General features: G+C 38.5%; 11 protein-coding genes and 2 long non-coding RNA genes across 23 annotated transcripts in view; 9 read left to right on the plus strand and 4 right to left on the minus strand.

Moving 5' to 3' along the window:
- Positions 1-13,974: 13,974 nt before the first annotated feature.
- On the plus strand, positions 13,975-15,917 carry LOC110868498 (protein VAPYRIN). The gene has a single exon (XM_022117669.2). The coding sequence runs from the start codon at positions 14,127-14,129 to the stop codon at positions 15,714-15,716; it is 1,590 nt and encodes a 529-aa protein (XP_021973361.1). The 5' UTR covers positions 13,975-14,126; the 3' UTR covers positions 15,717-15,917.
- A 5,137-nt stretch (positions 15,918-21,054) lies between these two features.
- Positions 21,055-24,623, plus strand: LOC110868497. 5 transcript variants are annotated; one of them, XR_002552493.2, is made up of 8 exons: positions 21,055-21,437; positions 21,739-21,795; positions 21,893-22,772; positions 22,847-22,899; positions 23,252-23,399; positions 23,887-23,955; positions 24,197-24,337; positions 24,427-24,623. It is a non-coding gene; the product is annotated as an uncharacterized LOC110868497 (long non-coding RNA). The 5 variants fall into 5 exon arrangements; XR_002552492.2 differs by having other exon boundaries at positions 21,057-21,437; positions 21,893-22,255; positions 22,430-22,899; XR_004862589.1 differs by having other exon boundaries at positions 21,060-21,437; positions 21,893-21,999; positions 22,430-22,899.
- Positions 24,624-31,650: 7,027 nt separating this feature from the next.
- LOC110868496 (5-methyltetrahydropteroyltriglutamate--homocysteine methyltransferase) lies at positions 31,651-38,299 on the plus strand. The gene is made up of 11 exons (XM_022117668.2): positions 31,651-31,797; positions 33,056-33,409; positions 33,493-33,580; positions 34,221-34,348; positions 34,422-34,813; positions 35,528-35,691; positions 35,779-35,859; positions 35,937-36,103; positions 36,624-36,729; positions 36,808-37,058; positions 37,474-38,299. Exons 2-11 carry the CDS (start codon positions 33,060-33,062, stop codon positions 38,042-38,044), a joined length of 2,298 nt encoding a protein of 765 aa, XP_021973360.1. The 5' UTR covers positions 31,651-31,797; positions 33,056-33,059; the 3' UTR covers positions 38,045-38,299.
- A 6,851-nt stretch (positions 38,300-45,150) lies between these two features.
- On the plus strand, positions 45,151-48,979 carry LOC110868495 (binding partner of ACD11 1). Of its 2 annotated transcripts, none has more exons than XM_035975236.1 (8): positions 45,151-45,325; positions 45,422-45,525; positions 45,619-45,694; positions 47,030-47,101; positions 47,181-47,258; positions 47,351-47,688; positions 47,763-47,886; positions 48,655-48,979. In XM_035975236.1, exons 1-8 carry the CDS (start codon positions 45,320-45,322, stop codon positions 48,673-48,675), a joined length of 819 nt encoding a protein of 272 aa, XP_035831129.1. In that variant the 5' UTR covers positions 45,151-45,319; the 3' UTR covers positions 48,676-48,979. The 2 variants fall into 2 exon arrangements, with proteins under 2 accessions (XP_035831129.1, XP_021973358.1); XM_022117666.2 differs by having other exon boundaries at positions 45,152-45,325; positions 47,196-47,258.
- Positions 48,980-56,391: 7,412 nt separating this feature from the next.
- LOC110866884 (receptor kinase-like protein Xa21) lies at positions 56,392-58,992 on the plus strand. Its single transcript, XM_022116028.2, has 2 exons — positions 56,392-58,534; positions 58,619-58,992. The coding sequence occupies exons 1-2, from the start codon at positions 56,392-56,394 to the stop codon at positions 58,990-58,992; spliced, it is 2,517 nt and encodes an 838-aa protein (XP_021971720.2).
- A 13,092-nt stretch (positions 58,993-72,084) lies between these two features.
- Positions 72,085-73,098, minus strand: LOC110866883. Its single transcript, XM_022116026.1, has one exon. It carries the CDS (start codon positions 73,096-73,098, stop codon positions 72,085-72,087), a length of 1,014 nt encoding a protein of 337 aa, XP_021971718.1.
- A 7,039-nt stretch (positions 73,099-80,137) lies between these two features.
- Positions 80,138-83,730, plus strand: LOC110868494 (probable LRR receptor-like serine/threonine-protein kinase At3g47570). 2 transcript variants are annotated; one of them, XM_035975237.1, is made up of 3 exons: positions 80,138-82,972; positions 83,044-83,111; positions 83,232-83,730. In XM_035975237.1, the coding sequence occupies exons 1-3, from the start codon at positions 80,248-80,250 to the stop codon at positions 83,451-83,453; spliced, it is 3,015 nt and encodes a 1,004-aa protein (XP_035831130.1). In that variant the 5' UTR covers positions 80,138-80,247; the 3' UTR covers positions 83,454-83,730. The 2 variants fall into 2 exon arrangements, with proteins under 2 accessions (XP_035831130.1, XP_021973357.1); XM_022117665.2 differs by having other exon boundaries at positions 83,044-83,708.
- A 6,612-nt stretch (positions 83,731-90,342) lies between these two features.
- Positions 90,343-93,527, plus strand: LOC110866882. Its single transcript, XM_022116025.1, has 2 exons — positions 90,343-92,404; positions 92,461-93,527. The coding sequence occupies exons 1-2, from the start codon at positions 90,343-90,345 to the stop codon at positions 93,525-93,527; spliced, it is 3,129 nt and encodes a 1,042-aa protein (XP_021971717.1).
- A 5,560-nt stretch (positions 93,528-99,087) lies between these two features.
- Positions 99,088-103,214, plus strand: LOC110868493 (beta-glucosidase BoGH3B). Its single transcript, XM_022117664.2, has 9 exons — positions 99,088-99,328; positions 99,408-99,612; positions 100,760-100,850; positions 100,937-101,082; positions 101,207-101,450; positions 101,548-101,652; positions 102,077-102,259; positions 102,325-102,526; positions 102,614-103,214. The coding sequence occupies exons 1-9, from the start codon at positions 99,124-99,126 to the stop codon at positions 103,099-103,101; spliced, it is 1,869 nt and encodes a 622-aa protein (XP_021973356.1). The 5' UTR covers positions 99,088-99,123; the 3' UTR covers positions 103,102-103,214.
- Positions 103,215-103,461: 247 nt separating this feature from the next.
- Positions 103,462-105,466, minus strand: LOC110868491. Of its 5 annotated transcripts, none has more exons than XR_002552489.2 (4): positions 105,263-105,466; positions 104,699-105,163; positions 103,735-104,146; positions 103,462-103,662 (listed from the first exon to the last, which is right to left on the minus strand). It is a non-coding gene; the product is annotated as an uncharacterized LOC110868491 (long non-coding RNA). The 5 variants fall into 5 exon arrangements; XR_004862593.1 differs by having other exon boundaries at positions 103,462-104,146; positions 104,699-104,798; positions 104,868-105,163; positions 105,263-105,462; XR_004862592.1 differs by having other exon boundaries at positions 103,462-104,146; positions 104,699-104,779; positions 104,857-105,163; positions 105,263-105,461.
- A 23,006-nt stretch (positions 105,467-128,472) lies between these two features.
- LOC110868490 (beta-glucosidase BoGH3B) lies at positions 128,473-132,369 on the plus strand. Its single transcript, XM_022117663.2, has 10 exons — positions 128,473-128,535; positions 129,054-129,330; positions 129,419-129,623; positions 129,702-129,792; positions 129,867-130,012; positions 130,734-130,977; positions 131,078-131,182; positions 131,257-131,439; positions 131,512-131,713; positions 131,805-132,369. Exons 2-10 carry the CDS (start codon positions 129,102-129,104, stop codon positions 132,290-132,292), a joined length of 1,893 nt encoding a protein of 630 aa, XP_021973355.1. The 5' UTR covers positions 128,473-128,535; positions 129,054-129,101; the 3' UTR covers positions 132,293-132,369.
- Positions 132,370-140,120: 7,751 nt separating this feature from the next.
- On the minus strand, positions 140,121-141,753 carry LOC110868489 (probable glycosyltransferase At5g11130). Its single transcript, XM_022117662.2, has 2 exons — positions 141,569-141,753; positions 140,121-140,654 (listed from the first exon to the last, which is right to left on the minus strand). The coding sequence occupies exons 1-2, from the start codon at positions 141,718-141,720 to the stop codon at positions 140,162-140,164; spliced, it is 645 nt and encodes a 214-aa protein (XP_021973354.2). The 5' UTR covers positions 141,721-141,753; the 3' UTR covers positions 140,121-140,161.
- Positions 141,754-142,491: 738 nt separating this feature from the next.
- LOC118480262 (probable glycosyltransferase At3g07620) overlaps positions 142,492-144,179 on the minus strand; it is a 2,690-nt gene continuing 1,002 nt past the window's right edge. Inside the window, exon 2 of the mRNA XM_035975013.1 lies at positions 142,492-142,937. Within this exon, the coding sequence (XP_035830906.1) occupies positions 142,492-142,937 (446 nt within the window). The remainder of the gene's footprint in view (positions 142,938-144,179) is intronic.

The following is a 144,179-nucleotide window of genomic DNA, read 5'->3' on the forward strand; positions in this document are numbered from 1 at the left end:
GCTTCTGACAAACCTTACACAAGGGCTTATCGCCTGACTGTCGGTCATTCTTCTTGTTCTCTGACCCCTTCTTGTGGTCACGATTCCCCCGGTGCTTCTTGTTAGATCTTCGCGAATCATCCTCTTCACGTTTTCTTTTCTCACTATTAGCATTTCTTAACGATCTCTGCCTCACTGCATCCAGTGTGAGAGACAGAGATATATCTGCCACGGATCTGAAGGTAGCAGGCCTAGAAGCCTTCACGCTAGCTTTTATCTCTGGGGACAAACCCCCAATGAAACGCGCGATCCGTTTGGGTTCCGGTGTTACAAGGTACGGAACCAATCTCGACAGAGTGTTGAAACTTGTGAGATATGCCTGGCAATCCAGGTTCTTCATGACCAGCGATAGGAAATCAGACTCTATCTTCTCAACCTCGTGCTGAGGGCAGCAGTTTTCTTTAATGAGAGCAATAAATTCCTCCCATGACATACTATACAAAACAGCCTTCCCTGAGGCTTGAACCAATGATCTCCACCAAGCTAGGGCTTCACCCTTAAACGACTGCGATACAAACTTCACCACATCTCTCTCAGCACAACCACTTATGTCCACAACTGTGTCCATTTCGTCTAACCAGGTCATACAATCCACCGCGCCCTTTTCCCCAGTAAAATCTCGGGGTTTGCAAGAAACGAAATACTTATACGTGCAACCCCTGGCGCGAGGTGCGTCATCGACCACTTTCTTCTTAGGATGGACACTATTCTCATTTGATGAGTGCCGATCGTCATCCTTCTTAGGCTTAGACGGGGTCGAGGGTGGTTTGCTGTGAGATTTAGAATGGGTTCTTGGCTTTGAGTGTGGTGTAGATAAGGTCTTGCTTCGAGATTCGCTGTAATCTTCATATTGCTGATCTAAGGCCGTCTTCACAGCGTTGTCTACCAAAGCTTTCAATTCAGCGCTCGTTATATGAATTTGGGCGTTATCGTTGTCATCCTCCTTCGAATGACTATTAACTTCATTTGGGTCAGCCATTTTGAGATCTTGATCTGCTACAAGGAATTTGACAGAATTCTATTTAGGAGTTTATTATGGAATTGTCTTTTATGGCAATTCATTAACCATGGTAAACATAGACCATATTTGGTTAATTTGTTACTCACTTTTATTTAGGATTTGAACATAACTTATCCTAATTACAAATAATATTGTTAGTGGCACAAAAGCCTAGTCACAAGGACGTCTTATATATTATTAGCCAGGATTTCAGAGAATCAAGGCATGAAGGTTTGAACCATAGTTCTTTTACCTTTTCTGACAGGGAGTCATAGACTACAACTGTCTTTTGTCTTATATGACAATAAGTATGGCCCGTAGGCACTACATTACTAATGGATGTCTGACAAGTGATCATCTTAAATGACGATTTAAACCCATGATTCAAAAATCATTAATTTAGGTCTTGGAATCTTTTGGAAGATTCTTATAAGAATGACGCGTGTGATTTTTAACGAATCACATTTGCCAAGAATGTTAACATGTTACAGAGGTTAACAGGGAAACTGAATCTTTTATTCAGGTCTTACCATCTTGGCCAGGCCTTATAGTGACACAAGGCTAGGTTTCACCATCAAGATTCTTTATTTAGGCAGACTTATTTAAAAGGAATAGTTTCTAGTTTATTTCATATAATAATGTATTAAAATGACAAAAATGAAATTTATAAACTTGACATTCCATTAATCATAATAATGATTACACACTGCCCTAAACGGGACTTTCAAAAGACAAATACCTACGCAGAGGTTTACAGATAATAAGTCCACGCAGGGACCAAATACAAGGATAGATGTCCGCACAGGGACAAAAAGATAAGTCCACATAGGGACTGAAAGGCAATTGTCCACGCAGGGACTAAACATAATAAATGTCCACACAGGGACTAAAACAAACAGATGTCCACACAGGGACTTGATCGAAATAAGAACTACAATAGAACATATAAAGACTAATGATCTCGTTTCTTCTTCCCTTTTAGCAGGTTTGCAAGGCCTTTAAGAAATCCACGATTGTTCTTACGTTCTTGCTCAAAGTCTCGTTCCACACGATTTAAACGGTGGAGGATTTCTTCCTGTTCTGGTGGGGAAAAACGTGGCTGCTGCGTTACTTGCTGAGCCGGAGTTCTAGTGGGTGCTGGATACCCATGAGCTGCGTATCCTAATCCCCAAGGATCCCCATAAGGTCTTTCGGGATGGAGGGTGTTGTAATTGGCCGCTACCACGTATGGGTCGGCATCCGCATAATTATAGTTGTAGCGCGTGTGAGTTGGCTGCTCAAACGGGTTGTTCGCTGCGGAACCGGCGTACGCAGGTATAGGGTTATCATACCCGAATGGTGGTGGAGGTGGTGCAACTGGTGCAGAATTCACCTCTGCAGGGTGGCTCGAAGGTTCACCCATTTGTGGTTCTTCAGGCAATGGCGGAAAGTGACTTGCACTTGAGTGGCGAGGAGTGCTAAAGTGGAATTCCTCTCCTCGGGTAGACATCCGCGCGCCTGATCTCCTACGCCTTGGCGGATTAGGAGGTGCTTGTTGAACTGGTGGCGGTGGAGGCGGTGGCGTAACTGCCACGAAACGCGAATCCTCGGAGGGATCCTGCTGCTGCTCATGAGGCAAGAAGTGGTGAGACGGTGTGAAGTACCAATCACACTGGTTAAACCTCGCCTGGTAACTGTCGGGACCTTGATAGGGTGTCCCATGAAAGGATAACCCATCAGAGATCTCGATAGGGTGGTTGGGAGTACCTCGTGAAGGTTCTATGGGATTCGTGTCTTCGTCCATATCTACCGCATTATCTTCGGAGAAATGGTCTTCGGGTCCTAAAGGGTTATAACCTATTGGTTCTTGGACATAATCAGCCGGGTTGAACTGGCCTTGGAAGAAAGGAGTGGGATCGCCATAGGAACGGTGCGAAACAGAACGCTGGAGAGGTATAAACGAAGGTTGAGGGTTACTGGGATCGTTCTCCGAATTTGGTCCAAAAGAGTGACGGTATGAAGGTGTCGAACTGTGTGAGGTGGACCGTCTTGCTGGCTCAAAGAGGTTCCTCCTACGCCTCTGAGGTTCTTCACTCCTTGTACTAGAAGGAGCTCGCATGTTTCAAGGTCCGACCTCGTGATCATTATGAGTAGTGATCGACCCTTTGCCTCTTCCTCCTCTTCTAATTGCTGGTGGCATATTTCCTGCTTAACAAACTTTTAAATCACAATAAACAATAAAAGACAAACTGGAATAACAAATTCGAATTTGTCCTATGTTCTTGTCTCGACTCGAGTATGTGCAATTGTGTCATTGAGATTAAACACATAAGGATAGTGTTTAATTCACTCAACGTTGGCTCTGATACCAACCTGTCACACCCCGATTTCCACGTGTTTCACCGGTGGGCCCGGTGGGGGATTACCGTGACGTAGTTGGCAACAATATAGTCAAACCACAATATTTAAATGCACAGCGGAAGCATAAAGATAGATTATATTTCAACCATCAAATGTAATATCCAAGTATCACAAGTAGTTGAAACGAATCCACAGGGGATCAAAATGAAAATATAAATATTGTTCAACAGATATGGCATCCCAAGCTTGCGAGACTCTAATGATGCTTAAGGAGTGGCCAGCCTATTTCGTACAGAACCTGCATTTAATCTTTTTGAGGAAAATACGTCAGTTTACACTGGTAAATACATTCAACCGACACTTTTGTAAAATGTTTAATAAAATTGATTTGAATGCACAAGGCACAAACTCTTTATAACTTGGGATAATTTATCAATTAAATCTTGTAAAAGAATTACATGTTCACTATGCGTTCGGTCGCCCGGGTCGTGCCGGGTTTAAGGTTAATAGACACGCCACAAAGCCACAAAGCATAAAGCCGTGGCGGGAAAACCAACGGTTATACCTTTAATTAATATAGACACATTGCCGGGTGTACGCCTACACCCGCGTGTCGAGGTCGTGGCCATTTCGTAAAATGATGCCAAGGATATCCGGGACATGGTCATTAAGCTCCCAAAGGCGTAAAGCCAACAAAACCAATTTTTAAATGGGACACATTGATAATACCCAACTACTAATGAGTTGGGGTCAATTGCCCGACCAAGCGGTATTTTAATACCGTAACCCAAGCCCGTATAACGGAAAATAAGTTAAAAGTATTTACCTGAGCAAGTAATAACCTCAATCAAACAAATGCAAGTATCTTTTACTGGTATCCTATTAAGAGTCCTATGCACGACCAGGGATGAGCAATGAAGACACTTGAGCTCCAGAAGTGATCAAGAAGGCAAATTTGAGGTGTGAAGAACTTGTTACAACAATGTGGCCTTTTATAGCAATCATAAGCCCTTAGATCATTGACAACAAGTGCTACAAGTGATCTTGGATGATCACCAAGTGTCCCTGAGTGCTAGGGGTCGTTTAGGGGGCGCCCATGCTCTCATAATTGCTCAGAAAGTCGGTTAAAACAGCAAACAGTGCTCCTGTCCGACTTTTCTGTAACTGGGGGGCTGACGCGGCCCGCGTAAGAGATCGCTTAACTCTTACGCGGGTCGCCTGAATCCTTCTGACAAGCCCATATCTTCTACTGACCATGCGGCCCGCGTAAGATCGCTTGGTTCGCTAACGCGGCCCGCCTAAGACCAATTTTTCAAGATTTTCAAATCTTTTGTAATTATTGCCCTGGCCTTTCGGTTTCGAAGGGGTAACTTTGCGTTTTGGGCCTCGTTTATTTACGAATAAGGGCCTCGGAACTTTTACCCAACTTATTAACCCTTGGTTAATTTATTATTACCCGGAAAGTCATAACTTTCAATGTTTGACGCTTTTAACCCTTCGCATACGATTTTGATCATAACTTTCTCGTTTTAAAACGGAACTTCACGAAATTTATATCGTGCATTCTAGTGAGTATAATTTATCTTTACAAAGCCTCGGGTATGCCCAAAGGTCACTTAGAGGTATAACTTAAACATGTTGACACATTTGGCCCCTGTAGTTTGTAATTCCTCACTTTCTTCCACAATTCATTCCGTACGGTCCATGATTCATTCGTTTGAAGGTACGAGCATCACTTAGGGTTACTGTACAGTATATTTATCCCTTGTTGACATTTTTAACCCTCGAATTTGCATACTTTCAATGTTTGTCAACTTTAGTCCTTTACTTAGCATTTAACACCACGTGTAAACCTAAGACACGTGTCAATACATTATTGGACGCAAAAATTTCGAGGTGTTACAGCTACCCATGAACGTGGCCACCCTATGCAAGAAATAGGCCCGTCGCGCCACGCGAAGGAGACAGGTCTCGCTGTCGCGCCACGCGAGAGAACCAAAATTCCAGCATAAATAGGGGGGTTGGCACTTGAATTCTGGTGTTCGTTCGACGTTCAAATTCCAATTATACGCTGAGATATCACTTAATTACTACAAACACACACAAATCACTAAACGTTGCCGCGATAAACAGGGTAATAACTCGATCGCTATTACGATTCAATGTCCGATCGATTGAAACTATCCAACGAATGTTTAAGTGCTGCTCAAATTAGGGTCTATACTTTGTCATTCGTCATTAATTCGATGGATGTTTAAGTATCGCACTTTGTCATTTGTTGTGAGGGTTTAATCTCGTGAATTGTCGCAAATGCTGTATTGGTTACTAACCCAGTTCGTGTGCATTGTTATTTAAATTAGGTTAACAGGCTAATCAGTAAGCTAAACTCTGCCCGCATAAATCTGCAATGTGAGTCATTCTCTTTTTATCAAACTTGCTTTCAAAATCATGTTGTTTTCAAAGTTATAATTACAGGGATTATGTCTTTGTAGTCTTCATTACAACCGGTATGTGGGGTTTTGTATACATTACTTGTTATCCGTCACCATTGGACAACGGGTTAGCCAAGGGGTGATATGACCATAGTCACAGACACCATTGGACAACGAGATAGCCAATGGGTGGTCGAGTGACAAATACTGTGGGTATATGGTTGACATGTATAAACATTGTAATCGCTCTTAATACTGTAAATTATAACAAAAATATCGTTTTAGACAAAAAGAATGATTCACTCAGTATTTCCTCGCTGACAAAACCTTTTTCAAACATGTTTCAGGTGATCTGTTGTGATCCAGGAAAAAGTGTCGTGAAGCACTACAAGCTTAAGGAAGTGGCTCAATATAAATAAATAAAGAAACATGTTTTGTAAAAATAAAGATTTCCCAGTAATATCACTTTATTGTAAATTACAGGGTTTATCCCTAATTATGTAATAAATTAAACGGGCATTTCAAGTTTAAAAAGATCCTGATAACGTCTTCCGCTGTCACATTAATTAATACCACGGGATTCCTGTCCCCCGACTCTTGACCGGGTCAAATCGGGGTTTGGGCCGTGATAGGAAAAGGTGGTATCAGAGCCACTGATTTAAGCCAATTAAGTATTCAGCAAAATACTTAATTTTACTGATTGCCATTTTGTGATTATATGTTTTATTATTTGAATATTTGTTTACAGTATGGGTAAACAAAGACTTTCGGACATCTATCGTCAATTAGATAGTACACCAAAAGATAAGGGATCATCATCCTCAAAACACTCCATAGATACTTGGGAAGGAATATTTGTCCGTAAAGCACAGTTTGAGAAGCCACTTTCTCCCAATAAAAGAAGTTTGATTATTAGGAAAAGTTAGGAGAAAGGAAAGAAATCACAACCAAAAGAAGTGAGGGCTAATCAGGAAACCCAGAAAATAGGCAATAATCCACCATGGGAAGATAAATTAGATGAAAAATGGGCAGATCTTTATATGTTAGCCACAGTAGCAGTAAATACCAACCTTTAAAAACTATCAGTACCCTGACCCAGTATTAGCACCTATATTACCTACAAGCTAGAAGCTCTAAAGAAAAGTTTACCCAGTAAATAAATAAATAAACCCTAGTATGTTTTAATTTTCAGTTGTCCTTTGTATTAAATTAGTCATACGGTACGCAATAATACTTAAATGTTTATCTGTGAAATTTTATTATAAAATTTTAACTTAGCATTTTGTGTGCATTTTGCATATATGCTAAACAGCATGGATGAGTTATCTGAAGCCCTTCAGAATCTCAATCTCTATCCTGTACCAATAGAAGTTTCCAATGACTTTACTGGTTACATTGCTGATGTGGAGGAACCTATGGAATTTCAAGCTCCACCACCGGAGAAATCAAAGCCTAAGAAAAGAAGAAGATATGTAGGATGGAGGAAAGTACGCAGGAGGAAACCAGCAACTAGGAAAGTTCCCAAAATAGAAAATCCTATGGATAAAGGAAAAGGGATCGAGATCGGAGAAAGTTCTAGGCCAGCAGGGATAGAAATCGGGGAAAATTCTAGGCCAGCAGGAATAGAAATTGGGGAAAGTTCTAGCAAACTGAAGAATTTCCATTTCAGGAGGAATTAGATCATCTACTAGCAAGCTGTGATATCATTAGACCTATCACCAACAATCTCTACCCTTATCCTGCTGAAACCCAACTTCCAATAAATTTGGAACCAGCTATTCCAGACCCTCTAATCCACACCCAGCCTTTAGGAGAAATGGACGAGTGGTGGACTAACGACTGGCAGTTTCAAAACCTTCTTAATAACCCTTATACCTTTTTCCTCAGTTCGACCCAGAACCTATACCAAACCCACCGATGAGTAATGAAAATTTATCTGAACTCCGCCATTTTGGCGAGGAACTGATAGGTGCAGGGAATAGGATCCGGGAGGTGGGAGAGCAAATCTCCTGGAAGTACGACGAGAGGGAATGTCGCTTCTAAAAAAATGCCAGCTGACAAAGGAATACTGTGATTGGGAGGCTGTGTTTGTATAATAATAGTTGTGTAATAATAACATAACTCTGTAAAATAGCTTAAAAATAAAACTTTTATAAAATAACAGCTTGTACGGATGCCTAATATAATCTATAAAAATGGAAGTCGAGAAATCGACAATTTTGGCTATATGTGTGTTATAAAAGTGGGTGTGATTATGTGCAATTGTTTTGCTATATTTTTATTATCAATTATTTGACACTAATAATTTACACATATAATAATTACCAGATGGAAAACGCTGGTAATGAACCCGTTAATGAAGTGAATCAATCTGAGCAAAATTAGGAAAATCAATTTATGACCAGGCAAGATATCAAGAATATTGTTGCTCAAGGGATAGCCAATGCTATTCCAGCAATCCTGGCTGCTGCCCAGAAACCTCTTGAACCTCAACAAATTATTCCTAGTAAACGTACTCAAGAAGATAACTGCAGTAATAGCATAAACGGAGGCGGCAACCATACCAATCATTATAATGATCTACAGCAGGCCCCACTCCCTAAGAAAATAAAAGCTGCAACGCCTGGTTGCACTTACAAAGAATTTCTTGCTTGTAAACCAGCTGAATTTGCAAGCAATGAAGGGGCGACTGCGACACTACGTTGGTTAGAGAAAACCGAAGCAGTAATTATGATAAGTAAATGTGCTGAAGAAGACAAGGTTATGTATGCTTCGCATCTTTTTAAAGAAGGGGCGCTAGAATGGTGGAATACGATACTTCAAGCCAAAGGAAGAAATATGGCCTATGCCATGAGTTGGGAAGAATTTAAGCAGCTAATGGAAAGAAAATTTTGTCCCGAATATGAAAAGGAATAAATGGCAAATAAGTTCCTGAGCCATCGTATGGTGGGTGTAGACTGTCGAGGATATACTTCAACATTCTTCGAGTATGCGAGAGTGGTACCAACCCTGGCTTCGCCAGAACCGGTGCTTATTTCCCGTTATATTTGGGGATTGATTGGCGAAATCCGTAATATCGTTAAAGCTGCGAGACCTCACACTATAGACGATGCGGTAGAACTAGCTAACACCCTAACTGACGAACTGGTACATACAAGAGAAGAAAACCGGAAGAAGGAATTGGCTCAGAAAATTACCCAAGGATTTCGTATGGGTAATAATAGCAAGTTCAAGAAGAAGGGAACTGGGCAATCTTCCACTCCGCCTTTCTGCAAGAATTGCAGAAAGAAACATTTTGGAAAATGCAACGAAACCTGCAGCTTTTGCAAAGCTATAGGACATCGTGAGGAAGATTGTAGGAAAAAGACCAGGATCTGCTATAACTGTGGGAAAACCGGGCATTTCAGAACCGAATGTCCCAAACTGTTCAAACCAACAGACAACAAAGCTAAGACGACCGACGGAACTACTAAAAAGAATGCTAGAGCATTCCAACTGACCACTCAAGAAGCAGAACTATTTCCCAATGTGATAGCTGGTACGTTCCTAGTTCACAACGTATATGCAAAAGTATTATTTGACTCTGGTGCAAACCAAAGTTTTATCAATACTTCATTCTGCCAAGCTCTTAATTTACCATTGACCAATCTTAAGCAGATTTTTACAGTCAAAACGGCAGAGGGAAATTCTGTTAACATAGATAAGGTTTTGCGAGAAGGAAAAATAGAACTATGAGGACATAAATTTTCCGCAAACCTATTACCTATGAAATTAGCCGGATTCGATGTGGTGTTAGGAATGGATTGGTTAGTAGCCAATCATGCTAAAATTCTCCGTGATAGAAATTCTGTAGAAATCCATACACCTACAGGAGAAGTAATTTCAATCACAGGAGATAAACCTCGAAAGCCACTGAAATTCATTTCAGTAATGAAGTTGGCTAGTTATTCAAGAAAACAAGAAGTAGTGTACATGATTTCAGTAATCATTAACACAAAAAGTAAGGAACTTAAGGAAATCCCAGTAGTTAGGGCTGTAAACGAACCGAACGAACACGAACAAGGCCTTGTTCGTGTTCGTTCGTCAAGGAACTAAATGGTGTTCACGAACAGTTCATGAACACTTACCGAACGAGATGTTATGTTCGTGTTCGTTCATTAAGGAAATGAGTGTGTTCGCGAACGGTTCACGAACACAAATAAATTTGGCGAACGCGACGAAGGATAAAGGTAGATGGCCCAGAGAGTATCACTGGAACTTGAATCCCTTATTGTGGAATAGAGGTCAATCGTATTCGCCGATATAAATAATGAGAAAAGAAAGGGAAATGATGTATAAACAATGTGAAAGAGGGTTTCCTAGTTTAATTGTTAGGGTAATAAAATAAATAAAAGTTTAATACTATAAAAAGTATAGATAAAATATATGAAAGTACAAAAATCTTTAATTAAAACACAAACATACGAACATAAACGAACGCATATGAACGAATGTTCACGAACATCTTACCGAACGTTCACGAACACAATCGAACGAATGAGACCTCTGTTCATGTCCGTTCATTTAACTAATCGAACGAAATTTCTTGTTCATGTTCGTTCGTTTATTAAACGAACAAACATAAACGAACTTTCCGCCGAACGGTTCACGAACTGTTCGCTGAACCCCTACCAGTAGTCTCAGAATACCCCGATGTATTCCCAGAAGAATTACCTGGATTACCACCTGATAGGGAAGTAGAGTTTAGGATTCATCTAATTCCTGGAACTACACCAATAGCCAAAGCACCTTACCGGCTAGCACCCACTGAAATGCTAGAATTGAAAAAGCAGTTAGATGAATTACTAAGCAAAGGATTTATACAACCTAGTTCATCCTCTTGGGGAGCACCAGTGTTGTTTGTGAAAAAGAAAGATGGGTCAATGAGAATGTGTATTGATTATAGAGAATTAAATAAGGTTACAATTAAGAATCGATACCCATTACCTAGAATTGACGATCTTTTTTATCAACTCCAGGGAGCTAGGTATTTTTCTAAGATAGACTTACGCTCCGGATACCATCAGTTGAAAGTACAAGAGGAAGACATACCTAAAACTGCTTTCAGAACTAGGTATGGTCATTATGAGTTTACAGTCATGCCCTTCGGACTAACAAATGCTCCTACAGCATTCATGGACATGGTGAATCGGATTTGTAACCTATACTTGGATAAATTTGTAATTGTCTTCATCAACGATATACTTATTTATTCCAAAAGTCAGGAAGAACATTGTTTAAAGCTAAAATGAGTATTAACTTCTGATCAGACTAATCTAATACTCATGATAAATGATTACTCGGCTAAGTGGGAGAATGTAAGATTAAATATAATTATTATGTTATATTTAACTGTGTAGCCATTATAATCATTTATATTATTTGGATCAAAATATATTAAACCTACAATATAATTAGTTGATGGGCCGATTTACCCTAATTAACTAATTGGGTTTCCCCTTGGGTGTATATAAGGAGATTACTAGAGAGGGATTAGGGTTAGACTTTCATAACATCATCACTAAAATCGTCTCCTCTCTCTCTCTCCATTACTACGAGTTCTTCAACCCTAAAGAACTCGGTACTACCATCAAGAAGATACATCCTAAAGGGGAACCAGACCATTCTGACGAACATGACGTCTACTTCCCTCTCTGGTGTGGTGACTGGCTAATCAGGTACACACGTCTTATCTTATTGTTCATGATTGAATTTACATCATCAGGGTTTATGTTTTTACCCATGTATTTATGATATAATCAACATATTATTGTATTTATCATCGTTTTTTTATTGTTGTATAATTGTACGGTAAAAAAATTGAGATAGCCCTGATTTTAAGGGCTAGCTCTGCCGCTGATGTACGGGGCGAGGAATGACAAATTTGCAACTCATTAATTGTTTATCTTTTTCTTTAATTTCAAATAATAAATATAAATTTTATTCTTGAGTGAATTCAAACTCGCAAAACATATAATGAATTAAAAGTTCATTTGATATTGTTTAATCAACCATATATTTATTGGTTCCAACCTAGCAAATCTTAATATTCTATCATTCTTCTTGTGTTGCTTGTTGGAGAAAGGGAAAAGAAATGTTTATTAGCATTGTCATCACAATAACGATGTTTTAACAACTTCAACCAAAATATAAACAAATAAGTTTAAGTGATAAGTGATTTATATTAAATATGTCCCAAAAGCCTTTTTTTAGCTATCTGTTAAATCCGTATGTCGGGTCAATAAATGCACTTGAGCTGAAGTAGGTTATCTTAGAAAAAACAAATAAGTATCAAAACGAATTCACGCAATGTATTTTTTATGACGACTTAGCAGGTGTTTATTATTTGTTGGCTATTATATACCAAGGAAGTTGGTGCTTGAGTTGGTTTCGAGTGTGAGGAAAATAATCATGGATTTTACCAACGGTTAATACTGGCACCACAACAATAGTCGTCTGATCCAATGGCCTTTTAACGATGACATAGGACCACACATTGTCGGTACAACTTTACTGGCGACATGCTCGTCACCACAGTTTCAACGCTAGAGGCCAAAAAGTTTGGTCGCAAAAGATGTCTATAGCGGGCCGACTTTTTACACTCACTTGTAATACGATTATTTATGTTATAGTAATAAAGATGTACTTTTAAAATATACACAAATAATTAAGATGTTACATAGTTACCTCACAATCAACAACCACCTATATGGACCACCAAGAAGCTGTGTATAATTTGTATCCGGATGATCCAACACCCACTTTACAAGATGACAGCCAGAATTGATATCTGACTATTAACTAAACTAAACAGATGACATCTTGATCCAACTAACATGCTTACCTCATACAATCATATATATAATAGTAGGGGACTAGGGGTATCATGGAATATATGGAAACACAACAAGGTATATATATTGGAATATGTCTTATAAGATGAGTATGTTGATGTCTTATAATAATAAATCTTATATATTTTTTTTGAAAGAAATGCATGTCTTACATAATAAAAGGTTTATATTGTATCAAACTTATTTTTTGAGTTAACATTTAACAAGGATGTGTGTTTTTATACTTATTTGTTTTACTTTAAAATATATAAAAATTGTTTAAATGACTTCAACTACGCCCTTAAAAATCCAAAATCACAAAATAAAAAGTTAAATGTGATTTTAGTCCCTGTGGTTAGAGTCATTTTGCCAGTTTAATCTAAAGGTTTCATTTTTTACCTATGGGTCCAAAAAGGTTTCACTGTTGCCATTTTAGTCCACTGGGTTAACTTCATCCATTTTTTCTCTTAACAAGAAGGGCAATTCGATCATTTTATATGGCCGAATTGTCCTTCTAGTTAACAGAATTACATATAAAATGACCGAATTGGCCTTCTTGTTAACAGAAAAAATGGATGAAGTTAACCCAGTGGACTAAAATGGCAACGGTGAAACCTTTTTGGACCCACGGGTGAAAAAAAAACCTTTGGACTAAACTGGCAAAATGACCCGAACCATAGGAACTAAATTGGTATTTAACTCCAAAATAAATTAATGGTGTCCCTCTTCTTTGAGCTACTTACAAATTTAAGATATTTCTTAGACTGATGTATTTGGCTGTTATTGAAATAGTATCACACTATTACAATTGTCTCGCCATCATACCATACTAACTCCATTTTTTATATAACAAAGCACTGTCATCCAGCAATATTTTTTCTCTCCCTCTCTATATAGGCTGTGGTTCTCTTAAAAACTCCAAAAATATTTAATAACTTCATGAACTAATTAGTATTTTTATCGTTTATTAAAAAAAGTCAAATGACTATTTTGTAATTTCAAAAGGCCTGGTTTATTTTGTTAATATCCTAGATTAAAACTGATATTTTCAAGATTTTCTCACAAAAGAAACTACCAATTATTTTTTATAAAAAGCATCTTCAATTGGAAATCGGTTTGTGGGTACAACAAATAACAAACACAATGTTGCCAAATGTGGTTTCTAAATCCTATGTAGTGTAAATTGTATGGTTTCAAGACACAAACACCCATGATAGTGACATGCAACAACAAGTACAAACTAACAACTTTGTTATCTTTGAAGTTATACAACTTATCACGATTAAAATAGACTTGGTCCCCATAGTTATTCACACCACCAATTGGCAAACCTTTGTAATCGCCGGCAATCTACTATAAAAACCACAATCCAACACTATTTGTCACCAATGGTTCAACTCATCTTGTTAATGGATCTTGTTTTTTTGTAGAAAACAATAGATCATGGATAGATTGATAAGTTTGGAACCATCTAATGTTGTTGTCATAAGAATTGAACATGGTCAAAAGTGTTGTGGTGAGTTAACTTTGAAGAATGTTATGTACACCATGCCGGTGGCTTTCCGGCTGCAGCCGGTGAACAAGGAGCGATACACGGTTCGACCGCAGTCGGGGATTATATCTCCTTTGACTACTTTGAGGGTAGAGATTAGTTATGACTTCCATCAAAGTGGTCTACCAAGGTCAGTTCCTTATTGTGATGACTCTTTCTTGTTGCATAGTGTGGTGGTTCCTGGTGCCGCGGTTAAGAACCCGTCGTCGACCCATGATTCGGTCCCGAATGATTGGTTTACTGCAAGGAAGAAGCAAGTGTTTGTGGATAGTGGGATTAAGGTTATGTTTGTTGGGTCAGTGGTGATGGCTAGTCTTATGAAGAATGGATCCATGGATGAAATAAGAGACGTGTTGGAAAAAGGCGATCCTAGTTGGCGAGCGGTTGACTCTGTTGACGATGAAGGTCAAACATTGCTTCATTTGGCGATTAGTCAAAGTCGAGCCGACCTGGTTCAGTTACTGCTCGAGTTTGAACCAGATATAGAGGCTCGTAACCGGTTAGGTATGAGCCCACTCGAGGCTGCTTCAGCCTCGGGTGAAGGTTTGATTGTGGAGCTCTTACTGGCTCATAGAGCCAGTACAGAGAGGTCAGAGTCATCCACATGGGGCCCAGTTCACCTAGCGGCTCATGGGGGCCATGTGGATGTTCTGAGGCTCCTTTTACTTAAAGGAGCCGACGTGAACATGCTTAGTAAAGACGGGGACACCGCTTTACACATGTCGGTGGAGGAGCAGAGACGCGACTGCTGCCGCCTGCTCTTGGCTAGTGGCGCACAGACGGACATCCGTAACTCCCATGACCTTGACACTCCATTGCATATAGCCGCGGCTCTCGGAGACGATTACATGGTCAAACTTCTGCTCCAAAAGGGTGCTTACAAAGAAATCCGAAACCGATCCGGCAAAACCGCATATGATATCGCGGTCGAGCGGGGACACACGAAGCTTTTCGACGCACTCGGGCTCGGCGACAAGTTATGCATAGCTTCAAGAAAAGGTGAAGTGAGAACCATTAGAAAGATTCTCGAAAGCGGAGGCGTGGTCAACGGGCTGGACCAACACGGATGGACCGCTTTGCATCGGGCCTCATTCAAGGGCCGGGCCGAGGTGGTCAAATTCCTGATTGAAAAAGGAGTTGACATTAATGCAAGAGATGAAGATGGTTACACAGCCTTGCATTGTGCTGTTGAATCTGGACATGTAGATGTGTTAGAACTATTGGTCAAGAAGGGTGCTGACGTGGAAGCACGGACCAATAAGGGTGCGACACCTATGCAGATCGCGGAGTCGTTGAACTACTCAGGGATCAAAAGGGTTCTTGTTCAAGGTGGTGCTAGCAAGGATGAGTTGACTCAGATCAGTAAAAAAATACCAGCATTTGCAAATAAAAGTGGTGGTAGATTAGACAAGAAGAAGACTAGAGCAAAAGCACTTCGTGCTAGTTTTGATCAATCTTCTGGACAATTGGTTGCAATTTAAAAAACTCTAAAACATTTGAATTTCTGATGATTATGTTTTGTTATATAGGGTGGTAGAAGAAACTCATAAAATGTTAATTCTTATATGAATCTAAAGATTTATGATTGTTTTGTGGTAAGATTCTTGAGCTTTGTTTGTAATATGGGGAACTAAAATCACCCTGAACACTTTTGTTTGGAGCATGTATACACATTATGTACTTTTGTTTGGGCTATGTGATGATGGTTAAAGATAATATCTTGAAATGCATATATGGTAAAGAACATATAACAAACGGCAAGGTGGATCGCATATATGAGTTTGCGTTCACGGTTTGGTTCGACTGGTTTTGATGAAAAATATGGGTGGAACTGTTTAGTATGGTTTCAAGAAAGGTAAAGCCAGACCGGCTATATCGATTTGGTTTTGTGGTTTGAATCGTTTTTTTTTTTATATTTCTTTTCAAAATCATTAGTTGTATCAAATTTTTAAATTTATAAAGATGGTTTATAAATACTATATGTACGGGTAATTACATATTTCAAAAATAATAAGAATAAAGGTAAACAATAAGTTTGGTTTATACGATCGGAATCAAGTTCCAAACTGTTAGGTATCAAATAGTAGAGGGGGGTCAAATGTAATAATAGCATAGTATGAGGGTTGAAGGTGTAGCTAGTCAATTGTATTAGTTGTTAATAAGCGAATTGGTTACAGGAATGAGATTAGCGAATGATTTTGAGACTTTCTTCCTCTCTTGATTCTTTCTCTTCTATCTCTCGCTCACACTCTTGATCACCATTTTTACACGTAACAATGGTATCAGAGCTTTCTTTCCTCTCGACCTTGGGTTAGGGTTTGAATTGGGTTCGAATTTCTACGGCAACAATCAAAGTTAGGGCAACAAAAGGCTTGCTTGCAGCAACACTTTGAAGCAACAGTCAAGATATACTGGTGATTGGTATCAACAACAATTCACCGAAGATTCAAGAACAAAAGATAATTCAGCAATTTATTTGAGAGACAGCAGTAACAAAAAAATCAACACATCAACTATTCAAGAACGGGGTTCATTCAGTTGAATTAGAATTTGGTGATTCAATCAATTGAACAAGACAACGGGCATTGATCAGATTTCATGATTCAGAGTAGCAGCAACAAATTGACGATGGAATTAGCAGCGGAAGAGATTATGGCACTAAGGCAAGAAGGTACGGTTAAGAACTATTGTGAGGAATTCGAATCTTTGTTAAATCAGGTTAAATATTCTGAAGAAATTAGTGAATGTTATGCTATATACCTCTTTATGGATGGTCTTGAACCAGAAATTAAAGATGTTTTCATAACATGGCATCAATATAGTTTTAACAATGTGAAAGACTACATTTCTTTAGCTTTGAAATTGGATGCAAATGAATTGAAAGATTCATTATCTCCTTATGATCCAAATTCTTCTTTCTACGATGCTTTCAAGGTGTTTGATGTTAATGATTCAACGGGAAATGGTAGGGTTATTAGTAATGATGTTTCAAGTGAAAATGGGAATGATAATAAAACTGCAACTAAGGTGTTTGATGAAATGCCAGAAAGGTTTGGGAAAGAGATTCAAGAACTGATTGATGGTGATGATGCAAAGGAAAATGAAGAAGATAGTAAAAAAGATCAGATTCATATTAATCTTCGTGATGATGGTAAGGAAATGAATAGAGATCATGAAAAGGAACGAGAAAATCAGTCAAGAATCAACAATTGGTCAGTTTCTTTGGTCATGTTTGATGATAAAAGTAGGAACGGGGGCTGCGAATTTCAGCATATAAATAACACAAAAATGAGAGATGAATTTGCTTCTATGGTTTTTTTAGATCATACATGTATGAGTGCCAAGATTGAAGTGATTCACCTAGAGATGATGCAGTTGAAGCCCGATTCCTTATTTGCGTCTGATGTAACATACATGGATGAAGAAATACAACTAAGTCTCAGATTTTGGTTTTGGACAGATACTGGTTGGGTTTGTAAAGATGGATGGAAGAAGCGATTAGGTTGGATAGATATCAGGTGGAGACGGATTGAAAATTGGGGTACGAATGATAAGGGTTTTCAGGTTGTGGGTAAAAAGAACATACGGGTCAAAAATGTTCCTTCTAATCAAACTGGTGTTTCTAATTCGAGAGCTTCCTGTCAAAAGTTGGGTGTGGCTGGTTATGTTCCTGTTCATAGTTCAAAGGCTAGTTGTAATCAGCCTAATAATAGTAGAACAAGTGTGTTTAAAAGGTTACAGGAGTATGTTGGTACTTTACTGAATGGCGCTAAAGATGAACAAGATGAACATGAAAGTAATGACAGCAATGTGGTTGCATGGTCATTTGTTTCTAATTCCATAACTCAAAGCCAGCAGTCTTTCATTTGTATTCTGTCTCGGGTAAAAGATGCAGTTGAGATATCTTTCAAGGGCAATGACATCATGGTCAGTGTTATTTTCAGGATGTCAATTTTAGCTATTGTTAAATTTGGAAAAAATAAGCCTTTTGTAAAGACTAAAATAGTGAAAGTTGGAGTTATTGGAAGCATACTCTCAGAAGCACCTGATTTTCTAAGTCTTACTTTTACCAAAGTACTCAGAATATTGACTAATGCTGCAATAACAAAGGGGCATCATGAAGTAAAGGTAGATTCTACACAACGACAAATGATTGGTCCATTTATGCGAGTTTTTTGTTCGAGCACTCTAATTTTGCAGAAACTGACCCTAAAGAGTTCTGTTAGCATTGTTTTAAGTTGGCTTAATGAACCTGCAAATGAAGTTTCCAGTTCAGTTCTGAGTGAGTTCTACAAGTTGCATTTGATGATAATTCGAAGATTTGGATACAAATTCTTTTTAGAAGTTGCAAAGGTGCCAGATTTTATCACAATATATTCTGCTGAAGTTAATGGTAATGTGAAAGAAATTTCTTTTGATGCTGCACATGTGAGCACAAAGACCATACAAGAGCTTATGCATCATTCTTCTCAAGTGGACTTCATTTGGGGTCATGGAAAAAATGAATCACCAGCTATCATGTTTAAACAAACAAATTCAAGTTCAAAGGAAAAGGAAAAGGAAAAGCACTTTGCTTTTGATACTTGTGATTAACAATATTTTTTTTTTCATTTTTTTTACGATGTGTGAGATAGCTACTTACATTTGTTCCCCTTATTCTGATTTTTGGGGACAAAAATCTTTTAAGGGGGGAGTAATGTTAGGTATCAAATAGTAGAGGGGGGTCAAATGTAATAATAGCATAGTATGAGGGTTGAAGGTGTAGCTAGTCAATTGTATTAGTTGTTAATAAGCGAATTGGTTACATGAATGAGATTAGCGAATGATTTTGAGACTTTCTTCCTCTTTTGATTCTTTCTCTTCTATCTCTCGCTCACACTCTTGATCACCATTTTTACACGTAACACAAACCGAAGTGTTAAACCCGGATTTTCAAATCGTAAGTCGCGGACTAAAGAGTATAGATCCCAAACCAACCATCTACTTTGGTTTCGGCGATTCATTAATTTCGATGGTTCATGAATACCCCTATTTTATCGAATGGGTAACCTTAGAATTGCAGGATTTAAATGATTTATGATCATGAGATTCTAGGTTTGTTAATTTTCCATTATTCATAATCAATTTTGAAAGTTGATTGTTTAACCTTAAAACAGTTAGAATGATAATCAGTCTCATTAAAAAGTTTTATTTTTATTAAAAAAAATTGTAGACAACTTGTAAGTTATGAGATTCTAGTCAGGTTTGAACCTTTTTTTAGAACGCCTTACACATCCTTTACACCTAATCTCAAGTCTCAAATCTACACCAATGTTCACAATGCAACTAGTATCCTCGATCACACTTTTCTTACACATCATGATACGACTAGGCTACAAGTCTTTAGTATAACTTGGTAAACGTCCTTCCCATATTAAGAGGCTTAATTTAAGTGAGTTTTAAACTCCAAGTATGAATTTTGGGGATCTACTCTGATGCTTACTCGAGATAGACTCCTATGCCAAGTTAACTATCTTTGTTTGGTTCTGTTTGTTATGTTGTGTTTAGTTGTTTGGCTGGTCTATGTGTGTGTAAGCTTCCTATTGGATGTACTCCCAATGTAACAAAATGCTTGTAGTGCTGGAATAAAAAAAATCTGCTTTGTTCTAGTTCATTCTCATTCCTTGTTTTGTGCAGAAAAATATCTTATTTTAATTCTTTTTTAAATATCCTTTATTTTCTTATTCATTTTTCACATATCAAGCTAAAACTATAGCTAACAGGGTGGAAGCTGTGTGTTCACGGTATAAATTCTCTAAGAGCGTGGCAGATAGGTTCCATGCCCACCTGTCAAGAGTATTCAAGCCGCATGTATGACATCCAATATAAATTTTACAAGAGGTTTATGCTTATGTTTGAGACGTTTACTCGAAAGTGGGATAAATTGTTACAAATTCAAATATAACAATACGTTTACTCACCTAACACGAGCATGTGATACTGTTAAGACTTAGGCTTGAATCCACAGCAATCAGAATCAAGATGTATCGTGCATTTGTAACCAAAAAAAAAAAAAAAGATAATGATGTAAGTAAGCGTAAAGGTAGGTAGGTAGTCACGTAAGTCGTGCGAAAAAAATCTATACTATATAATAAAAAAAACCTGTTTTGGGACACTTGTCATTTTCTCATTTAATTGATTAAAATTATTAATAATACTAAAATAATAATATTTAATCTAAATTAATACAAATTCTTATTATTAATAATATTTAATCAAATCTAAAATCTAATCTAATACAAATTTTTATTATCAATAATATTTATTTAAATCTAATAAAAATTCATATATCCTTTAAAATATTAACTATAAATTAATATAACACGAAAAAAAAATCCTTTATTATAAATATGTATTGATATAACGATTTATTAAATGATTAGGCCATTTATAACCCCGTGTAATATTTATATTTAGTTATATTTAATATTATAATGAATTAATTAACATATTAATATTATTTAATCTAACCTATACATGTAATTTAAAAGATTAAATAAATGAATTAATAAATTAATTAGAAACCTAATAAATGTTATCATAATTTAATTAATTAATATATTATTATTTAATATATTTAAATACAAAATTATATTAGATAATATTAATATGTTGAATAAATTATATTTAATATTATTTAGGATATAAAATTTAATTATAATGTTTAACGATATTTAATATTATCTATAATATTATAAAAAGGAGAAGTAATGTACAAAAATGTAATTTGAGTAGGGGTACACATTTTTAAGAAGCATGTACAAGTGACTGTAAGCAGGTAGAAGTGGAAGTTCATCAGACTTTTAAGACGCTCCATGGGTAGGCTAGGAATTTCACCCATGAACCCTAATATCCGATTATATAGCATGCAAATGAATCGTCTTGCAATTGCAATTGAGACGTGAAGATCGAAAGATTGAATGCGAATAATGGTGGGAGTCTCCAGGTTGCAGATGAAGCATCGTATGTTTCAATTTCATCTCAAGTTCATCATGGTTAAACACACAAGACACATCTCACCAATTTTGAATGCCGGAGCAACACAAAGTTTCGACAACAACACTGATTTAGACTCTTATTTGTTTGATTTCTTCAATTTCATCTCATCAATCCGACCACCTGCTTAGGTTTTCCTCAAAAGTACATCATGGCGATGGAATCAGGTACGCTATTTCGAATTCCGTTCTCAAATCCCTTTACTCTAACATGTATCCTTCATAAATTGATTTGTTTAATATCATTTATTGTTTGAATTAGCTCGTTATGCTATAGTTAGGGCTATATTTACGGTCCCTTGTGTTACCTGAACTGTGGATTATCTGTGTAAGGTTAAACTTAAAGGATATATGATATAGAGAGGGGTTATATATATGTGATTGAATAATTTGTGAGTTATTGTGAATGAGTGCTTACATCGTTGATTTTTCGGGTGGACGGTAACTTTTTAATGCTGATATATTGTAGGCAAAAGCAGGTGTCAAGTTTCAGACTCCGGCATCGAACTCAACGTTGAACATGGGAGTGAGTTTTAGTTTTTTTAACAGCCCCATAAAGTTTCATTGTGAAGTTATTTTTTAGTGCGCGAGTTGATTCTGAATTTGATGTACTTTTGTTGCAGGTTGATCCTGTTTTAGCTGGGTTTCGCTTGACAAAGAATTCGTTGTTTGTTCATTGGATCTTCTTTCTGGACTGACTGAAGGTTATGGTAGCGGAATAGAGAGTCTGGTATTCACTTTTTATTATCTATTATCCCCATTTACTATCTAAAACAATTAATTCGAAGTGGTTAAATAAGTTTAATGATTGGTGCGATACAAGGGTCGATGAAGATATTTTTGAGAGAATAATTGGTGCTTTATATATATATATATACAATATTTGCTTAATGACCTGAAGGATCAGAATAGACATGAAGGCGTAAGTGTCAAATTGGTTGATAATCTACATAACAAGACCTTTATCTGATGCTGACCGGGTGAAGGTTAGCCTTTTATCAACTGTAAACGAGCTGAACCGAGACCGAGGTCGCCTAAGCTCGAGTTTGGCTATTTTTTATATATTGATCATTTTTTTAATTTATTTATATACATTTAAAATTACTATTACTATTTTGATACATTATGTATATTTCATTGATGCGTTGGTGACCGAACAGGATTTGAACTCTCAGATCGGCGCGACTCTCTGTTTAGCTGCGGCTTCGATGGCGCGCCGGATCCCGATCCGGTTTATTTGAGGATGGTGGTGAGGACTGAGGATTGAGAAGTTGTTGAAGGTTGACGATTTTAAGGCGAAAGCTGCTTTGTTGACGGTTTTAGGTAGTGTGATTGGTGTCGGTGGTGTTCTTTCGAGTTCGGTTATTGTGAAGAGTTTGGTGAGTGTTTTGGTTGGGTTTGTGGTGAAGAGTGAGGATTGGAGTGTGAGGAAAGCGGCCGCTGAGGCGTTAGAGAAGTTGGCGGTTGTAGAGAGGGATTTGTTGTTGGAGTTTAGGAGTGAAGGTTTGATAACATCTGAGGCGAAAAAGTTTGGTGCAAGTCAATTATTATTAACAATTTGTTTGTCAATATTGCAGGTCAATGCTTTGGAGGTCATTTTCTAGCTTGTACACTATACTCGATAATACATGTGAGTTATTGATTTGAAGGGCAAATTGGTACTTAGTGTTATTTCTTTTTTACATGCACATACACCATACTTGATATTTATATTTTCTTGACCAAGTTAACGGGTCAAAAGGGTATTTTGTACACTGATCGAAATGGGTCGGATTGCTCGTGTATATCGAGTATAGTGTACAAGCCAGAAAGCGACCTGGTTTGAAACCCTAAACTCTTTATAGCGGCGCATTTTTCCATCCTCCCTCTGGTTTGAAAACCCATCATCGTCTTATTTATCATCTTTCGATTCATCTATTAACTGGCTGACACGAAAGGAAGGATGAAAAATCAGTTGGTTTTGATAGATATTGCTTTTGCAGAACTGAAGCGGGCCTCAAAGACGATGTCTTCATCATTTGTGGGTTCGCTAAAGCGATTTGGGGTAGGTGTAATGGAAGAGGCCCCCACTATAGTCTGCAGGCCCATCATCTCTCATATCCCTTGCATCAACACAAGAGACTACTACGGGTACTTGTTTACTAAATACACTTTTGACTCTTTCAATATGCATAAATTAAATATTTTGTTTTGTTTTTCATCCAGGCAGCAAATTTTTGTTTACATGTCAAAATCTCGTACTAATTGTCATCTTCCTCCCTAATGGTTACTATGGGTCCCGGTTAACAACTGTTACGTCTGAGGATAATTCATTGCAATAGCCATTCAAATGTTATAATCCAAAAGTCTTAATTTTTAGGACTCCTCATTTTTAACTAATATGCAATTTGCGTACCTAAGTAAAAAGGATATCTTGAGTATATTGGATTTTTCCTATTTAGGAAACAGTATATTTACTTGATTATCGATTACTCGATGTCTAGAACTGAGATTTACAATACTGAGTAAGAATGAACACTTTATTATCTCATATTATCAACATAAGACACTACACTTAATACCTTTCTTTCATGATTTTATTATCACACTAAATTTGGATATGTTATTGTGATGGTAGGTGACAGAGCTACTCTTGGTCGTATTAGTAATGTTACTGAAGTGCCTGTCAATCATAGGGGCGAAATCAGTAAGTCTTTTTTTCACATTGAATAGCAACAACCTTATCTTTTTTAACTTGTTTCTACTTTTAACCGAGACCGATCACTATTTGCCTATTCATGGAGGAGCACATGCTTTTGTTGAACAAGAATCTGAACAATAGATCCTTGTCATTTGTATAATTCATGAATGGAGATGTACACACGACATTTATATATTGTCACACTATTTTGAGTTATAAATTATAATAAACTTTTGTGATGTTTTAGGTGGTGGATCTTCTTGCACCTTGAGGAGGAAATATTGGTTTTTTTAGTGGTCCTGGTGTCGAAAAAACTATTATTATCGTGGAGCTTATTAACAGTGTTTCCAAGGCCCATGGTACACGTTTTATCACCATAATTTGCTTGGTACTTAGATTTTATATTTTATTGATAAGTTTCATCACCAAAATTTGCTTAACATTTCTTATATAGCATTATTTATTTTTGATTACTAGGTGGTTTCTCAGTAGTATTTGCTGGAGTTGGATAATGAACCCATGAGGGTAATCAATTCTACAAAGAAATGTTGGAGAATGGTGTCAATAAGCTAGGTGACAAGCAGGTATGTGTAGTAGAGGCTTATGTTATATGTAATGTGTTGACTACTTTTGGCTATTTATCTAATAGTTGTACCTTATTGTTTGGAGGTGAATCTTTGTTCTTTATTCATATTTATTGTTAATTTGTATTTTAAAGCATACTAAAAACATATGAAATTTTTTTATGTTTTTTAAAGTATTGAAATTGTGGGAAGCGGGTTTAGGGGATGTTGATGGTTATGGATCAATTCACTTTTATAATTGCTCTATAATATCTGAGTTTTAGAAAATTTTTGGTTTCAAGAATGAGCTGCAGAGGAAGTCAACGAGGATACAGGGTTTAGATATTCTTGCAAATATGAATGCACTTTGATTTTCCAATCGCTCAACTTTGTTTTCTTGAAAGATTTTAGTTACTTAGTAAGGACATCATAATTGAGTATGATATTAGTCGGGACACCCGCCGCAACGCGCGGGCTTTCCCACTAGTAATGAATAAAAAGGAATTAAACGATAGAACTAGAGATGTACAAAAAACCGGTTTTAGAACCGAAACCGGGAAATTTTATAACCGGTTTTAGAACCGAACCAAACCACCAGTTGTAGACCGGTTAGGAATATTCATCTTCGAAACCGGTTTTAAAAACCGGTAGGACCGGTTATTGTTTTGAGTAAAAAAACTGTTAGTAACCGAAACCGGTTATAAAAAATCGGTTTTTGTTTTTGATGAAAAACCGGTTCGGTTAATAACCGGAACCGGTTTTTGAAAAAATCGATTTGTACACCTCTAGATAGAACTATTTAAAAAATGTTTATACGGGGTAAACAAAAATATTAGTCAATGTTTATTGGTTTTATACTTTTATTTTTGTGTTCAACTCTCAACTCAAATACGGTAATCACTATGTTTACGTGACATTTATAAGAACTATCACCGCAATCACCTCATCCATAATATAGCGAGTATATCCGTTAGTTTTTTTTTAAAGATATACATTTTTATTAAATTCATTCAACCCGTGTGATAAACATTTTCTTAAAGATATAACGTTTTTATTTTTTACTATACCAAATTAAATTTATGCAACTCGTGTAATACACAGGGCTTTTAAAAATATAACTTTTTTATTATGGAGTATATAAAATTAGATTTATTCAATCCATATAATACATAGAGTTTATAAAGATATAACTTTTTATTGTTTGTTATATAAAATTACATGTGCTCAACCCGTATAACACATGAGTTTCTTAAAAGTGTAACTTTTTTCATTAGTTAATATATAAAATTAAATTTACTCAACCCGTACAATACACGAGTTTCTTAAAAATACAACATTTTTATTATTTAATATATAAAATTACATTTATTCAACACGTGTAATAAACGAAATTTCTAAAGATGTATATTTTTTTATGTTATTTGGTATATAAAGTTACATTTATTCAACCCGTGTAATACACGGGGTTCTAACCTAGTAGAGTTTTATATAGATTTTCGGTGTATCACAATTAGTCTAACACTAACTATGTAGATAAGAATAAAATATAGTAAAAGGTCTAACAAAATTAAAAAAAAAAACATTTATTTTTAAGCCAAATCAAATAAACTAGTAAAGTAAAAGAGTAAACTGACATTTTGGTCCATGTGGTTTGGGCACTTTTGGCATTTTAGTTCAAATCTCAAACTTTTTAAATCTGGGTCCATGTGGTTTCAGTTTTATTGTCATTTTAGTTCAAAATTCAAAAACCCCCTTTTTTTACTGTTGCAACTGTCTATTTTGTCCTTTTCTGAGGGCATTTTGGTCATTTTACCCACCTGCCCAACTACCCACCCCACCCCCACCCCCACCCCTACCCTTTTTCTTCTTTCCCCCCTTCTGCCGCTGGTGATTTGTTTCTCTCTCTCCCTCTCTATAAACACACACACAAAATTCTTTCCCCCCACCTGCCCAACTACCCACCCCACCACCACCCCTTGCAACCCATCCACCACCGCAACCAACAATCCCCTGCAACCACCGCCCCCTGCAACCACTGGCCCTTTCAACCACCCCCCCCCTGCAACCCAAAACCCACTAGGAATCTCCGCCAATGGAAACTCCAAACAAACACCTCTGATTCTCTCCAAACAACGCTCGTGGTCACCGGACATCCACTGGCGGAGCAAGAGCATCGACGCTCCTTCTACTGACGTTGACATCATCGATGATCGGAAGAGAGAAAGTAATCGGAAGAGAGAGAGAGTGACGGTGACCGTGACGTTGTTGTTCTGTGACGTTGTTGTTCTGTGACGGTGACCATACGAATTTAGGGTTTTGATTTTGGGTGGATTTGGTTGATAAAGGGTTGTGGATTTGGGTGGATTTGGCTGTGATGAGAAGGGGGTGGTGGTCGCGGCTATGGTGAGAAGGAGGGAGGAGGAGGTGGTGGTGGCGCCTGTGGTGAGAAGGGGGGGGGGGAGGTGGCGGTGGTGGAGTTGAAGACTTGGAGGTGGACGTCTGGTGACCATAATTCCAGTGGATGAAACTGTTGTGGTTTCATCATCTGCAATCATCTTTATATAATATAATTTCAAATAACCAAAATGCCCCTGAGGAAAAGAACAAAAACTAGGTTTTTCTTTTAGAAATCAGACCTGATTTCACTTTTGGACTAAAATGGCAATAAAAGTGAAACCACAGGGACCCATATCTAAAAGGTTTGAGATTTGGACTAAAGTGGCAAAACTGACCAAATCATAGGGACCAAAATGGTAGTTTACTCAAAGTAAAAATTAATAAAACTTAATTAAAATAAAAGACTTGCTTCATGTTTTTATTTCGATTATTATTTTTAACAAGGAAAGCAATATATGCTTTAACACCATACGGAGTGGGGCGTGGTTTTTGGCGTGAAGGCCTCAATCATGCCACTACACCACCCCGTTGTTGGCGTTTTGGCTGGCGTGGAGGGAAGGGCGGCATGTTTTTTACGGGCGTGGAGGTTGGGTGATGTATGATGTGAAGGCTTTCATTGGGTGGTGGGTTTTTCTATTGATTTTCTTTGTTTTCTTAAATTTAAAATAATTGTAAAAAGTGTATGTCATGTGTACCATCACGTCACCCTTCTACGCCCCATCTCACCCTGCGTATTTTGGTAACACGCCACTTTTCTGACGCATGCTTACATGTCATCTATGATCTATGTATCATGCCCTATTTTCAACCCCTTCACACTGTGTATTCTAAACAACCTTTCTCCAGACAATCGCTTCAACTTAAAAAGAGGCTGAAGATTGAGCTATGCGATTGACGGTCTAAAAGTACTTTCTATGATATCATTGGTGCATATGTTAACCTTGGGATTAAGTGGGATAAAAAAAAAACCCATGGTGTGGCCATGTGCTATGATACTTTCTTGGAGGAAAAAAATAATAAAAAAAAATAGGTTTTGTAAGGGAAATATCGGAAAAAAATTAATTTATTTTCTGGTTTTTCTTAAAAAGCAATCGGAAAAAAATTAATTTATTTTATGGTTTTTCTTACAAAACAAAATAGAATTCATAAGGGAAATATCGGAAAAAAATTAACTTAGAATAAATTACAAGTCCTTTAAGTATAACTAGAATTATGAAACGTGCCATTTAAAAGATTTAGAGGTTGTTTGGTAGCCTCTGAATGATCATTAAGAGGCTACCTCTTAATGGAACCATTATGAATTTTACCAATGAGAAGGTAGAAGAATGTGACATGTGATGATTTACCATTCAGAGATTAACTCTTAACCATTCAGACTTGAGGTTACCTCTTATTCATTCAGAGGTTTTAAACCATTAAGAGGTAGCATCTGAATGGTCATTAAGAGGCTACCAAACAGCCCCTTAATTTCGGTTTATGTCTAAAATCGCATGCTATGTAATAGTTTATATCATTTTCACCTAACTGAGTTAATTCTCTCAGTTAGGTTAAATTAATGTCAGGGGCAATATTGGTAATACACAAATAATGAATGGCACTATAGGTATTTTACAGAACCCTAAATAACACCCAATCTTTTCATCCATCACCTTCCCCAAATCAGATTAGGGTTTTTAACATCACAAACAAAAAAATGGTATTTCAATCTTTTTCTATACGATTTAAACAAGGACAATAATTGTTCTTTCTCTACTCTTTACTCTCTAACAAAATAGTAAGACACAATCGATGAAATTGAAGAGGGTTTTCCGGTAGTTACCGTTGAATTGTTTAAGGGCTTTGATGGATCGGCGTTGAAAGGAGACGTATTTGGCGGAGAATTTGTGGTTGGTGATGGGGTGACAATGGGCAGCTTCACGGATGGATACGTAGGCGGGACGTCAGGGTTTGGTTGCGGGGGTTGTGGTGGTTTAAGTGGGTTTGTTGGAGGAGATGGTGGCTTTGATTATTGGTAATTTTGGGGCATAGTGAGAGGATGCAGGTGGTGTTTAGTCGGGCTTGTAACACCCCGAAAATTCCGTCCAATTATGTGACGACACGTGTCCAATTCTCCAACTAATCCCCTCTACGCGGAGGGAGAAACCTCTGACTAATCCCGACTATGTGGAAGGAGGAAGGACCTACACTGAACGTTAACTGAAACGTGTTTTTCTAAATCTCCAACTAATCCCGAATATGGGAAGGAGAAAGATAATATTATTTTTATATACATGTCGGCATAGATTCAACTTAATTTACGTTTCAATGCATTTTTCCCTTTTTTTGTGAACTTAGTAGGGTCAAATTCTATACTTTTCTTGCTTATTTTTATGTACGTTTTTATTTGGTCTACGTTTTAACATAAATTTTGTTAAAAAAACGAGTTGATCCAACTATAATACGTTTTCATTAGACGACATAAATTCGAGTTACTTTACGTTTAGACGCCAGTGTAACGCGCAATACGATTCTCTAACTTAAAAACTTAAATAAATTACGTGTTTATTTTTTTATGTAAGTGTCAATGTAAATTCAAATTGGTTAACGTTTTGACGTAAATTTATTTCGTGAATAAGTTGGGTCAAATATAATACGTTTTCGTGCTTATTTTTATGTACGTTTTCAGTTGCTCTACGTTTTGATGTAAATTTTGTTCAGAGTGTCAAATGTAATACGTTTTCATTACATGGTATAAATTCGAGTTAATTTACATTTCGATAACGCCGCAACGCGCAGAAAAATATACTTGTTCTATACATTTTTCTTTGGTATATTAAAGTTCATCTATTTGGTAATTTTGAACCTAGTTGCGAGTTTTATATAGAAAATAATTAATTACAAATTAGGTCATGGCTATTGATACAGTATATATTTTTACTTTTTTTATAATCCCTATCTCATTATTAAAAAAAAAATAAAAAAAAAAAACAGAAAGAATGAATTAAATAAAAAGTGTTTACCATCAAATACTTGCTACATACACTGATACACGTAGTATTAAAGTAATTATTAAAACATAAAAGAGGTTACCATCATGCAAACATGTGGTATCATCCTTGAGGAACGTCGCTAGTAACTTCGTCATTCGTCACCAACTCCTTCCCCACCAACAATCCTCTACTCATATTTTATATTAACAAAGGTTTCTTACTATTATTCTTATGCTCTTTTGAATACTTTATACGTGGAATCTTGTTACTATTTTGTGATTAGTTGTTTCAAGCTAAATTAAAATGTAATAGTTATATTAACAGGAGGTGGTAGTCATGTTGAGGATCACAATCATGTCATGTTGGCGGGTTAATATATGCAACCCATATCCAACCCATATCATTATTCTAATCAAAGATTTCAATCATAACCCACACACATGAATTTGAGTTAAGCCGAACACGACCTGTTTAACCTTTTTTAAATGAGTCATACGTGTTAACGAGTTATTATGACTGTCCAAAAAACTCGCGACTCGCTCGAATTTAACTTAGAAAAAGATCGCTCGATATGGTTGATTTGAAACGTAGCCAAGCCAGCTTGGCTCGGTTAGAAATCGAGCCTAGCTCGGCTCGCTTGTTAACTCATCTCGGTTTAGCTTGGATTATTTACTTTTAATATATTTTATTTTTATATAATATATTACAAAAATTGGTTATTACTGGCAACTGTGTAGGAGTGTAGTTAGATATCTATGATATATTTTGGGGTTTATTGTGATGCTAATAAACTTATATTGTATTTTGTTGAAATTTATTTTTATTTTTATTTTTTGTATTTGATTGAGCTTGATTTTAGCTGGTAATATATTATCTTGAACTTATAATATACAAGTTCTTTTGAATTATTTAATGATATTTAGACTATTGAATTTTAAAGCTATGTATTAATTTTTTCTTACATATTCAAGTCTAACCAAGTCGAGCCGAGCTAACTCGGTTAAAACTCAAGCCAAGCTCGAGCTTAGATTTTCAGCTAGGTTTCTAATCTAATCCAAGTCGAGCCTGCTCAGTTTATAATCGAGCTGAGCCCAAGCTTGCCCTAACTCGGCTCATATCAGCTCGTGAACAACCCTAATGATGAGTATCAGTAACATGATTAATGATGAGAGTATGAATTTAACAAGTAAATAACATGGTTTGACAATACTAATATTATTATGACCAACGATGTAAAACGGAAAACCCCAAAAACCAAAAACAAAATTATAAAAGTTTCTTCTCTAAATACTTGAACAAGTTAACAAATCAACTCGAGCAAAACCCATTTTCTAAATGGATTATATAGGCTGACTCAAAACCTGTTTTTAATGTTGTAATCTGATCGTGTGAAGAACCATCACCCCTGAATCTGCCAATAATCTTTAGATCAATTGGTGGAAGGTTTGCATTTCTCTTGAGAGATGCAAGTTCAACTTTCACTTGGTGCAGAGTGAGACATTGGTGGACAATGATAGGAGACTTAGGGAAACTTGAGTTCGATCCTTGAGCCAAACGGTTTTTACTGGTAATTTAACCGTCGTGCCTATGGGCAGGTGGGTTACCGGGTTTTTCCTGAAATTGGTGATGGGCTCGGGTTACTCTCGGAGTACTCCGTTCGGTTCAGTGGGTGTCCTAAGAATGTTCAGGATTGATTTTGTTGGCCGATAAAAAAACAAAAAAAAAATAAATAAAAAGAAAAAGAAAAAGAAAACCTGGTAGGCCCGTGAGTACAGTGTGAGATAGATTGGTAGATCTGATCTCACCAACCACACTCTTATCAATCCTCTATATATATAATCCCACTCTCCACCTTCACCAATTCGTGTCAACCATTCTTCTCCCACTCTCTCACTTCCATTTCTACCCATTTTTAACAGGTACGCCCCTGTCGGCTGCTATGGACTAATTGATATGATGTTATATGTGAATCTAAATTCAATTCTGAAAATTTTAAGTAATATAGTTAGATCTGAATGTAAGCGTCCGTGATCTGCTTCCATGTTTCCTTGTGTACGTGGATTAGGTATCACATATGCATGTAGACGATCACATTTGTTTTTATGCATTGTAGTTCTAGTTAGGGTTTTTATAAGTTTTGTGAGATTTTAGGTTTAGTAAATGGATTATTAAGACCTCCGGATGTCCGGATCCTTTGATCTCTAACGGATTTTTATACTTAGATGGATTGATAATGGGATAAGATCTGGTGATCTATGGTTTCGAGAGCTATGGATCGATAACTGGATCTTGATTTTACATATAATGTTAAATCAGTTTGTATATGAAATGATTTGTTATGTTCTGTTATGTTCTGTTCACATTTTGTGTTGCTGCAAATCGAACAAGTTTTCATCTGCCTCGGTTTCGTAAAGTAGATCGAAATATTAGGTGTGACATGATAACTGCATGTTATTATACACACAGAGGTTTTTTTTACTGTGATCATGATTAGTGCGAGTGTGCGACGCAAGTAATGTTTTATTTTTACATTTGAGTATGTCTATACTGTTTCAAAACATGAGGTAGTGTATTACTGTATTAGTGTATGTATATGAGTAGTTGTATAGCCGAGAGTGTCGGTTACCTTTCGGTTAGTCTGTTAGTGATTCGGTTAGGTAGCTCCATTGTAGTTCGTTCTCCTATCTATAGAATAGAGCTTCTCATCGTACATCTTGATTGATTCGCTTTCATATGAGATAGATGAGTTCTTGGTGACTTTAAGTGTAACGAAATCCGGAGAGTAGCAGTGTAGGACAACCTTTAAAGCAGTGGCGGATCCAATGTTTTTCGTTACGAGGGCCAAAAACAGGTCGTGTAAATAAGGGCCGGTTCAAAGAAGACTAGATTATTTAATCTAGTCTTCTTTGAACCGACCCTTATTTATACGACCTGTTTTTGCCCCCCTGTTTGCTGAACTACAAAGTTACTTTCAACAATTTCAGTAACTATTTTTAAAGAAAGTAATCATGTATTAGGTGCTCGTCACTATAGCATGGTTATATTAGGATCAGTTTCGGTTTATACTACTTTACTATTCAATGATGATGATGATTTAGTATGTAGATTTACAGCTTGATGTTAACACGTGGTAGTCTTTCTTTGTTTCCTTAAATTAGTTAACTTGTGGTGGAACAGGACAATGGCATCTCACATTGTTGGATATCCCCGTATGGGCCCCAAGAGAGAGCTGAAATTCGCTCTCGAATCGTTCTGGGACGGCAAGAGCACCGCTGAAGATTTGCAAAAGGTGGCTGCTGATCTCAGATCATCCATCTGGAAACAGATGTCCGATGCTGGCATTAAGTACATCCCTAGCAACACATTTTCGTACTACGATCAAGTTCTCGACACCACCGCCATGCTTGGTGCCGTCCCCGCAAGATACAACTGGAACGGCGGTGAAATTGGTTTCGACACTTACTTCTCCATGGCTAGAGGAAACGCCTCGGTTCCCGCTATGGAAATGACCAAGTGGTTTGACACCAACTAGTAAGTTCCGTAATCACACCGAGGTTTTCGTATGTTGATTTGCACCATAATTTGATTGTTATACTGATGTTTTTGATGAACAGCCATTTCATTGTACCGGAGTTGGGCCCTGATGTGAAATTCTCGTATGCGTCTCACAAGGCTGTGACTGAATACAAGGAGGCTAAAGCGGTATGTGTTCTGATGTGTTTTCAGTAGGGCTGCAAACGAACCGAACGAACACGAAGAAGACCTTGTCCGTGTTCGTCTGTTAAGGAAATATATGTGTTCATGAACACTTACCGAACGAGGTTTTATGTTTGTGTTCGTTTGTTAAGGAAATGAACGTGTTCGTTTGCTAATTTTAAGCAATTAACGCAAATGAACGTTCATGGACACAAATGGAAACAAACGAACACAAACAAGCGTTCATACACACAATACATTTATTATACTTATATTTATTATATATTTTGTTTGCCGGAGTTTTGAAGTATTTAAAGAAAATATAAAAACTAAAATACAATCGACCACAATCGAACATAAACACGAATGAACTATCGAACACAATCAAACATTACCGAACGTCCACGAACATAAACGAACCAACACGGCCTCTGTTCACATTCATTCAATTAATTAAACGAATGGAATTTCCTGTTCGTGTTCGTTTGTTTAATAAACAAACAAACACAAACGAACTTCCCACCGAACAGTTCACGAATTGTTCGCTGGACGTTTGGCTCGTTTGCAGCCCTAGTTTTCAAGGTTTTTTCTGGATGTGATTTAGTTATCTCGTTGTTAATATGTTTATTGATTCTTTATCGTGCAGCTCGGAGTCGATACGGTTCCGGTCTTCGTTGGCCCCGTCAGCTACTTATTGCTATCGAAACCTGCAAAGGGTGTTGAGAAAACCTTCGATCTGTTATCCCTTCTTGATAAAATCCTTCCGATCTACAAGTATGCCTTTTTCTTACTCATTTTCGTTATTTTCGTTTATATGTTCATATTGTAACAAGAACGACTCCTGCAGGGAAGTTATCGCTGAGTTGAAGGAAGCAGGTGCTACGTGGATCCAATTTGACGAGGCTACCCTCGTGAAGGATCTCGAGCCCTACCAGTTGGAAGCTTTCACTAAGGCGTACTCTGCGCTAGAATCGGCTTGTTCGGGTCTTAACGTTATCGTTGCAACCTACTTTGCCGATGTTCCAGCTGAAGCATTCAAAACACTAACTTCCTTGCCTGGCGTTAGCGGTTACACTTTTGATTTGGTCCGTGGTGAAAAGACTCTCGGTTTGATTAAAAGCAGCTTCCCGTCAGGCAAATACCTGTTTGCAGGAGTTGTTGACGGAAGAAACATTTGGGCTAATGATCTTGCTGGATCGCTTACTGTCCTTAAGTCACTCGAGGGTATTGTGGGAAAAGGTAGTTTTCTTTCTTACTTTATACGGTAGGGGTGAGCAGAAAACCGAAAAAACTGAACCGAAACCGAAAAAACCGATTTAACCGAACCGAAATTTACGGTTCGGTTACGGTTTATATTTTTTGAAAACCGAAAAAAACCAAACCAAGCCGAATAATCTAAAAAATCATTTTTATTAATGTTTGTTATACATTGATTTAGGAATTATTAGTTTATTCTTCAATGTTAAGTATTTATAATAAAAACATCAACGTGTTTATCTATCTTTGAAATGATTTATCCTTTGCCTACAAGAAATAACAAAATTTAACATATGATAAATTAAATGATTTTCAAAGTACTATAAAAGAAAATGTCTTAATAAAAACTTTGGAGAAACAGAAAAATAGATTAGAAGGTTAAGTTTATGTGAACAATATTAATTAAAATGGTTAAATTTAATAACTTTAATGTAAACATCTATGAGAATTCTTGAATCTTGGATTATACTTTTTATTTTTGAATCTTATGTGGTTTTGTTTAAAAAAACGAAAAACCAAACCGAAACCAAACGGTTTTCAGTAACCAAAAACCGAACATTTCGGTTACGGTTTCGGCTTTACCATAAAACCGAACCGCACCGAACTAAACCGTGCACACCCCTACTTTATAGCTCTAAAGCTTTCCATTTAAATTCCCAATATGCTAACGTAGAATTTGGCATACTGTGTATGCAGATAAGCTCGTTGTTTCAACCTCTTGCTCACTTCTCCACACTGCTGTCGATCTTGTGAACGAAACCAAGTTGGACGATGAAATCAAATCATGGCTCGCATTCGCCGCACAAAAGGTTGTTGAAGTCAACGCATTGGCCAAGGCTCTTGCCGGTCAGAAAGACGAGGTATGTGTTCATTTGGCTCGTGTTTGCTTAAATTCATCGTTTCAATAATTTACGAAATGGTGTGACAAAATTGTGTTCTTATTTCAGGCGTACTTCTCCGCTAATGCTGCCGCTCAGGCTTCAAGAAAATCATCCCCGAGAGTGACAAACGAAGCAGTCCAAAAGGCTGTAAGTTATCAAGATTCCGTTCATATGGTTGCATTTTGGTGTATAAAATTTATGCTTACTTTTTTTGGTTTTTTCAGGCTGCTGCTTTGAGGGGTTCGGACCACCGTCGTGCAACCAATGTTAGCGCTAGACTAGATGCGCAACAAAAGAAGCTGAACCTTCCGATCCTCCCAACCACCACCATCGGTTCGTTCCCTCAAACGATTGAGCTCAGGAGAGTTCGTCGTGAGTACAAGGCTAAGAAGTGAGTAATTTTACAGGTTGATGATAGGGCTGCAAACGAACCAAACGAACACAATATATGTGTTCATGAACACTTATTGGCCGAGATTTTATGTTCATGTTCAGTTGTTAAGGAAATGAACGTGTTCGTGTTCGTTTGTTACTTTTAGGCAACAAACGTTCATGAACACAAATTAATGTTCAATGACATAAATGGAAACAAACGTACACAAACAAGCGTTCATGAACAAAATATATAATACAATGGTACTTATTAAATATTTTATTTGTCGGAATTCTGAAGTACGTAAATAAAATATAAACATACACGAACACGTTACCGAACATTCACGAACATAAATGAACGAACGCGGCCTCTGTTCATGTTCGTTCATTTAATTAAACGAACGAACACAAACGAACTTCCCGCCGAATGGTTCATGAACTGTTCGCTAAACGTTTGGTTAGTTTGCAGCCCTAGTTGATGATGTTATAATGATATCATATTAATACTTTGTTCTCACAAAACATTGTTTTGGTAGGATTTCTGAGGAAGAGTATGTTAAAGCCATCAAAGAGGAGATCAGCAAAGTTGTTCAACTCCAGGAAGAACTCGATATTGATGTGCTCGTCCACGGAGAGCCAGAGGTATGTATATATATATATATATATTACATTTCAATAATTGGTTGAAAAGGTTTTCTAAAATGAATATAATAATTTCAGAGAAACGACATGGTTGAGTACTTTGGTGAGCAATTGTCTGGTTTTGCCTTCACCGCTAACGGATGGGTGCAATCATATGGGTCACGCTGTGTCAAGCCACCAATCATCTACGGTGATGTCAGCAGGCCAAAGGCCATGACGGTGTTCTGGTCCTCAATGGCTCAAGAAATGACCAAACGCCCGATGAAGGGTATGCTTACCGGTCCAGTTACCATTCTCAACTGGTCCTTTGTCCGTAATGACCAGCCCAGGTATGATTCTATCACAAAAAAAGAGTAAAATGCCTTTTTCATCTAAGGTTTGTTTTTCCGCATATGGATCCAAAAGGTTTGAAATCTTGCCAATTTCATCCGGCTCGTTAACTCCATCCATTTTTCTCCGTTAAGTCAGGGGTATTTCCGCTCTTTTTGTTAACTTAAAGGGCAATTTGGTCTTTTTCACTTCATGTACGAAAATACCCCTAACTTAACGGAGAAAAATGATTGGAGTTAATGAGCCGGATGAAAATGGCAAGAATTCAAACCTTTTGGATCTGGATGCGAAAAACAAACCTTTGGACGAAAGTCGCAAAGCGAACAAAAAATAGCATTTTACTCGAAAAAAAATATTTTAATTATTCCACAAAGAATTTTGCTAAATTTAATATTCTTGTTTGTTTGTTTCTAGATTTGAAACGTGCTACCAGATTGCGTTGGCCATTAAAGACGAAGTTGAGGATCTCGAGAAAGCTGGAATCACAGTGATCCAGATTGATGAGGCCGCTTTGAGAGAAGGATTGCCGCTAAGGAAAGCCGAACACGCGTTCTACTTGGACTGGGCCGTGCACTCCTTCAGAATCACCAATGTAGGTGTTGCCGACACCACCCAGATCCACACCCACATGTGCTACTCCAACTTCAATGACATCATTCACTCCATCATCAACATGGACGCTGATGTCATCACTATCGAGAACTCACGATCAGACGAGAAGCTACTGTCGGTGTTCCGTGAGGGAGTTAAGTATGGTGCGGGAATCGGGCCCGGTGTGTATGATATCCACTCTCCGAGAATCCCGTCCATGGAGGAGATTCATGACAGGATTAACAAGATGCTTGCGGTTTTGGAGACCAACATTTTGTGGGTGAACCCTGACTGTGGGCTTAAGACCCGTAAGTATGGTGAGGTCAAGCCTGCCTTGCAGAACATGGTTGCAGCCGCGAAGAAGCTTCGTGCTGAGCTCGCTAGTGCCAAGTGAGGGTGTTTCTTGAAGAAGGTCGAGTTTTATGTTATTACAATGATTGATTGATTGATATTACAGTTGATCCAATGATGATATGGTTTAGACTTTAGATCTTGTGTGTTCTTGGCTACTGTTGCACTCTTGTTATGTCATTGTTACGTTCTTTTTGGAAAAATTATGGGATTTGAAAGTATAAATTCAAAGGAGATTGTCCTTTGTCACGCCTCTACTTTATGTTTTTTTATAGAAATTATACTTCTTTATGCTTAACTTTTTTCTCTGTTTTCAATTAGATATTTTAGAGTTAAATGCCATTTTAGTCCCTGTGGTTTGAGTTATTTTGCCAGTTTAGTCCAAAGGTTTCATTTTTAACCTGTGGGTCCAAAAAGGTTTCACAGTTGCCATTTTAGTCAACTGGGTTAACTTTATCCATTTTTTCTGTTAACGAGAAGACCAATTCGGTCATTTTATATGGATGAATTACCCTTTTAGTTAATAGAATTACATACAAAATGACCAAATTGGCCTTCTCGTTAACAGAAAAAATAGATGAAGTTAACCCAGTGGACTAAAATGGCAACTGTGAAACCTTTTTGGACCCACATGTTAAAAATGAAACATTTGGACTAAACTTGAAACCTTTTTGGACCCACATGTTAAAAATGAAACCTTTGGACTAAACTGGCAAAAATGGCCCAAACCACAGGGACTAAAATGACATTTAACTAGAAGTAATCTCTTAATTCCTATTAGTAGTAGAGGTAATGTTGTTTATATCTTACTCTCTTCAACCCTGCTTTAGTTTTGTTATTGATGGGATTTACTGAATATACTGATGATGACCATGACATTATTTTAGCTTTATGTATATAAATCAACGAATGAGTAAAGACTATGACATTAAATTATAATTTTTGTCAAAAGAAAGTTGTTAAGTATATAAAATTATATGTAAAAGTAGTAAATGAAGTTAAATATATAAGAATGTCATTTATAGTCATTATACATGAATAAACTAATCCAAATACTTTTTTAGAAACAATTTATTGATTTACTGGCTTTTCTCACCATAAAGCTAATCCGAACACTTTTTTTTTTAAAAACTCCATTTAAAAAAGTCATAAACCGAGTTTCTAAAACCCAAACACCAAGTTTCTAAAACGCAAAGCTCAATATAAAATAAACATTTGTCGATGAGTCATCTTTATATTGGACTGGACCCAACTTTACAGGGCCGACCCAACATAAGTTGGTCCAATTTCTGTAAGCCCAAGTCTGGGCTATCCTATTAAGGTTAGAGCCCAACAACATTATATAGATAAGAGGGCCCACCTACAACGCACACAAGTAGTGGTGCACAAATCGAGTTTTTTTAAAAACCGGTTCCGGGTATGGAACCGGGTTTTACAAAATCGGGTTTTTTTTTTAAAACCGGGTCGGGTCCAGGTCCGGGTTTTCTACCAAAAATGTATACCCTATATACCCGGGTTTGGGTCGGGTTTTATAAAACCCGGGTATTATAATACCCTATTTCCGGGTTCGGGTCCGGTTCGGGTATTCATCGTGTAGGGTTCGGGTATGCATCTGGTTGGGAAAAAACCCGCACCGGGTATTAAAAAAACCCGACCGAAACTATGCTTATAAAATGAGTTTTTTCCCAAACTAGTGTAGATAGAAAAAGTATTTACCTATTTGGGTACTTTGAAAAACATTTATCTATTTGGGTATTTTTCTATATCCCTTTAATTTTTTACCTAATTTATACATTTCTTTTTATTTTTCTGCCCAAAGTTAAATTAGATTACTCACAGAATTAGAATCAGCAATAATATGAGTAATTATTTTTTATAAAAAACTAAAAAATTATGCAAATATTCAAAAAAAATCTGCAAAAATTCTACAAAAAAATCTGCCATCCACAAAAAATATACAAAAATATATTAAAAATTCTACAATAATTCTGCAAAGTTAAAAAAAATTGCAAAAAAATATTATAAAAAAACATATAATCTACACTAGTTTGGGAAAAAAACTCCATTTCTTTTTCCGTTTTATTTTCTTTTTATAACCTCAAATTGTCTAGGCCCCGTTTAAACTAAGCTCATAAAAAAAAAACAATAAATTCACAAATTTACTCCCCTAAGTTATATCGATTAAGTGATAGTAATCTGGCGGAAAGTTTGATATTTCAAACAAGTTTATTTAAACTCAAGCAATTTATAAAATAAAGTTACAAATTTCGAATTTTCTTGAAATTTGAGTTTTGAGAAAAGATCTTAAGTATTTTAATTATTTCAGTTTTATTGATAGTGATTATTTCTCCAATATTCTGTACGTATAAGTAGTTTGGTTTTTTTTTTTATATAGATATTAACCCCTAACGAACTACACAATGTGGACCATCAAATCCACCAATTATTACCCTATAGATTATATGGTTTTTTTTTAATAATATTTTTTGCAGATTTTTTTTTAACTTTGCAGAATTATTGTAGAATTTTTTAGTATATTTTTGCATATTTTTTTTTGAATATTTGCAGAATTTTTTATTTTTTACAAAAAATAATTACTCATATTTTTGCTGATTCTAATTCTGTGAGTAATCTAATTTAACTTTGGGCAGAAAAAAAAAGAAATGTATAAATTAGGTAAAAAATTAAAGGGATATAGAAAAGTAACCAAATAAGTAAATATTTTTCAAAGTACCAAAATAGGTAAATACTTTTTCTATCTACACTAGTTTGGGAAAAAAACTACTTATAAAATGTATCAAACATAACTCTCACACATAGACATCAAATCTATTGATAAACAGAGGTACAATTTATAAACAGAGGCACAATTAATAGTTCTTCATGTGGTTATTTATTCCTGTCATCTAGACGTCGATTTTCGGTTTCAAGATTGTTACATTTTTAAGTCATTCCTAGTAAAATCTTGACAAAGTTGTTGAGATTTTAAATGTCCAATTTATTATACCGAAAAGATAATAAAAATTGAACACACACACTTTACTATATGTATTATATACCCCTTGAACTTTATAAACAGAGGCATAATTTATTAAATACAAAAACTAATAATGATATTAAACAAACAAAGAAAATAGAAGGGCCAACATATATTGGCATATTTGTTTCCACTTGTAATGAAATATACTAAATAATTAAGTAGCGATGGCAAATATCATTAGAAACCTAATAATTAAACAAGATTACATCAAAGTGTATACATAAAAACCGGGTTTTGGGTATTATAAAAACCGGGTTTTGGGTATTATAAAAACCGGGTTTCGGGTATAAACCGGGTATAAAAAACCCGGTTCCGGGTTTGGGTTTTAGATCAAATATGCATACCCGGTCCCTACCCTATAGGTAGGGTCGGGTTCAGGTTCGGGTATAGAAAACCCGGTTCTGGGTTTTTTTTTCCGGGTCCGGGTTTTTTGTGCACCACTACACACAAGTCATTCATTGTTCTTTAAACTTTGCTTACATATATAATATTACATACATATAATGTGGCCTTGACCAACTGGAATGTCAGAGTGTCCATGGGGCTTCAAGCTTGTGACCCTCTAACAAGTTATTTTCGTGGTTGCAGCTTGCTTTGTCTTGATGAAAGTAGAAAACATATATAATCATATGGGAGGCGAAGTTGAACATGATCGATCTTCTTCAAGCATTGCTACCCGAGTCTGTAACCTCCATGGTGTGGATTTAAAAGTAACATCTATAACACATTTTTTTATATTCTTAGCTCTTTTCTTCATTTTTCATGTATCTCAAATATTTAACCAGAAGAATATATAAATGAAGCAAAAATATAATATTTCTTGAAATAAAAAATCTAAAACCTATAACAACTTTAAATTATAGGATCTTAAATTAGATCAGTATTTTGAATCGAAGACAACCCAACAAATATTTGTGTAACTTTATGTTTTAACCATGTAAATCATAATTGCTAGTTGTTAGGGCATAAAGAGGATTAACATGAATAAAGGGGCGGTTTTTGAAATTTAACAAAGTACAAGGTGTAACTTGAAATACATTTTTTCCGGTCAAAGCCATGCCACTTGCCAGACGTATATGAGGTGGAAATTATAATTATTTATATTGAGTATTTTTTTATGAAAAAAAAAATCAAATGTTTCCGAATTATTAAAGTAATCAAATTAAGCAAAACGTATATGTCAAATAAACACGTGCGTACATATTTATTAAACATCCCCTTCCGTAGGTCCTTTTAATTTTCATTTAGAGTAAACTGTTATTTTGGTCATTGTGGTTTGGCCAGTTTTGCCACTTTAGTCCAAATCTCAAATTTATTACATTTGGGTTCCTGTGGTTTGAATTTTGTTGTCATTTTAGTCCAAAATCCAAAAACCTTATCTTTTTTTACTGTTGCAACCTCCTATTTTGTCTTTTAGCTCAGGGGCATTTTGGTCATTTTGCTTTTCATTTAACCTTTTGTTAATTAACATTTTCTTCTCCAAATAAATGATCATCATCCCCAAATAAAACCTAGCTGACTCTCTCTCTTCTCTCTCTAAATCGATTGTTGCAACCCAGATCCATGGATAACATATTTTTTACTGTTGCAACCCAGATCCATGGATAACATATTTTCAACACCTCTCTCTCCTAACAAACATAAAACCCAGATCTTTCTGTTCATCTTTCTGTTCAACATTTATCAGAAGTAGATGAATCCATATTTGAAGTAGATGAATCCATATCTGAAGATGAAGAGTGATCTGAAGTAGATGAATCATAACCCAGATCTGAAGTAGATGAATCCATATCCGAAATAGATGAATCCATATATGAAGATGAAGAGTGATCTGAAGTAGATGAATCATAACCCAGATCTGAAGTAGATGAATCAAATAAATCGATGGATCTACATCTTCATCTGAAACAGACGACCGTGATTTCGTTACCGCCCCCCTCTCTCGCACCCCCTGCCACCACCCTCTCGCACCCCCTGCAACCACCGCCCTCTCTCTCTCTCTTACATCACAACACCTCCGCCGGTTCTCTCTATCTCTCTCCTCTCCTGATTTCGTTACCGCCCCCATCTACCACCACCGCCCCCAGAAACCATCATCATCAACCATCAAACACCACCCCACTCCACTGACCACCATCCGGTAACCTGCAACATCTCCGGCGACCTGCAACATCTCCGGCGACCACCACCTCCATCTTCCTGCTCCGCCGGTTCTGTCTCTCTCTCCTCTCCTGTTTTTCGGCTGAAGTTAATTTTAGGGTTTTGATGTAATTGGGATAGGGGTATTTATATTATGTGGGTTTTGTAATAAATAAATTGCTTTAATAAAAATTAAATGACCAAATTACCCCTGCAGATAAAGACAAAAAGGGGGCCTTAAAACAGTAAAAAATCAGAGATTTTGAGATTTGGACTAAAATAGCAACAAAATGCAAACCACAGGGACCCAGATGTAATAAGTTTGAGATTTGGACTAAAGTGGCAAAACTGGTCAAACCACAGGGACCAAAATGGCAGTTTACTCTTTCATTTAAATCAAATTTTTAAAAATGTTACTCCTTTAGATTAATCTGTTCCGAGTCAGGAGGGAAAGAATAAAGATGAAAATATGAAAAAATCATGTTTCCGATATTTTTTAAGAATAGAAGGGGAGACGAAAGGGGGGAAAAGGGAAGAAAATTTGTAAGAAAAGAGATGAAAATATGAAAAAACCATGTTCCCGAGATTTTTTAAGGATAGAAGGGGAGAGAAAATGAGGGAAAAGAGAAGAAAATTTGTACCTGTATTTATCCTCCCAAATCGAAGAGATTAGAAACACAGTGAATCCTAAATTATTATTTTTTATGTAGGTTTAAACATGAGAATTCCCTTTAAAAGACATATTTCTTTACTCTTTACCAAGTAAGCTAACCCTATATTGACACTTTTCTTTTAAATCATTACTTAACATAAAAAAACATTTAATATTAGTGGTAGACCCAAGAATTATTTACTGAGAGTATAGATGAGATATTCAAGCATATTTTCAAGAGATGCTGTCGGATTTTTTTGCCTAAAATATACACTATTTTTTTTTAAGGGGTGGGGCCGCCCACCTTTAGCCAAAGAGTGAATCCGCCCCTGTTTAATATACAAAAGTTTATCAAGTGATCATTTGTTTAATTGTTACATTTCACTGTTAAAACTAATTAAAACTAATCTAATCTGTTAACACATTGTTAATGATATGTTATACTTAGGGGTGCAAACGAGCTGAGCAGCTCACGAGTTGATCGGGATCGGCTCGGAAAAAAAATAAAGTTTGACATGTGAGGCTCGTCAGGCTCGTTGAGCTTTAGTGTAATATTAGTATTTAATAACCATAACCGATTGGTTATGGTGGTTTAGGTTTTGATGGTTATAGCGGGTCGGTTATGATCGATTAACCTAGAATTTGAGCCTAGCTAAAAATAACTCAAAGTAATATAATCATGCGTTATTTGGGTCTGAAAGTTTGGGCTTGAAATTTGTGACCATAAAATAAATTGTTATTGCGCATTTCTATATATTACATTACTATATCACATAGCATAATAAACTCATATAATCTATTATATTAACACCCTTTATTATCGAATATTCAAACAAAACGATATGATATAATTCATAAATTCAAACAAACGTTTAACAAAAACGATATGATATAACCCATAAAATTAAAGAAACGGTCAAGCAAATACATCAAATATTGAAAAAATAATGAAAACTCATCCCACAAAAACTTTAGTCGGTTCGGTTCGGTTTGGTCAGGTTAAGGTGGGTATAGAAACATTGATAACCATAACTGATCTGCTACTTTTGATAACAGTTAACCGACTCATCATTTTTCGATTCGATTTTATCGATTAATACGGTTATGGTCAATTGATTCGGTTTTTTCACACACCCCTACGGTAAAGACATGATTTCTACTTTCTTTGACCATCAAATGTGATATCTAAAATAATCAAGGGAGCATGTTGTAAAACATGAAAAGAAAGAGGGACCAGTTAGTTAAATTGCAGAAAGAAAGCAACGTATCAGCAAGAAGAATCTTGGTGCCTTCAAAGTTTTTCAAACCCTAAATTATTATTAATATTAAACATATTGGGGAAAAAAAGTCTAAATACAAAATCAATCACCATCATCATCATCATCATCATCATCATCATCATCTTCTTCTTCACAATTCATCTGTTAATTGCATAATCACCATTATTATCATCAATTCGTTTCATATTCTCATACCTTATAAGTAAAATGCAGGTGAGTTTGATATTTATCCGTTTAAATTTCGATTTTCTACGAACAATTCGTCACTATTTTCTATAACTTCATGTTTTGTGGTTGAATTTGTTTCAGACACGAACTGTACACGTAGGACATCTTTCAGATCTAGCTACCGAACGAGAAATTCACGAGTTTTTCTCGTTTTCTGGTGATATCGAGCACGTTGAGATCTGTCGGTTCGTAACGTTTATGTTAATATTAAATTGATTTAGGTTATTATCATTATTATATAGATTGTATTGATTTTGATTGTTTTTGAGGGTTTGCAGTGACTCAGAACGTAAGAAGACTGCATTTGTGACGTTTAAAGATCCAAAGGCTCTTGAAATTGCGTTATTGTTATCGGTAATCTCTTAATTTAGTTATGATTGTGCAATAATTAATGCAGTAACACTTTGTTCTTTATTAGTTGTGTTGTTTAACTCTAAATGCCTAATTTGTGTTTGCCAAAATAGTAGTTATTATTCAATTTTACGGTTTTGAATGTAATTACTGTGTTTTTATGAAGTTCTTTTTATATTATAACCGATTTCAGAATTGAAATACTTAGTAATGCATAAGAAAAGAGAGTCCGATTTAAGATTTCTGCACATTGAAGATTTTGATGTTACTGAATCAGCCTTTCAATTCATTATGTTATTTTGTATTTAGGTAATGTTGAAATTTTTTAAAAGGTTTTAATGCATGGAGTAGTTATGTTAGTTTGTAGCTAGTCAAGGATAAATTACGTTTCAATGATAATACGGTAGTTTCTTTTGACAAAGGGAGAGATCTTTATTGAATTTTTTCCCTATTATATTGTATATCATTATATTTCTTGAAAATTGTTCTGAAATTTTATCATCAGGTTATATTCATTGTTTATGTATGATTGTAACTTACACAAAAAAATCCGTTGTAATTTCTTGTAAATTTGGAATCTCCAATGGTTCATGGCAATTTTGCAACTACTCAAGTCAACAAACTATGACTACAAATTTGTGGCTGCGTACTCATTCCACTTTGTCCAGTGGAGACTATTGGGTCCTACTTTGGAAGTCATGATCACAGATCACCAGTCCAAAACTACGATCAAAGAATTAATACCGGCACTGCTTTTTTTAATTGTTTGCTTATCATCTATTCATCCTTTTGTTTGTCGTTATGCTGGATGAAACCACAAGTTTTGATTGATTATTAATTATAATTGTTTATTCCGATCTTGGGTCCACTATTACCACTAATTAGTTGCCTCATTTTGAACATCCTAGCCAACTGCAAGCAGTTGGATTTTAGTTGAATTGTATTCGATATTTCTCTGCCACCTAAGCACTATTATTCGTATTATAATATTATTTGATCCTTTTGACAGTTTCTTTTCGGCTGCTTCATTTGTATTTTTTACTCAAATAACCAGTTACATTCTTTGTTTAAATGCAACAATTTCAAGACAAACATATATGACGTTTCTATGTACACAAACACAAACTCAAACATAAACATGTATATGTAATGTCCATTATCCTGTTTAGTGATATTTCTGAACTTAGAAAATGAGCCAATCTTGACAGTTTTGAATCTATCACGGCTAACCTCATCAAGGAAAAGAAAGGGACCATTATTTGTTATTTATGCTCAACAGATTATTAAAATTTCTCTTCATGAGTATTGAAACTTATATATTTTATAAATATGTTACAGGGAGCAACCATAGTGGATCAGATTGTTAGTATTACTCCTGCTGAACATTATGTGCCAAAACCTGAGTTACGGGTATGGTTATTTGTTTTATTAGGGGATGTCGGGACCTATATATCTATTATCTTCTATGGTATTGGAAATTACGTTGTAGTGTCACTTTTTGCAGGAAGTTCGTGAGGTAGATAATGCTGTAAGCATAACTCCTGAAAACTCTCCATCATCTGCAGAGGTAAACAGGCAAATACCTCTCCTCGTAGTGGAAAAGTGTACATACGTTTTATTTCACAAATATAAAGTTTATTTATTGTACATGTTAAACAGGCGAATACCTCTCCTCGTAGTGGAAGAGTGTACATGAGTAAAGCACAAGACGTTGTTTCAAGCGTTCTTGCAAAAGGTTCAGCAATAAGGCAAGATGCCGTGAATAAAGCTAAAGCGTTTGATGAGAAGCATCAAATAAGAGCCAACGCATCCGCCAGAGTGAATTCTTTCGACAAACGGGTAAGGCTCTCAGAGAAATTTAACGTTGGGGTCTCGGTTGTAAATGAAAAGGTTAAATCTGTGGATCAAAAGCTACACGTTTCGGACAAAACAATGGCTGCGTTATTGGCAGCCGAGAGGAAATTGAACGACACTGGATCAGCTGTCAAATCAAGCAGGTTTGTTCGTCTGTTTAATATTCCGTTTTGATATTCTTTGCTTATTATTAAAGTTTTCAACTTGATTTTTTTAGGTATGTGACAGCTGGAACAGCTTGGCTGAATGGAGCGTTTGGTAAAGTGGCAAAGGCCGGGCAAGTTGCTGGAACAAAAACTAGACAAAAGTGGAACTTGGCGGTCTCGAATTTAACTGCGAAGGTGTGTGCTTTACTCTAAAGAAGCAAATATTAATATCACAAGTTTTGGATTCTTTCAAAACTGAAAGTATTACATATTTCATCTTTTATTAGAGTTTGCTAGTGGCTTTAGTTAGGCTATCCCAACTGTAAAAACGTCAAAACAGGACACCCGACTTTCAATTTGGTGTCATTTGTATAAAATTCAGGGTAACCTTAATGGAAAATATTGGTGTACTCTCCTACCATTAACAAATTAACCTTTTGTAACTTGTTAAACATTAACAATTGTAGCAAGTAGGAATTGATTAAGACTTTAAACACCAACATTTAACACTAACAATTAACAATTAAGACTTAAAAACAATAATAGCAGCAATAAGAAGAAAGACGAATGGTAGAACTAAGAAGAAATGTACTGATTTCGGGGATATATGGGTCAAATATCGGTCAATATTGCGGATAATATCGGTACCCATATTTGACACCAATATTTTACATGGGGACCGATAACCGATATTATCACCGAGGGGACCCACACCAAGCTTCCAAACAAACCTACCGAAATTCGATACATGGCCTATCATTTAGTTTCAATAGTTTGTGACCTTAATGGAAAACAATTGAATGGTTGGATGGCCTCCTTATACAATAGTTTATTATAATAATCAAGTTGCATTTTTTTGGTACATTAGCTGAAAGAACCATATATATGTTGTATGATTTATATGCTTAACCTGCTTTTTAGCTTTCTTCTAACTGAATTAGCAAATAAAATTCGGTTTTGCAGGATTCACCAATTGCCGCTTAAGCAGAGTTTATAGAGAGCTGCATTCTTAATGATCAAATCAATTGGGGTTCTCAATCATCAGAATGGTTATTGGGATATACAATTAGATATTTTGGAAGCTTGGTGTGTGACATTCTCCTGTGTAGTAAATGTTTCTAGTGTGTGTGTGTGTGGGTTTGTGTTTATGTGCAGTTTTGTTATTCATTTATTAGTTATTTGTTGCTGTATATTTTGAAGTGATATGTGAAGTCCATTTTAAATTTCTGTTAATGTAGCATTGTAACTCAAGTGTGCAACTGCAAAGATATAACTTTTGGGGGTGTTAGGATGTGTGTTTCTCTTAAACTGCTTGTCTTAACAATTCTAGATTTTTTTTTTATAATTTGATGTTAGGTCTGGTTTTTAATTTATAAAACCCACATATCAATGTTGAGTGTACATGTGTTAATAGTAAACACGCTTTGACGTCGTGGAAGTAGGGTTGAAAATTTCCCTGAAATCGAGTGTGAATGCAAGGCTTGAAGAAAGGAAGTGTGTTTGCATTTTATTGAAGGAGTTTGGTTTTGTTTGTTTTGGATTCTTGAGATCTAACCTGATTAATTATTTAATTCTAAGAGAGGTTACTGATATATTCGGTTTAAAAAACCGAGTTTGGATTGTAAAATCTATTCCTATAGAATTCGTCGTGCATCTTGTCTGCGATCTTGTAATAATCTTTATCGTTTTCTTACTCGCAGGTGATTTTCTTATGCACCATTTTAAAGAAGGATGTATTGAGACTAAAGAGACATGGGTTCGGACCCCGTGGGTCTGGGGAAAACCTTAACTCGATCCATGACCCAGACAATTAGAAAAGACAATCCATCTGTGGGGCCCACCTGCCACGCTGGATGCACCAAGATAGAGGAGAAAAAACGACACTATGAAGGCGACGTCCAACCAATCACGTTCTGTGGATCCGTGCTCCTTTGAACCTCCACTAGCGATTATCACATAAGAGACCACAAGGACATCCCGATAGCGACGTCTAGCCAATAGCATGTTGCGAATACACACCCTCCTTTGCCATCACTAACGCTCAGTAGAAAGGGGACCAAAGGGATATTCCGATAGTGACGTCTTGCCTAATCACTTCTCATCATCCCTGACTATATATATATACTACACTAAATCAAGGTGAAGGGATGATACATCATATACTCTCTACTCTCACTTACACTTTTACTCTCACAAGAGCAATACTTATTCTCATGCCTAAGAGTGGTAATGAGAAGAACCCCCAGACTCTTCTTCTCATGACGAGCCTAAAGATGTCATTTCAGTTTTGTAGATGGAACCATTATTAGAATTCATGAAGATCGGAGCCCCACAACCTGTCGAACATTGTCTAATCCATCTAATTAGATCGGTGTTTCTTCGTTGGCGCCATCTGTATATTCTTGCTAGAACAATTACTCTTCATCTTTTTTTTTTTTCCGATCGTCATGAGATTTATACCCAACTCCGTTCCTAGATCAGCAACAGCAACGACCGGAGCCACCGCAGAGGGCTTTGGTTTCCTAGATTAAGACCAACAGCGTGACAACTGACAAGAGAACTACCGTCAACACCCCTGAAGCCTCCACGCACATCGTCTCACCTTCCCTAGCCTCCCTCAACCCTAACACTTAGTTTCAATTCGCAACCGGGCCTATCATCCCACAAAGCAATCATGTTTCTGATACGTCCACGACACGCAGGCCACTGGTACTTACTTATTTAACAGAAGAACAAATAACTAAAGTATTACAGGGCCGAAGGGCCATACACGACACACAAGCCGGCCATCAAAGGCCATCCTCTTCATCCCGCCCCATGTAATCCAATTGTTCCTCCTCATCCTCTTGGTCGTGCTGTGTGGAAGTGCCGAAATCATCCTTGTTCTCCTTGAGCATGGACCACAATCCCTTCAAGTCTAACATATCCACAAAGCTCGATATAAACTTCACGAAGGGGAATGTCATCTTATCAAATTTCCTGGTTTTCATCCTATAAGCTTTATCATAGTTTGTGCCGTGAAGCTGGAATTAAGAGACAAGAATCTTCTCCTCCGCAAAATTTAGAGGCTCAAGAAAGCCTTCCTAACGACCATCGAGCTTCATGGAGAAAAGCAGTTTGTTGAGAAGATCCTGTAGCTCTTTCCCGCTCTTCACCTTATCCGCGACCTAAGGCGTAAACAATAAAAAAGAAAATAAAGGGTCAAAGGTCAGGGAAGAAATGCGCACACCCGGACCCGCATAAAGGGAAGCTAACATGGGGAATGCAACGGGACAATAACCAATAATGATCATCCTTAAACTTTGCATTTTCTACATCAAACATAAGGGAGTCTTCTCTCAAGGTGTAACACTTATTAATAACCCGGTTTGTGGTGGTCTCGAGCTCAGCAATGCGCTTATCCTTCTCAGCAAGCTCAATTTTTTGCATCCACCACACTCACGTGAGGTAGAAGTCCCACAAAAAAATTAAACCAAATGCACTAAATAGGTAATGGGTATCGAACATATGAAGTTTGTGGAATATGCGTTCACTAAAGTAATTGCAATTTAACTAGGCACGAAAGTAAAGTATGTAAAAGTAAATCTTTGAATTGGGTTTGTTGATTTTTAGACCTAGAGATTAAATTGCAACTAAATAAGAATTTGTAAATAATTAAGAGAAAGAGTGTTCCTCCCGGGTTTTAGGTTTTATGCAATAACAAATGTTAATGTTCAACGGGAAAGAACCACATAGACATGGCTTGTGTGTGTGCAATTGTTTGTGATGAAAGGGGACCAAATACTCGGATTCATAGAACGCGAGGTTATCACCCGATGATCAATTAACATAGCCAACCCAAATCCCTCCCACTAAATCTCGATTGTCAACGGCACCAAGAACGTATAATTTAGAATTAAGATCAAACAATATTAACAAATTACAAACAATCATACCAACACCATAAGGGGGTGTTTGGTTTGCAGGAATTCAAGAGAATTGAAATTTGAATTCCATCTCTTAAGATGTTTGGTTCACAGAATCTGATGGAATTGGAATCTCAATTCCAATCTTCATGTGTTTGGTTGACAATGGAATTGGAATTGGAATTAGGCTTGAATTCCTTCAAATTCCTTTAACTAAAGGAATTCAAAATCCTTCCTATATGTGAAGGAATTAAAGTAAATTCATTGGAATCTTCGACCATTTCGACACGCACCGTTTCCACCCGTACAGTTTCGAATCGAACAGTTTCGACGCGAACCGTTTTGATGCGAACCGTTTCGACGGGAAACGTTTCGACCCGTACCGTTTTGACAAGTACCGTTTCGACCCGTACCATTTCGACCCGTACCGTTTTGACCATAGTTATCAAAAGTGTGCACTTTTGGCGCCTAGGCGTTTTTTCTGGGCGATTCCCAGTAATTGCGCTTTTGCTTCCAAGCTAATTATAGCGCAGCCTAAATCCTATTTATATTTAATATTTTTCTTTATTAAGTCGTAATATCCCCTTTTTCTGCAGTATTTATAGGGATTTTACTAACAAATGATATCACTAAAGATCAAAATCTCGTTTAGTAATATTCAGTTTGTATTAATTCGTAAATTCCACTTTTTCTGCAGTATTTATAGGGCTTTACTGCAGTATTTTTTTGCTTACTCTTTTATTACTTTAATGAACTATTTGTTTTCGAATATTAACATGTTGGTTTTGAGTATTTTGTTATCTAAAACTTTTTAAATGCGAGTATGAACATTTTTGTTTTGGTTTTGAGTACTTTATTGCTTTAATGAACTTTTTTAATTTTTTTTTATTTAAGTGCGCTTTTTTTTCTCAGGCTCACGCTTTTTTTGCGCCTATCGCCTAGGCCCTAAGCGGAGCCTAAGCGCCTTGAGTGCGCTTCGCGCCTTTGATAACTATGGTTTTGACAAGTACCGTGTAGATCCGAACCGTTTCGACGCGACCCGTTTCGAATCGAACCGCTTCGACCCGAACCGTTTCGACGCTAACCGTTTCGACCCGTACCGTTTCGACCCAAATTGGTGGCTGTGGGTGCCGGGGTGATGGATTCCAATTCATTTGACAACCAAACACAACAAAAATGGAATTGAGATTCCAATTCCAACAATTTCCAATTCCAATTGGAATGTTTAAATTCCAAATCCAATTCCTTCAAATTCTAATTCCTATACAAATTCCAATTCCAATTCCAAATCATTCCGCGAACCAAACGCCCCCTAATAATACTAAACATCATATGATTAGATTACTATTCTAGAAATTAAAGAACATAAAATAGTTGTCAAAAGAAAACCTTACATTCGGGAAGAACACAGAGAAAATTAGCCACTCATTGTTTGGATGATCACACAAACATCAAATCCATAATCCATCAATGATAAGACTTCAATCCTCCCTTAGAAATCACCAAATATATTGTTCTTAAACCCTAAAACCGCCTCCCACCAGTTCTGGGTTGAAAACAATGCAAAAGATACCGAAAAATCACCCCAAAAGTGAGTTTTAAAGCCAAAATAAGATTCTGCAACTGGGCTCTACCGTAGCCTACGGTAGCCTAAAATTCCTACAATGCCAACTCTCGGTCCACTGTATACCCTACGCTACTAGGGGCTACCATAGCCTCCGGTAGACTTCAGCTAAGCAATTTTGTTTTCTTGGTAACTTTCTCGTTTCAACTCCGTTTTCTTCGTTGTTTTCGCCCACGTTCTCGTAATTACATCCTCTATCATGTTATCTTCTTATTATTCAATTCCAATAAATTATTTTCTTCATTTATGCTCCGTATTCCTTCACGTACCTGTTTTCCTTCCATTTTAAGCTCCCGTTTGTTCCATACTTCTTCTTTGCACCTCCTTAGCTCCTTTAACCTGCAATCATCAAGTTCGCCGTAGTCATCTAAAGATCTTCCTACGGTTCACCCGTCACCAATTTAAACATCAAACATATAAATTTCTTTCTTTTTTAATCAACTTAAAGATCTTCCTACGGTTCACCCGTCACACACCATGCAACTCCAGGTTGGTCTTTTTACATTCAACAATTTGCGCCCTAGCCTTACGCTAACCTTCAACCGCATCCTCAATCCTGTGGTTAGTACGGGCACATGCCTCTCTCTATTCTGCGGCAGCCTTTTGATGGCGCTCTTCGGCTTTCGTCGCCTCGAACCTCACAGTGGCCAAATCCCACTCCATGGTCAGCAAATTTATGATTCTTGGCTTGCCTGGTCGCTTCAAACTTTTACTTCTCCGCCACAAAGCCCTTCCAGTCCTCCTGAAACGCCGACCATTCCCGCAAAATCTCCATAGAGGTCGACATAGTGTTAGCAAGGCTAACAACATAATCATCAAAGAGCTCACCACGCTCCCGGGCCCGCAGGAGGAAGAGCTTAACATAAAAAAAATTGTGATAAACGTTGACCTCTATGGAGATTTTGCATCTCTGATTCCCACTAGCGGTTTTGCAGAAATGGCAAAAAGGACATGTGATAACGACATCCAACCAATCACATTCCACAAATCCCTGCTCTTCTGAACCTCTACTAGCGGTTATCACATAAAAGACTACAAGGACACCCCCCTAGCGGCCAACAGGGAGGGGACGAAAGGGATATTCCGATAATGACGTCTCGCCCAATCACGTCCTACCATCCCAGCTATAAATACTACACTTCATCAAGGTGAAATGATGGTACATAATATACTCTCACTCTCACTAGAGCAATATTTATTCTTACGTTGGAGAGTGGTTATGAGAAGAACCCTAACCTCTCCTCTTGATGAGGCTAACAATGTTATTTCAGTTTTGCAGACAAAACCATTATTAAAATTCATGAAGATCAAAGCCCCACAACCTGTCAAACATTGTCTAATCCATCGATTAGATCGGTGTTTCTTCAAAGACCTACATGCCATTAAAATATGAGATTGACCAAAGAAGGGCATTCAACTTAACATGATTTAGTCAATGAAAGAATTGTCTCAACTAATATTCATTTTAGTATTGACTTAGAAATCCGAGGACTAGAAAATATGAGTTTGGTGTTGTATGGAGCCACATAGCACCTTGCTATGAGGTGGTTTATGTTTCTTAATTATAAAAGTTCCGTCAGTTGTTTAAAAAATATGATCTTGAATTAAAGGAGGTGTTGAAGACTTGAAGGCTTGTAGACTTGGAAAACTACGAAAAATATATGAGATTGACCAAAAAAGGGCATTAAACTTAACAAGATTTGGTGATTGAATGAATTGTCTCCACTAATATTCATTTTAATATACATATATACACACCCACTTGGGTTAGTTTAATTCCCACTAATATTCATTTTAACATACACACACTAGACTAGGTTCAAGAGTGAACACTAGTGTATTTGCAAATTGAGCGAACTAATTCTGGCTATACATGTGTGTAAATCAATGGCCAGAATTTGATGATGAAATACACTAATGTATTTTACGATTTGATGATAAAATCCTAGCCATACACGTGTGTAAATAAATGGTCAGGATTTGTTCACTTAGTTTGTAAATACACTAGTGTTCACTCTAGAATCTCACCCTACACACTAGGGTTTAGTTTAATATAGTCCTTTCTTAAGCGGCTGCGCTAAAACCACTTAAAAATCTATTTATTGAGGTGAATCATTCAAATTACCTAAGAACGAGAGAACTAGGATTAAGTCAACAATTATTTTTTTTTACTTTTTTTTATTAAAAAGGTCAGCATCGTAAAATAAAAGATATAAAAAATACACGTGGATCAACAAGCTTGCGAATGTATATACATGTAGCTCATACAAGGTATATATATACGAAGTTCACGACTCATTAGCCATATATATGTAGCTCGTCGATCTACGTATATTGTTAGTTTTTAATTTTCGCAAAGAGATTTGTAACATATAAACAAAACTGAAAAAAAAGTTAAATACATTGCTTGGTTGATAGTGGTTGTTTCGGTTATCAAGTAACCTTGTAGTTATTGCATGATTCTTTCTACATGTATACGTATATATAAATGATATTCAATTAATACGTATAGGGACAAAGTGATGTAATGGATACGTAGTTGACAGTGGCTTCACTGGGTCGTCTCACTTACGCTGACATGCGAAAAAACTGAGGATAAAAGGCCAACATATATTCTCATGGTCTTCAACTTAGTTCTTACCAAAAATGAATACAAAACAACCAATTGTTTTCTTATCACCCTCCTCTCCTGTTCCTTTCCTCTTTTATGTTCTTGTTATATTTCTAACCCCCACCACCATCTCATTTTGTTATGGTGGCAGAAATGAGACCGATCATCATGCTTTGCTAAAGATTAAATCAATGATCACTCAAGATCCATATGGAGCTCTAACCTCATGGAACAATTCCTTTCATTTCTGTGATTGGACTGGTGTTACATGTGGGAAGCGACATAAAAGGGTGACTCGACTAGCACTCGATTCACAAGGTCTAGAAGGCTCTTTGTCTCCTCATGTAGGGAACCTTAGCTTCCTTCGTGAGCTCTCTCTCTATAACAACAGCTTTCAAGGTGCCATTCCTAATGAACTCGGCCATCTATCCAGGATACGTATCCTTTATCTTCAATATAACGAGTTTGACGGGGCCATACCACCTAATATATCAGGATGCCTTGACCTTGAAGTGCTTTATCTTTCCCATAACAAGCTAGTTGGAAGCATACCCAAAGAGATGAGTTTTCTCTCCAAGCTCACTATTGTTAAACTTGGTAGTAATAACTTAACTGGTGGAATATCGCCTTTCTTGGGGAATATTACATCAATTGAGGTGTTCTCCGTTCCAAGAAATCCACTGGGCGGGAACATTCCGGACGCCATAGGCCATTGGAAAAGCTTAAAAGAAATTTACCTAGGTGCTTGTAATTTATCTGGAATCATCCCTTATTCTATTTATAACCTTTCACTCCTAGCTAATATTAGCTTGCCTGATAATCAACTGACTGGCAGTCTTCCTCCGGGCATAGGTGTGATGCTCCCTCATCTTGCCATCCTTCAATTATGGGATAACCAACTAACTGGACCTCTTCCACCATCAATTTCTAATTGTTCAAGATTACAAATGATTTCCATAACTAGGAACAAGTTTAGTGGGAAGTTGACAATCGATTTTGCAAAACTAAGAGATATATCTGTTATAAACTTAGGTGGTAACAACTTTGGAAGCAAAGAAGCAGATGAAATGAAGTTTATTGATTCATTGAAGAACTGCACGAGCTTAGAAATCTTGAGTCTTAATTATTGCAACTTTCAAGGAGTGCTCCCTGTATCAATCGGCAATCTTTCTGATCAACTCTTTTGTATTTCTTTGGGATACAATCAACTTCAAGGAAACCTTCCTAGATCAATCGGTAATCTAGTTGGTTTGTCCATCTTACATTTAGAAGGTAACCACTTCACAGGTAACATTCCCTTAACCATTGGTAATCTTCAAAAGCTACAAGTTATCCGACTAGATGGAAACCAACTTTCAGGGCCAATTCCTGATACCATGGGAAACTTATCAATGTTGAACAATCTTTACTTAAGTTTCAACAGATTAGAAGGGCATATTCCATCAAGCATAGGAAAATGTCACCGTCTCTTAGAAGTGTACCTTAACAACAACAAACTTAATGGGAACATACCTACACAACTTCTTCAAGTTTCTTCTTTATCCGTAAAATTGGATCTTTCTCAAAACAATTTGTTTGGTTCACTTCCAACCGAGGTTGGAGACCTCAAAATGTTGAGTGATCTAGATTTATCCGACAATAATATATCAGGTAGCATTCCTAGTAGCCTTGGTGATTGTGCTAGCCTATCAAGGTTATCCCTCAAAGGCAACTTATTTCAAGGTATGATTCCACCGTCATTAAGTTCCTTGAAAGGATTGGTGGAACTCGACATCTCTCACAATAACTTATCCGGCCAAATTCCTCGATTCTTAGAACGGTTATTGTTAAAAAAATTGAACCTATCATATAATGATTTTGAGGGTGAAGTACCAATGTTGGGAGTGTTCGGCAATGCAAGTGCGTTCTCTGTTTTCGGGAATAGTAGGCTTTGTGGTGGCTTTGTTGAACTTAGGTTACCCATATGCAATGAGACGAAGAAACATAAAAAAAAGTTACCTTTGTTTGTAACTGTCATTTTGATTGCATCTACACTTTTCATCATAATATGTTTGGCATATGCTTGGTGTAAGAAGAAGAACAAGAGCCAACCGTCTCATCCTTTAACGAACAAACAATTGATAAAAGTTTCTTACAATCAACTTCTCAAGGCTACTAATGGGTTCTCGGAAGCCAATTTGATTGGAAATGGTGGATTTAGTTCCGTTTATAAAGGAACCCTCGGTGAAGGTGATGATAGATTTGTTGCAGTCAAAGTTCTTCACCTTCAAAATCGAGGAGCTCAAAGAAGCTTTATGAGGGAGTGTGAAGCATGGCGAAACATTCGCCACCGAAATTTATTGAAGATAATAACTTCATGTTCAAGTGTTGACTATCAAGGAAACGATTTCAAAGCTTTGTTATATGAGTTCATGTCCAATGGGAGTTTACATGATTGGTTGCATTCAAGTGAAAGAACATCAAGACTCAATCTTCTTCAAATAGCAAATATTCTTTTGGATGTAGCATCTGCACTTGATTATATTCACAATCACTGCATACCTGCCATTGTTCACGGTGACTTGAAGCCTAGCAACATTTTACTCGATGATGATATGGTGGCTCATGTTGGAGACTTCGGTCTAGCTCGATTTCTTGGGACAAATTCAAACCAAAACAGCTCATCCGGGGGGATTAAAGGAACAGTTGGTTATGCTCCTCCAGGTAAAAATAAAATTATTGTATTCATATTCTTATTTATTTACATAGACTATACCCTTTTCTAAAGCAATTTCTTGTAAGTTGTAGAGTATGGTCTTTGGAGTGAGATGACAAGTAGTGGGGATGTCTACAGTTTTGGAATATTAATACTAGAGGCAATGACTCAGAAAAAACCAACCGATGATATCTTTAATGAAAGCCTTAGCCTTCATAAATTTGCTTCCATGGCCTTGCTAGACCATGTAACCGATGTTATTGATGTTAACATTCTAAATGCTTGTCAAGAGGATGAAACTTTCATGCAAAACCAGGAAGAAAATGCAAAGAAAATAGAGGAACTTTTAGCTTCAATAGTGAAGATTGGAGTATCATGTTCTATGGATTCTCCACAACAACGGATGAACATAAGAAATGTTGTGCAAGAATTGCACCATATTTTAGATGCACTTCATAGTATGTAAGGTATTGTGTTCTCTCTTTATACTTACCACATTAGTAGATTTTCAAGGATAATGTGCACATTCTTTCAAGTCTATCAGCAAGCTACGATGTGGAAGTTGCAAGAAACTACGTCTAATAGTTGGTATATGCCGTCGTTACATCTTGGTTACTTTTCCAAGACATGTTTGTTATTCTGCTGAATTTCGTGTTGAAATAAGTGTATTATTGCATAATTCCATATTGATACAAATATATTGTCAGGTTTAATGAATAAACAAGTGGCAAATAATCCAAAAACTAAAAGATACCAAGAGGCAATGGAATTTTTTTATTGGTTTTCTATTTCACATTGTTTTTCTCTAAGGGCTGGGTGGTATGGAATCGAGCCCATATTGCGCCACATTAGCGCCACATGTGCAGAGGGGCTCCATTGTCTCCTCCCAATAATACTTGATCTGGCCCCACAATCTAGCCGTTGTTCCTCGTTAATGGGCTGGCAAAATGGTCAATGACGCCCACCCTAATGCGGAGGAGGGCTCTATTGAGCTGATCAGGTGGAGAGGGGAGCGAGCCCATACCTCCCAGCCTAAATGATTAACCAAATAACATACGACAAATGAAAAGAGTTATCAGAGAAATGAAACTAATAATACAAATTATACAATAGATCCCTATAATTCATTATGTTTCTTCTTAGTTTCATCAGGAATTCCAAACACTGTGTTCAAAAACAATATCAAAACCCTTTTATAGATTCTTCAAGATAAGAAATAAATATAACGCGAATAAAAAACAAGATAGGAAATAATGAAAAAATGGGCGTAGATAAGGAAAAACAGAGACATGGATGACGAGAATAACTCATTATATATCTAGACTTTATTTGCTTGGTCAATATCTTATTATATCTTTGTTTCTACTTATATATGAAACAAATGTCAACCAACTGTTAGGTTTGGATACAACTTCCACCAGAGATGATTCTGAGCACCTCAGGGATGCTATCTTTACATAGATTCGCAAAATAGAATGTTGTTAGCCTTGCCAAATCAACGGGTTTGGTATCATATCTCTTCAATATGATACCCTAACCATGCACTTCATCTACATAGTAACAAACCTAGAGAGCAAAAAACCTAAAATGTTGAAGAAAATTGAAGTTTTAACATGACTAGGACACAAACCCATCAAATGGAGATTCAAAGACACAAAGAACATGACTAGGGGGAACCATACCTGATCAAGAGTTAAGAAAATGAAAAAGGAAAAGGAATTCTACTCTACTTCATAACCATAAGACTGGCCGTTGTGGTTTAACATGGAATGGGGCCTTAAAGCGACGCGTAGACAACGGAACTTTAACTAAGTCACACTTTAACTATAATGTTGTGGTTTAACTAGAATTTAGGAAAATAGAAAAAAAAATAAAAAAAAAGGTGATCGGTTGCTTTTAGGTGGCCCCGCACAAAACAAGCCTTACCGCCCGTTAGGGCAGTCAAGAGGGTATTGATGGCACACCGGTTTGGCGAAGCGGATAAAGGAAATTTTGAACGCCCCCACCCTACCAATTGCATTGCTATGAATAAGATTTTCCTTGATACATTTGTTAATTATAATTTATCTCCTGCGTTTTGTGTATCTTTCTAGAAATTGTTAAGAAATTCTCTCATCCTGCGTGTATTTGCATAATTTATTTATACACAAAAAGATCTATTGCAATAGTTCATGGAAATTTTGCAACTACTCAAGTCAACAAATATTGTGGCTACATTTCCATTCCACTTTGTCCGGTGGAGACGCTTGGTTCTACTTTGGAAGTCACGAGCACAAGTCCAAAATTACAATCAAAAGAATTAATTAATTATGTTATTTTCTCCTTTTTGCCAATTTCCTTAACTGTCACCTCATATATATTTTTACGAAACGTTTTTAAATCCGAATGGACGACTGGGAACGGGAGCGTTGGCTGGTTTGGTTCGCATGCTTTGAACCCAGTGGCGTTTCTAAGAATTCACGTACCCTGTTCGAGCTCAAAAAATGTGCCATATGCTTTAACGATAAACAATATATTATAAAACATAAAAATGTATTGGGTTGGGCCCAATAAACTTAATGTTAAGTTGGGTAATTATAAAGCATAAAAATGTATTTGATAATGGGCCTCTATATTGGATTTGGTACGTGTGTACAATTTTTTTAAGAAAAATAACATATATATGTCGATTTTTTTTTAAAAAATCCTGTGCCCCTCGAAATCACAGGCCTTGTGCGGAAGTCCTTCACGCACACCATAAGAGCCGCCCCTGTTTGAACCGCATCCCGGTGTTCCAGTTGGTTTTTGAGTTTTTCAGTTGAACCGTTCCACTTGTTTTGTCATTAAAAATATATAAATATAAATTATAATTTAATAGATGATTAGTAACAATCTTGTTTATTTTAGAAAACCACATGGACTTACCGCATAATTAAGTCTTATCATTTGAAACACGTTTTTTTTTTCCATTTAGTTAGTGCGTAATTTTTCTTTTTCCTCCATTATCTAACTAATTTTTTAAACTATTTAACTAAATAAATTTTTGAAATGGTGAAATGCTTATATGTTATAAAAGATTTTATCTATGTAACGACGTATTTTTCTTTTCTAAATTTCATTGTGTGAAACTATCCGAACTCACGATGTATTTTTTTTTATCTATGGTTCATTGTGTAAATGTTGGATCACTTCTCTTTAAACATAATGAAAAACATGAATAACATACCTGTTACAGCAGACAGGCCAGCAGAGAATCCAGTCAGAGATGCAGCCATCGAGTTAGACATGATTGTCAGGATGATCTGGTTCCTCCTTAGGGTGTAAAATTATGATGGTGATGAACCGAAACAAGGGAAGAATCGGTTAGGGAGAGAGAGTCGTGAATGATATTATGATGGTTGTGTGAATTGTGTAATTTTTTCTAACCCTTAAACTCTCTAATAATCTCCTTATATATACACCTAAGAGGAAACCTAATTAGTTAATAAGGGTAATATGGTCCATCAACAATTACCAACTAATTATTAATAGGTTATTATTATATTTTGATCTAATATAATATCAATGATTATAATGGCTAAAAGATTAAATATTATATTAATAATATATTTAATCTCACATTCTCCCACTTAGCCGAGTAATCATTTATCATGAGTATTAGATGGGCTTGGCCAGGAGTTAACACTCATTTTAGCCTTAAACCAAGAACTATAGCAGAGAAATACAGCCGTTGAATCATCATTCGACTCAGGACCCCCATTAATCATACTATAGCCTCAATTCAAAACCTAATAGTTATGATCAAAATATGTATAAGCCCTTTAGCGTCTGATTTGTATTTATATTTGTCTATATGTCATTACACCGGCAGAACATATGTTAGAGACATACAAAATCAAACTGAGGAAATTTTATTAATTAAACATAAGCTAGTACAATATGCCATTAAATAAGGTCTTTAGTAAGTCCCATATTCGATACATGTTCTTCGAAAACTTTAGGTGGGATACCTTTAGTCATCGGATCCGCAAGCATATCTTTAGTACTAATATACTCAATACAAAGATTATTTTCCTCAACTCGTTCACGTACGAACAAATATTTTGTATCGAGATATAAACCAGCTCCAGTCGAACTGTTACTGTTCGAGAAACTAACGGCAGCTGAGTTATCACAATAAAGCTTCAATGGTCTAGAAATGGAATTAACGATTTTGAGTCCAGTGATCAGATTTCTAAGCAACATTTCATGACAGGTTGCGTTATAAACAACAATGTATTCTCCCATCATTGTGGAAGTTGTAGTTAACTGTTGTTTATGATTCTTCCATGAGATAGGTCCGCCTGCTAACATAAAGATGTAGCCCGAAGTGGATTTCTTGTCATCTTTGCATTTGGCAAAGTCAGAATCAGAATAACCTACCACTTCTAAGTGATCACTTCTTCTATATGTCAGTTTATAGTCTTTCGTCCCTTGCAGATATCTAAGGACCTTCTTAGCTGCTTTCCAGTGATCTAGACCAGGATTAGTCTGATAACGGCCTAGCATTCCAGCAATATAAGCGATATCTGGGCGAGTACAGACTTGAGCATACATCAGGCTCCCGACTACTGACGCGTAAGGTATCTGGCTCATTTGCTCCTTTTCAACCTCTGTTGTCGGATACTGGAAAGAACCGAAAACATCTCCCTTAACTACTGGAGCGACGGAGGGTTTGCACTGTTGCATGTTGTAACGTGTAAGGACACGATCTATGTAGGTCGTTTGAGACAATCCTAAGATCCCTTTGTGTCTATCTCGGTAAATTTCGATGCCAATGACGTAAGAAGCATCTCCGAGGTCCTTCATGCCGAAGTTATGCGAGAGTAACCGCTTCGACTCATGCAACATGTCTAAACTATTACTTGCCAATAGAATATCATCTACGTAAAGGACAAGTATAGTAAAGTTACTCCCACTCATCTTGAGGTAGGTGCATTGATCAACTTGATTCTTCATAAAACCTTGCCTCTTCATGACTTCATCAAACTTGAGGTACCATTGATGTGATGCTTGTTTTAACCCATAAATAGATTTCTTCAACTTACAAACTAGATGCTCCTGACCTTCAGGTTTAAAGCCTTCAGGTTGTTTCATGAAAACATCTTCGTCTAAGTCTCCGTTAAGGAAAACAGTTTTGACGTCCATCTGATGCAGCTCTAAATTAAAATGAGCTACTAGGGCCATAAGGATCCTTAATGAATCTTTACGAGAGACAGGTGAAAACGTCTCTTGATAGTCAATTCCCTCTTTCTGAGTGTAGCCCTTTGCAACCAATCTCGCTTTGTAGCGTTCAACATTCCCATTCGGATCCAGTTTTGTTTTGAACACCCATTTACAACCAACAGGTTTGACACCATTGGGTAATTCTACCAAATCCCAAACGTCATTTTTCTTCATGGATTCAAGCTCATCAATCATTGCTTTGTTCCATTCAGAAGACTGATCACTGCTAATGGCTTCATTATAAGATATAGGATCATTGAGCTTTCCAGTATCCATTTCAGTCAGGTAGGTAACATAATCATCCCAATTAGTAGGCCTTCTTTGCCTAGATGACCTCCTGAGTTGATTATCGGGTTCAGCGTTGTCTTGGTTTTGAGCGTTTGATGTGCCTTCGTTATGAGGTATAATGGGTTCTGGTTGTGGAGATGGAATTTGTGCAGTGGCTTCATGTGCAGTTGCATGGGGTACAAGAGGAGTAAACGGAGTAATGGTAAGCGACGAGTCTCTCCCCCCCGCGTCTTGTACTTCTTGCAATTCTTCGTAAGGGTTGGTACTGCTCCCATTGACCTTGAAATCCTCCAGGAACGCAACACGCTTGGTTTCAACAATACGGGTGACATGGGAAGGACAATAGAAACGATAACCCTTCGAATGATCAGGATACCCGATAAAGAAACATGTAACTGTTTCAGGGTCAAGTTTCCTTAGGAAAGGATTATAGAGTTTTGCTTCAGCAATGCAACCCCATACTTTCATATATTTAAGACTCGGTTTCCTTCCTGTCCAAAGTTCATAAGGAGTTTTAGGGACAGACTTAGAAAGAACTCTATTGAGTATATGAACAGCTGCTTTTAACGCTTCAGTCCAGAGGAATAATGGTAAATTAGTGTTGGCTAACATACTACGCACCATGTTCATAAGGGTACGATTTCTTCGTTCAGCGACACCATTCTGCTAAGGTGTACCAGGCATGGTGTATTGGTTCACAATCCCCTGGCCCTTACAAAACTCATAAAATGGACCAGGAGCTTGACCCACATCAGTATGTCTTCCATAATATTCACCGCCTCTGTCTGATCTCACAACTTTAATCTGACGATCTAATTGCTTTTCAACTTCAGCTTTATAATCTTTAAAAGTTGTAAGAGATTCAGACTTTTCCTTAATAAGATACAAGTACATGTAATGAGAATAATCATCAGTGAAAGTGATGAATGAAGTATGTCCTGTTATGCCAGCGATTTGATAGGGACCACTAATGTCAGTGTGAATGAGTTCTAATAAATTAGAGCTCCTAGTGGCACCTTTCTTATTCACTGATGTCATTTTGCCTTTAAGACATTTGACACATGTTCCAAAATCAGCGAAATCGAGAGGAGGTAAGACTTCATCCTTTACGAGACGATTTAATCGTTCTCTTGAGATGTGGCCTAAACGTTGATGCCACAATATAGATGAAGTCTCTAAGTCTCAAATCTGTTTCATCTTTGTGAGTGATTCATTAATATTATATGACAACAAAGATTTGGAAAAATTATCATCTAGTTCTAATCTATAGAGACCACCATCCAGAATGCCAGTACCATAAACAACGGAATCATAGAGAATAGAGAGTTTGCGATGACCATGAGAAACGACAAAACCGTCCATGTCTAACTTTGGTCCTGATACAAGGTTCCGAGTTACCTCAGGAACATATAAGGTATCATAAAGTTTAATACATAAACCAGTTTTCAAAAATAATTGTAATGTTCCTATGGCCTTCACTTTTAATTCCCGATCATCCCAAACTTTAAGTGTTCTTTGGTTTCTTCCCAACTTCCGGATTGAAAGGAATCTCTGAGTAGAGTTAGTTACATGAACCATAGAACAAGAATCAAACCACCAAGAATTAGCAGGAACATTTAAATTAAAGGACTCAAGTATCATGAAAAAATTGTTATCTTTCTTAGCCAGCCACTCCTTGAAGTCAGGGCATTCCTTTTGCTTATGTTCTGTTTTCTTACAGAACTTGCAATAGGGTTTGCCTAAGGAGCTTTTAGAGATGGAAGGTGCACTTGTATTAGGATTGGGCTTTTGGACTTTGGAAGCATCCTTTCTTTGATGATTGTGCTTCCTCTTCTTAGAGTTGGAGGTTGTAAAGTTAGCAACATCAGTAGTGCGATCCATCTTCATACGCTCTTCCTCCTATACGCACATAGCGACCAGCTCACTCGTCGTCCATTTCTCCTTCTGAGTGTTGTAATTGATCTTGAATGCTTCATAGGACGAAGGAAGCGAAGTGATGATGAAGTGAACAAGAAAACCATCACTGATTTCCATCTCTAGCCCTTTCAGCTTATTGGCCATGTCATGCATCATCATGATGTGCTCGCGAATGCCGCTCCTCCCATCATACTTAGTCTTCACCAGCTTGAGGATAAGAGTGCTAGCGTGTGCTTTTGATGTTCCTTTGAATTGTGCCTCCACAGAAGCCAGATAGGTTTTAGCATCTTCAAAATCAGGAATGGCGCCTCTAATAGCATTGTGAATGGATTGCTTCATGAACATGAGAGACATGCGGTTACATCTAGTCCATTTTTCATGAACTATCTGATCAGCAGCAGTACTTTGAGTAGTAAGATCTGCTGGCTTATTCTCTCTAAGAGCATAATCGAAGTCTAGCAATCCTAGTGTAAACATGAGGGCATCCTTCCATTCAGCAAAGTTATCACCAGTCAAAGGTGGAATCCCGCAATTGGGTGCTGATAGTGGAAATAAGATGAGCAAGTTATGATACTAAGAAAGAAGTCCTAATGTGATCTAAGGGCATGTTATACTAAGGCGGGCATAAATAATGACCATTTTAATTATGAAGCTGTGATAATGCCTATTACTAACATCAAAATAATAGACTTAGTAAAATTCTACTTAAACGAAGACAAATCAGCTTTGGCCAGAAGTGTAATCATTTAAGTATGTGTGCAAAGCAATCGTGACAAATCAGCTTTGGCCAGAAATGAGACAATCACTTTAGTTATTGTAACACCCGTCTAATTTCACTTGATTTTAATAATAGATTATGCCAATTTAAATAAAATATTTCATAACTAACATAACTTTCATTAAAGAAGGTCATAAGTAGTATCAACCTTAGTCAATTATGACTAAGTTAAAACGTTTCAAAAGCTGTTTAGAAATTGTTTACAACCCATACACAAAGTCTATTAGAGATTTAAAACATTGCGGAAGCTTCAAAATGTAGTGTTCGGTTCTTCATCATTCGCTTGATCGCCACCCGTAAGATCCACTTCGTCACCTATGGTCAAAACGTTAAAATCATTAGTTTTGACATTATTATATAGTATATAAACACGAGATCCAACATCTGAATTATGAAGAATAAATTATAAGTTTTTCTGGTTCCACCGTAACTTACGGTATCACCGTAAGTTACGGTAGGTCCTGGAAGTTTCTGGACTACCGTAAAACAGGGGTAAACCACCGTAAGCACCTGACCTCTACCGTAAGTTACGGTACTACCGTAACTTACGGTAGTCCCTGGAAATCAATATTTTTTTTTGATTTATTCATTACACTCAAACCCAAATCTCGGATTTCACTTTTCTAACATACCAATACATTAAATTCTCGTATTTCTAATATGTTATTTATTAACCAATATCAAAGATCAATCCATCATAATCCGGGGCATTAACTATGCCTTACTTGGTTATTCGACCCGTTTGGCTCGTCTAAGGAATCCTCCCATATGACGACTACCAACGAGTTCCAACCAAATTTTGACCAATTATTCAATATAGCGACATCACCGCTTTAATTCAAAACAACCCTTATTCTAAAATTCAACTACACATATTACAATCATCAACATTTACTTAATGTAACGGGTCAAGTTACATACCTTCAAAGTAGCCCTTTCAAACGTGGTTCGCCACCCGCTTGTCAGCTTGACGCTCCTGCGCCCGTTCCTATAGAGTTCATATATGATATGTTTAGAACTTTCTTTAATTTATAATTCGCATAATACACCAAAACATCATGATTATGCGTTTAACTTGGAAATTTCAGTTTTAAGCCTTCATAGAGGCATTTCAACAAACACTTCTTGGGCAGATTTTTTTACAAGATTAAACATCAAATCTCTAATTTATTATTTAGCCCTAATTTCACATCATTCAACCTTTTTACATGATTGATAACTTCAAATTTTCTGCAATCACTTCATAATTGCCAAATTACACTAGGTTAACAATCTATTTCCTAGTGTTCATCAAATTACACATAACCCACTAATCACCTACAATGGTGTTCATGGATTCACCAAAATCTCTTATGATTTCAACTTCTATTGGTCTAGGGTTTGTCTCTAGACACTATAGTTGTTCCTTAATCATCATAACATACACATGCAACCCTAATTTCAGATTTTTCCCAATTCATGAGAATTTCGAGTTGAGAGTTTTCCTTAAATTTTACATACCTTGTAATCCTCTTGCGATGAGGATTACGATTCTAAGCTCAGATTTTCGTTTGGACCAGATTTGCACCTCCAATTTGAGAGTTCAAGTAGAATTTTTAGAGTTTGAAAGTGGGGGTGTCGCCCCTGCTTGTTCTAATCGACCAGACACCTCCTTTTGGGGGTGTTTGGTTTGTTTTATTTGTTTAATAACAATTAAGTTTCAATTGTTACAACTTATGCCCCTCCACTTTGATTAACATTTAATTTGGTTGCTTTTAACCCAACTTTAAGTTATTTCTAGACTTGTAACTAACTAGGTTAAAATTCCTAGTTAGTATATTCTTGCTTGTTTATACTTTATAGTTATAATATAAAGTTTTATATTTTCGGTGTGTTACAAGTCCACCCCCCTTAAAAGGGTTTCGTCCCCGAAACCGAAATACGTACCAAATAATGTAGGGTGGAGACGTCGCATCTCCTCTTCGGACTCCCACGTAGTGTCCGAACCTTTCCTATGCTCCCATTTGATTTTGACTTGGTAGATTTGTTTATTTCGTAACTGTTTGACCTTTCGATCTAAAATCTCCACCGGTCTCACAACATAATTCAGACTATTATCCACTTCGATATCATCGTAATGGATATAGGCTGTTTCATCTGCTAGGCACTTTCGTAATTGTGACACGTGAAACGTGCCATGAATCCCACTTAGTTCCTCCGGTAGCTCAAGGCGGTAAGCTACCTTGCCAACCCTTCCGATGATTTTAAATGGCCCAATAAACCTCGGGCTTAGTTTCCCCCTTTTTCTAAATCTAATAACGCCCTTCCATGAGGAAACTTTTAGCATGACCATGTCACCAACCTGGAATTCGATTGGCCTATTTCTTTTGTCAGCATACGCCTTTTGCCTGTCTTGAGCCGCTTTCAAGTGTGCCCGAACTATTTCAATCTTTTTATTTGTGGCTCTTATTATATCTTGGTGGGCGAGTTCACGTGGACCCACTTTACCCCAACATACCGGGGTTCGACACTTCCTACCATAAAGCATTTCGTACGGTGCCATCTTAATACTAGATTGGTAGCTGTTATTATACGAGAACTCGACTAACGGTAGGTGAACATCCCAACTTCCTCCAAAGTCGATTATACACGCCCGTAACATGTCCCCCAATGTTTGTATCGTTCTTTCACTCTGTCCATCCGTTTGAGGATGGTACGCAGTGCTAATGAACAATTTGGTTCCCATTTGCTCTTGGAAATCTCGCCAGAAATTTGAAGTAAACCGGGTATCCCTATCAGACACGATGGATACCGGCACCCCATGACGTGCTATTATTTCATTAGTGTAAACTTCTGACATCTTTTCTGAGGTATAAGTCTCACGAATCGGAATAAAGTGAGTACTTTTCGTCAATTTATCCACCACTACCCATATGGCATCAAAACCATGATTCGTCTTAGGCAACTTGGTTAATAGGTCCATTGTAATATGTTCCCATTTCCAAACCGGAATTTCTAACGATTGGAGTTTGCCGTATGGTTTCTGGTGCTCCGCCTTGACTTGTAAACATGTCAAGCATTTTTCCACATACTTCGCCACATCCCTCTTCATTCCAGGCCACCAATAATTTTGTTTTAGATCGTTGTACATCTTGGTCGCACCCGGATGAATTGAATATCGGGATTTATGAGCTTCATTAAGTAGAAGCGCCTTCACCCCACAAGTATGTGGGACCCATATCCTTCCGGATCGAGTCTTCAACCCGTTATTCCCATCCGTCAAATCCTTCGACTGACCGATTATTCTTTCCTTCTTCCAGTTATCCTCTTTTACTGCTTCTAATTGCGCCTCTCGAATACGTTCAAGTATACCCGAGGTCAACACGAGCTGCATCGACCTTACTCGTATTGGGACATAGTCCGCTTTTCTGCTCAGGGCATCCGCCACCACATTAGCCTTTCCGGGGTGATAATGTATTTCACAATCGAAGTCTTTCACCGTTTCTAGCCATCGCCTTTGTCGCATATTTAACTTCTTCTGATCGAAGAAGTATTTCAAACTCTTGTGATCAGTAAATATGGTGCATTTTACCCCATATAAGTAGTGCCTCCATATTTTTAAGGCAAATACCACCGCAGCCAACTCAAGATCATGCGTGGGATATTTCCTCTCGTGTATCTTCAATTGCCTCGAGGCATAAGCCATAACCTTGCCCCGTTGCATTAAAACGCATCCGAGCCCCGATAGTGAAGCATCCGAATAAACCACCATGTCTTTGACTCCGTCCGGCAATGTCAGTACCGGAGCTTGAGTTAACTTTTCTTTGAGCGTTTGAAACGCTTTTTCTTGATCGACACCCCAAATGAACTTTTCTTTCTTTTGGGTTAGTTTTGTTAGCGGTGACGCAATCTTGGAGAAATCTTGAATGAATCTCCTATAGTATCCCGCAAGCCCCAAAAAGCTTCTAATTTCCGAAGGGTTCTTCGGGGGATTCCATTTTGACACAGCCTCTATCTTTGACGGATCCACCAAAACTCCGTCGGCACTTATGACGTGGCCAAGAAATTGTACCTCTCGTAACCAAAAGGCACACTTAGAGAATTTCGCATACAACCTTTCTCGTCTCAGTGTCTCTAACACTTCTTACAAGTGGTGTGCGTGTTCAGCTTCACTTTTTGAATACACCAAGATATCATCGATAAATACGATGACCGACTTATCCAACATTGGCTTGCAAACCCGGTTCATGAGGTCCATGAAAGCCACGGGTGCATTTGTTAACCCAAATGACATCACGAGGAATTCGTAATGTCCATATCTCGTGCGGAAAGCCGTCTTCGGCACATCTTCTTCTTTGACCTTTAGTTGGTGATACCCAGATCTAAGGTCAAATTTTGAAAACCAGTTCGCACCTTGTAATTGGTCGAATAAATCATCTATCCTCGGGAGCGGGTATCGGTTCTTTACCGTGAGTTTGTTTAACTCCCGGTAATCGATACACATGCGCATGCTCCCGTCTTTCTTTCTCACGAACAATACCGGTGCACCCCAAGGAGACATACTCGGCCTTATGAATCCCTTGTCAAGCAGGTCTTGAATTTGGGACATCAACTCTTGTAATTCCGACGGTGCGAGTCGGTACGGGGCCTTTGCCACGGGTTTTGCGCCCGGAATCAACTCGATCCCGAACTCTACTTCCCGTTCAGGCGGTACCCCCGGTAAATCCTCCGGAAACACATCTCCATATTCTCGTACTACCGGTACATCTTCAATCTTTCGTGATTCTTTCTCGGGCTCATTTGCGTATATCATGAATGCCTTGCATCCTCGCTTCATAAGCTTGTGAGCTTTCAACATTGAGCACACTATGGGGTTACCTCCCTTTTCGCCATAAATGGTGACGTGTTTCCCGCTTGGAGATGTTAGTTTTATCTCTTTACGAAAAGACACGACTTTTGCATGGTGCTGGGCTAACCAATCCATCCCAACGACTAATTGAAATTCTCCCATTGACATCGGGATTAGGTCTATCAAGTATTCCTCATCGTCGATGCTTAATTTGCAGCCTCGACAAACATCACAAACTATAAAACTTTTGTTGTCCCCTATTTCAACTTCTAAGGGCACAGGTAATTTCGTCAATACAAATGAAGGATGTTGAATAAATCCATGCGAAATGAAGGATTTATTCGCACCTGTATCAAACAATACACGTGCTGGAATTGAGTTAATTGTGAATATACCTGAAACCACATCGGGTTCTGTTTTCGCTTCAGCTGCGGTAAGTTGGAAGGACCTAGCCTTTGCTTTGGGGGCTTCTGCTGGAGACTCCTTAGTATCTCTCTTTCCAACTAAGTCTGGCATTCGGACTTTTTGTGGCCGGGTTGATAGCAATTGTAGCAAAGTGATACTTTTCCCGGGCATAGCGAGGCCGTGTGCCCCGTCTTATTACATATGGGGCATGGCTTGTCTTTGAATCGACATTCCCCCTTGTGTCCCTTCCCGCAGACTTTACAACTTGGCGACCCATCTTTAACATCCACCTTCTTTCCCGATTCTCCCGTTCGGGCTTTCTTTATAGGGCTTGGATTCACATCATGTGCCCTTCGCTCACCTCTTTCCACTTGTTTCTTTAACTCGATTTCCCGTTCCCGGGCGGTGTTGATAATCTCCGTGAGGGTTTCGTATTTTGACGGAGTCATAAATTCCTGATACTCAGCACTCAGCATGTTGTAATAGTAATATATCTTTTGTTCTTCAGTGGTGACTAACTCGTCACAAAATCTGAGCTTATCCATGAAGATGCCCGTGATCTTATCGATTGTTTCACCCTTTTGTCTCAGCTGGATGAATTCTTCTTTGATTCTGTTAATAACCGCTTTGGGACTGTGGTGTTTAAGGAATGGTACCTTAAACTCGTCCCAAGTCATAACCCTCGCCGCTTCGGCTCCCATTTCCTTCTTTTTCTTATCCCACCAATCCTTGGCTTGATTTCTCATTTGACCCGTTCCGTAAGCAACAAAGTCACCTACGTCACAATGGGTTCGTTCAAACACTCCTTCAACATCACTTATCCATCTTTCGCAAATTATCGGGTCAACCTCCCCGTTATAGATTGGCGGTTTACACGCCATGAATTCTTTATATGAGCACCCTTTACGTTCTCCAGTTTTGTCTTTCATAAGGTTGACAGTATCCTCCAACCTTTTAACTCGTTCTTCTACGAGCGACAACACCGTGCTTTGAATCTTTTCTATAAACCCGGATAGACTGCCTTCAATTGCCTTTCCTACTTCCTCGGCAATTATTTCTTTCATTTGTTCGGTGCTTGTCGGCACCGGATCATTATTGTTCCCTTTCGACATCTTGAAACTGAAATGTTTACATCAAACATTAAACATTTCATTCATGACATTGCTTTGTTTGTTTCGGTTTAGCCAAGTTCCTAACTTGCTTTAACCGTTCACATTTAATGCACTTTCCGGGTTTGAGTGTGTTAACACGCTCTTCCCATGCATAACAATTCATTTCTCATTCCTTACATAAGACATAATCTACTAACATAATAAGTTAATTCTTACCGGACGATCGATCAAGCTTGAACCGAACACTTTGTTGACAACCTAAAGCTCTGATTACCAACTTGTAACACCCGTCTAATTTCACTTGATTTTAATATAGATTATGCCAATTTAAATAAAATATTTCATAACTAACATAACTTTCATTAAAGAAGGTCATAAGTAGTATCAACCTTAGTCAATTATGACTAAGTTAAAACGTTTCAAAAGCTGTTTAGAAATTGTTTACAACCCATACACAAAGTCTATTAGAGATTTAAAACATTGCGGAAGCTTCAAAATGTAGTGTTCGGTTCTTCATCATTCGCTTGATCGCCACCCGTAAGATCCACTTCGTCACCTATGGTCAAAACGTTAAAATCATTAGTTTTGACATTATTATATAGTATATAAACATGAGATCCAACATCTGAATTATGAAGAATAAATTATAAGTTTTTCTGGTTCCACCGTAACTTACGGTATCACCGTAAGTTACGGTAGGTCCTGGAAGTTTCTGGTCTACCGTAAAACAGGGGTAAACCACCATAAGCACCTGACCTCTACCGTAAGTTACGGTACTACCGTAACTTACGGTAGTCCCTGGAAATCAATCTTTTGTTTGATTTATTCATTACACTCAAACCCAAATCTCGGATTTCACTTTTCTAACATACCAATACATTAAATTCTCGTATTTCTAATATGTTATTTATTAACCAATATCAAAGATCAATCCATCATAATCCGGGGCATTAACTATGCCTTACTTGGTTATTCGACCCGTTTGGCTCGTCTAAGGAATCCTCCCATATGACGACTACCAACGAGTTCCAACCAAATTTTGACCAATTATTCAATATAGCGACATCACCGCTTTAATTCAAAACAACCCTTATTCTAAAATTCAACTACACATATTACAATCATCAACATTTACTTAATGTAACGGGTCAAGTTACATACCTTCAAAGTAGCCCTTTCAAACGTGGTTCGCCACCCGCTTGTCAGCTTGACGCTCCCGCGCCCGTTCCTATAGAGTTCATATATGATATGTTTAGAACTTTCTTTAATTTATAATTCGCATAATACACCAAAACATCATGATTATGCGTTTAACTTGGAAATTTCAGTTTTAAGCCTTCATAGAGGCATTTCAACAAACACTTCTTGGGCAGATTTTTTTACAAGATTAAACATCAAATCTCTAATTTATTATTTAGCCCTGATTTCACATCATTCAACCTTTTTACATGATTGATAACTTCAAATTTTCTGCAATCACTTCATAATTGCCAAATTACACTAGGTTAACAATCTATTTCCTAGTGTTCATCAAATTACACATAACCCACTAATCACCTACAATGGTGTTCATGGATTCACCAAAATCTCTTATGATTTCAACTTCTATTGGTCTAGGGTTTGTCTCTAGACACTATAGTTGTTCCTTAATCATCATAACATACACATGCAACCCTAATTTCAGATTTTTCCCAATTCATGAGAATTTCGAGTTGAGAGTTTTCCTTAAATTTTACATACCTTGTAATCCTCTTGCGATGAGGATCACGATTCTAAGCTCGGATTTTCGTTTGGACCAGATTTGCACCTCCAATTTGAGAGTTCAAGTAGAATTTTTAGAGTTTGAAAGTGGGGGTGTCGCCCCTGCTTGTTCTAATCGACCAGACACCTCCTTTTGGGGGTGTTTGGTTTGTTTTATTTGTTTAATAACAATTAAGTTTCAATTGTTACAACTTATGCCCCTCCACTTTGATTAACATTTAATTTGGTTGCTTTTAACCCTACTTTAAGTTATTTCTAGACTTGTAACTAACTAGGTTAAAATTCCTAGTTAGTATATTCTTGCTTGTTTATACTTTATAATTATAATATAAAGTTTTATATTTTCGGGGTGTTACAGTTACGCACTTGTCAAGCATGCTAAACATAAATGAATTAAATCAGCTTTGGCCAGAATTAAGACATTTCACGTTTGTAATGCATACTCAACATTGCTTTTATAATACTTGAACAATAAATAGATGTATTAAATCAGCTTTGGCCAGAATTAACACATCAGAAGCTCATTCAAGTTAAGCTATTTTGGTTTTGTAAAAAATTATCTGATTCTGATTAGTTAATTAAGTGTTAACAAAACCAAGTATTTAATAGCAAACCACCTGTTAGTCCGGATCGAGTTAGGTCTCGACTGAGTTTTGAGATCTCGAGTCAGTTATGAGGTCTCGAGTCGCAACCTTTGTCTCGAGTCGGAACCATGGTCTCGACTACTGTATTTTATGAGATTTCGAGTCATAATGAGGTCTCGAATCGCAACCATGGTCTCGAGTTGTGAAGATTATGGTCTTGAGTCGCAACCTTATGGTCTCGAGTCGAGACCTTTGTCTCGAGTTATAAAGATTTAAGCCCTTATGATTTCGAGTCGAGACCTTGTGGTCTCGAGTCGAGATCTGTTGGTCTCGAGTTGTGAAGATTTAAGCACCTGATGATTTCGAGTCGAGACCTTATGGTCTCGAGTCGAGACTGATGATCTCGAGTCGTAATCTGATGGTCTCGAGACCACTGTTAACAGCTGTTTTGTGATAATAACTGGAAACTCGAAATTTTTGGGATTGTGGGATAATGTTTCTTGTTTTATTGCTGATCTAAACTTATCAAAGATTTCGAAAAATAATAACTGATTATCTCTTTAACAGTTTTTGAAAATTTTAGTAGATAAAATTCAGATCAAAACAGTAAAAACACCTACTAATCCAAATTATATTCCGAAACTTAATGAATTTTCGAGTTTTCTTAGAACAATATGATGAACCCTAAAAATTTAAAACATAATTCTGGAAATCCGAAACCTGAATTTTAATGGTTTTGTAATGGTTTTCGTAACAACAAGTTTAACCCTTTATGATTTCGAGTCAAATATATAAACATTCTTCCGAAAAACAGTGACTTCGGCACATGGTACTCGAAATCAGCCGAGACATTTAAAAAGCTTTAAAAATTCCATTTTCCAGATTTTTGATCCCAGAATAATGGATACGAAAACAGAACTGATTTATCAACATATGCTCTGATACCACATGTTGGATCAGTTCTGTTTAAACATAATGGAAAAGATGAATAACATACCTGTTACAGCAGACAGGCCAGCAGAGAATCCAGTCAGAGATGCAGCCATCGAGTTAGACATGATTGTCAGGATGATCTGGTTCCTCCTTAGGGTGTAAAATTATGATGGTGATGAACCGAAACAAGGGAAGAATCGGTTAGGGAGAGAGAGTCGTGAATGATGTTATGAGGGTTGTGTGAATTGTGTAATTTTTTCTAACCCTTAAACTCTCTAATAATCTCCTTATATATACACCCAAGAGGAAACCTAATTAGTTAATAAGGGTAATATGGTCCATCAACAATTACCAACTAATTATTAATAGGTTATTATTATATTTTGATCTAATATAATATAAATGATTATAATGGCTAAAAGATTAAATATTATATTAATAATATATTTAATCTCACAGTAAAATCGAGCTGGACTCACGAGTCACAGCGTATTTTTATCTACGTATTGCGTTTTATGAAAAGTTCTGCATTCAAAAAGATTTATTAATGTCACCACATATTTTTTTTATCTACGTTACGTTTTGTGAAACCAAGCCGAATTCACAACATATTCTTTTTATCTACATTTCGTTGTATGAAATTGAGCCGAACTCATGAGACATATTTTTTATCTACGTTTTGTTGTGTGAAAAAATATAATATTATATATTCCAAAAGGTTTTATCTAATTCGCTACATATTTTTTTAATCTATATTTTGTTGTATGAAACCGAGTAGAACTCACGAGACATATTCTTTCTATCTATGTTTCATTGTGTAAAATCGAGCCGAACCTACCACTTAAAAAATTATTTAATTAAATAGTAAAGAAAAATGTAGTTAATAATAAAAGCAAAATAAAAACATATAAGAGTTAATTATGCAATAAGTCCATATGGTTTTTCAAAAATAATAAAATTGGGATTAAGAAATGAAAAAATGACGTAATAAATTAACCTTAGTTCTTGGTTATTTTTTATTGATATTGTCTTTGATACCAATATCTATACTATATAATAAAAGAAACCACTTTAGGACACATGTCACTCATTGGAGCCATCTATTTTTTAGCCTATTAAAATAAAATAATTATTTAAAATTAAATAATTATTTATGAGATATACGTAGAGATATACTATTAAATATATATAATTATGAGATATACGTAGAGATATAGTATAGATTAAAAACTTATTTAGAAAATATACTATTAATATTAAATTATTATTTTTATAATATATTTCCTTGAGTAAACTTCCATTTTACTCCCTGTGGTTTGGTCACTTTAATGGTTTTTTCCCAAACTTTTAAAAATAGTCATTTTCCTCCAATAGTTTGCTATGGTTTTTCCATTTTGCTCCCTGCCTCTAACACGCTTAAATTTGAGGATTACAAATTATTAGTGATTTTAATATTATAATAATATATAGTTTTTTAATACTTTTATTATTTTAAAATATTATAATTATAATAAAAGTTATTTTCTTTTTTTAATAACATATAAACGGGTCTTGTGGTTTTTTAATTAGAACTGTCAATTTAGGTAACATATTTAAATTGTCTATGACTTTAATCAGTAAATGTTTTAAATATATTTATTTTAAATAAAATAATATATATTTTTTAAATATGTTTTATAAAAATAAGAATATGACTTAAGATGTAATTTTAAGGATAGAAAAATTATTATTATTTAATAGGAGAGAAAATGCAGGAAATCAAAATCGGAAATTAATCAGAACTCAACGCGTGTATTACACGAGGTTTTTTAAAGATATAAGTTTTTATTATTTACTATATAAAATTACATTTATTCAACCCGTGTAACACACGGGGTTTTTTAAGATACAACCTTTATCATTTATTATACAAAATTACATTTATCCAACCCATGTAATACATAAGGTATTTAAAAATATATTTTTTTTATTATTTGATATATAAATTTAACCCGTGTAATACACAGGGTTTTTTAAAAATATAACTTTTTTTATTATCTGATATATAAAGTTAGATTTATTCAACCCGTACAATACACGGGGTTTTTAAATATATAAATAATTTATTTTTTAGTATTTTTTTTTCATTATTTGATGTATAAAATTATATTTATTCAACCTGTACAACAATACAAGGGGTTTTTAAAGATACAACTTTTTATTTTTTAGTATATAAAATTATATGTATTCAGTCCATGTAATAAACAAAGTTTTTAAAGAAATATTATTTTATTATTTAGTATATAAATTCACATTTATTCAGTCCGTGTAATACACGGGGTTCTAATCTATTAGGATGTTATACAAAATAAAAAAATAATATACTTGATTGTTGTTATAAACTCTTTGGGGGGGGGGGGGGGCGTCCCGTGATAGCCCATCCACCACGCGTGGAAGAGAAGGGAACACCGCCGCCATGGGCGTAGCATAGTTGTGGCCCGATGGGGCGCCCGACCCTCGAACTTTTTGCTCATTAGTGTTCGGTATGTAGTTTTCGTATAGAATTTTTTAGGTATATACGTTTTTGATCCCCCGGTTTTATAATTTGTTAGGTATAATTTTAGGTACGGTGACTTCCGACCCCCGGTCGGAAATCTCAAGCTTCGCCACTGACCGCCGCCACCCATATGTTTGACGCGTGAACTTTAAAACGCGTGAAGTTTTTAACGCGTTTTACATGTTTGTGTGGTGAATTGTTTTAATGTTAGATGTTTGTGTGGTGACTGTAGGGATGGCAAAAAAGCCCAAGCCCGATGGGTATACCCGAAACTCGAAACATACGGGCCGGGTATACCTGAAGCCCAATGGGTATGGGCCGGGTACGGGCTTAAAAATAGAAAAAAATTGGGTATGGGTACGGGTATGGGATTTAGTGATACCCGCCCGATACCCGGCCCATTTACCCGAACTATAGATTTCCATATATATAAACTTAGTAAATGTACTTATTACCTCCTCTATAGTCATATGTGGCTATTTATTTGGCAAGTGTTTAGTTAACATATAACTTATTTTTAAGCATGTATATTGGATATGGAAGCTATCACTCTTTATTATGTGGATGTTTTATGCAAATAGGTGTTCCTGATACAATTATTTAATTAAGTAATCGTTTTAGTTTAGTTTAGTATATGTGGTCTGATTATGATATGTAAGTTATTAGTCATATTTTATTTATTATAGTCATTAAAATAGTAAATTATATAAACATCAAAGTAAAAATGCATATTTGTCCTAACATGTATTTTTAAGAAATTAACGGGTATACCCGATACCCGTGGGTATGCCCGATACCCGACGGGTAATTACCCGAAAAATACCCGACGGGTAACGGGCCGGGTATGGGCCAAAGAATTACAACCGGGTACGGACATGGGATTACCAATACCCGGCCCAAGCCCGGCCCATTGCCATTCCCACTGGTGAGTGATGAGCATTTCCACTAAAATCCATTAGTAGTGATGGAATAATGCTCGATGACATAACAGAAATTGATTAGATGTTGTGAGTGATGGGCGACCCTATCCCCTTATCTCAACCGTGTGACTGAGTTTTTCTTGGGTCAATTAACGTAATGTGTTTGGATACGATTCCACGAAATTAATATAAAGGAAAAAAAAAAAGCAAAATGAGTGGTTGAAGAGTATTTGTTGACTAGAGATATAAAGTCATTAAATGCACCGAAACTAAAACGATGCTTACAGAACAGTACTTGGCGAATATTCAATTAATTTCATATGTTGATAACATTGGCTTCACTATTGGCATTCCATGGCATTTAGGCTAACATACAAAAACTGAGGTTATAAGGCCAACAAGCATCATTTGTAAAATGAGTTCAATGCAACAAATGACTTGCTTATCATCTTCCTCTCCTTTTCTTTTCCTCTTTCATGCTCTTATAATCACATTTCTAACTTTTACCATCATTTCAGCTTCATATGGTGGCGAAAGTGAGACCGATCATCTGGCTTTGCTGGATATTAAGTCATGGATCACAGATCCGCACGAAGCTCTATCATCATGGAACAATTCGATTCATTTTTGTGATTGGAGCGGCGTTACATGTGGGAAGCGGCACAAAAGAGTGACTTATTTACGATTGTCATCGAAAGGTCTAGAAGGCTCTTTGTCTCCTCATGTTGGGAACCTTAGCTTCCTCCATGGGCTTTCTCTCATTAACAACACCTTTCAAGGATCCATCCCTCATGAACTCGGTCGTCTTTCCAGACTACGCTTCCTTGATCTTGGATATAACAAATTCAATGGGTCCATTCCAACTAGCATATCTGGTTGTTCTAACCTGGAACATATTGGTCTTTCCTATAACGAGTTAGCTGGAAGCATACCCAAGGAGATTAGTTTCCTCTCCAAACTTACATTTCTTTCGCTTTCTAATAATAAGTTAAGAAATGGAATTCCATCTTTCTTAGGGAATATTACATCAATGGAGTTGTTCTCTGTTTCTGGAAATCCTTTGGGTGGGAGTATCCCAGATACCTTACGCCATTGGAAAAATCTAAAAGAAATTTACTGTGAATCTTGTAATTTATACGGAACCATCCCTAACTCCCTTTATAACCTTTCACTCCTGACTAATATTAGCTTGGGTGATAATCAACTCAGTGGTAGTCTACCTCAAGACATGTGTTCAATGCTCCCTAATCTTGTCCTCCTACAATTATGGGGTAACAACCTAACGGGGCCTCTTCCACCGTCCATTTCTAATTGTTCGAGACTAAGACACCTTGATGTGACTGACAACAAGTTAAGTGGGAAGTTGACAATCGACTTTGCAAAACTAAGAGATATTAGTGTGATATCCTTAGGTGATAACATCTTTGGAACCAAAGAAGATGTTGAATTGAGGTTTATTGATTCTTTGAAAAATTGCACCAGGTTAAAGAGGTTGAGTCTTTATAATTGCAAGTTTCAAGGAGTGCTCCCTACATCAATAGGTAATCTTTCTAACCAACTCAATTATCTATCTTTAGAAGAAAACCAGTTACATGGAAACATCCCTAAATCGGTTGGTAATCTAGTTGGCTTGGAAATGTTATCGTTAAAAGGTAACCGTTTCACAGGAAAAATCCCCTCAACCATTGGTAACCTTCAAAAGCTGAAAGTAGTTCACTTGAGTGAGAACCAACTTTCAGGGTCGATTCCTCATGCCATTGGAAACTTATCAATGTTAATTTCACTTAATTTAGGTTTCAACATATTGGAAGGGTATATTCCATCAAGCCTAGGAAGTTTTCATCATCTATTAGAGTTGTACCTTAATGACAATAAACTTAGTGGGAACATACCTACACAACTTCTTCAGGTTTCTTCTTTATCCATAAAATTGGATCTGTCTCGAAACAACCTGTTTGGTTCACTTCCAACCGAGGTTGAAGACCTCAAAATGTTGAGTGATCTAGATTTATCCGATAATAATCTATCAGGTAGCATTCCTAGTAGCCTTGGTGATTGTGCTAGCTTATCAAGGTTATCCCTCAAAGGCAACTTATTTCAAGGTATGATTCCACCGTCATTAAGTTCCATGAAAGGATTGGTGGAACTTGACATCTCTCACAATAACTTATCCGGCCAAATTCCTCCATTCTTAGGACGATTAGGGGCATATTTGAACCTATCTTATAATGATTTTGAGGGTGAATTACCAATGTTGGGAGTGTTCGGCAATGCAAGAGCGTTCTCTATTTTTGGGAATAGTCGGCTTTGTGGTGGCCTTGTTGAACTTAGGTTACCCAAATGCAATGTGATGAAGAAACATAAAAAAAAGTTACCTTTGTTTGTAACTGCCATTTTGATTGCATCTACACTTTTCATTATAATATGTTTGGCATACGCTTGGTGTAAGAAGGAAAAAAATTTGATTGCATCTACACTTTTCACTATAATATGTTTGGCATACGCTTGGTGTAAGAAGAAAAACACGAGCCATCCGTCTCATCCTTCAATGAGCAAACAATTCATAAAAGTTTCGTACAATCAACTTCTCAAGGCTACTAATGGGTTCTCTGAAGCCAATTTGATTGGAAATGGTGGATTCAGTTCCGTTTATAAAGGAACCTTTGGTAAAGGTGATGGTAGATTGGTTGCAGTCAAAGTTCTACATCTTCAAAATCCAATAGCTCAAAGAAGCTTTACGAGGGAGTGCGAAGCATGGCGCATCGTTCGACATCGAAACTTGCTGAAGATAATAACTTCATGTTCAAGTGTTGACTTCCAGGGAAATGATTTTAAAGCTTTGGTGTATGAGTTCATGCCTAATGGGAGTTTACATGATTGGTTGCATTCAGTTAAAAGTACATGGAGACTCAACCTTCTTCAGATAACAAATATTCTTACGGATGTCGCATGTGCACTTGATTATCTTCACAATCATTGCATACCAACCATTGTTCACGGTGACTTGAAGCCTAGCAACATTCTACTTGATGAGGATATGGTGGCTCATGTTGGAGATTTCGGTTTAGCTCAATTATTTGGAAATTCATATCAAAACAGCTCAATCGGGATCACAGGAACAATTGGTTATGTTGCTCCAGGTAAAATGCACATTTTCATATTTACATATTTATATAATGTACCTTTTTTATGTTGTTCCTTGTAATTGCAGAGTATGGTCTTGGAAGTGAGATGACAAATAGTGGGGATGTCTATAGTTTTGGAATATTAATATTAGAGGTGATGACTGGGAAAAAGCCAACTGATGATATCTTTGATGAGGGTCTTAACCTTCACAAGTTTGCTTCCATGGCGTTGCCGGACCATGTAACAAATGTTGTTGATGGTAACTTTTTACAGGTATGTCAAAAAGATGAATTTGCTATGCAAAATCAGGAAGAAAATGAAAAGATGATAAATGAATGTCTGGCTTCAATAGTCAAGATTGGAGTAGCATGCTCCTTGGATTCCCCACAGCAACGGATGGATATCAAAAAGGTTGTACATGAATTGCAACATATCTCGGATACACTTCACAATATTTGTTACTTTAAGATATTGTGCACGTTCTTTCATGTCTAGCACGAAGATTGCAAGGGAGTTGAGCGGAACCGCATCTAAGAAATGTTGTATGTGTTTGTTACTTTATCCGACAAATTTGTTATTTTGCTTTATTTAATGTTGTCGTGAGTATGAGTTTCATGTTAGACTAGTTGTAGTGGGCATTATCCCACCACCATGTCAGCAAAAATCGGCGCTAACGGCTAAACACTGTTACTGGGGAGCCATGGAGCTCTCTGCCAAGGCTTTAACGAGCGTGAAGGGGGAATGGGAGATGGGGTCCACAAATGGCAACCAGTCACTTCCTTTAACGAGCGTGAAGGGGGAATGGGAGATGGGAGACGAGGTGTGACCCGCTTCGGTCAACCCGACCCGGTTACAACCTTTTATATTTATGTAAATGCAAACGTGTCACACCCCAATTTTCCACGTGTCACCGGTGGGCCCGGTGGGGAGTATAGTGACGTAGTTGGCATCATCATAGACAAACAACACAATATATAAATGCACAGCGGAAGCAAAAGATAAATATATTACATTCCGAATATACGTAATGTCAAAGTATTACAACGGAAGGTAAAGGATCCACAGGCGGATCAATAAAAGAAAACTGTTCAATAGACTTTAGGCATCTAAATCTTGCAAGATTCCTTAGTGACGCCCTGAGCTCCCAGCCAATTACGCATAGTACCTGTCACTTAACCTTTTGGAAAAATACGTCAGTTTACACTGGTAAATACAATTAACTGACTCATTTTGGAAAAAGAGTTTGAAAAGTGATTTGAGTGCAAACGGCACAAATTATCTTGACACATTGATTAAAATGCACAGAGGCAAAATTAATCTTTATACTTGGGACAATTTTATTAATAAAAATCTTGTATCCGATTTACATGGTTGTCCAACATTTAGGGCCGGTGATTATACAATACAAGCCGGACAAGATTAATCGACACACCACAAATATAATCTCACAAGAAGATAATCTCACGAGTGAGTATACGTTATACATATGCAACAGGAGGTGTTCTGTCTACACCTTGTGCTTACGTCGTGGCCATTCACTTTTTAAAATGAGCCAAGGATATCCAGGACACGGTCATTAACCCCCAATGTTATTTGTTATCAATCAACACAGATTAAAACGGGATTATGTAATTTAATCATCTCCGATTAAACAGTTTCTACACCCGACCAAGCGGTATTTTATAATACCGTATCCCAAGCCCGTATAAGGGAAAATAAGTTAAAATGTATTTACCTGAGCTAGCTCCTGTCTTAAATAGCAAGAATAATAACTCAGCCGTATTCCTAAGTAAGCGTAGGTACAATTTTACCGGGAAGCTCTAGTCTGGAACGATGGTATAAATAACCAATTAGAATACTAACGGGTCTTTAATTAAGCCTAAGCTTAGACCGGTTAGTTTTAAGGAAATATGCAGTTCAACGCACGATTAAGCGAAAGACCGGATGGAATGTGATTTAGACCCGACAAGCTTGAATACTTGTATAATATGGGTATACTAAATACATCCTGGATTTTGAGATAAAAATGATAACGTTTGACCCGTTTCGGTCAATTTACGCAAACTAGTTACGTAACCCGAACCGAACGCAAAAAGGGCGTTACGGGTAGCCAAATAAGTCAAATGCAAGTTCCCTGAGATAATATGCCTTAAATATGACATAATATCAGCAAGTTATGTTCTATTATGCCCCGAATGATTTTAAACTCAATTTATGCCTTATAAGGGCATTTTGGTCATTTAAAAGATTATAAAAGAGTAAATTTGAAAATCTGAGTTACGGGTCTGGTTTATACAGTAAATATACTTCATTTAACATATTATAACATTAGGGTATGACCCATATACCAAACTTGTCATTTAAAATCAAACTATGCACCGCAGGGGTATTTTAGTAATTTCACAAGGGCTAAAAATGCCAAAACTGGAAATCTGAGTTCATATACTTATACTTACTGTTATTATGTGAAAATATACTAATTACATCAGTAGGTATAAGTCTTATATGTTTAAAACGAGTATAACGCTTACTATGCGCTTAAAACGCTAAAATGCGATTTAAGGGCGTTTTCGGGTTTTCAAAGAAAAGCTGAGATTTTTATATTTCCAGAATACTTAAAATACTTTATTCAACAAATAAAAACAGTAGGAAAAGGTTTCGGGTCAAAAGAATGTATAAAACTCCTTTTTATGGCTTAAACGGTCAAAACCGTCATAACCCGAAATAACTAAGCGATCTAAGATTCGTTCAGCCAAAAATTAATTAAAAATCATCAAAAATCCCAAAATATTATAATACATCAGTGGGTAAAAAGTTTTATATCAAACGTGGCCAGAAATGGGTTATACGCGAAAAGGGCCGTTTATGTAACTTTAAGATATAGTTTTATGCTAATGGCCATAACTCAAAATCTGGACCACCAACTGATCCGAAATTTTCGGTGCAAGTTTATATATTAGAAATAAAGATTTCTACTCTTTCACTTTTCCAAAAATCACATTTTATCTCAAAAAGGGCAAAATAGTCAACTTTATGTATAAATCGGAAACATGCATTTGAATCGGCTAAGTATAGACTCAATCAACAAAAATTCCAGAAAGTTTTACCAAAATAAAAATGGTTCAAAATACTCTCCAATACAGATCTCAAACATGCATGTACGAATCCGAATTGATAGTCCACGAAATAGTCGTTTTACAAGACTTTCGGTTCCGATTCGTATTTATACTATAGATTGTCGAGTTGATGATGATAAAACACATTCTTATATGTATAATAAGTTATTTATGATGATCAAACAGATTGCATGTTATCTACATTACCATTTAAGCTTATTTTGCCAAAAACAACTTCTGTTGACTCTTTAGAACAAGTTTGACTCGACAATTAACATGCATATAGTGGGAATCAGAGAACACCCTTTTGAGGGTTTGTTTCCCACATAATTACCCACATAAGTGTGGTTTCAATTTGAGAAATGACTGAGTAAAACTCGCTTAATCAGAAAGTCAAAGCATAAGAACAATCAGTTTGACTTTTACTAATAATCGATGCAAGAACGAGTTAGAGATCGAATTGGAAGCTTACAAGGGTCCTATTGATGCTTAGATAACACTAGGATGTTGCCTTGATGATCAGAAATGCTCCAGAAATGCTTGAGAGAGTTTTGCAAGTTGGGAGTGTTCTTGATCACAAAAGGAAATGCCAAGAAATGGGGTTATGATCTGATTTAAAGATGGATTCAGAGGTTTGAGGATAGGTTACTATTGCCATAGGCATGCAAGGGTGTTTATTGGAGCTTTTGGAGGTGCCATGAGCTGTTACACACTCACCAAACTGACCCAAAGTGCAAAATTCGCAAATTTCTGATGCTGGGGGGTTCACGCGGCCCGCCTAAGGATTCCCAGGCGGGTCGCCTGGGGTCTGCAGGCCCAAAAATGTTTCAAACTTGGCAGCTTTGGTCCCTGAACTTGCACGCGATGTTTCGGCTGCTTATTTTGACTCGTAAACCCCCAAACTTGGTTTTGAAGAACCTTAGGACATTTACCAACATGGTAATGTCCTCGGATAACTTTGCGCTCAACCGAAAAGCCATGAAATTCGACGTTGACGCTTTTAGTCCCTTAAGTACGGTTTTGGCCATAACTTTCTCATACGTTGACGAAACTTCATGAAATTTTTACCACATATTCTAGTGAGTATATTTTAGCTTTACAAAGCTTCGGGTCTGCCAAAAGTTCACTCAGAGGTATAAATTGAACATGTTGACACTTTTGGCCCCTATAGTTTACAATACTTCACTTTTGTGCAATTTTCGCATCGTATGACCCATGAACCATCCGTTTAAGGTTATAAACATTATGTTGGGTTATCTTAGAGTCTATTTATCCATTATTGACACTTTGGACCCTTACGTTCCATAGTTTTCACTGTTTGTCACTTTTAGTCCCTATAAAGTATGTTTTCACATACCGGAACCTTATGTCACGTGTCAAGACATTATTGGACGAAATTTTTCGAGGTGTTACAAAACGTTTATTCTAGAACCTTCCATATCTACATGGAAGGTGCACAACTAAATCTCCAACTTTTCGGGAAGATCGTGTAAATCTCTAATTTATCGGAATACATCCTGGGATAAAGGAAACCCTAATGGAAAACCTATATATAGAGACAAACGTATAAGGTATGATCATCTTGTTCTCATACATCTCCTTCTCCAAAGCTTCTCTCATAAACAAATACTTATTCTCACGCCGGAGGGTGGTTACAGGAATAACCCCATTCCTGTAACGAGTCCTAACGGTGTTTCTGTTTTGCAGCCAAGTGTTCGAGTCACTAATCATTGAAGCCGTTGGTGCTGTTCAGGTCAGTGTTTCTTCATTGGCGCCATCCGTGGGACCTATTTAGCGACAAGAACTTCATGACAAGTGAGGAGAACATGGCTGGTCAGACGTTGACAAGTAACAATTTGGCACTAGGGACGGGAACCAGCACCGTCCCACAGCCTTCCCCGGCCGTCACGAGGTCGTTAGATCCAGAGTTCGAGGCGGAAGGGCCACCTCCGGGTTTTGATAATATCACCACCGTCTCTTCCCAGACCGCGGTTACAAACCCTTTCCTCTATATGCCCTCACAAACACCACCAAGGAGGTTGGAGGGGACGGGCGGCAACACATTCGCTCCGGGAACAACTGTTTTTTCACAGGCTTCACGCCTCTACTCCACTCCCGTTATCACCTCGGCGAGCCCCAGTATCTTAATATCAGAAACCAGTACTCCCCAGTACTACCAGCCGTTGGTTTCTAACCCAATGCCGCCGTTATACTCAGCCGCGCTTACGGCGGCGTTATCTACACCACCTCATCAGCCGGTCATCATGCCAACGGGGGTAATGAATGCCCCTGTCACACCCGGAAATCAAATGTATTTCCCGGGGTATTGCTATGCGCCCCCTTTTGGGTATTTACCCTCATACGGGGGAACGGCTTATCCGTTTCAGGGAACAGCGCAAGGAAGCTCTCAATCGCCATACGCGGCCTACATGCCGCCATGGTGGAACTTTCCGACTCCACAACCAATGTATACCCAAGCGCCAACTGAACCTGTGCACGACAGAGAAAATGCGATCAGACCCCGGATGACCCCTTTGGAAAACTCCGGTCTGGGGACAGGACCTGCCCCGGGTGTAAATGTTCCACCGGCACAACCCGTGAATGTGGAGGAAGACGAATTAACCAGGCCGTACAAGCCGGTAGACGCGACATTCCGATCCAAATTCACTCGTAGGATCGCCGAAGCTCCTATCAAAGAAAAACCAAAAATGCCCCAAACGGTCGGTAAGTACGATGGCCTCACTGACCCGGACGACCATCTCAATCTATTTAAGAGCGCGGGGGAAGTGGCCTGCTGGCCCATGCCCTTATGGTGTAAAATGTTCGTACAAACCCTAGTGGGAGCGGCACGAGTATGGTGGGACAGCTTACCTACGGGCGAGATAGACAGTTTTGAAGATTTGGAGTCAAAGTTTATGCTACAGTTCAGTCAGCAGCGCCGACACACGAAGGATAGGAACGAACTCCTTCATATTCGTCGTCGAGACAATGAGACGGTAGAAAACTTTATCATCAGGTTCAACAAAGAAAGCCTGGCGATACCAGGCGTCACCAACGATCTGGCATGCGGAGCGTTCCTCCAAGGGGTTAACGATGACGAACTACTAAGAACACTGCATGGAAGGGACGGGGTACCCCCGACCATAGATGAGATACTGCGAATAGCCAAAGTATATGTGATACAAGAAAAAGCGGTAGCGGCCAGCCACACGGCCAATAGAAAGAAAGAAGCCCTGAAAAATCAGGAGGAAAAAGATCACCGGGGGTCAAAAAGCAAGCACAGGGGAGACCGATATCAGAGAAACGACAAGGACTCGCGGTATGACAGACACCGAAGCTCCTATTCAAGGAATGAGACGTCAAAACCTCGGTCTGAATATCCCAATTTAAGCAAAACTCCGGCAGAAATTCTTGCCTCAGAAAACCTCAGGCTCAACCCACCAAAACCACTGAAAGACAACCCGAACAAAGATACGAGTAAGTACTGCGAGTATCACAAGGGGAGCGGGCACGATACCAACGACTGTTTCCAGCTTAAGAAACAGATTGAATATTTCGTGAAGTCGGGAAAATTGGCACACCTAGTGCGAGATATCAAACAAGGCCCGCCCGTGGTCAAGGAAGAGAACGACAAGGCGGCAGGCAAAAGGCCACGCGAGTTGAACATGGTTCGTGCCGACATAGAAAGGGGGGCGAAGCGGAGTTTCTCCACGCTCGAGCCTTGGATGTTGGCAACAATGACTATAGAACCGCGAATGGAAGACTTGCATCTCACCACAGACGCCCTGATCATCTCCGCGGCGGTAGGAGACTACCGCATGAGGCGGATCCTAGTCGACACCGGAAGCTCAGAAGATATCATCTACGAACATTGCTTTAACAGAATGCAACCAGAAGATAAGAAGCTGCTTGAATCAGTACACGCCCCTATCAAAGGTTTCACAGGAGAGAAGGTCGATCCTATTGGTCAAATCACTTTCCCGGTAACTTTCGGGCAATCACCCAAAGAAAGAACCATACTACTAACCTTCCTTGTGGTCCGCGCTGAGTCATACCACAATGTGATTATCGGAAGGTTCACTCTGTGAAAGTTAGACGCCATAGTTTCCACGGCGAGAGGTTTTATGAAGTTCCCAACACCGCAAGGTATCGCTACCGTATTTCGCGATAGAATCGGAGAAGTATTGGACACCAAACGATGTCGCCAAGGGCCCACATGGGCCACGGGACCAGAAAGGTGGGTATTGAGCACGCGCCACCCGGACCAAATGGTCACAATTGGGGACACTCTGTCCCCAGAAGTGAAGAGCGATTTGAAGCAATTGTTAAAAAGAAATGCAGACATCTTCGCTTTCGAGCACTCCGATATGACGGGAGTCCCCCGCGATAAAGCGGAACATAAGCTCGCCACACTCCCAGGCGTTAAGCCAGTCGCTCAGGGTAAACGCAGCATGGCCCCGGACCGCCGGGCGGCGGTCGTTAAGGAAGTACGCAAGTTAGTGGAAGCTGGAATTCTCAGGGAAACGCAGTACCATACTTGGGTGTCCAACCCGGTCATGGTAAAGAAACCAGATGGCACATGGCGAATGTGCATCGATTTCAAAGACCTAAACAAGGCGTGTCCAAAAGACGCGTACCCGTTGCCCGAGATTGATTTAAAGGTCGATTCCCTGGTACCCTATCGATTCAAGTGTTTCCTAGACGCGTATAAAGGGTACCACCAAATCAAAATGTCCAAAGAAGACGAAGAGAAAACGGCGTTCCACACTGACGTTGGCATCTTCTGTTACACCAAAATGCCTTTCGGGCTACGAAACGCAGGGGCTACCTACCAGAGGCTCATGGACAAGGTGTTCGAAACACAGATCGGGCGAAATTTGGAAGTTTATGTAGACGACCTCGTAATCAAAAGCAGCGAAGAAAAACAAATGTTGGCAGATATAGAGGAAACTTTCCAGCGACTCAGAGAGTACAACATAAAGTTAAATCCAAAGAAGTGTTCGTTTGGGGTGGAAGAGGGGAAGTTCCTGGGGGTAGTAGTCACCCGAGACGGTTTTAAAGCTAACCCGGAAAAAGTATCCGCCATATCGCGAATGCCTTCTCCCCGAACGCTGAAGGAAGCCCAAGCTATAAATGGACGACTGGTAGCAATTAACAGGTTCTTAGCAAGGCATGCTGAAAAGTCATTGCCATTCATAAAAACGCTAAAAGATTGCCTCGACAAGAAGAATTTCAAATGGACCAGCGGAGCGGAACAGGCTCTGCAGGAAATGAAGCGTTTTATAGAAAGGTTACCCACGTTGACCGCGCCTAGACCCGGAGAAATGCTAAAAATGTATTTAGCGGCAGCTCACACGGCGGTGAGCGCCGTGCTTATGGTTGAACGAGAAGGGAAACAAACACCAATATACTACATAAGCCGGGTGTTAGCGGGGCCTGAAACGCGCTATCCTACACTGGAAAAGCTAGTTTTAGCATTAGTGCACGCCACGAGGCGATTAAGAAGGTACTTTCAGGCACACCGTGTACAAATCTTAACCAACTATCCGCTACAGCAGGTCTTGCACAAACCAGAGGTCTCGGGCAGGTTGGCTAAATGGGCCATCGAGCTAGGGGCCCTAGATATCGAATATCAGAAGCGAACGGCAGTTAAGGGGCAAGTGATTGCTGATTTCTTAGCCGAAATACCAGAAGGGGAGGTCGTTACGGACCCGGTCATCCAGGATATACCAGAGTCCAGCACTGCGAGGCAGACTTGGAAGTTATACACGGATGGATCATCTAGTGGAAAGGGGTCCGGTGCAGGCCTAATGCTGATAAGTCCAGATCAAGTCAGGCTAATGTACGCCTTACGTTTTGACTTCGAGTGCTCTAATAACGAAGCGGAATACGAGGCATTATTGGCAGGGTTACGGATGGCAAAATCCATGGGGGCAGCCAGGGTAGACGCGTACGTCGACTCGCTGCTGGTCAACAATCAGGTCAACGAAACGTACGAAGCCAAAGACGAGGCGATGGCAAAATACCTGGCAAAAACTAAAGAACTCATGGATTCCTTCGACAAGGTCACACTCAACCATGTGCACAGAGGGAAAAATCAAATAGCAGACGCCCTAAGCAAACTCGCTACCTCAGGCATGGAAAAGGAAGTCAAAGTCGAAACGTTGCAGACACCTTCAATAGAACCGCGGAGTGTTTCCGCTGTCACAACGGAAGAACCTTGCTGGTATACTCCGATTCTACGCTTTCTCGTAACAGGTGAATTACCTCCCGCCAAGGGCGAGGCGCAAAAGATACAAACGAAAGCGCTGCAATATGAAGTCAACGATGGTATCCTATACCGAAAATCTTACTTAGGACCGTTGCTGCGATGCGTTCCCCAATAGAGGCAAAGTACCTCATCGGAGAGATTCACGCGGGTATATGCGGCATACACGCCGGACCTAGAGCAGTGGTGGCCAAAATCCATAACGCAGGATATTACTGGCCCGGGATGCATGAAGACGCTGTAACGGAACTGCGAAAATGCCGCAGTTGCCAAAAGTTTGCTCCTCAGACGATACGGCCCAAAAACAGCCTGATACCGGTAACAGCAGCGTGGCCTTTTCAGAAATGGGCTGTGGATATCGTAGGACCTTTCCCGCCGGCCCCCGGAAAATTGAAGTACATAATTGTGGCGGTCGATTACTTCACCAAATGGGTGGAAGCAAAACCTTTGGCCAAGATAACGGCGGAAAACGCCAAAAAATTCCTCTGGGAGCACATCGTGTGCAGGTTCGGGTTACCGCTCTACCTGGTAAGCGACAATGGGACACAGTTCACAGATAGAATTTTCCAGGGATGGTGCACTGACCTCCACATCCAGCAGATTTTCACGTCGGTTGCACACCCACAGGGTAACGGACAGGTGGAGCGGGCGAATAGGAGTTTGCTAGAAGGAATCAAAAAGCGACTGGGGCACGAGGGAAGCTCGTGGGTGGAAGAATTGCCACATGTACTTTGGGCGCATAGAACAATGCCCAAAACTAGCAACAACGAAACCCCATTCAGCCTCACCTACGGAATGGAGGCAATGATACCCGCTGAAGCGGGGTTACCATCATTACGCCGTCTAAGCATAGGGAATATCAACGACCAATCGCTGAGAGAAGGTTTAGATCTGTTGGAAGAAAGGCGTGAGGCGGCCGCCATCAGCGAAGCACGATACAAGAAAACGTTGGAAAAATATTACAACAAACGGGTGGCTAAACTAAGTTTCAAGGCGGGCGATTACGTCATGCGTGACAACGAAGCAAGTCGGATGGAACCTTCGGGAAAGCTGGGTCCCAACTGGGAAGACCCTTACGTCATTCAAGAAGACCTGGGTAAAGGGGCCTATCGCCTATCCCGACTAGATGGCACGCCAGTCCCGCGCAGTTGGAACATCGCCCAGTTGAAGAAATGCTACCTGTAAAACCTTGCTCCTAACAGCAAGAGTTAACTATCTTCTCCAATTCACATTTGTAACCCATGTCGGGATTTTTTCTGCTTTTCTTTTATTGCTTTATGCAAGTTTAATAAAGATTTAAGTTTATCTGTTACAAAAGTTACCATCGCACGACGAACGCATCAAACGGTAAAAACACAAACAAAACCCTTAAACACGAAATATTTTTCATTTATATAAGTCATAGGGTGAACGATAACAAGCGCTTATGGCGGGTATCTTGGTAATAGATACATACACCGCCTCAAAACAGATAGGCATCATCACATGCACATGACCTATCTCAAAAAACAAAAAAACCAAGTACTTGTCCCTGTTTCTAAAAACCAAACATAAGGGAACCAAAATATAGAACATGTTCACAACACCTACTGAGGAAGGCTGGGTGCCATTACCACTGCAGGGGTATGCATCACCACCTCATCACCATCATTCACAACCACAACGGGATGGACGGCCAAATGGTCAGTTGAGCCATTAACCATTGGGGCCACCATACTTGGGCCATCCATCTGCTGCCTCCTCCGACCACCAGAATGGCGCTGGTACGTTAGACGGTATCGCTGTTCAGGGTCCACCGGAATCAGATCAGACAGCACATCAGCTGATAGCTGCACTCCGGGATCCACTGGTCGAGGATCCTCAATAACAATGCTCTGACATGCTCGGTTGGCACGAACCGGAGCAGCATTGGGAATGGGCCTTCTCCCCCTAAGCATTGATTTTGTCACCGGGTGTTGCAGCATTAGCAGGCCATCGGCAGCGTCAAGAACCCGGAAGATCTCGGAGAGTCTTTGTCTATATCGTTTTCTTTCCATCATAAACACACAACCAAAAAAGGAAACGAAAGGTGAATTTATAGCAGTAGTTAAAAAAATTTTTGACAGTGGTGACGTCGGATGCATTAATGAAAAACAATCATCACAAGTCACAGAGCCATATTTTACAAGTCGGCGGTGTCAGAAATCATGACATTTGCATTAATTTAGCTGTCAAATCAAAACAGAAATGGGCACTAAACCCAATTCAAACAGTGTCATTAACAAGGCGATAAGAGTACATAACAAGCAACAAAAAGAAAAATGGAGCAGTCATTCTTCTTCAGATTCATCCACGGGGTCCAGCATCAGACGTAGCGATTCTATCCCATCCTCATTGACTTTATCCATTAAATCGCCATAGCAAGGCAGCGGCTCGGTATACGCCGCCTCAAGGGCGCTCGCCATATCTGTCTGCAACTTACCCTTGACAACTTGAAAATCAGGCGGCACTCTCTCCAACTGCTGACAATCCATGTAGCCCTTATGCACACCATCATGATGCCCGGATTGGTACGCAGCTGCGGAGAGACGGTCAATCAGGCTAGTAAAGTGGGACGATTCACGCAGATACTCAAACGCCCCCACAAGCCCATTAGTTATCAACCAATTCCTATCTCCCCGCATAGCCGCTAGCTGGCTGGTCAAATCATCAATTTCTGCATTGGACTGTGCCAGAGCGTTTTCCACTTCTTTTAACTTAGAGGACGACGATACAATAAGTTTGTTGTTTTCAGTGACAAGTGAGTCACAATGGTCCTGCAACTCCTTGACTTTGCCTTCACGCTCCTCCAGCTCTCCTTGCATCAGCCGGAGCTTGGTTTGGGAAGCTTCTACTTTAGTTGTCAAACTTTGGTACCGCTCCTGAACCTGAGACACAAAATCAGTGTCAACACGAAATTTTTCCAATTGAGCTGATAACTCGAGTCTCACCTTCTGAGCCTCCGCTATAGCCTTACGTTCCAACTCCTCCTGTACATTCTTAGCCTGAGCCAAAACCGGATCTTTTTCCGCCATATCGCGGGCCCATAAGATCCGTTCCTCAGCAAGATGGTTAGTCACCCTCCGCAAATCTTCCTCAGCCTTGTTTTTCTCCGACAAGAATCTGGCCTCCCTTAACCCCACAGTTTGAAGTTGACTTTCTAGGCGATGCTTGTCGTCCCTCAGTTCTTGAATATTCGCGCGGGCCTGATGAAGTTGGGTGTTATCATGCATCCACCGGCGACGGATCTCTACCAACCTTCGTGGTAGGTTCACAGAATCAGATATTGAGGAATTCATCAAATCTTCATTGTTTAAACCCTCAACGTACGCCGCTTCGGCAGGAGGATACGCCCGCTCGACCCAGTGTTGAACCACAGGGGGGAAGATCAATCTTGATGATTCAGCGATTTTCCATTGAGGATGGTAGCGCCTATCTTGAGCATGGGGATCCCAACGAATAGTTGGTATAAATAGGTCGTCAATTAGACGGACACCGTCGTCAGCAATACCGCTGCTTGATCCCCGAGTTTCGCCACCACCCACGCTGGTCACCTCCTGCGCTGCCGACACGGTAGCGGCATCTTTATCCAGATCAGCAAAAATGCCCCTGGGCGAGTCAATCACAGGTGTATCATGACCGTCTGTCCGTAGTGAAGATAGCGGATCAACAGTTACAGCTACTGATAATGTAGGAATAGGGAGGGGCATGACACAGCTCACAGCGGCAGTAACGGCGGCCAAGGACTTCGGGGCCGTGGACATACTAACACTAGTTCCAGGACACGACAACCCCACAGTGGGCGCAAGGGTTGGTATCGCAACTCCAGCTGACACTCCCACAGAGGTACCTGTAGAATAAACATAGTAGGGTGTTAGCAACGTGAACGCTAGTACGCTATAATGGTAGTTAGCAATAGATACCTGGTGAGAAAGCACAAGCAGCCTGTACCGCTTCAAAGGCGCTTAGAGTAGGCGCGACAAAGGTTTTTCTTTTCTTCGAGGCACGACTTGGACTGGTCAGGTCGGCGACCAAGGGAACATCACGCCCCACACTGGACGTTTCCTCCATTACGGGCACACTCCCATGAATTGCTGTGTGTTTCTTCCCGGTCAGCTTTATTCGAGCAGGTTTTTTCTCCGACATCGACACGGCGGTAATCGCCGCACTTGGCAACAGAGTTATGTACGCCGTGGGGTCCGCCGGAATAGCGGGCAGAAGAAACTGCTCAAGATGCACCTTTAGCACATCCGGTTCCCCTTCATCCAACACGCGGTCGGCAGGCTTCAACGCGAGGTGCCGCGGTGGATCAATAAAGTCGAACATACCCCACTCCCCTGCGTGACATATGAGGATAGTAAGAAACAACAACAAAATAATAAACACTGCAAAACTAGTGAGGCATGATGATGTAAACACACCTGCATCGTCTCTTTGAAATGAGGGATAACGCTTAATATCAGGCCACAATAAACTCATGCCGGCCATCACCAACGCACCTTCTGGGATAATTGTGCACTCAAAGGGGCAGCCACATAGCTTCACATAAAGGGCATTTGATGTGTACGAATCCTCAGGAGGAGCATCGTCTCTCACTTTATCCTTTGGCCCTTTCTCTCTCCAGTGCATCTCCCCAGAGATAACAGTGGCATCAAGATAGAAGAATTTTTTCTTCCAATCTTTGTCCCTCGAGCTGGTGGGAATATCCCTTAAGCACGACGCGTCCGTATCTCTCCGATCGAAAGTAAAGAAAGGGGATTTCCACACAAGCACAAAGAAAGCCCTAAAAACAACCAATTCTGGGATATGGCCCAGCGCTATACAGGCATACTCAAATTGCCGAAGTTTCACTAAGCCAAGGGGATGTATTTGAGAGATGTGGATACGGTAAAAATCGAGAACTGATTTCAAGAATTTGGTGATGGGTAGCCGGAAATTGCAAAATTTGAAAAAATCACTGAACAACGTGATTTTACCTCCCTTCAAGGGAAAGGCAGTGTCGGTTTTCGACGGCAAAACAGGGTTCCATTCGGCCCTAATGCCGTAATCATGAACAAGGTTATTGAAGGATGTTACGCCCCACTTACAAAACAGTATGTCGGTAGGGGCGGTAGCGGTGGAAGACGATTCATTCGTTTTCAAAGCCATTGAGTAGAAAGAATAATGAAGGAGTAATTTGGGGGAAGGGATTTGAGCTCCTACATAAGGAGTCGTTATTTATACGCAAAGGCAACTTTTCAAATTCAAAAAGATGTACGAACGGACACACGTGTCCACGCGGGGTACAAAACAGCTGTCACCAATATGATGACCCAACTGTCACATCCTGTATTCTCGCCGTCATTTCCCAAAGCCGTTGTAACAATCATCAGAGGCTAACTTTTTCTTTTTTCTTTTAGTCCGACCTAATGGATTTTTTCCATGAGCTCGGACTGGGGGAACATGACGAGGTGTGACCCGCTTCGGTCAACCCGACCCGGTTACAACCTTTTATATTTATGTAAATGCAAACGTTTATTCTAGAACCTTCCATATCTACATGGAAGGTGCACAACTAAATCTCCAACTTTTCGGGAAGATCGTGTAAATCTCTAATTTATCGGAATACATCCTGGGATAAAGGAAACCCTAATGGAAAACCTATATATAGAGACAAACGTATAAGGTATGATCATCTTGTTCTCATACATCTCCTTCTCCAAAGCTTCTCTCATAAACAAATACTTATTCTCACGCCGGAGGGTGGTTACAGGAATAACCCCATTCCTGTAACGAGTCCTAACGGTGTTTCTGTTTTGCAGCCAAGTGTTCGAGTCACTAATCATTGAAGCCGTTGGTGCTGTTCAGGTCAGTGTTTCTTCACTTTATTTAATGTTGTCGTGAGTATGAGTTTCATGTTAGACTAGTTGTAGTGGGCATTATCCCACCACCATGTCAGCAAAAATCGGCGCTAACGGCTAAACACTGTTATTGGGGAGCCATGGAGCTCTCTGCCAAGGCTTTAACGAGCGTGAAGGGGGAATGGGAGATGGGGTCCACAAATGGCAACCAGTCACTTCCTTTTTTATTTTTTTATATTTCTTTCTTTTATTTTAATTTTTTATTTAGACCACTGCCCACACGTGACAGTAACGTGATAGTAACTCTGTAATTTTAAGTTAACCCACTAAGTGTTATAAAGGTTAAACAATATTACATCATCTCTTTGGAAAACATGTGAAAAGTTATTAGATAAACAAAATCCAAAACTGGAGTTCCCTTTTTTACCTTTTAACCACACAGGTTTTTTTTTTATGGTTTTTCTTATAAAAATGATCCAAGGTTCCATGGTTTTTTATGCATTAAACTTGCACAAGTTTGGAAAAAAGTCACAAAATGCATGCTTATCAATAAACTAAAAGGTTAATTTAAAGATTATCGTATTGTATTCACTACACATTTAATGAAGTTTAAATAAAGTGTAAGAGTAACCACCCAAGCTAAATACATGTTTATTGACAAGGATACTTTATATTGAGAGTTTAAACAAATATAAATGAAGACCTGTATATATACACTCAAGTTTTCATATGAATAAGAGAGTCTGGTGATCAAATCAACTTTTAACACAATCTTGAAACAATTATTACACTTTCTTTGAATCATAATTATTGTATGATATCTTCACCTAATTACTGTCTGTCTTTTTTTTTTAACCTAATCAATTGTCACTATAAATTCATTAAAGAAGAACATTATCCTATTTGCAACGGTGTTCAAGAACATGAAGAATTTGTTGATTATAGTAATATGTTTCTGGTCTTCCACGACTGAAGCAATATACTTATTATACAAAGATCCAAAACAACCAATCGGTGATCGGATCAAAGACTTAATGAGCAGGATGACATTGGAGGAAAAGATTGGCCAGATGACCCAAATTGATAGATCAGTTGCATCCAATGAGATCATCAACAAGTACAAGATTGGTACAAGATTCTATCTAACTTCAACATTTTGTCATTTCTTATGTCGCATGTTTCGTAAACTTGTGTCTTTTTTTTGTAGGGAGTGTTTTGAGTGGAGGAGGGAGTGTTCCAGGTAAACAAGCATCTCCATTTACATGGATTGACATGGTGAATGATTTCCAAAAGGGAGCGTTATCAACGCGATTGGGGATACCGATGATTTATGGGATTGATGCTGTCCATGGTCATAGTAGTGTTTACAAAGCTACAATCTTTCCTCATAATATTGGTCTTGGAGTTACCAGGCAAGTTTTAATAGCAAATGTGGCTAAATGTACAGCTTGTATTACTTAATGTACAAGTCACAATATGGCACAACAAATTTCCACCATAGAATGAATTACTAGTAATTAATGCATACATAAGTGGATGCAATCTTTTTGCTATGGTTGACACAATTCTCTTTTGGGTATGCAAAGCACCTTTATAAAAAAGGGGCTGAAGATCTAATTCTTTCATGGCCAAAAGTAACAGTGGTGGTGGCCACAGCAGTGATAGTGGAGGAGATGGTACAGGCGATCACGGCAGCAGAGGCGGTTGGGGTGGTGACAGCAGGCAAAGGCAGAGGAGGTGGTACTGTTGGGGTGCTAAACGGGTCGTGTTTGCGGTTTGACGGATCCAACTTAAAACCGAATCCGAAAATTTTACACAAGCCCAAACACGACCTGAACCCGAAAATGTTGTGAGATATATAAACCCGAGCACGACACGAATATTCATAGGTTGACCCAAACCTGACTTGTTTGACCTGAATTTTCTTATTATTTTTTTAATTTTTTGTATTTTAATATTTAAAATTTAAATTTTACAACAAATAATACCAATGTATGTAAAACACTTACATTTTAATTATAAATCTTATTTCAATTTCTCTTTTCAAGTTACACTTATGTAATAAAATAATAATAATAATATAAATGGGTTAAACAGGTCAAACCTCCAACCCACCGGATTGACATGAACACCCGTTCACCCGTTTAGCTAAATGGGTTTGCGGGTTCAACGTGAAACTAACCAGAACCTGCTTAGACTAAACCCTTAGGTGGCAAGGGAGGAGGCAACGGTGGTGATGGTGGTGGAGGAGGAGGTGACGCGATTGGCGGCAGCGGAGGAGGGGGCAACAGCGGTGTGATGGTGGCAACAGTGGTGATGGTGGTGGAAGTGGTGGTTGACCGCAGTAGCGGCGACAGCAATGGTGGTGGCAGCAACAGCGGCAAGAACGGCGTCTTGGTCGCCATGTTTAAATACGTAGCAACTGGGGCCTTATTTTATACATAGAACTTAGAATTTAATTGTTAACCCCTTATGACACCCCATCTCCAACAAGCTTTAAATGTGTGCCAGCATAGTTTTTAATTAGAATATGTACTAATATACCAAAATCTGGCACAGGGACCCTGTTCTGGTTAAGAAGATTGGGGCTGCAACTGCACTTGAAGTTAGAGCCACTGGCATACAATATGCTTTCACACCTTGTATTGCAGTAAGTTCAAAAAACACAGCATAACTTCACCACTATTACAAAAATAAGTGACATCTTTTTTAACAACTATAGTTTTTCCTAAACAGGTATGTAGAGATCCGAGATGGGGTCGTTGCTACGAGAGTTATAGCGAAGATCCCAAGATCGTTAAGTTAATGACCGAGATCATACCGGGTTTACAAGGAGATATCCCTGCTGGTACAAGAAAGGGTGTTCCTTTTGTAGGTGGACAGTAAGTTAGTTGACCTTTTTAGTCAAATTGTCTACCCAACATGCTTACTTTTTCATGATCTAAAGATTTAAGACATTTTATCTTTATTTGGGAATAATATGACTTAAATTTTATTTTTGAACAGAGATAAGGTAGCAGCATGTGCTAAGCATTATGTGGGAGACGGAGGGACCCACATGGGCAGAAATGAAGGCGTTACGATCATAGACGCCAAAGGGCTCTTAGACATACACATGACAGCATACAATGATGCTGTTGTCAAGGGTATAGCTACGGTTATGACCTCGTATTCCAGCTGGAATGGAGTCAAAATGCACGCCAGTCGTCGTCTTGTCACTGATTATCTCAAGAACAAGCTCAAATTCAAGGTCGAAATCGTTTTTCTAGCTGCAATGAGTACTATCTGACATGTAACAAGCAACTCATCTAGTTTGACTTTGACTTTGACTTTGACTTTGACTTCAGGGGTTTGTTATATCAGACTGGCAAGGGATTGACAAGATCACGACTCCTGAACATTCTAACTATACGTATTCGATCATAGCTGGGATGAATACAGGCATTGATATGGTATTTATGTTTTTCTTTAGTTCTTGGTTTTATACAAAGTTTAAGAATCAAATGTGTTGGTTGCTATGCACTTACTATCGGTGATATATATGGGTGATATATCAGTTATCGGTCTGTAAAATATCATGTCAAATATAGGTACCGATATTTTGACGATATTGACCGATATATCATCGATTTTCCCAATATCAGTAATTCTACCATTTGTCTTTCTTCTTATTGCCGCCGCTATTAGTGTTTTAAGTCTTAATCAGTTCCTACTTGCTACAGTTGTTAGTGTTTTGCAAGTTGCAAAAGGTTAATTAGTTAATGGTAGGAGAGTATACTGAATTGTTCCCACCGCGAGAACCTATATCTCAAATATCGGTCCTTGAACGATATCCGATTTTTTAGCGCATTAACTGCATAGGTTGGTTGTATGCAGTTCATGATTCCATACAATTACACCGAGTTCATCGATGGTTTAACTTACCTAGTTAAGAAAAAGTTCATATACATGAGCCGCGTAGACGATGCGGTTAAGAGGATACTAAGGGTCAAGTTCACCATGGGTCTGTTTGAAAACCCGTTGGCCGATTACAGCATGGCTAAGCACCTCGGAAGCAAGGTAAACTAACTTTTATTTATATTTTATATAAACTTTATTGGATTCGTGAACTCAAATGTGAACAGGAGCACAGAGAGCTGGCTAGGGAAGCTGTGAGAAAAACACTTGTTTTATTGAAGAAGGGTAAATTTCCGAAGAAGCCATTGATACCACTTTCTAAAAAAGCCTCGACGATACTAGTTGCAGGGTCTCATGCTGATAATCTTGGTTATCAATGTGGCGGATGGACTATTGAGTGGCAAGGACTTTCAGGAGATATTACTGACGGTATAATCGCGATCTAGAAACATTCAAATCTTGAACTATAAAGGTTGATCTTATTAAAATCTTGAACTATACCCTCTGATCTTGCAGGCACCACAATCTTATCAGCTGTGAAAAAAAGTGTCGACCCGAAAACTCAAGTGGTCTTCAATGAGAACCCGAGCGAGAATTTTGTCAAGTCTTACAACTTTGACTACGCGATTGTTGTTGTGGGAGAGTTCCCGTATGCTGAGACATCTGGAGACAAGAGGAATCTAACAATCCCAGAGCCTGGACCAAGCACCATAAAGAATGTGTGCAGTTCAGTAAAATGTGTGGTAGTCTTAATCAGTGGTCGGCCCGTGGACGTGCAGCCATATGTCAAGACCGTAGACGCTCTTGTGGCTGCTTGGCTTCCAGGATCAGAAGGTCAAGGGGTCACAGATGTTTTGTTTGGTGACTATGGTTTTACGGGCAAGCTTGCGCATACTTGGTTCAAGTCGGTTGACCAGCTCCCGATGAACTTTGGAGACCAGCATTATGACCCGTTGTACCCGTTTGGATTCGGGCTCACAACTGAGCCTAGGAAGAATTTGTGAAGATGATTAGTTTTGTTGGATTTTAAGTGATTTTTTTATTTTATTTATTTGTGGGAATTTAGTCTTCATTAATGTTGTATGAATAAAGCAATTAATTCCGTATGTTTGACTAATGTTAGCCTATCTGTTATAATTTCACAAGTTTTCACGGGCAAGTCAAAAAGCGACTGCCTTGTTACTTACTTTTTTTTTTCACTTTTGTATGTAACTAGTGTTTAACCCCCGCGTTGCGGGGGCGTGAGTCGTAAAACCGTGCACAATATTATGCAAATTAACGACGACTAAAACCAAAAAAAAAATCTATAAATCGTGAGTTTGTAAACGTAACGTAAAACGTAAGCAAAGACAAACACGAACATATACCGCAAGGAAAGAATATTTTTCCCAAGATGTCTTTTGACACGAAATGTATGAGTATTTGCAAAGCGGCTACAATAAAATATATACATAAAACTTAACTCTGATACATAGTTTCAAGTCTTTTAACATAACTGTAAGCAAAGCTTAGTAATTACTTCATGGTGCACTGATTAATGACTGAAGCAATCTTCTGATCCTGAGCTGAATATAAGCAAAACAAAAGACAACTGATGATATAGAACCATAATCACATTTTAAAACAATTTTGCGTACCTTTTGTTGCACATAGAGCAAGGTCGTTACCTTAGGTCTACCTAAGGCGCCATCGCCTTGCTTGCGCACCAAATGGGCGCCTTATGGCTTTGACTATAGAACCTATATATGGTCTACACCTTTGTTGTGTCATGGTGAATTTTGTACAAGACCTTTGCAAGTTGTCTACACCTTTCACATTAAGTCACTTTTTTAAATCATATTACTTAAAATATATTTTCTTACTTGTCACATTGTTGTAATGAACAATGAGTGTTCACCAGTTCTAACTAACAAATATCTGGAAGTATTTAGCAGAAAGAGCTTGCGCTTTTTTTTATATGGTGTGCACTTTTTTGCGCCTTAAGAGCGCCCTCCGACTTTAACAGCTATGAATGAAGGTACATACTCAGCAAATGTTGCAATGAATAAACTGCATAAACACAAGAGGGCAAAAAATTATCCGAATAGGCATAAGAATTAACTAAATATCTGAAATATACAACCTCTTAGATATCAAGTCTAGAATACATTCACTAAAGTGGGCATAGCCAATGGTCGGCACAGTTCAATGAGAAGAATAGTGAATTAAAACAAATAGACAGGAAGATATGGATCCATAATAGAGGAGAAGTAGCAAATACTAATAAGAAAAAAGCAGACTTTTTTTATTGTGTTGATAGTGTTATCATAAAAGAAGAACACTAAGTCATATTATGTAATACGCAAAATCAATATAATTCAAACAATATCCCCCTCTTATATATGTAATGTAACAGTTGCAGTAGTAAAAAAAGAAGCGCTGCATCTTTCCGGCTGACTAAGGTCCAACATCATTCTTTTCTCCTCATTCAATCTAAATATCACCCCTTGCTAAACTAACTTCTTAGCCCCTAACTATCTTTATATGACATAAATCAAACCTAAAATCACCATAAACACAAATATAACACAACAAAAGAACGGTGCAGCAAAGAATACTCACATCTACTAATATCTGACCGTCGAAATTTTAAAACCAAAGAATCGTATAAAAGCATTCCGTCGAACACCAGTGGGTCAAAACCTATAATAAAAGGTATCATCTACCAGCAGGTCAAGATCTAAGCATCAGTTGTCCGAAGCAATAGAGTCGGAAGTTACGATAGCGGTACCTCGGTGTTTGTCGATGTACATAAAAACGGGACACGGACGACAGATCTTATCCACCGGAATTCTGTTGGAATACCTTAGTTGCTGACGTCTATAACCTCAGTGTCTCCTTCGGTTAAACCTAAAAAAATCTAAAAAACACACAAGAGAATCGGCCAAAGGGAGAAGAGGAAAGAAAGAGAATCGAAGCGAAAGAGAGAGAAAGCGTGAACGGAAGGGGATCCGGCCAAAGCCTACGGCCGGTCACCCTGTTTCGGTGACCGTCTATGGCTTATGCCCCTGTTCCAGCGGGTTCTTCCTGCAAATGGTTACAAAGCACAGGGATTAAACGAAGCTCTGACATCATCATCTCCATCCGTTCAGGAAGACTAACATGGAGCGATAGAAGGAAAAGTACCTGGTGTTATTCTATTTGATTGGATCTTCGATATTGAGGACGATTCCGTCGCCGTAGAGTTTGATTAGGGCTATAGATGGTGTCGAGCAAGGCTAGGGTTTTGCAGGTAACCGATGTGAGGGACGTGGCCTAAACCGGCAGATGCACGTTATATATACCGAGAAACCGGAACTGTAGTTAAGGCCGACGTGAATTGTATATATATAATAATAATGGGTGTGGGTGGTGTTCCCGACGTAGAAACCACTTACTAAAACTAAAACATAATAGCGGGCATTAGGGCCGGCCCAAAGTGCTTTAAACCCTAGGCCCAGGTCTAGGGCCACCCAAATTAAAAGGCCTCTAAAATTTGGTGTGCTTTCTTTATACTAGGCTCGGTTATTACAAGATAATACACTGAAGAGCCCACTAAAAAGGCTTGCAATTGAAATAACCCATTAGTCCATTACCCAAATTGAAAGACCTACAATCATTAGCTATTATATCAATCAATTTTTTTTAGAATAACTTGATAAATAATTTAATCAAGCAATTTGACTCAATTAAAGCTAGAAAAATAATTTTTATTTGAACATATCCTATATCTATAAAAACATATAACTTTATATTTTCTTTAACCACGCCAATTATATTTTTTTGGTTTTTAATTGCCTGTCCCAAGCCCGGGTAAACAATGTGGGTTTTGTTACTAAATATGTTGAAAAGGATAATTTTGCAAAAGGGCCTCCACTTTGTCATTTGCTTAGGGCCTCCGAAAACGTAGGAACGGCCCTGGCGGGCATATTAACATAAATCAATTCGTGCATTGAGTTGTTGCTGTTGGGTTTGTGAAGGAAACAAGATCAGAAAATTCAGGGTCAAATGTCCGACTATTTCGATTGTAACGTGTGGGCCTGTGGCTTCTGAATATTTTTCTTTTCGTGGGAGCAAACTGGAATCGCTATTTTAGTACGTAAATAACACTTTTCTCACTGTGGCGGCTACCCACAAAGTTTCTTACAAGGTTTACACCTGTCTAAAGTCATTATTTAGGCTATATCTGGTTTAATATAATTATATAAAGATTAGCCTCATTATTGTCACGTAGTTAATAATGAGCTTTAACTAACCCTCTGTTTAACTGTCATGTTATGATTTAACTAAAAGTAAACTGTCATTTTGGTCCCTGTGGTTTGGGCATTTTTGCCATTTTAGTCCAAATCTCAAACTTTTTACATCTGGGTCCCTCTGGTTTGTATTTTGTTGTCATTTTAGTCCAAAACTCAAAAACTCTATTTCTTTGACTGTTGCAACCTCCTATTTTGTCTTTTAGTTCAGGGGCATTTTGGTCATTTTGCTTTTCATTTAACATATTAATAATTAATATAACATATTAATAAAAGCTGTTCATCATCCCCAAAATGCAGAAACAACTCTATTCAAAACCCCCCCAAATCACTCTCCAAAATCATCCAATCTGAACTTCTCTTTCCGGCGTCTTCGATTTTCGGCGCCACCGTGTGGCAGAGTACTCCGTCACCGCCGCCGGTCCAGACCAAACCGTTCCAGTTCGAGAAGCAAAAGGTTTCAGTTCGAGAAGCAAATCGGTGAGTTCTTTAAAAACCAGATCGAGTCAGGTACATCTGCAGCTTACGGAGACGGTTTCCTACTCCCATGATGTTGCATTTGATTCTCAATAGCAATCGGAACACTATTATACCATATCAATCCTGCAAAATTGAGTTTGACTTCCCAAATTCATGATCAAATTCAAAGCATCCAACTTCTAATTGTAGTCAAACTCATTGACTTTGAATCTGTAATATCTTCATTAACCTGATAACATGTGTGACAACTCGTATTTCGGACCTACTTTGATGTGATGTATGTACGCGATATGTGACTTATGAACTTATAATTATTTGAATGTATGATTGCATGCTTTGTGGTGTGTATTGTGTGTATGTATTTAATGACTCGAACCGCACAACACCGCACGATCGCACAAACCCATTTAGGACTACACATTACATTCGGATCAATGGGTAGCCGAGTTGGGCTCGGCCCATCCCTTTCACGCAAACAAACACCCTTAGGGGGCTGTTCTCTTAATTGTTACAACACATAACACACACACACAAGTTCACAAAACCCTAGCTCTCCCTCTCTCTCTCTCTCAAACCCGACGGCAAGCATCCCCCTTCTCGCGAAGATCGTTCCTTGGATCGGATCACCTTTTGTCAATCGGTTAGTGTTTAATATTGATGTTGTGTTGAATGATGTTACGTGTGCTTGGATTGTTTGCATCTTGGTTTGGATAGTAAGTTTGTAATCGGCTCACACATGTACCTCGAGTATATTCATGATAATCGGGTATGCATATTACGAATTTAAAACTCAATGTCTGATAATCGGTTGATGTGTGTTCCTAAAATCGGTTTGTATGTGTGTATTGAAATATGCTCATATTAATCAGATGTTATGCTATAGATTCGAGTGCTAGTATTGATCGGTTATGAGGCTGTTATGTTTAATCCGATTGAATGTATTAGGATGTGTTCTTGAACTATGATAAATTGCATGTCACAAAGCTTGTTTGAATCGGTTTAGGGTTCTTATGTGTTAGTCTATAATTGCATTGTTTGATCGATTGCATGTTACAAGTAAAGTTGGAAACTTGTTGATTGTTAAAAGATAAATTGGAAACAGATTAATTGCTAATTGATATGAGATAAGTTGGAAACTTGGTAATTGATTGGCAAGATAAATGCTTGAAACCGAATTAGCATAATAATCGGTCATTAAACCCAGTCGCACAAGAGGTCCATTCGCACAACAGGACCTGAACGCACAAGGCAACTCAGTCGCACAAGATCAGGTCATACAAGACCTGATCTGATCGCACAAGCCGGTCACACAAAGTTAGTCGCACAAGACCACTAGGATCGCACAAGTTGTGATGTTGGGCCGGATGTACAGTTTGGGCTGGACTAGCTCGATCGCACGACCCAATTGCAATCGCACAACTCGGCCGGACCGCACAAGTCGCTTCTACGTTATTTTTATCCTTGGGCCAATATGTTTTGGGCTTCTTATGTTACTGGGCCGGGAACTATTAAATTACATCGGGTGGACCGCACAAGGATGTTGGGCTTGTGCGAGTCCAAATATTGCATACGTTATTAACTGTTGAACGTGTTAGTGTATGTTGCCATGATCAGTGTGTGTTCTTTAGCTGCTAGCCTATATGAAACATGCGTGTATTACTTGAACCAAACCTGACTTGTATGGTAACCCTGTTAGGACGTGGTTGACCACTGTTAGATCAAGAACCCTCTTTTCTTTGTGTATCTGCCGAGCAACCCAAGGTGAGTTCACACAGCCAAGGCATGGGGTTCCCAGGGTGGGAATGGGATTGGATGATTATTTCGTGCGTACCTAGTTAATGGAACCTAATGATATAAGTCCTCAGGGTGAGGATGGTAAATGATAAGATACGACTAGACTAGTATACCTACTTGAACTGATCTTCGCACACACGCCAAGGGTTGGCTGCGATAATTATGACTGATCTTCGCACACATGCTTCGGGGAAGCTGCGAACTATAGAAACTAAATATTCGCAAGGAATGCCAGGGTGGCCGCGATACAAATATACATAGTCTAGGATATTTGGGAGTATTAACCCAAATCTTCGCATACATGCCGAAAGGGCCCGCGATGGAAACCAATACTATACATGAACAATGAACGAACATAATACGACTCATACAATTACTATATTCTGAACTTACTTTCTGTGAACTCGCTCAACTAGTTGTTGACTCTCTACTGCATGTCTTGCAGGACCTTAGGTACATTTTGGAGCTTGCACAAGGAGGAGCAGGTCGTTGTGGGCAACGGATTGATAAACACTTAATACGTCAAACATTTATTACTTATGATTGGGTTTTTACTTTAATGCTTCCGCTACACTTAATTATGTTGGTTTTGATAAACACCTTTCGTATTGATGGATAACTATTACTACTTATTACATGTTCAATATGATTGGTGGCTTGATCCTGGGCAGTCACGCTCCCAAGCGGTGATACTCCGCAGGTGGAATTTGGGGGTGTGACAGATTGGTATCAGAGCCATTGGTTATAGAGAACTTGGTTTTAATATGGGGAAAACGTTTTTATTAAAACCAGACTATAACCAGAACAGTGCTCTCAACGATCCACAACGACGCTTCGCTCCACGTGCAAGACTCGACATCCTAGGTAATAAGGTTTATGTTTATTGCCTGTATGCTAGAACTATATAGAACTTTGCTCGCATTACGCTTAGATACACATGACTTTATTACATGAGAATACCTACGTGCTTACACTTTTCTGTCATCGCCCTACTCGCGAACCATTCTCACTTACGCTACTTTTATAATGAAGATCATGTCTGGACGAATTAACATGACACAAGCCCAGCTAGAGGCTCTCGTTCAAGCTCAAGTTGCTGCGGCACTTGCAGCTGCTCAAGCAGGTAGTATATCCTGTAGTCATAACTCACACTAGGATCTTTAGATCCTACACTCCTAAACTAGCCCTTGTATTTAAACTTTGCCCTATTCGTACACAATAGGTCAACACGCGCAGCAACCTGTCTACACTTTCAAGAACTTCATGGACTGTCGTCCAAGTACTTTCAGCGGCACAGAGGGGGCAGTGGGACTCCTCCACTGGTTTGAAAAGCTCGAGTCTGTGTTCGAGATGTGTGAATGCCCTGAGGCTCGCAGGGTGAAATACGCCACTGGCACGCTAGAAGGAATAGCACTAACTTGGTGGAACGCCCAAGTTCAGATCTTAGGGTTGGCAGCTGCTAACGCCACACCCTGGAACGACTTCAAGGAACTCATTAAGAGGGAATACTGCACGCGTGATGACATCCACAAGTTGGAGAACGAGCTTTATCACTTGAAAATGACGGGGTCAGAGATTGAAGCCTATACAAAGCGGTCAAACGAACTGGCCATTCTGTGTCCAACTATGGTGGACCCTCCAGTGAAGCGCATTGAGTTGTATCTCAAGGGACTTGCGCCAGAGATCCAGAGCCATGTTACATCGGCACACCTCGACAACATCCAAGACATCCAGCGTCTTGCTCATCGACTCACAGATCAGGCAGTAGAACAGAACAAGCTGCCCAAACGCGTCAGTGCAACTACTACTCCAGCTGCTACTTCTGCTACACCCAACGACAACAAACGAAAATGGGATGGGGATTCCAGCAGGGGATCAGTTTCCGTTCAGTCTCAAGCACAGCAGCGCAGGACGAATGACTACCAGAATTCGAGTCAGCAATCATCTGGCAGTCAGGGGCAGGGTGGATACCGGGGAGTTCACCCACTATGTAACAAGTGTAACAGGCACCACAGTGGAAGGTGTTGCAAAGAACGTTGTTAGAGATGTCTCAAGCTAGGGCATGAAGCCAAAGATTGCAGGAGCTCACGACCTGCGAACCAGAATCAGCAACTTCCACCACCAGCTCCTCAAAACCCACAGCAGCAGCAACCATAGCGTGGAAATCGGGGATGTTTCCAGTGTGGGGCAGAAGGTCATTACAAACGCGATTGTCCTCAGTTGAACCAGAACCAGAACCGCAACAACAACAATAACCAGGGCAACGGGCACAACAACGGTGGAAACAACAACAACAACGGGAATGAAGCTAGGGGTCGTGCATTCGTACTAGGTCGGGGCGACGCAGTGAATGATCCCAATGTGGTTATGGGTAAGTTTCTCCTCGACGATATTTATGTTACTGTGTTATTTGATTCGGGTGCTGATACAAGCTATATGTCTTTGAAAATGAGTAAATTGTTAAAACGTACATCAACACCCCTAAACACCAAACACGTCGTAGAACTAGCTAATGGTAAGAGTTTAGAGGCCACGCATATACTCAGGGGTTGTAGTATTGTCTTAGCCGGTCAAACCTTCTCCATCGACCTTATTCCCATAGTCTTGGGAAGTTTCGATATTGTTATAGGGATGGATTGGTTATCCTAACATCAGGCAGAGATCTTATGCAGTGAGAAGATCATTCGCATTCCCCGTACTGGTCAAGAACCTCTCGAAGTCCAAGGCGACAAGAGTGGTGCTGTGGTTGGCATCATCTCTTTCTTGAAGGCTCAGAAATGTTTGCGGAAGGGTCACACCGCAATTCTGGCACTCGTTACAGATGCATCAGTGAAGGAAAAGAAACTGGAGGATATTCCAGTTGTACGCGACTACCGTCAGGTGTTTCCTGAAGACTTACCTGGCTTACCGCCTCACCGTCAGGTCGAATTTCAAATCGAGCTCGCTCCAGGAGCAGCACCCATAGCTCGCGCACCATATCGTCTAGCTCCATCAGAATTGGAGGAACTGTCAAAGCAGCTACAAGAGCTCTTGGAAAAGGGCTTCATTCGTCCAAGCTCTTCGCCTTGGGGAGCTCCAGTACTTTTCGTGAAAAAGAAAGACGGTACGTTCAGAATGTGCATCGACTACCGTGAACTGAACAAGGTAACGGTGAAGAACCGTTATCCTCTTCCACGCATAGATGACTTATTCGACCAGTTGCAAGGGTCGTGTTACTACTCCAAGATAGACTTAAGGTCAGGGTATCATCAGCTGAGAGTCCGGGAGGAGGACGTCTCCAAAACCGCATTCAGAACTCGCTACGGCCACTACGAGTTTCTTGTCATGCCGTTCGGGTTAACGAACGCACCTGCCGTATTTATGGACCTTATGAACAGGGTGTGCAAACCCTATCTTGACAAGTTCGTCATTGTCTTCATCGACGACATCTTAATCTACTCCAAGAGTCAGGAGGAGCACGAGCAGCACCTACGCCTTATTTTGGAACTCCTACAGAAGGAACAGCTGTACGCTAAGTTTTCGAAATGCGACTTCTGGCTTCGTGAAGTCCACTTCTTAGGCCACGTAGTGAACAAGGATGGGATCCATGTCGATCCATCCAAGGTAGACTCAATCAGGAACTGGCCTGCACCACGTACGCCAACGGAAATACGCCAATTCTTGGGTTTGGCGGGTTACTACAGACGGTTTATTAAAGACTTTTCCAAGGTTGCTCAGCCGCTTACACTACTGACACAGAAGGGTGTCACCTACCGTTGGGGCGATACGCAGGAAACTGCTTTTCAGCACCTAAAGGATAGACTCTGCAGTGCACCTATCCTCTCTTTGCCAGAGGGCACAGACGATTTTGTAGTATATTGTGATGCATCCATCCAAGGTCTTGGATGTGTATTGATGCAGCGCGACAAGGTCATTGCTTACGCCTCGCGCCAACTTAAGATTCACGAACGGAACTACACGACACACGATTTAGAGTTGGGAGCTGTTGTTTTCGCGCTTAAGATATGGCGACACTACCTGTACGGTACCAGGTGCACGATTTACACCGATCACAGGAGTCTTGAGCATATTCTTAAGCAGAAGGATTTGAACATGCGTCAACGACGATGGGTTGAACTGCTGAACGATTACGAATACGCCATCAAGTACCATCCAGGCAAAGCCAACGTTGTGGCTGATGCCCTCAGTCGGAAAGACACTCTACCACGGCGCGTGCGAGCGCTACAGCTTACGATTCAGTCTAGCCTTCCAGCACAGATACGAAATGCTCAGGTAGAAGCATTGAAGCCCGAGAATATCAAAGCTGAAGCCTTACGCGGCTCACGACAACGAATGGAACAGAAGGCAGACGGTGCCTACTATGTAACGGGGCGTATTTGGGTCCCACTTTATGGCGGTCTACGCGAACTTGTAATGGATGAAGCTCACAAGTCTCGCTACTCGGTACATCCAGGGTCGGATAAAATGTACCACGACATCAGGACTACTTATTGGTGGCCTAGTATGAAAGCTCACATCGCTACTTACGTTGGAAAGTGCTTGACCTGTGCGAGAGTCAAGGTTGAATATCAGAAACCAGCTGGCCTACTTCAGCAGCCTAAAATACCTCAATGGAAATGGGAAGAAATTTCCATGGATTTCGTTATAGGCCTACCTAGATCCCAGCGGGGAAACGATACCATATGGGTGATCGTGGATCGACTCACCAAGTCTGCACACTTCCTGGCTATAAAGGAAACGGATAAGTTCTCCACTCTTGCAGACGTTTATCTCAAGGAAGTTGTTTCAAGGCACGGGGTGCCCACCTCCATCATTTCGGATCGCGATGCACGATTCACGTCAGAACTATGGCAAGCGATGCACAAATCTTTCGGCTCACGGTTAGACATGAGCACAGCATATCACCCTCAGACGGATGGGCAGTCTGAGCGAACGATTCAAACTCTTGAAGACATGCTTCGGGCATGTGTTATCGACTTCGGCAACGGCTGGGAAAAGCATCTCCCTTTGGTGGAGTTCTCATACAATAACAGTTATCACACCAGCATACAAGCCGCACCATTCGAGGCATTGTACGGACGTAAATGCCGGTCACCTCTCTGTTGGGCAGAGGTGGGGGATAGTCAGATCACGGGTCCAGAGATTGTAGTGGACGCCACAGAAAAGATTTCACAGATACGACAACGCATGGCGGCAGCACGCGACCGTCAGAAAGCCTACGCGGATAAGCGTAGAAAGCCTTTGGAATTTCAGGTCGGGGACCGGGTTTTACTTAAAGTCTCACCCTGGAAGGGTGTGGTTCGTTTTGGCAAACGGGGCAAACTAAATCCGCGGTATGTCGGACCATTCGAGATCATTGAGAAAATAGGCAAAGTGGCCTACAAGCTAAACCTACCAGCTGAACTCGGAGCAGTTCACAATGTCTTTCACGTGTCGAATCTGAAGAAATGCCTATCAGATGAGACCCTTATCATTCCTTTCAAAGAACTCACTATAGACGAGCGGTTGCAGTTCGTCGAGGAACCAGTTGAAATCACGGACCGGGATGTAAAGGTCCTCAAAAACAAGAGAATCCCTCTTGTTCGAGTACGTTGGAACTCCAAACGTGGCCCAGAGTACACCTGGGAACGCGAAGACAGGATGACAGAAAAGTACCCCCAGTTATTCGGAACCAATGCAACCACTACTGAGGCTGAAGCTACTACTGCGGAATTTCGGGACGAAATTCCAACAGGGGGAGGATGTGACACCCCAGGAAAACCAGTGAACGATTGAACTTACCTAGCTTCCTCAGTGAGTGCATACCAAATTTCGGGACGAAATTTCTTTTTAGTTGGGGATAATGTGACAACTCGTATTTCGGACCTACTTTGATGTGATGTATGTACGCGATATGTGACTTATGAACTTATAATTATTTGAATGTATGATTGCATGCTTTGTGGTGTGTATTGTGTGTATGTATTTAATGACTCGAACCGCACAACACCGCACGATCGCACAAACCCATTTAGGACTACACATTACATTCGGATCAATGGGTAGCCGAGTTGGGCTCGGCCTACTTCCCTTTCACGCAAACAAACACCCTTAGGGGGCTGTTCTCTCAATTGTTACAACACATAACACACACACACAAGTTCACAAAACCCTAGCTCTCCCTCTCTCTCTCTCTCAAACCCGACGGCAAGCATCCCCCTTCTCGCGAAGATCGTTCCTTGGATCGGATCACCTTTTGTCAATCGGTTAGTGTTTAATATTGATGTTGTGTTGAATGATGTTACGTGTGCTTGGATTGTTTGCATCTTGGTTTGGATAGTAAGTTTGTAATCGGCTCACACATGTACATCGAGTATATTCATGATAATCGGGTATGCATATTACGAATTTAAAACTCAATGTCTGATAATCGGTTGATGTGTGTTCCTAAAATCGGTTTGTATGTGTGTATTGAAATATGCTCATATTAATCAGATGTTATGCTATAGATTCGAGTGCTAGTATTGATCGGTTATGAGGCTGTTATGTTTAATCCGATTGAATGTATTAGGATGTGTTCTTGAACTATGAGAAATTGCATGTCACAAAGCTTGTTTGAATCGGTTTAGGGTTCTTATGTGTTAGTCTATAATTGCATTGTTTGATCGATTGCATGTTACAAGTAAAGTTGGAAACTTGTTGATTGTTAAAAGATAAATTGGAAACAGATTAATTGCTAATTGATATGAGATAAGTTGGAAACTTGGTAATTGATTGGCAAGATAAATGCTTGAAACCGAATTAGCATAATAATCGGTCATTAAACCCAGTCGCACAAGAGGTCCATTCGTACAACAGGACCTGAACGCACAAGGCAACTCAGTCGCACAAGATCAGGTCATACAAGACCTGATCTGATCGCACAAGCCGGTCACACAAAGTCAGTCGCACAAGACCACTAGGATCGCACAAGTTGTGATGTTGGGCCGGATGTACAGTTTGGGCTGGACTAGCTCGATCGCACGACCCAATTGCAATCGCACAACTCGGCCGGACCGCACAAGTCGCTTCTACGTTATTTTTATCCTTGGGCCAATATGTTTTGGGCTTCTTATGTTACTGGGCCGGGAACTATTAAATTACATCGGGTGGACCGCACAAGGATGTTGGGCTTGTGCGAGTCCAAATATTGCATACGTTATTAACTGTTGAACGTGTTAGTGTATGTTGCCATGATCAGTGTGTGTTCTTTAGCTGCTAGCCTATATGAAACATGCGTGTATTACTTGAACCAAACCTGACTTGTATGGTAACCCTGTTAGGACGTGGTTGACCACTGTTAGATCAAGAACCCTCTTTTCTTTGTGTATCTGCCGAGCAACCCAAGGTGAGTTCACACAGCCAAGGCATGGGGTTTCCAGGGTGGGAATGGGATTGGATGATTATTTCGTGCGTACCTAGTTAATGGAACCTAATGATATAAGTCCTCAGGGTGAGGATGGTAAATGATAAGATACGGCTAGACTAGTATACCTACTTGAACTGATCTTCGCACACACGCCAAGGGTTGGCTGCGATAATTATGACTGATCTTCGCACACATGCTTCGGGGAAGCTGCGAACTATAGAAACTAAATCTTCGCAAGGAATGCCAGGGTGGCCGCGATACAAATATACATAGTCTAGGATATTTGGGAGTATTAACCCAAATCTTCGCATACATGCCGAAAGGGCCCGCGATGGAAACCAATACTATACATGAACAATGAACGAACATAATACGACTCATACAATTACTATATTCTGAACTTACTTTCTGTGAACTCGCTCAACTAGTTGTTGACTCTCTGCTGCATGCCTTGCAGGACCTTAGGTACATTTTGGAGCTTGCACAAGGAGGAGCAGGTCGTTGTGGGCAACGGATTGATAAACACTTAATACGTTACAAACATTTATTACTTATGATTGGGTTTTTACTTTAATGCTTCCGCTACACTTAATTATGTTGGTTTTGATAAACACCTTTCGTATTGATGGATAACTATTACTACTTATTACATGTTCAATATGATTGGTGGCTTGATCCTAGGCAGTCACGCTCCCAAGCGGTGATACTCCGCAGGTGGAATTTGGGGGTGTGACAACATGCATCCTCTGACCTTTCAATGTTGACCTAAACCAAACCCAGCAACATGAATCATTCAAAAACCCCATCAGAGAAGAACATACCTGACGGAGACGGTGAATGACGCCGGTGATTGCGGCTGCCACCCACCGCCCCCATCTGCCACCACCGCCCCATCTCTCTACACCACCAGCAACAAACACCAGCCACCACCGCCCCCATCTACCACCACCGCCCCCAGAAACCATCATCATCAACCATCAAACACCACCCCACTCCACTGACCACCATCTTCGCAATACACCAACCACCACCGAGAAAGCCCTCTCCGACGACCAGATCCGTTTCAAGAACCACCTCAAACAACGCTGGGTGTTCGTTGATACATCTTCTTCGTATTTGAAATCTGAAGGGAGTTCGAAGTCATCGTAGTTGTAGTTTTCGAAGTCGTCATCTTCGTCTCCGGCGAATTCGTCGAAATCTGGGAGATCTGGATCGTGGGTTGAGGTGGGTGAAGGTGAAGGTTCTGGTTCTTCGAGGAAGCTGAGGTCTTCGTCGTCGTCTTCGTCGGTGGAGGTTTGTTTAGAGAGAGAAAGTGGGGTGAAGTGGGAGAGGATGAGGAGTGTGGAAAGACAGAGGATGGGTATGTGTGTGAATGTCTGTATGTATATATATATATAATATATATATATATATATATATAATTAATTTTGTTTTAATTTATTAAAAGAGTAAATTAAAATGATCAAACTACCCCTGCAGATAAAGACAAAAAAGGGACCTTAAAACAGTAAAAAATGAGATATTTTGAGTTTTGGACTAAAATGGCAACAAAATGCAAACCACATGGACCCAGATGTAAAAAGTTTGAGATTTGGACTAAAATGGCAAAAGTGTCCAAACCACAGAGACCAAAATGACAGTTTACTCTTTAACTAATTATATTGATAAAAAAAAAGTTTGTTCTTGGTGCATTGGGGATGGGCCCCGTCTCTTTCTTCCTCTCACGCCCCTCAGGTGCACCCTCCTTTGACGGCCCTAAGGCGGTGTTTTATCTCATTAACGGCTGACGTGTAGTGAGGCGTTAGCCCACAACGTCAAGCCTCACCCCTTTAACATTAGTTTGAGTTACATTTGACGTTAGACCTACCCATATGAATAACATAAATTGGAAAATCTTTATAAGGATTTCTTAAGATAATCAATTATGACCAATGACATAATTTAACAGATGTGTTATGTTAATATTGTTTATTTATTTTGTTAAGTTTGTATTTTAAAATACCCTTCCTCTTAAACGGTTGTCATACGATCTATGTGTTCCAGAGTTTCATTAAAGGAGAGAAGAGAAGAGAAAATAAGAGGTTTTTTGCCTAAATTTAATCTTTCCAATTTGGAAAGAAACAAAGAGAAAAGAAAAGAAAATGAGAGAATCATTTCTTTTCTCCCCTTAACTTAACTTGGGAACACAGCGTAAATCCAACATGGTTGGCTCTGCGATATACTTGGTCATACACAACGGGCCTCTTATATCAATGTAACATGTCAAAGAAGGAACATTCGGTCAAATGAAAAGGGTTAAAACGACAAGATTTTATGAGAAGGAAATGTTACTAAAATTTGAAGCTTGGAAATGCCATACAAGACATCAAAAGTTGTTGAGATGTTATAACATAAATGAAAACAACTCATTTTTTACTAACAAATAATAAGTGCAATTTGTGCAAACTAGGTAGTGGGATGGTGGGGTGGGGGTAACTTATTCTACCACTTACTATATAACATGAGTAAACGGTGTAAACGAACCGAACGAACACGAACGAGGACATGTTCGTGTACGTTCGTTAAGGAAATTAACATGTTCGCGAACTGTTCACGAACGCATACCGAACATAAGTTTATGTCCGTGTTCGTTCGTTAAGGAAATTCAGTGGTTCACGAACAGTTCGTGAACACTGGTCTCGAACATAAACGAATCGCAAGTAAAATAAAAACGAACGCAAACGAACATTTAACTTGAAAATAAAAAAAATAAAAACACAGTTATCCTTAAAATTGGATATAAGTAGTTAAATACAACCATCAAATGATAACTCAAAACACAAGAAGTCTACTATCCCACAAAACGATGAATCGAGTTTAACTAACTTAGACATAATTATCACCTAAAAATGTCTTAGAATGTCCAAATTTTAGCTAACTTAGAATTTAATATAATCAAATGTACACGAACGAATATAACCGAACATATTACCGAACATTCACGAACACAGCCGAACGAACGAGACCTGTGTTCGTGTTAGTTCACTAAGCTAACCAAACGAAATTTTGTGTTTGTGTTCGTTCGTTAAGCTAATCGAACGAACATAAATGAACTTCCCGCCGAACGGTTCACGAACTGTTCGCTGAACGTTCGGTTCGTTTACAGCCCTAGATGGAGCATCTTTTTCAGCATGTTCTGTAAGTGAATTTAAGAAGTAGGAATGTGAATATTATATCCGTCATGTGTCCTTATTGTAACGAGTTTGAGGAAACGTAGGAGCATCTTTTTTCGGCATGTTCTGTAGCGACTCGAGTTTGGGCTGAGATAAGTGTTTGGTGTAAAATCCCCCTGATTTATATATTCGAATTCAAAGACATTCTGGATATTCACATTTATTTGGAAATGAAGGAACGAGATGGTCTTCAAACAAATCAGTGGTAGCCCGCAGGAGATTGTGAGGGAGATTAAGTCGAGAGGGTATGCTTGGTTTAAAAATAGAACGTCATGTGATTATATTAGCTGGGGCGATTGGTGTAAATACCCTATGTATATGTTGTAATTTTTTATCATTTGCCCGATTAGGTCGAAGACGTGTCTGTTATTTAGCCTTTTACCCGTTTAGGTCGAAGGTGTGTTTTTAATAAAGTTCTCTTTTAAGAAAAAATTATATATATAACTCAACTAAATCATAACAAACTTATTGAAAACTAGAAAAGTAGCCAATTGCATATATATTGGCTAGTCTTTTTCTTTGGATCAAGTGACTGATACGTGCCAAAGTCTAGTCAACCTACACATACACCACTTTACCCACAATCTTAACACGTTGCCATGCATCACCTTTAATGCAACCTTTTATTTGTTTTGTGTTAGTTATTTTATAAACCTCTAGAGTAGTGGTAGTCATGTTCTTATTAACTTCCATTTCAGTTATTCCATTATGTAGCCTATAAAAGGCATTGCAAGTTTATAAATGAAAGATAGAAGAAAATTGATATAAAAATGTCTTGTTCTTTACTTTATTTCTTGGGAGTGTTTGCCTACTAAAAAAGGCTAAATCTGTTGGGAGATTGACCATCTCGAATCGGTCCCTATCAATTGGTGCTTTCATTGAGAGTCGAACTCAAGGGTCTATCTTGGAGTCTAACCCGCTCAAAGGGTTTCTATCAATTGGTGCTTTCATTGAGATAAGTCCATCCCTCGAAGCTGCGTTGAGGGCGTTGGTCGAGAAGCTCGATCAATATCTTAGGGCCACATACCCCAACTATACTCCGCCACCCAAACCATTTGCTCCAAAACCTTTCCTACATCAAATATCCTCATCCGCATCTAAAAAACGCACATGTCGGCATCAACAACAATCCCCCAAAACCACACCCAACCGACCCACATCTACCGCCCCGAGGGCATCACGAGCCTCACCCAAACCAACCACAAAAACAACACTAAAATCGACCTCAAATAGCACCCATCGACAAAACAAACCAATGCCCAACCCCGCATGTGTGTCTACCAAACATGACACCTACAACAACAACCACAACACCCGAGTCTTGCCATCAAACAACAAGGAATCGAAGGTAGCCGAAAGACGTGCTTGGAAACCACCGTGGGGGCCCGTTGTGTCCGCACCGAATACCGCTGGGAGAGTCGAATGGCGACCACCATGGTGCTTTTATACCGTCCTTGAGGACAAGGACATTTTTTAGGGCGGGAGTATTGATACGGTCCGTTGACCCCAACTCCATCTCGGGACCGGGCAATCCGACCCATCATCACATACCCACGTCCATTAAGTTAATTAGGATGCATATTCATTTAGTTATATAGCATGCATATGTTTACTCTTTCCTGTTACCCACGTTTACATTAGTTAGTTTGCATGTTAAACCACACTCCACGTTTACATGTTTAGCATATCTCCATGTTTACATGTTTCAATTTGCATCTTGTATTTAACACTCATTTTGAGTTTAATGAAGTAAGAAGAAAAATTAGCAAAGTCTTGTTTCTATCTCTAATTCTTGGAGTCTAACCCGCTTAAGGGTCTATCTTGGAGTCTAACCCGCTCAAAGGGTTTCTATCATTTGGTGCTTTCATTGATAGTCGAACTCAAGGGTCTATCTTGGAGTCTAACCCGCTCAAAGGGTTTCTATCAATTAATGATACGTGCCAAAGTCTAGTCAACCTACACATACACCACTTTACCCACAATCTTAACACGTTGCCATGCATCACCTTTAATGCAACCTTTTATTTGTTTTGTGTTAGTTATTTTATAAACCTCTAGAGTAGTGGTAGTCATGTTCTTATTAACTTCCATTTCAGTTATTCCATTATGTAGCCTATAAAAGGCATTGCAAGTTTATAAATGAAAGATAGAAGAAAATTGATATAAAAATGTCTTGTTCTTTACTTTATTTCTTGGGAGTGTTTGCCTACTAAAAAAGGCTAAATCTGTTGGGAGATTGACCATCTCGAATCGGTCCCTATCAATTGGTGCTTTCATTCTCGATCATCATGCCTCCCCATACAAGCTTCGAAGAAGGCGTCACGACCTTAGTCGACATGGTCGAACGACTAGTGACCCAACAAGAAGCTATTGCCGCCCAACAAGCCTCGCATACCATGTCAATGCTTGACACCATGTGGAGTTTTCTCGCGGTACAACAACAAAAACTCTTGTTTTTTTGTGCCCGACTCGGCCTAGAACCTCCACCTCCACTTCCCGCTCGACCACCGCCGCCACCACTGCCTAAACTCATACCCACACGGACCACATTCTCTACACCAAAAACAATACCGGTACCAAAATTGCCACCAAAACCTATGCCATCACCGAAACCGTATGTACAACCACCCGCCCTTATACTTTCACAAAAACCATCCCCACCATTACTCGGCTCTAACAACCTCGCCCATGCGATCGACAAATCAACATCATTGGAGGTTATTAAAGAATCAAATTTTGGTTTAGATGTTGAAGACCTAGCAGAAGTTTTGGCTGTGAACGTCAATAGGTGGAATTTCACAATGGAATCTTCATTGGTGTGTTATAGGAGTCTTGAAGAAAAGAAAACTGTTGTGCCCTTGATAAAGGAGGATAAAGATCTTGTAAATGGTGCCACCCGGAGACGCGAATGGCGGCCACCATGGTGCGCCATCGATACCGCACCAAATGCCAATGGGAGATTTGAGTGGCGACCACCGTGGCAAATTCATTTCGTTCTTGAGGACAAGAACGTTTTGAAGCGATGGGCAATGATACGTGCCAAAGTCTAGTCAACCTACACATACACCACTTTACCCACAATCTTAACACGTTGCCATGCATCACCTTTAATGCAACCTTTTATTTGTTTTGTGTTAGTTATTTTATAAACCTCTAGAGTAGTGGTAGTCATGTTCTTATTAACTTCCATTTCAGTTATTCCATTATGTAGCCTATAAAAGGCATTGCAAGTTTATAAATGAAAGATAGAAGAAAATTGATATAAAAATGTCTTGTTCTTTACTTTATTTCTTGGGAGTGTTTGCCTACTAAAAAAGGCTAAATCTGTTGGGAGATTGACCATCTCGAATCGGTCCCTATCAATGACCCACCAACTCCAAGGTATGCTACACATGTTCAGTTGTGCATTCAATGTGGAAACCTTTCGGTTTATGTCACGTGCTTGTGATTAGACAATAATATCGTAGTTTTTTTTTTTTGAAAAGTAAAACTTCATAAGCAATAGAACACCGACCCAAATCGGGCCGGATCACAACAAACAAAATCCAATTACATATTTACAAAAGAGCACCACTTCTCCCAATCTATCCCTCTATACTTCGACCTGTTCGAGAACCAAAGAAAACTCAACGCCTTAACCTCGCTCACTATACAATCTATTTTAATCGGTTTATTGGAAAATTTAAATTGATTCCGAGCACGCCAAATACTCCAACACCCAATCATAATGATACCTTGCACCGCATCCTTTTTCATTTCCGACGCTCTAAAGTTCGAGTGAACCTCGAGAAGATCCCTACACGAAAAGGCGAAAAATACTAGGGATCCTACACCAATTGCTAATTGCATTCCAAACAACGGAGGCAACGTAGCAAGAGGTAAATAGATGATCCGCAGATTCTTCGGTCGAGGAGCACATCGGACACGTGATGTCTTCAATGTTAATGTTCCTTCTTCTTAACGCGTCGCCGGTTGGAATCTTACCCATTTCCATACGCCACGCATGGATGTTGCACTTCGCAGGGATCCAATTACACCATTTCATGACAAACGGGGCATCCGACTGAACGTCAGCGGTGAGGAGGCTCTTTACAGAGTTGACCGAGAACATACCTGCAGAACTCGAGCGCCAGATCCACCTGTCATCTTGATCAGATAGCTGAACATCATTCAGCAAGCTAATCAGCTGGTTCAGGTTATTAACCAGATCCGGAGAAGACGGCGTTGATTTCCAGGCCCACTTCAGCGAATAAACAGAACCAGTAGGATTAATCCGATCTTCAATTTTACACTTTTTACTCGACTCTAATCGGAACAAGTCAGGAAATCTAGATTTGAGAGGCTCACCAATAATCCACGTGTCCAACCAAAAAGAAATCTCTTTACCATTACCGACGATACCTTTGATAAAGTTCCGCAACGGACTCCCTCCGACTTTAATGTTGATGAAAACCTTTGCGATGTTACTCCACACGCCGCTAAGAGTTTTTTTGAACGGAATACATTCCCACCCCATCCGGCTCGAGTGAAATGCATCAATGATTCTCTTCCACAAATTACCCTTTTCCGACTTATAACGCCATCCCCATTTCGCAAGTAACGAAATATTTACCTCCTTTAACTTGTTCAAACCTAGGCCACCCTCCTTTTTATGACGAGCGACCCGGTCCCATGCAACCCAATGAGTTTTTCTAACATCACTAGAACCTCCCCATAAGAAATTTTTGATCATAGCTTCCAAGTCGGCAATCACCTTCTTAGGAGCTTTGTATAGTGAAAAATAGTAGGTCGGGAGGCTTTCCAGGACCGACTTGATAATGACCACTCTACCCCCGATAGATAGGATATTAGACTTCCACTTAGCGAGCCGGGATCTGAAGATATCAAATACCAGTTGCCAGTTAGAAACACGGTTCATGTTCGCACCTACTTTTAACCCGAGGTATTTGAAAGGGAGGGAATCCGATTTGCACCCCAAAACCGAAGCCAACTCATTACTCTCCTCCACACCCACACCGATGCCATACAAGTTAGATTTATCAATATTGATTTTTAACCCCGAACATACGTGAAAAACCCTGAGGATTCTAACAATATTCAACACTTCTTCCTTAGACCACTCTCCCATAACAAGGGCATCGTCCGCATACAAGAGATGAGTGATAATCGGCCTGCGTTGGGAGTACAAATGCCCTTGATTATCCCTTCCTCATTAGCACGATCGAACATACACGAAAGGGCTTCCATGACAATTAGGAAAAGAAAAGGAGAGAGCGGATCTCCTTGTCTCACCCCTTTCTCACATTTGAAGATGAACGTAGGCGACCCATTAACCAAAACCGAGGAGCTAGCTGATTTAAGAATACCCGCAATCCAATTGCACCAAATGTCGGGGAAACCCATTTGCCGAAGGATGTCAAGCACGAAACACCAACTCACGTTATCATAAGCCTTTTCAAAATCTAGTTTAAGGAAGAAAGCCTTTGATTTTTGCTTCTTAACCCAAGAAATGATTTCGTTGATGATAAGAGGTCCGTCTAGAATGTATCTCCCAGGCAGGAACGCTGACTGAGAATCAGAAATGATCCCATCCAAAACCCTCCTGATCCGATTTGCAACAACTTTAGAAATCACTTTATTGATAACACCGACAAGGTTAATAGGCCTATAGTTGTTGAGAGAGACCGGGTCTAAAACCTTCGGAACAAGAGTGATGAACGAAGACCCACTTCCTGCACTTATATGACCGCTACTATAGAACCTGTCGAAAATTCTAGAAAAATCATCTTCAAATATCTCCCAGAAATGCTTTATAAACCTGAGGTTCATGCCATCCGGGCCCGGAGCCCGGTCGTCTCCGCACTCAAAAACAGCTTTTTTAATTTCAAACAAGGAGAAAGGAACTACCAAGGCAATTTTGTCGGCTTCCGATATTTTTTTGATATTTTCGCAGATAACCACAGGCCTACTGGGAATGTTGTCTTTGAACCGGTTTCTGAAAAACGAAAAGATCTCCTTCTTAATTAAAGACGGTTTAGAGCACCATTGTCCACCTATGTTGAGACCGTGAATCGAGTTCGAGGCTTTTCTATTATTGACGAGAGCATGGAAGAATTTTGTACTTTCATCACCTTCCACCGCCCATTTGGAACAAGCTCTTTGTTTAAGATCCGAGTTTCTTCTCAGTTCCACTTCTTTAATAATTTTTCTGTTTTCAGCCAAGATCCATTCCTCTTCTTCTGAGAGGTCCCTAGACTCCATCTCAACTTCCAATTGTTCTAGCTCACCCAAAGCAACTGCCTCATCTTCTCTTTCTTTGGCTAAAAATTCATCTCTCCAAATTTTCAAGCCGTTCCTGATTAAAGCGAATTTAGACGTTAGACTGGAGTCAGGGGGTCGGTAGGAGAAAAGCCTTCCACTGCCGACAAGACAGCTTCATCGAAACCAGGTTTCCCAATCCAAGAACTGTAGATCCGAAATCCGTGTAATTATCGTAGTTAATTACACGGATTGTAATTGTGATATGTTTGTATTATAATTTTCCCCCCCTAATGTTTAGATGTTACACCTTTAGTCTAATTGTTTGCTCAGCTATAACACGAATGGTCCTTGGTGCAATGGCGCTAATAGAAGTTAAAAAATATGTAATGAAATTTGAAACGACTAAAATACCCTTCTTATTAAATGTCAAAAAAATATAAATAAACTTATAATAGAAAAGAAAATAGTTATCTTCAACTCCAGCACTGAATCCTTGATGAACGTCCATTTGAATCTTTCCATCTTGTAAAATTGTTGCTTTTAATTAACTTATTTTGGAGAAGATTGCAACTCCACTGTGGGAATGTGAGCATATTGACACACAATAGGGTGAGAAGCGGTGATGTAGATGGGTACTAGATGGGTAATGCAAGAAGGAGAGTTTGTGTCTGAACTCTCAAGTGAACAGATTTTGGCTCCGAGGGAAATGAAGGTAGTAGACGATGCTACTATCGACGAGATACCGAGTGAATCAGAGGTAGCAAACTTGGATGATCTCGAGGAGATTGTGTTTGAAGGTGAAGCGGAAAAATCGAAGTGTGTGCGCGAAGATGGTACGGAGTTCAATCCGTTTGATGCTGATTGGTTAAGGGATAATGTGGATGAGATCGACGAAAGTTAAAGAGTCGTGATACATCGGATGTCCCCACCGGCACTTTTGACGAATGGAGAAAGAAATTCATGGCAAAGACTACAAAGCCAGCTCCTTCTCCAGCTCAAGTCGATTACATGAAATATTAGAAAGATCGACCTCATGGAAGAATTCTTAGCTGGATGTTCGTGAAAGAAATACACTGCATGGTCGTGAAACACGAGCACGTGATCCAGTACTTCAGGACGCTCCTTAGCATACTAACTTTACCGTTTTATGATGTTGCAGCTTTAGCGAAGTTGGATGTGATCAACCGATCAAATTACGAAGGTGCTACGCTATTTGCTCGCAAGCTAAGGATGGAACATCGAAAGGGTTGGAAAGATGAGTTGTACAAGCCATAGTTTCCAATGCACGAGCAGATCAAGTACACATTGGATCCAGCAACCAACACGCTCGTTACAAGCTTGTTTACAAGCCGGTGATGGTTATGGATAAAATTCCGCTCATGCCGATGAAGCAAGATTTTCTTGGAAACATGGCTTCGTGGTGTTACAACTCAGACACCTATGAAGTAGTGATCGTCTTCAAGAATGACGAAGACAACTTCCGCATGCTTGATCCGATGTGGATCGTGAACATGTCCGCTGCCGACATCAACAAGCTACTTCAACACGACATCTTCTACGAAGACAAGGACGCTCATCAAGCCTTATTGTTCCAACATGTCGCTTGTTTTTGCTACTATCGAGGAATTCACTCTTGTAGCTCGTGGTCCGAAGCAGACCATTAGAGATGAAGACCGAAGACCAAGCAACAACCAAGGGGGAGTTTGTTGGTGCACTTTTGTGTCTGTCGCTTGTTCTTAGTTGTGTCAGTAATTGTAAGGTCTTTATTTAAGCGTCTGTATTGTTTTGGTCGAGTCGACCAAGTCAAGATATCCTCCTATCTTGAATTAGTATGACGTTTACTTTGTGATGTTTGTAAAACAGCTGCATATGTGCAGTCTGTTAGTTGTTATGCATTTGTTGTTCTGTTTGTCTGTTTCTGTAACTTATTGTCTGTTTGCAGCCTACCCACGAAGAACCTACTTCTTCGTGGGAGACACTTGTTCACGAAAGATAGATGTTTCACCATTTTGGTAGTCATGAAGAACCTTTTATTCGTGACCTTAGTTCTTCGTTGGAAAGGTCCACGAAAGATCACTTCTTCGTGGGCCTGCATATCTTTCGTGGCCCATGCACATTCTTCGTAGTGTTGCTCGGTTGTTAGGCTATATAAGCAGACTTCAGTTCACAGTTTAAGTAAGAGAGCATTGTGAGTCTGTATGAACATTGTGTGTATGTGTTTGTACTAGTTCTCTTCAGTTAATCAAGATAGTGAATCTTTGGTTACTTTGTGTTTGTTCCTTTTTGCTTTGGTTTGCATACTTATGTGGATTCCACACTCGTTAGTGTGTTAGGCAACAAGGAAGTGGGTTTAATCTTGATCCTCCAAGTGGACCTAAGAAGTGGTAAAAGTTTTAAAAAATAAGTATTTATAAGTTTGAACAAGAAATATTTTTTTAAACTAGCCGTTACCCATCGGCTACCCAAAACGGTCGACTTTTGCTTGCCAATCCCAGCCATCCACATCATCTCCCTAATCCGCCCCACGCCAGGCTCATAGCCACGCCAGAGGGGCAAGGGAGATGTTATTGGGTTTTATTTTTTTTCTTTTGTTTTGTTTTTTAATAGAAAAAGCATTTTAGTCATTTTATTAGATTTTAATAAAAAAAAATAGTGTAAGTTAATGACAAGGACCACATGTAAGCCAGAATATAATTTTTGAAAAGTAGAGACAAAAACCATGATTACATATTCATAATTTATAACAACCCTTAGAAGTTTTTCTAATATCTTTCTTATTGAGGAACAAAACATGTAAAAAAATAATAACACGTTTTCGTTCTTAACTTGAATCTTAAGCATTTGAACGAAAGAAAAACATAAACAAATCATCAACAAATTGAATATAATCAAGTGGCCCATAAAGCAATAAGAACACCTTCCAGTCCGCAAAAAACTATATTAAATGAGTTGAGTTTTCTTTAAATATCCACCCGACTCAAGAACAGTCACACACACTCTCTCTTTCTCTCTCTCTCTCTCTCTCACTCACCTGTAAGTAAGCTTCTAGTTATGTATGTTTGTGTTCTCAAAAAAATGTGTTTAATTCTGTTTTGTTTCTTGATCCACATTTAGGAACAAATCACACCCCATTAGTTTTCTTTGAGTCTTGATCACCATAGCTACTATGTTGAAATGTTAGAATCAGTTCAAAATCTTTATAAAGTTTTGAAATGATCTAATATTTTATTTGTATTTTTGTTGGATCACAATGGAGAACCCACTAATGCAGATTACATATCTTGATTTTTCAGATTCAATGTTTTCAAACTGTACCATATCTTAGTTATATTATACTAGTCCATTTTCAAATTCTTTAACTCTATAATAAGACAGCCTGGTGTTCAATTTAAATTTTAAAACTGTCTTGTTTGACTCTTGAAAGTAAAATAATGGGACCCAATCTTGAGATAACTATTGCATGTTCTTTGGATTTTAGTTATTTTAAATATGAAATCTTCACCTAATACCTGTCTTTATTTAACTAATCATTTGTTATGTTTATACTGTAGAAAATTGTCATTTGAACTCCAATAAGGAAGAGCATACTCCCATTAGCAATGGGAGTCATGAACACGAGGAAATATTCACTTTTGTTGATTATGGTAATGTGTTGTTGGGCTTCCATGACTGAAGCTGAGTACTTCAAATACAAAGATCCAAAACAACCGATCGGTATTCGGATAAAAGATTTAATGAAAAGGATGACATTAGAGGAAAAGATTGGTCAAATGACTCAAATTGATAGAACAGTTGCATCCAATGAGGTCATCAAGAAGTACATGATGGGTATAAGATTCAATCTAACTTTCAAATCATGGTTTGTTTTATGTCTTTTTGTGTTTGTTTCTTTCTTGAAGTTGTTGTCTTTTTGTAGGGAGTGTTTTGAGTGGAGGAGGGAGCGTTCCAGCCAAACATGCGTCCCCGGAAACATGGGTTGACATGGTCAACGATTTCCAAAAGGGTGCGTTATCGACCCGATTGGGGATACCGTTGATCTATGGGATTGATGCTGTCCATGGTCATAATAATGTTTACAAAGCTACAATCTTTCCCCATAATGTTGGTCTTGGAGTTACCAGGCAAGTATTAAGAGCACTTCTGGCTCAAGTCACTATAATTATTTGGATCATGTATTGATATGACAAAATCTGACACAGGGATCCTGCTCTGGTTAAGAAGATTGGAGCTGCAACTGCACTTGAAGTTAGAGCCACTGGCATACAATATGCTTTTGCACCTTGTATTGCAGTAAGTTAAATATAAGCTACTGCTAATATAAAAAAGTGCATTCTTTTTGGATAACTATAATTTGTCCTAAACAGGTATGTAGAGATCCGAGATGGGGTCGTTGCTTCGAGAGTTATAGTGAAGATCCCAAGATTGTTAAGTTAATGACTGAGATTATACCAGGTTTACAAGGAGACATTCCTGCTGGATCAAGAAAGGGTGTACCATTTGTTGGTGGACAGTAAGTTAATTGACCTTTTTAGTCAAATTGTCTACCCAATATGTATATTCTGACAAATCTTGATTCTTTAATATGAATATATAACTATAAAAGTGTGAGTCTTTTAGATCTATCTAGTACCTGATGATATAATTAACTTAAGGTCTTATCTGTTTTAAGCACTTTAAAATTCCCTTTTGCCGTTTTGGTGGATAAAATTAAATAATGACGATGGGATCCACAAGATAGAATATGATACAAAAATCATAATTCGTGATGGTCCACAAAGTGTGAAAGATGGACATATAATCAATATGATGATCACGGAAAGTGGTAGACTTTTCAATGGGTCCTTTATAAAATATCTTCTTGTCTTCCTCACTCTTTAAATGCAGATCTTTAATCTTAGCATAATAGATAAGAATGACCTTTCATGGACAACATGCTATATGTTACTAAAAGTATAGCTCTTAATCTTAAATTATGTGGACCATGTGTTGCACTTACTCAGATTTGGAAAAAGAAACTAAAAAGAAATCAAGAAAAAGAGAAGATGTCATGCTTACATGTTCCTGATCAATGAATAAAACTGAATATACCCCATTATTTAAATGTTTAAAACAAGTATATCTTCAGGCAAAACTGAATAGGGGTTGGTTTACATTATACAACATAGCATATGCATATGAACACATCAATTCTTTATTTGGGCATAATATGTGCTGATTCCATTTCTGAACAGAGATAAGATTGCAGCATGTGCTAAGCATTATCTGGGAGATGGGGGGACCCACTTGGGCATAAACGAGGGCAATACGATCATCGACGCCAAAGGGTTATTCAGCATACACATGCCAGCATACTATGATGCTGTCATCAAGGGCGTTGCTACGATTATGACCTCGTATTCCAGTTGGAATGGCGTGAAAATGCACGCCAACCGCTATCTTGTCACTGATTTCCTCAAAAACAAGCTCAATTTCAGGGTAGAAATCCGCTTATCTACTTGCATTGAGTTATTTCTTAAACAGTTAAACTTTACAAAGAACTCATGTAGTTTTTGTTTGACTTTGACTTTGACTTCAGGGGTTTGTTATATCAGACTGGCAAGGGATTGACAGGATCACTACTCCCGAACATGCGAACTATACATATTCAATCATAGCTGGGATGAATACTGGCATTGATATGGTATATATGTTTGTTTTGCTCTTGTTTTTTATTTTATATAAAATACAAGAGTCTAAAGTGTTGGCTGTATGCAGTTCATGGTTCCATACAATTACACCGAGTTCATCGATGGACTAACTTACCTAGTCAAGAACAAGTTCATATCCATGAGCCGTGTAGATGATGCGGTTAAGAGGATTCTAAGGGTCAAGTTCACCATGGGTCTGTTTGAAAACCCGTTGGCTGATTACAGCATGACTAAGTACCTCGGAAGCCAGGTAAACTGTCTGACTTTAACTTTCTTTTTAATATATTATCTTTATCTGATTTGTGAACTCGAATGTCAACAGGAGCACAGAGATCTGGCTAGGGAAGCTGTAAGAAAAACACTTGTGTTATTGAAAAACGGTAAATCTTCAAAGAAGCCATTGTTACCACTTCCTAAAAAAGCCTCCAAGATACTAGTTGCAGGGGCTCATGCTGATAATCTTGGTTACCAATGCGGTGGATGGACAATTGAGTGGCAAGGACTTTCAGGAGATATTACTGATGGTATAAACCCTCTGATTTAAAAAAAAAAAAAAAATAGAACAAAACCCTTTGATCATCATATGATCTTGAACTAAACCCTTTGATCTTGCAGGAACCACAATCTTATCTGCTGTGAAAAAGGCCGTTGACCCGAAAACTCAAGTGGTCTACAATGAGAACCCCAGTGAGAATTTTGTCAAGTCTGCCAAATTCGACTATGCGATTGTGGTTGTGGGAGAGCACCCATATGCTGAGACATTTGGAGACAGCCTGAATCTAACAATCCCAGAGCCTGGACCAAGCACCATCAAGAATGTTTGCGGTTCTGTGAAATGTGTGGTGGTGTTGATCAGTGGCCGGCCTGTGGTCATGCAGCCATATGTTAATACCATAGACGCTCTTGTGGCCGCTTGGCTTCCAGGAACCGAGGGTCAAGGTGTTACAGATGTTCTGTTTGGTGACTATGGTTTTACAGGCAAGCTTGCACATACTTGGTTCAAGTCTGTTGATCAGCTCCCAATGAACGTTGGGGACCAGCATTATGACCCGTTGTACCCATTTGGGTTTGGGCTCACTACCAAGCCTGCGAAGAATTTGTGAAGCTGATGAGTGTGTTGACTTGTGAGTGATTTTTATTAATGTTATATGAATAAAGCAATTGAATCAATATCTTTCCATGGCTCCTTAGTTGAGAAGCTTTCCAAGTTTTTTAATAGATACATTAACTAGATTCAAATTATAACATCATTGATCATCCACAATCCAAAAGGTATATTCAAAGGCCAATCGAATCATTGCCATATAGTTCTCTTCTTTTTAACACTAGTGTAAAAAAAGGTGACAGTGTAATCTTTCACATATCACCCACTTTTCACAAATCACCCCAAATAGATCAGGGGTAATGAAACCACAACATGCAATCCTGAGAACAAGTTAGTTATTATGGCACCAATTCTTGGTAATGTTAGTGTCATCAAGCTATTTTAGGTAATTTGGATTTACTTAAAGACCAAATGGGAGTTGCAATATACATGGGTGCAAGTAAGGAGGTATGGAGTACACAATTGTCCGAAACTATTATAATTTTGGGAATTAAGGAACCCTGGGGTTCAAGGGGGTAGTGTCCCCCTTGGCAGGGGTTCCAAGGTGGTTGCTCCCCTTTGGTGGGGGTTCGGGGGTAACGCCCCAAGTGGGGTCATGGAGCATCATCTGGTAATGGAAAAATTATTTGTTAAATTAAAGTTGTTTCATTGGAAATGCATCAAATAGGCATCTACCAAAGAAACATAGCGTGAAAAAAAAAAAGGTTTGCAGTGGTGTTGCTACTTTAATAGTGACCTTGTACTTCAGTGGCAATCTTGTACTTCGATTGAGACTTTGAACCTCAGTAGTTGCTTTGAACTTTGGTACCAAGAGAGCGGTTACTCGTGTAACTACCTATAGTTATGCTCTTAGTCGTCATATAACCACCAACTGAAACGTTGTAATGGTTCAACCCCATATAAATAGATATACTCATTCTTGTGAACTTTTGTTTTATATGATTAAAGATTTTAAAGTACCACCAAAATTAGTTTAATCTGAAAGTAATTCACATGATTCAAAAGACTATCAAGCACTGAAGAGAGCTAAGCATCTAAGAGCACCACCAAACACCCTTTGACAATACCTATTATTGCCTTTCATAATTGTTTCTAACCAATAATCCCCACTGGATCATACAACTTTGTTTGGGAGGATGGAACGCATCATAAGGTCTCGAGGATCTTGTTTTGGAAATTTGTTAAGAGTAGCAACGAGGTTCGGTGGTTGATGCGTGTAAAATGAACAGTAAGCATCTAGGTAAAACATGTTACTTTATAATTGTTGGCTCATATTAGTTCTGTTAATCTTGATTACCATGTTGTATACTAATATTAGCATTAATTAGACACAATAATATTAGTTAATGTTATAGGTAGTATTGTGTAAATATGGGCTAAGTATGTAACACTTTTCTTTTGTAAACCAACTTACAATCAATAATATTAGCATTAGGGAAAGTTGTGAGAAGTGTCCATGTGTCATTTTTACCAAGCGTTGAAAATTTTCCGCCCATGGCTTGACGCCACTTCGGATGTTAATTTGCAATGGTAAAGGTAGTGGGTCCGACAATTATTTGTGAAGGAGTGGTGACATGATTTACACATGGACTATAAGGATTTTGAATTTTGGCATAGATTGGGAGTTGGTGGAGGAGGAGTGAGTAATGTTTGTGGGAGATTGAGAAGTGTTTGGTGATGTGGGAGGAGTGTTATGGTGATGGCGTGGGAGGAGTGTTAGGTTGTGTAGGTGTAGTGTTTTGTTCAAATGTAGTAGCAAGTGGTGAATCATAGGAACACTCCACTTTGATGATTCAGGACAATCATTATTGGCTTTGGAACATGGGAAAACTAAAAAAAGAGCACACTTGGCATAATTGTGGTTTTACAATTGGAGTTCTACTTTGATATCTTGGATTGTGTTCTAGAGATAGAATTGCTTAATAATTTTTAAGGGTGATACTATACACATCCCCCTATTTACTAATTACACCCCCTATAAAAACATCACATCCATCAATCCATCCATCAATTCTTTGCTTTTTGTTTTTAGTCTTTTTTGTCTTTTTGTTGTCTTTTTATTATATTTTAGTGTCTTTTTGTTATTATTATTATTATTTACTATTAGTAATGAGTTGTTATTATTATTATTATTATTATTAAAATTGAAAAAAAAACGTGTAAAATGATCATATTATTGGTGCCTCATATTATTGGTGCCTCAAATTATTGATATGCATTCATGTATAGTCGTACAGCTTTAACTCTTTATTACATTGTTATATAAAAAAATTATGCTATTAGTTTCACTTACTTCTTTTTTGATGTAGTATTCACAGTCAGTTCCCCCACCTCTGAAAACTAAGGAGGAGATCCTACTTTTCTTTAAGCTTTATGACCCTTTAAAAGAGGAGCTTCGGTAGTAGCCTTCGCTCTCTACACTTAAAGAGATGTCTGGATTTTCAACAGATCAGGTATAGTTTTTAATTCCCATGTTTCAAGTTTCAACTTAGTTATATAATCTAGCTAGGTTAAGGGTCTTGTTTTAGTTTAAATGAGTTTGTTTGGATAATATATATTTTGTAACTACTCAAGCTTGTTCGCCTAATATTTTGTAACTAATATTAGTTCACTTTTAGGTGTTCAAGTCTCGTGAAGAGTTGATGGAATGGGTTAGAAACACCGGACGTAGTCTTGGTTACGCTATTGTGACTAAAAGATCGAAAGCTAAAAATGGCTACGTGTCTAAAGTTTACTTATGTGTGATCGTGGTGGTGTGTATAAATCAGATAAAGATTCAAGTAGAGAGACCGGCACTAGAAAGATAAATTGCCCGTTTTTCCGAATGCATGCCAGAAAGTTTTTCCGAATGCTACCCGATTACTTTGTAGGTGGCACGTTTCTCAAAGTATATTTAGAAACTGCAAATCATTTTTCACCATGGATCATGATTGGAAAATCTTCAATATAATGTGGAATGCACTCGTTGAATCTCAAACGTGGACATCATTCCTCCAAAATTACAAGCAACTTCAATCAATGTTAATCCATCATCAAGGTATGTATTATTACTATAATTCTGTTAGTATTATTGTTACCATCGTTATCATCATTATTATCTTTGCAGATGTTTTGGATTACTTGAATAGTACTTGGTTAAACAAGTATAAAGAAATGTTTGTGTCCGTATGGACTAACGAATGCTTACATTTCGGAAATCAGACAACTAACAAAGCTGAAAGCCAACATGCCAAGCTAAAAAAATTCTTGAATTCAGCAAATTGTACCTTAGATAAGATTGTTCGTCACATTGATGAAGTAGTGAACTCGCAATATACAATTGTTAAAGATAGCTTCGAAAAAAGTAGAACTGTTCTAATGCATAAACACAACCTACCAATGTTGAAGCTATTACATGGCTCTGTTTCTCATGAAGCACTTGGTATAATAATAGCAGAGCGTCATTTAAAGCGTTCACATTGTCGTTGTCAAGTTCGTAAGTGTTATGGATTACCATGTGCTTGTGAAATCTCAAAGTATAAGAAAGCAGGTCAGTGTATTAAACTAAGATTCGGTCGATGTGCTTGGTAATATTTAAAAGCTGACAACTTATGTTTTAATGCAGGTCAATCTATTCCTTTAGATTCGGTCGATGAATTTTGGATGAAACTCGAGTTACCAGTATATTGTGAGGATATTACTTGTGACGTCGAGTTGGAAAGTTTTAAACAAGCCTTCGATAATCGATCCATGCCTGGAAAGAAAAGTTTACTACAAAAGTTAAAAGAATTAACCAATCCAAGTATATCATTCGGGTATCTAGAGACTGATGATTATGTTGGTTACATCAGTCCAGACGTGAACTATCAAGTGCCTGGTGAAACAAGTCCGTTCATAAATCAAGATATTTACGGAAAAAAACCATTCAAGGACGATCCTGGTGAACCAAGTCCGTTCATGACACAAGATACAGACGGACAAGGTTTTTTTACCAACCTTTTAAACACATCGGGATATGATTTCATGGGGTTGAACCAAGATATTGTCGGACAAAGTTCTTTCGCCAACTCTACAAGTGCGCCAGGCTATGACTTCATGGGGTTGAACCAAGATCAAGCATCACAGGTGATACACAACTATATTCATCTAATTCCAAAAATCTTTCATGCGTATGTTACACGCATACATAACGTGTTAGGTGATGGAAATTGGGGGTTTCGGGCGACAGCTTCTGCTCTCGGGTACGGTGAAGATGAATGGTTATTTATCCGGAGATCACTGATGGAAGAGCTACTCGAGTTTAGAAATAAGTACACTAAGGCTTTCTTAGGCTCATTCAAAGATGTGTTCACGTCCTTGGCTTGGTCAGGATCGGGGTTTGCACCTGAAAAACACTGGATGATTATGCCAGAGGCAGGATTCTTGATTGCGAACAAGTTTAATGTGATCGTTCATTTTTTATCTCAAGAAAAAAGAAACAGTTCTACTTGTTTTTCGCTTTGGCACGAGTTCCCAGAAAAAAAAAATAATTACAAATGCACACGTGAATGGTAACCATTTTATAATGGTAGAATTGCAAGGAGAGTATCAAATTGCCAGCACAAACAACCTATGGAAATTAATGAGAGAAAATGATGCAGCTGGCTGGGAGAATATATTTGAATCACGTCAAAATATGTATAAGTCTTGGATAGCACAACCTGCTACATTTGGGGGGAGTATAGATTAAACCTCGGTATGTAAATTATTAAATGATAATAATTTTGTAAAAAAGTACTTATTTTTATATAGCTTTTGTTACAGCTATAAATACAATTTGATAAATTATAACAATAAAAACTAATAATAAATACTATATCATTACTACTAATAATAATAATAAATATAATAATAATAATAATAACTAATTAAATAATAAACAAATACTAAATAACTAATAATTAAATAAATGAATAAAAAAAGACAACAAAAAGACAAAACAGGCTAAAAACAAAAACCAAATGATTGATGGATGTGATGTTTTTGATAGAGATGGTGTAATTAGTAAATAGGGGGGGTGGGAATAGAATGAGCCATTTTTAACTGAATTAAATAAATCATTACATCATAATAGCTTTCACTAAATTTTAATAATTAAGTTGTTCCTTTTAACTATCTTCTGAATCACGTGCTCTTTGTTTTACGATTACCTTATGTTGACATTTTAGTCTAAACTTAGGGGTCTAAGTGTCATTACTTTAAAGTATGTGATGAGCGTGTGAAAACACGTTGTATTTTGTGTACTTCGGGTCGGTTTTAAGTATGTTAATGTTATTTATTCGTAATGGTACACACGCTTATCATATATAGGGTTTTTCAGGTTAAACAGGTGCAAAATATGGTAAAATGAATATACGAGCAGGAAAACGGGATATATGGGTCAGTACGGGAACTGTGGCAGCAAAAGTCAAACAGAGAAGCCCCTGCGCCATGCGGGATACCTTCACCTGTCTCACGACGCACTAAGGATGTTAGTCAACGGGCCTGGATAGATGGTCCAGGCGCCACGCGAGAGAAGACAAAGACTCTCCCGCGACGTGCAGGAGAGGTCGTTTACGGGAAATTATAAATATCGACCTAATTCATGTTTTGAGGATCGAATTCCATTCCCAGCCGCCAGAGACGAATTCAGAGGCGATTTTAGGCGATTTGGGCAGTATTCTTCCATCTTTCAAGCTATTCTTTCACGTTCGATCAATTCTTGATGACAACTGAACTTATGATGACTTCCATGCGCGGCTAAACGCTTGTAACTTCCACTCGGATGAGAGATTGTTTCATTTTACATTAAAACTTTGTTTTCGGATTCCTTTTTAAACGATAAATCTTGACCACTTGTGTTGAATTTGTGCATCGTTTATTATATTTGGATTGTTTGTCGTTTGTCAAGCGTATTGGTAATTTCCTTGCATTGCTAGCGGGTTGGTAGATTGGTGGTAATTGATATAAATCAAACGGGTTATTAGGTTGCATGGTGAGTCTTAAAAACTATCCCTAATAATTAATCAAATTCATTAATCCCAAGGCCATGTCTATGTGGTATTATGAATCTGTAAACGGGTTCTTGGGTTAAAACGAGCAATCAGGATTCCGGGTAGGGGTTGCTTTTTCTCATCTTGATCACAACTTTTTTAATTAATGTTTCGTGTTTTTGAAATCCATTAATCAAGCTCCCCAAATTAGATAATTAAGCTTTTAGTTAAAGTTTTCTACACTAACCACAAATTCCTCGCAATACCTTACTTACGCTATCTAGTTAGTTTAATTAGATTTTTGCATGACTTTTACAACCGTCATCAGTATGTCATAGTGTCTGTATTATTGTAATTAGGAGGGGTCACATGTTATTACGTAAATTAAGGTATAATCATTGTTTCTAAAATGTCATGTTAATTAGGAACAAACTGGTTCGTAGGTATAATACATATGGGTCTTTGTATGTAAATAATGATGGTGAACATATGTAATCAAGATTCGGTGATTTTGTGTTAAATTTTGCTTATAATCGATTGCTTGCCCTTTTGAGTTTCAACACCCTAGTGGGGACTTCCTAGTAGTCGCATGCTCTTTGTTTTACGGTTGCCCTAGAGGAGACTTCCCAGTAGTTCACTCATCTTGGTACTACTGCTACACGAGCACGTATAATTGCAGAGTTCTCCTCTCAACCACATTTAATGCACCGAAAATGCGTTGGTGATATTTAAGGCGGGCATTCCATAAGGCATGTTATCTTCTATGTAGAACATAACGATGTGGGTGCCTAAGAGCAGCCCCAGTAAGGATTTTTTCACTCGTTTCTAGGGTTGACGTGGACCAGGAAGTTTGTTTTTTACTACCGGAGGCCTATTCTTTACCCTCATCTTTAAAGAATCATTTTTGTGCAAGAAAAATAAAAGACAAATTGATAGCAGGTGGGTGTCCATAGGGGTTGGGTAATGGTATAAAAAACAATATCTAGTCTCTCTCCTTTTCCCTCCCCCTCCCTGTCCCCTCTCTTTATACACACACACAACGTCACCAAAAATAATTCGGTTTATAAATTTATAAACTTTTATAATATTACAAACTAAATATTTTTTAAATTACATTTTAAACTTAAAAATTCAATAATCAATATTTTATACTATAATTTGTAACTTTTAATTTATAAAGATTTAAATATTTTTTTAAATAACAAACTATAGTTTTATAAGTTCCAAATATTTTTATATGGATAACTAAAATGAAAAAGGTATTAATTAAAAACGAATGTAAAAGGAGATGATGTGATAAACTAACGATGTTTTTAAATGTTTTTCGGATTGGGTGAGTCTTTGGAGTTTTTAAAGAATTGATGTTTTTCTGATTTGGCGTCTGACTAAGCAAGTTTTTTGGTTGTTTTGAACCTATTATTATGGATTCTCTAAAGTGTTACAAACACCCCCTCCCCCTCTTGTTATGTGTTGGTTAAGGTTAAGGTGGAGGTGATACTTTACATGTGTGATGTGTAATCATTTGATGGGTTATTTTGTGGACTCGTTATACTTTTAATTGTTTTTGTTTCCGGCTAAAATCAAGCCCCCTTAGCTGGTTTCGCTTACATGGTAATTTCTGGTTAGTTCCTTGTGGATTTGTCGATCCCTATTTTGCTAATAGGTTTGGTTAACATGTGTATTCTCTTTCCTTCATTAAGTGTTTAAACAATCACCAATATGGCAATATATAATATGAGGAGCATGTGCCGCTCCGCGCCAATAAGTTAAACCGAACATCAAATAGATAGTAATGACAATTGAGTGTCTAACAAAATGAGGCAGTTAAAGCTAATTTATTTGCAATGAAAATTCAATTAAGGTCTAAGAAGTAATCACTAGTTGAACAAATGAACCCTCACAGAACTTCTTCTGGCCCATAACTCATACATAACCATATAAAACGTGTCAAAATCTATTGGCTTTTGATGCCATTCAAAATGCGTTTGCGCCATCAACACATTCTTTTGTAGCTTTATGTACTCATCAAAATCAACAATCTTTTGTAGTATCCTCTTCAAGAATGCAATATCTTGTGTTGAAACAACAACCGAAAACTTACTCCAGTTTAAGATATCCGCAAATGGTAGATCATAATGGTCAGCTAAAACAACTGGGACACAGCCATAGTATATTGCATCACCTATACGAGCTGTGTTCACTTCAAACCCTTTTGCATGGATGCAAAACTTGCTTCCAAGAAGCGACTCCGAGTAAGGGGTTTTAAGATGATTTTGGTGGACAACAATATCTGTATCATTAATCCATGTTCGAACCAAGGATTCGTGCACCCTTGAGTTCATTGCTCCTGCATAAAATGCAAGCATTTTCCTGCAGCATTTGGGTGAAATTATTAATCATATTTAAATAATCAACTATATAAAATAAGCTATAGAAAATATTGTTTCAATGTGTACTTCTACTACTATATGAAATTGTAACAATTAAATAATATATTTACTAATAAAGGTGCAATTTTATAAATTTGTTTTTAAAATAATATTTAAAATCAACCCTCGATTAAGAAAACTTATAAAGAGGTAACTATAGTTTATATGTAACATCCGGTCACTCATACTAATCAATATTGTTCACTTTGACAACTAGGAGCTTACGAAATTGTTTTTGGTTGCCCAATTGAAAACTTTCTAGGAAGTCGCCCATCTATAGATTACTCCCATCGAGTGCACTTACGTGTTCTTTGTGGGATACCAAAATCAAGAAACATAACAATCATATAATCAATTTAACATTGAATGACTTGAAGCAACATAGTTTAAAGATGCTTCATCGGCTATATATATTTTCCAAATAGAAATGACGTGATGCTTCAAAGCAACACAACCCTAATCTAATATGATGTGTCCCCTTGATTAAACAAGGCTAATTACCTAATTAACCTATCTAATTTTAGAATATACATTTATGTAACTCTAAACTTATAAAATATATAATTTAAACCAAACATTTAAAACTTGGGTTAACAATTCTTAGGGCCAACATTCTTCTCTCATCGATTGACAGTCATTGCGATCAAAATGTGTTAGTGATATATAAGACAGGACATTCTTTGTGGTCCGATATCACATCATATGTAGCTCAAAACTGACAATTTGACCCCTAATAAGCAATAACTAGAAGCAAGAATTTTTGTATCCAAACAATAAAACCTATTATTATAATTAAGATAATCAATTTCAAAACAAAGAACAAAACATCTCTAAAAATATAGAAGTGTAAAACACCTTTTGGACGGTTGACGTGTAGGGCGAACCCCCAATCTTGGCCATATTTGTGGTATTGATGCATCTTTATGTGCAGTGTACCCCTTCAAGAAATAACTTGAAGAGCAAACAACTTGAATTGCATTGATACTGACTTCGGGTACTTTCTCCATTGCAATCCTCCCAATTTTTTTTTTTTTTTGATCAATTTTTTTTTTTTTTTGGGTTTAATTTTAAACTATTTGAACAATTTTTTACCTTTTCTCCGATGAATATCCAATACGATTACAAACTAATGGTAGGTAGACGAGCAACAAGCTGCGCCGCTACCCCTTTCTGAATAGCAAACCCTACCCTGCTAAACACAAAATTCTGCCCCTTAACATGTGCGGTGTTACTGCTTACCACCTGTTGAACCCGCTTTAGGAACCGCACCGCGTCAGGGGCGAGAGCGCCGAATGTATCGAAAGCGAACGGGACGAACACGTGCTGATTCTCGATGCAAGCTTTTTCGTGTTTAGCTACTTTGCCCGCCTCTGCCTTGGTTATCGCATGTCCCGCCACAAACCCGTGGTCCCTTAGCCCAACGAGGGGGGACACACCTGTCAAATCGACACACGCGTGTTTCCCTCCTTCCCATCCAAAAACAAGAATGTCAGCGGGCCGTAGTGTAGATCTCCCTTCTAATGGATCAGTCAAGAAGTTCACCGGAGCTTCCTTTTTTGCCGAGATCCCTGCTCGCTTAAGGACATCATACAGCACATCTCGAACTAAATCATGTCGATACTTAAAGCCCGGTAATTCTTTGCAATGTACTGCATGCTCCCCAAAAGAATCCAAGCAACACTTCCGACATACAGGACACGGGTCATCATCCGGGAAAAGGGGTATCATTAAACGGTACTTGAGGATAGCCTGGTATTCCACAGCCGACATACATTGCCCTAAACCTTCGATGGGAACAACAGACAGGAAATCCTGAGCATGGGGGGCTCGCAAGCATAGAAATGATCAGCGCCACCTGTCCGGTTCCAAAACGGATATTTACGACTGATGCTAAAGAGATAGTCTTTGATGAAGTCTTTGATCCCATCGACTCCAATTCTTTTATCATGTCTCATACATGCAATTGAAAATGGCAAGAAAAATAGGTCAGCTTCAGATGGATCTTGTGTAACGAAATGGCTCAAAGAGAGTGCGATTTTGAAGTAACTTTCACTTGCATAGTTGCCCCCTGGCAAACCATCGTTGTTGGGGAAGAAAACATTGGCAAATGGATCGGTTTTTGTGTGTGGGTAAATGTAGATTTTCATGGTTTTGTTCATTTCTTTGTAGTTCTCCAAAAACATGTCCTTGTCATGGTATACTTCTTTGACATTCAAAGCCTCTACTGAAATGACCAAAGTAGTAAGATGATCTTAAAGTTAGAAACAGTTAAACGAATTTGAGCCCATCTTATAGACTTTTCAATCCTAAGTAGTTGTCAAAGACTCGAAAGGTGTCAAAATGAGGATGCTAACAAGGGTAAAAAGGTAATTTCACACTAAAAGCATGTGGTTAGAGGAGGCTGATTATAATGGACAGAGACTACACATGACATGAACTTGAGTAGAAATGAAGTCTTTTAATTAAATTGGTTGTAAATGACATAAAGTAGAAATCAAGTATTGCATTAAGTAAGTCTTCAACACAAGGTTTGGATTATTATAAACAAGACTATATAATGCCATGTACATTTTTAATTTAAAGATATTACTTTTGATTTTCAAAATGGATTTTATTTTAGGGTTGTTTGGTTTATGGAATTTTTTGAACGAATTTAAAATGTATCAAAGAAATTGAAATTTGATGGAATTGAAATTAATTTCATCCAAAATTATAAATATGTTTGATGGTAAATATATTAAAGAAATTAAAACGTACAAAAAAAAAAAAACAAACAAATAAACAAAATTGTCTTTAAAAATGGAAAACAATTCTACTGGAAGATTTAATATGAGAGGCTTTTGATAATCTATATGAATTCCGATGGAAAGTTTGAAATTCCATCAAACGATACATATGATACATACGAATGAAGGTAACTTTTCCTTGAATGAGGGAACTGATTGGAATAAATTCAAATTTAAAGTTCATACTTGATTATTTTGAGAACAACTTCAAACGGACTAAAAGTTTGCCTCGAGCTCGCTTTAATATCGCTTAAACGAGAAAAAGTTCTGCACGTCAATGTTATTATCATTACTATTATAACACACACACATATAAACTAAAATTTTGTTTGGAAATTTAGGCTCGCAAGCCTCGACGAGCTTTGTATTTCAGGCTCGAGCTTGGGCTCGGTAACTAAACGAGCTCGAGTCCGGCCTCGTTAAGGCTCGATTCGTTCGAGCATTTAACTGAGCCGATAACGAGTAGCTCTCAAGCCTCTAGGCTTGTTACCCCTAGTTTCTATGAACCAAACGAACTTAATTTATCTTGAGCAAATAGAATTCTTCAAAATTGCTTTGTAACTACGCAAAATGAAAGAAGGGTTTTTAGTTAGATTCATCATATATTATCAAGAATTAAGGGAACTCAATATGCTTTTCAGATTTAGAACACTATTTAAAATTAAAAAATTTCTGGATAA

The sequence above is a fragment of the Helianthus annuus genome, chromosome 7 (assembly GCF_002127325.2).
Source record: "Helianthus annuus cultivar XRQ/B chromosome 7, HanXRQr2.0-SUNRISE, whole genome shotgun sequence".
Taxonomy (NCBI): domain Eukaryota; kingdom Viridiplantae; phylum Streptophyta; class Magnoliopsida; order Asterales; family Asteraceae; genus Helianthus; species Helianthus annuus.

Coding starts and splice junctions, on each gene's coding strand:
- LOC110868498 (XM_022117669.2), top strand. CDS start 14,127: ATGGATAGATTGATAAGTTTGGAACCATCTAATGTTGTTGTCATAAGA.
- LOC110868496 (XM_022117668.2), top strand. CDS start 33,060: ATGGCATCTCACATTGTTGGATATCCCCGTATGGGCCCCAAGAGAGAG. Junction 33,410..33,492: donor AAGTGGTTTGACACCAACTA/GTAAGTTCCGTA, acceptor TTTGATGAACAG/CCATTTCATTGTACCGGAGT. Junction 36,104..36,623: donor CGTGAGTACAAGGCTAAGAA/GTGAGTAATTTT, acceptor TTGTTTTGGTAG/GATTTCTGAGGAAGAGTATG.
- LOC110868495 (XM_035975236.1), top strand. Junction 47,259..47,350: donor ACTCTCCATCATCTGCAGAG/GTAAACAGGCAA, acceptor CATGTTAAACAG/GCGAATACCTCTCCTCGTAG. Junction 47,689..47,762: donor TCAGCTGTCAAATCAAGCAG/GTTTGTTCGTCT, acceptor TGATTTTTTTAG/GTATGTGACAGCTGGAACAG.
- LOC110866884 (XM_022116028.2), top strand. CDS start 56,392: ATGAGTTTTCTCTCCAAGCTCACTATTGTTAAACTTGGTAGTAATAAC. Junction 58,535..58,618: donor AGTTGGTTATGCTCCTCCAG/GTAAAAATAAAA, acceptor TGTAAGTTGTAG/AGTATGGTCTTTGGAGTGAG.
- LOC110866883 (XM_022116026.1), bottom strand. CDS start 73,098: ATGTCGAAAGGGAACAATAATGATCCGGTGCCGACAAGCACCGAACAA.
- LOC110868494 (XM_022117665.2), top strand. CDS start 80,248: ATGAGTTCAATGCAACAAATGACTTGCTTATCATCTTCCTCTCCTTTT. Junction 82,973..83,043: donor AATTGGTTATGTTGCTCCAG/GTAAAATGCACA, acceptor TTGTAATTGCAG/AGTATGGTCTTGGAAGTGAG.
- LOC110866882 (XM_022116025.1), top strand. CDS start 90,343: ATGGTCACAATTGGGGACACTCTGTCCCCAGAAGTGAAGAGCGATTTG. Junction 92,405..92,460: donor GCAATATGAAGTCAACGATG/GTATCCTATACC, acceptor GTTCCCCAATAG/AGGCAAAGTACCTCATCGGA.
- LOC110868493 (XM_022117664.2), top strand. CDS start 99,124: ATGAAGAATTTGTTGATTATAGTAATATGTTTCTGGTCTTCCACGACT. Junction 101,083..101,206: donor GTTCCTTTTGTAGGTGGACA/GTAAGTTAGTTG, acceptor ATTTTTGAACAG/AGATAAGGTAGCAGCATGTG. Junction 101,451..101,547: donor AGAACAAGCTCAAATTCAAG/GTCGAAATCGTT, acceptor CTTTGACTTCAG/GGGTTTGTTATATCAGACTG.
- LOC110868490 (XM_022117663.2), top strand. CDS start 129,102: ATGGGAGTCATGAACACGAGGAAATATTCACTTTTGTTGATTATGGTA. Junction 129,331..129,418: donor CATCAAGAAGTACATGATGG/GTATAAGATTCA, acceptor GTCTTTTTGTAG/GGAGTGTTTTGAGTGGAGGA. Junction 129,624..129,701: donor GTTGGTCTTGGAGTTACCAG/GCAAGTATTAAG, acceptor AATCTGACACAG/GGATCCTGCTCTGGTTAAGA.
- LOC110868489 (XM_022117662.2), bottom strand. CDS start 141,720: ATGGAGAAAGTACCCGAAGTCAGTATCAATGCAATTCAAGTTGTTTGC. Junction 140,655..141,568: donor ACACGTCAACCGTCCAAAAG/GTGTTTTACACT, acceptor CAAATGCTGCAG/GAAAATGCTTGCATTTTATG.